Source organism: Canis lupus, chromosome 22 (genome assembly GCF_011100685.1).
Source record: "Canis lupus familiaris isolate Mischka breed German Shepherd chromosome 22, alternate assembly UU_Cfam_GSD_1.0, whole genome shotgun sequence".
Lineage (NCBI taxonomy): Eukaryota > Metazoa > Chordata > Mammalia > Carnivora > Canidae > Canis > Canis lupus.
The window spans coordinates 39532758-39676936 of NC_049243.1; the positions used below are offsets into that span (position 1 = coordinate 39532758).

At 35.0% G+C, this 144179-nt stretch overlaps 1 long non-coding RNA gene and 1 pseudogene across 1 annotated transcript; one reads left to right on the plus strand and one right to left on the minus strand.

The window, feature by feature from the left end:
- Positions 1–14701: 14701 nt before the first annotated feature.
- LOC111091675 lies at positions 14702–27699 on the plus strand. Its single transcript, XR_005376449.1, has 3 exons — positions 14702–15767; positions 23697–23838; positions 27025–27699. It is a non-coding gene; the product is annotated as an uncharacterized LOC111091675 (long non-coding RNA).
- Positions 27700–48180: 20481 nt separating this feature from the next.
- On the minus strand, positions 48181–102400 carry LOC100685392 (annotated as a pseudogene).
- Between the last annotated feature and the right edge of the window lie 41779 nt (positions 102401–144179).

Here is a 144179-nt window from a genome sequence, read left to right on the forward strand (position 1 = left end):
AGTGATTACCAGACATGACAATGATCGCAGAAATTGTGGCCTGGACCTCATGTTAAGTAACTAATATCTGGGAGGCAAATAATCATCTAGGCAGAGACAGGATAAAGGTGGTCTGACAGAGACAAGAAAGGGTTTATTCTTTTTCTTCCCTTCCTTCTTCTTCACCTGAGTCACTGCAAATAGTTAATTGATTATTAAAAGAACAGTTTGCAATCAGTTAAGACTTCATCAATTGGTGTACCAGGCTTAAAAATGATTAGGTGGGATTTTGTTTTTGTTTTTGTTTTTGTTTTTTATAGCTAAACTATTCAGACTAAAGATATTCTAGATTCTTTGGAATGTTTCATTTGTAATTTCAGATCTCTCTCTGGCTTGAGCTGCATGAGTATAGCAGATACATTTTTTTTTTAAATAAAATTTACCAGAAGTATTTGGTTGGGCAAATATTTATGATTATACTATTCAATTCAATGAACATTCAGATATTAAGAAATTGTTAATTCCCTCCAAACTTGAGAAAAACTTCAAATTTCAGTTCTATTAATTCATATGGATTTGGCCTGAATCTATATCAAAATTCATGATGATTAAAATCCAGAAATATTGAAAATTTTATTTAATAATAGAAGATGAACTGTTGAAAATATATCAACACAATTGTCAGAATCTTAGAATTGTCCTTTAAATGTCTTTGATATTCTAGAGAGATGAACTTCATGTATAAAATATTCAATATTACATTTTTTGACTAAACTCTTTTAAGTTAAAATAAACCCTTTTTTTTAAAGAATCGTGAGTTACCAGGAATTTAACTATTTTTTAATAGTTTGTATCCAGTCACATGTGTTTATAACAAGTGTAGACTACCATATATTTGCAGATATAATTAGAACACTTTACTATGTTTTGCCAAAAAAAAAAAATGTTCATTTTCTTAATTCCCCCTGAAGATACTATATATTAATGCACTTGCTGGCAGTGAAAATCAGTAAAGTAACATAATGTGGTATTGCACTAAGTTGCATTTTTATATTTATTAACATTCATCTATCCTCAAAGTCTTATTTCCTTTGGATTTGGACAATTTATTTTTATGAGATAAAAGAAAATGTGTCATAAAGTTAATTTCCACATCTAAAGTGCAGGATTGTTGGTCCCTGAAAAATAAGATTCTTTTAATAGGAAATTTACCTATAGTAATAAAGCCTTAAGGCTTTCTTTGCAACTAATTTTTAGAAAGTCAGCAATAAGGAAAATGATTATGGTACAGCAAAAATAAAATATACTGTATAGTTTTAGTCAATATATGATGCAATATAATATAGCTTACTTATTTTTTATGGATTAATATAATACCTCCCTTCCTAGGAAAGAGAAACCAGAGGAAGAAATAGAGAAAAAAATAATCAAAACAAAAATCTGTTCATAAACATCTGGATTCCAAATTGTATATAGTTTTGTGCTTGGAATCTTCAGGTTTTATTTTAATACTGAGCATTTAGTCGTCATGATGTATCCTGGAAGTAAACTTTGGTATATTTCAATATATTTTATAAAGATGTATGTATTACATTCTTAACATGAGTCAGGCATGGTGAATACAGTCAAGAAAAATCCTGGATTTGTCGCTATCATCTAGTGTTTTCAACCCTTATTTCTCAAAGTGTACTCTCCATGAGAACCCTAATGCCTTGTAGATTTCCACAAACATGATCTCTCTTCATTTTACGAGTAATCTATTCTCATTTAGTGGTGGCAGAATGAGTGATAGAGAAGTTATATTTTTCAAGGTCACCTAGCAAGTGATGAAGTCAGGATTAAGAGTTGATCCCTTCTGCCTCTTAATTCTTTCATTTTTTTAAATTCCATGAATGCTAAAATCTGAAATATGTAGAAAAGTAAGTAGGTAAAAAGATAACTGTAAGATCTCCTACAGAAATGAAAAAGTAGTTTGTGAGAATACCAGGGGGGAAGGTAATCTACATGGGGATTGGAAGAGATATTCTAGAAGAGGGGGTATCCTCAAATACTTCAAAAAATAAGTTAAGATTCTGACAGGAGAGAGTGGGAGATTCTGATGTACAGTAACAGCCGAAGCATGGAAAATCCCAGGGGCAGACCTGAGACGAGGCTTTTCAACGTTACTATTAGTATTAGTATTAGTGTAGTGGTATGACTTGCAGAAAATCCAGGATTCCAAATTATTTTTTTTTTTAAATGAAGAGCCTTGAAGCAATGTTGGGGAATTTCCAGACAATGAGGAACATTTAAAAGATTTTGATCACGGTTCTGACATAATTCAGATTTTTATTTAGGAAAATGAATTTTGTAGAAAAGGGCAATCTGGCTGAGAACGGAGAAGCATTGGAGAAAAGAACACTGCTTGGGTAGGCATTTCAGTAACCCAAGTGTGAAACAAAGAGAGAGAGAGTGAGAGAGAGAGAGAGAGAGAGAGAGAGGAAATGGGAAGGCAATTCACAAAGATAGTATATGGAAAAGATTGGACAATGAGCACACTTACCAGAACTTAAACTCCACAAACAGAAAGCAGTTGTTGGTCTCTCCTATATCCCCAGCCCTCAGATAAAAACCTGGCACAAAGAACAAGGTAATCAGGAATTTGTGTGTGTGTGTGTGTGTGTGTGTGTGTGTGTGTGCTTTGTTTTGTTTTATGATTTTATTTATTTGAGAGAGAGATGGACAGAGCATGAGCAAAGGGAGAGGCAGAAGGAGAAGAGGGACAAGCAGAGACCAATGTGTGGGGCTCAATCTCAGGACCCTGAGATCATGACCTGAGCTGAAGGCAGACCCTTAACCCATTGAACCTCCCAGGTGCCCCAGGAAATACTTTTAAGTTAATAAATGTAGTGGGAGTAGGAAAGAGACTAGTAAAATATAAATGACTTTGGATGGCAATTTTTGACACAAAGGGGTAAGATGTTTTTGCACTATATATTTAGGATTCCAAATTTTGACCTTAAGTAATACTCTTCTGAACACTCCTATTTGCTGATCAGTTTTTAAAACTGCCTTTGAATCTTGTGGGGCTTGTATAATTCTACCAAAAATAGAGAATAAAGAATGGTGAATATTTTATGTGTTATTTTCGTAGTTTTTAAGTAGTTAACTATTAACTAAAAAAAAAAAAAATCCATCATTGTGAGTTGCAGATCAGGACAGTGGATTGTAAAAATACCCATCGGATATCTGATGCCGTCTTAGCGGCTGGGAAACACATAGCTAATTTTTGCATGTATTTTCCTTATAACGGAGAAAAGCAGTTTAAAAGATAAGCATTTTCCAATGAGTAGAAAATATACTAAACATGTTCAATAGCCCCTCTATTGCCACTTTGATAAACCACTCTGTTGCTTTGGGGTGTGTGTGCATGGGTGTCCTTAAAGAAAATGTATATTCTATTTTTCTCCTCAGAGTAATTATCTTAATTACCTGAACCGATCGACCAGTACTCCAGTTATATTAGCCTGAACAGGATTCCCATGTTTCATATGGGAGAAATTATTTCTAAATTTCTCTAAGGTTATCAAAAAAGTCAACATACAACCTTGAGACAGCAGGATTCCTTCAGTGTTCTTTTGGGACTAAACAGATTTAATGTTTTCACTCCACAGAACAGTTCATGTAACATAATCCGTGTGTTTCTAGCTATATGAGACTATCTGTATCAAATTTTCAAAAACGAATTTCCTAGAACATAGTTTAGAATCCTAGTTGGATCGGTCTTTAGTTTAACTGCTTATATTCCTGAAGAGGATGGACAGACCCAGTGGCAGAATTTGTCTCGAGAGCTAGAGATGAGCTTCTCCTTGCAAGGCATTTACCCTTTCACATTTCTATTACCCCTGAAGCATTGCTTAATCTCTTGTTCAATGTGTTAGTGTTAGTGTCACAAACAAAATGACAGGAGAACCCAGGATTCAGCACCTGAAAATGAAGCTATCCCTACAAAGACCTTGTGATTTCTTGTGGAAATACAGATCACTGTGCTCCGGCTAGCTGCCCCATTTTAACTCCCCAATTGGAACACAGCCACATGTGCAACATTTCCTTTCTTAGTGCGTGTATAGATGTGCCCCTAGGCACACATCCTGAGAGAGGAAGCAAAATTAAAAATGGAATATAAATTTTCCCAGGTTTGTATTTGAGCTTCAAACTGAGGCAGCAAAGACAGCAAACTCTGGAACGATTAGCGACGTTTAGATTTTGAATTTCTGGAACACCTACCTAAAATTTGAAGCACACCTTATGTGTTGTTATAGTTTCTTGGGAAAGGAAATGATTATGAGCTGAAATGGTTTCATTTCAGCCTGAAGAAATTCATGATCTGGTGCTCACACTGTCCAGGAATTGGAAATCCAGGAGAGGCATTTGTTTAACCTCCAGGTCAAGTTTAAGGGTGCTGTGTTCCTTGGCCGTAACACTAATGTTTCCTCTTCTCCTTTCTCTTCTATGTATCTTTTCACTCTTTCTATTGAATTTCTACTTTCAGTCTCTAAACATGCTCACATCCTATTTATATGAATTTTTAAAGCTTTATTTTATCTAAGTATTCCTCTAGATATTGTCTTTTTTCTTCTTCAGACTAAACCTTATTGTTAAACCATGATCTGCCTTTTACTACTTAATTCTTGTCAGTTGATTTGGTCTTTCCCTCAAACCAGGTCATTTGGATTTATGATTCTATAGCTATTTTGACAATGCACTTGCTAATGTGACTAGTAATAGCCTATTTTTTTAAAACCCATTATACATAATTTTTATCTTGTGGAATTCCCTGCTGCATTTGACACAGTTAATTGCTCCCTTGTTTCACAAATATGTTTGGTGAGTTTCCAGCTACCTCTTATGATTCATCGTACATCTGCTTGGTCACTTTTTCTATCTCCATGTTGAATATCACTTGTCCCTCTTCCCCTTAATGTTGGTATACTCCAGATGTCTAAATTCATTCTTCTAATCTTACTTTTCTCTCCAGTTTTATTGTTCTGAAGGTTTTGAGTCATTTAGGGACCTTATTAAAACTTGAGACACTTTGGAGAACCCTCATTCCACCGCCATCATTCTGATCCATCTGGTCAGCGGTTCTTGACATGTGAAAGAGAACCCTATGTACTTCCTCTGGGATATGTAGTCTGTCACTGCTGAAAATGTAGAAGGAGGCCAGGAAAGTAGAATCAACCCATACTAGGTGCTTTTTGTTTACCCTTATCTTTCTTCATATGCTGCCATTTTATTTTTTATATATCACTATTTTATCTTTGATAATAATGTTCAAATTTATAGCATATATTAGCTTGCTAGCTTGCATCCTTCCTTCCTTCCTTCCTTCCTTCCTTCCTTCCTTCCTTCCTTCCTTTTCAAGATTTTATGTATTTGAGAGAGAGATACAGAGAGAGAGAGAGTACACACAAGCAGGAAGGAGGAGCAGACTCTTCACTAAGCAGGGAGCTCAATGTGGGGCTCCATCCCAGGACCCTAGGATCATGACCTGAGCTGAAGATGGATGCTTAACCGACTAAGCCACTCAGGTGCCCCATATTTGCTCTTTTTAAATTGTGACAAAATGTCCATATAATAAAGCTTACCATTTAACCACTTTTACGTATACAATTCACTGGCATTAAGTATAGTCACACTGCTGTACAACCACACCACCATGCATCTCCAGAACACTTTTAATCTTCCTAAACTTAAACTCTAGATCCATTAAAACAGTAACCCTCTGCTGTAATTCCTTTTCTCCCTTAGCTCCCTATAACCACCATTCTACTTTCTATCTTTATGAATCTGACTACTCTGGGTACTTCGTTTAAGTAAAATCATGTAGTATTTGTCCTTTTGTGACCAGTTCATCTCATTAGACTAAGCTCTTCATGGTCTATTTATGCTGTAGTGTCTGTCAGAATTCCCTTCCTTTTTAGGGCTAAATAATATTCCTGTGTGTGTGTGTGTGTGTGTGTCTGTGTGTCTGTGTGTGTCTGTGTGTGTGACATTTTGTTTATCCATTCACTTCTTGGTAGATACTTGGTTTATTTCTACTTCTTGGTATGGTGAATAATGCTGGTATGAACATAGATGTACAAATATTTGTTTGAGGCCCTGCTTTCTATTATTTCATGCACATGCCCAGAAGTGGGATCATATGTAGTTCTATATATGCTGGATCATATGTAGTTCTACTTTCAATTTCTTGAAGAAATGCTGTTCTATTTTCTATACCAGCTACATCATTTTCCAACCCAACCAGAAGTGCACAAAGCTTCCAATTTATCTACATCTTCACTGACATTTGTTATCTTTTATTTTTGCTTCTGTTTTGAATGGTGACCATCTTAATAGGTATATAGGAGTATATGATTATGATTTTGATTTGCATTTCCCTAATGCTACTGATGTTGGACATATTTTCACATGTTTATTGGTCATATTTATATTTTCTTTACAGAAACGTCTATTCAAGTGCTTTATCCATTTTAACTAGTTTTGTTTTTTTTTTAAGATTTCATTTATCTATTCACGAGAGACACAGAGAGAGAGAGGGGCAGAGACATAGGCAGAGAGAGAAGCAGGCTCCATGCAGGGAGCCCGATGTGGGACTTCCCGGGTCTCCAGGATCATGCCCTGGGCTGAAGACAACGCTGAACTGTTGAGCCACCAGGGCTGCCCTTAACTAGGTTTTTTAAATTGTTGAATTGCAGAAGTTCTTTTTTTTATTTTTTTAAAGACTTTTATTCATTTATTTATGAGACACACAGAGAGAGAGAGAGAGAGAGAGAGAGAGGCAGAGACACAGGCAGAGAGAGAAGAGGCTCCATGCAGAGAGCCTGATGTGGGACTCCATCCTGGGACTCTGGCATCACTCCCTGAGCAGAAGGCAGATGTTCAACTGCTGAGCCACCCAGGCGTCCCAAATTGCAGAAGTTCTTAATACATTCTAGATAATAATCTCTCACTAGATAGATGTTTTGTAAGTATTTTCTCCCATTTTTGTGTTATCATTTTATCTTGTTGAGAGTGTCCTAAGATGTCCTAAAATGTTTAATTTAGATGCAGTCCCCTTTATTTATATTTTCTTTTGTTGTCTATGCTTTTGGTAGCATACCTAAGAAATCATTGCCATATCCAATACCTATGAAGATTTCCCTCTATGTTTTCTTCTGCGAGTTTTATAGTTTTAGCTCTTACCTTTTGGTCTGTAAGCGATTTTGAGGTTTTTTTGCTTGTTTCTGTTTTTGGTATATGGCAGAAGACAAGGGTTCAACTTCATCAATTATTATTTTGTTTGACATTTTACTATAAAATTGTCTACCTCCATTCACTCTTCCACACTTTTATCAGAGTAACTTGTACAAATTGCAAATCTGATTGTGTCATTCCCATGATTAAAAACTCTCTGACATATCCTTCAGGGGAAAAGGCCAAAGCTTTTAAGATGGTAAATAAGATTATTATCATTCAAGCTCTTGCCTCACTTCTCCACACACTCTCCCAACAGCATAAACGTCTTGCCTCCCTGTCTTTGGGTGATAGTGCTCCTTTCCCAGAATGTCTTCTTTCTCTTCCTGTTCAAACCTTAAGCAGGAAGGCCTTCCTTATGATTCACCACTTTCTAAGCATCATATTCAAATAAGGTCCATTTCTTGTGCACCATTAAATCTGATGTCTATCTCTTATAATGATCTCATCAGTCCTATATAATAATAATGGATTTCTGTCATTTTCTCATGCTGGAACATGACCTTTCCCAGGAGAGGATGAGGTTTTATTCACCTTTCTATCCTCTATGCCTTAGTATAATGTCAGGCTGAATCCTATTAGTGGGCGATTAAATGGAAACTGGAAGAGCATGTAGTTTTGAGATAAGTTGAAGTGGAAGAGGTTAGGAAAGGGGGAGTGGAGGAAGTAATGCAGGGCAAGAATCTCTTAGGATGGACGAAGTTTAACAGTGCAGGATGCATTTGAAAGTAGTTCAGAGCCTGTGAGTGATGAAACTGGAGAAAGACAAGAGAACAGATGTATATGTAGGATCAGAGGAATTTTGAGGAGGGTCATTTGATTTGGGAGGTCAAGAACACCTAGGAAAATAAAGTATTTCTCTCTGGGCTAAGTGCCATGCAGAAAAAAAAAAAAAAAAAAACATTCAAAAATAGGCATAGCTACATCCCTATTAGGAAACAAAAATTGATGTCAGCAGCAGTTGGTCAGAAGCAGCAGCCGTGGATGTATCACCTGTAAGACAATGAAATTATGACCATAGAGAAAAAATAAGTCCTGACTCAGCCTTGAAAGTACCTAGAAGAAAGGACACACTAGCATTAGGCTACTTAGCGCCCATTTGATTTGGGACTCATTTCTTATTATAACAACATACACATTAGGATTAAAATAACAGAGGAGAAGAAATACTATGACGGAGATTCTTAGTTTTCAGATGCTTTAATCCAATACTAATCTCAGGCTGCATTTATTCCGTATAAAATCTTCTAATTTTGGAAACTCTGAACAGAGCATTCTTCTGATAAACTAAACATAATACCACCGTTCAGATTTTTGTTTCTGATTTTTTTAAATGGCAGTTATTCTCTGTTGCTTTGCTTATACTGATACTTGAAATAACTTTCATTTCAGATGTTTTATAATGCAAGATAACCAGCTTTGTTTTGATTTGTTCTTTTAGTTATGACTTTGAAATTATATGGTTATATCCAGGAATATCATGTCCTCCCATATCCTTCGTAGCTGGTAAAAGTATACTTTTTTTCCCTTATAGTTGGATCAAGGACTATATTGAACTTATAATTGTTTATTAAACTACATATAATCCTAATTTCAATCTGAGGTATTTATTTTAGTTATAAAATACAATGTCATTTAAAAAAAACAAATTTTATTTCAAATGTTTTAACACTCCAAAATATAAGATCCAAAACAAACTATTTAGAAGAGTGTAATCAGAGCGCATGGGTGACTTAGTCAATTAAGCATCCAACTCTTGGTTTCAACTCAGGTCATGATCTCAGGGTCATAAGCCTGCTTAAGATTCTCTTTCTGTCTCCCCTGGCATATAATGGACTCTCAAAAATAAATAAATAAATAAATAAATAAATAAATAAATAAATAAATAAACAAACAAACTAAAGAGAAGGGTGTAACCCATTAGTCAGACTAATTAGTCTATTGTAGCCAAGGGCTATTCCAGGATATTATCTGGTTGGTTGTCTGTGCCATCCCTATCGCTGCTTTTGACTACTTCTGATATAGCAGCTTTTTTTTTTTCCTTCAATTTTTTATTTAAATTACAGTTAGTTAACATACAGTGTAAATACGAGTTTCAGGTGTAGAGATTAGTGATTCATCACTTACATACAATACCCAGTGCTCATCACAAGTGCCCTCCTGAATACCCATCATCAATTTAACTAGTCCCCCTGCCCACCTCGCCTCCAGTAACCCTCATTTTTTTTCTCTATATTTAAGAGTCTGTTTTTATGGTTTGCCTATCTCCACAACCCCCACCCCACCCCTGCCATGTTATCTGTTTAGTTTCCTACATTCCACATATGAGGGAAATCATAAAATATTTGTCTTTCTCTGACTGACTTATTTCGCTTAGCATAATACTCTCTAGCTCCATCCACATCATTGCAAGTACCAGGATTTCATTCTTTTTAATGGCTATGTAATATTTCAGTGTGTGTGTGTGTGTGTGTGTGTGTGTGTGTCACTTCTTTAGCCATTAATGGACATTTAGGCTCTTTACATAATTTAGCTATTCTTAATAATGGTGCTACAAACATTGAGGTGCATGTATCCCTTTGAATTAGAATTTTTGTATCATTTCAGTAAATACCTGGTAGTGCAATTGCTGAGTCATAGGGCAGTTCTATTTTTAACCCTACTGAGGAAGCTCCATAGTGTTTTCCAGAGTGTCTGCACCAGTTTGCATTCCCATCAGCAATATAAGGGTTCTTCTTTCTCTGCATCCTCATCAACACTTGTTGTTCTTGTGTTGTTAATTTTAGCCATTCTGACAGATATGAGGTGATATCTCGTTGTTGTTTAGATTTGTATTTCATTTATGATGAGTGATGTTGAGCATATTTTCATGTATCTATTTGTCAATTCTATGTCTTTGAAAAAGTGACTATTCATGTCTTCTATTTTTTAACTAGAATATTCACTTTTTGAGTGTTGAGTTTCATGAGTTCTTTACATATTTTGGATACCTACCCTTTACTAGATATGTCATTTGCAAATACCTTCTCACATTTTGAAGGTTGCCTTTTAGTTTTGTAGATTTTGTTCCTTCACTATGCAGAAGCTTTTTATCTTGAAGTCAAGTCCTTTTAATCCCCTTGCCTCAGGAGACACATCTAGTAAGAAGTTGTTATGGCCAATATGAAAGAGGTTATTGCCTATGTTATCCTCTAGGATTATAATGGCTTCCTGTCTCACATTTAGGTCTTTCATCCATTTTGAAATTATTTTTGTGTATGGTATAAAAGGATTGTCCAGTTTCATTTTCTGCATGTTGCTAATTTTCCAATACCATTTGTTGAATAGACTCTTTTTTCCACTGGATATTCTTTCCTGCTTTGTCGAAGAGAAGTTAATCATATAGTGTGGATCCATTTCTGGGTTTTCTTTATTTTGTAAGTAGGCTCCATACCCATTGTGAAGCCCAATGTGGGTCTTGATCTCATGAACCTGAGATCAAGACCTAAGCTGAGATCAAGAGCTGTATGCTTAATCAACTGAGCCACCCAGGCACCCCCATTTCTGAGTTTTCTATTCTATTCTTCTGATTCATGTGTTTGTTTTTGTGCCAGTACCACACTGGCTTGATCACTACAGCTTTATAATATAACTTGAAGTCAGGAATTATGATGCCTCCAGTTTTTTTTTTTTTTTCTCCCAAGTTTGCTTTGGTTATTTAGGGTCTTTTGTGATTCCATACAAATTTTATAATTGTTTGTTCTGGCTCTATGAAAAATGCTGGTGGTATTTTGATAAAGATTGCATTAAATGTATAGATTGCTGTGGATAGTATAGATATGTTAACAGTATTTTTTCTTCCAATCCATGAGCATGGGATGTCTTTCTGTTTTTTTGTTTGTTTGTTTGTTTGTTTGTTTGTTTGTGTGTGTGTATGTGATCTTGAATTTCTTCATAAGTGTTCTCTAGTTTTCAGAGTACAGATCTTTTACCTTCTTTGATTAGGTTTAGTCCTAAGAATCTTATAATTTTTGGTACAATTGTAAATGGGATGGTTTCCTTGATTTCTCTTTCTGCTGTTTCAATATCGGTGTACATAAATGCAACAAATTTCTGTGTGTGTGGATTTTGTATCCTATGACTTGACTGAATTCATGTATCATTTTTAGCAATTTTTTGTTCAAGTGTTTCAAGTTTTCTATATACTCTAGAAATAGTGAAATTTTGATTTCTTCCTTGACAATTTGGATGACTTTATTTCTTTTTGTTTTCTGAAGGCTTGCTCATGCATTATGAACATTATTTGGTTCATGCAATGTGTCAGATAGTATATAGAAATTAGGAAAAAGAAATCAATAGCAATTTCAGACCTTAGAAGCTTGCATAGTAATACTAGGATGGACGTAAGCTAAAACCTTTTTTTTTTTTTTTTTTTTTTTTTTTTTGGTTAATAACATGGGAACCTATCTACTAGATATAAAGGGAAAAGGAAGGAGAGAGAAGAAGACAAAAGGAATTTTGCGGAATAGTTGTCTTCTGATTTACATGCATCTTGAATAAATAGCAAATATATTAATAGTTTTGGACTTTTATAATAACTTACTTACTATTTATGACTATATTCTAGCTTTCTTTCAGTCTCTCTGTCCCTGTTTCTATTTTTCTCTCTCTCTTCCTTTTTTTTTTTTTAATTTTAGAAACATCAGTGATATTCTATTAGCTCCTTTATTTCCAGGCCAAAAAGAATATATATATATATATATATATATATATATATATATAATCATTTTAGTGTCTCTTTTTTTTTTTTGAAGATTTTATTTATTTATTCATGAGAGACACAGAAAGAGGAAGAGACAGAGGCAAAGGGAGAGGCAGGCTCCGTGCAAGGAGCCAGATGTGGGACTAGATCCCGGATCCTGGGATCACACCCTGACCCAAAGGCAGATGCTCCACCACCGAGCCACCCAGGCCTCCCACATTTTAGTGTCTTATTACTGAGTACTCCACCTAATGAATTAATTTCTTTTTAAAAATTTCCTTAAGTGTCTTTTTTAGTTTCTTCTTGTACTATATTGTTAAAAAATTCAAATTTTAAAATATTGTTGCAGAAATAGATGTCACAATCACAAAGTACAGTGAAAAAATAGAGTTTGTTATGAGCTGCCTGACCTCTACATGGTCCTGGAAGGTCTAAGCTAACTGTAATTGTCACACCCATATATCTGTGCTCACTTACTAATTTCCATACTCAGTTTTTCAACATAAATTCCATTTTGAATTTTCCCATATGATATTCTGAAATTTAAAAATGTAAACAATTCAAAGTTGTTTATTTTTTTATTTTTTTAAGATTTTATTTATTTATTCATGAGAGACAGAGAGAGAGAGAGGGAGGTAGAGACACAGGCAGAGGGGGAAGCAGGCTCCATGCAGGGAGCCAGATGTGGGACTCGATCCCTGGTCTCCAGGATCATGCCCTGAGAGGAAGGCGGCTCTAAACCACTCAGCCACCCAGGCTGCCCCAAAGTTATTTTTATATTATATGTTGATAGCATATCATCCATGTATAACACAGAACATTGAATGATGTTATGCGAAACTAACATACATTACATGTCAAGATACTTGAATTTAGTTTCACTTGCAGATGACAGAGTGGTAGAAGAGTATCTCAGCAATTTTAAGAATGCAATTTTCTTTAAAAATTAGGCAAATTTGGGGCAGCCCAGGTGGCTCAGTGGTTTAGCGCCGCCTTCAGCCCGGGCCTAATCCTGAAGACCCTGGATCGAGTCCCACGTCAGGCTCCCTGCATGGAGCCTGCTTCTCCCTCTGCCTGTGTCTCTGCCTGCCTCTCTCTCTCTCTGTCTTTCATGAATAAATAAATAAAATCTTTAAAAAAATTAGGCAAATTTATTATAAACTGTTCTTATCATACAGGTAAGTGGTCTAACAAGTATTGGACATTTCTCATACACCATAAAACAAGCTAGGTGCTTTGAAAAATTATTTTACTTTATTCTTACAAAAACGTCTGGACATTTATCTACTATCTCTGTTTTGTAAAAAAGAATTGAGAGTTTGCGAAGCTAGCCAGAAAAACAAGGCCAGGGAGCAAACTAAAACTATTTGGCTGTTAATCTCATAATGATCCTACCATATCATATATCACCCACTTAAAATTCACTTTTCTAATTAATGTGGAACGACTAAACAAACTATGCATAAATGAGGAATATTTAGATTTAAATTTTTAGATTTAAGTAAATAGGCAATAATCCTGAAACTGTAGTAAATATCATGGGATCTTTCACTTTGGTCTGCAAAACTGTATTGTATCTTGCAGTATCTAGCAACACAATGCACACTCAATAAATATTGATGCAGAATCCTAATTCTAACTGGTAGATATTTTCACTGAATGCTAGTTTATTTTTTATGGTAGTGATATTTCTCATGCTTTATACTTTAATATTGACTGTGATGAAGTAATTAAGGCTCCCTCCAGTCCCACCAAAAATATCTACTTCCTAATTCCTGGAATTTGGAAACTGCGAATGAACTATTTTACCTGGTTGAAGGGTCATCAAGTTAAAATGTTTGAGGTGGACAGATTATCCTTGGTTATCAAGATGGGACCCTAAATGTAAAAGGTTCTTATAAGCAGGAGGTAAGAAAAGTAAAAGGAGATGGGACACCTGGGTGGCTAAGTGGTTGAGCGTTAAGTGTTTGAGCTTCTCTCTTTGGCTCAGGTCTTGATCCCGGGGTCCTGGAATCCAGTCCCACATCAGGCTCCCCGTAGGAAACCCGCTTCTCCCTCTGCCTGTGTCTCTGCCTCTCTCTCTGTGTGTCTCTCATGAACAAATAAATACAATCTTAAAAAGAGAAAAAGAAAAGGAGGGATAAGAGAATGGAAAGAGAGATGGGTTGGAGTGGTACATCCACGCAACGCTGGCAGTCTCCAGAACCTGAAATAGGTAAGAATTTTACCCTAAAAACTGAAGTAGGAACTGGACCTATCAACAACTTGATTTTAACTCATAAAGACGCCTTCTGGACTTTTTTTTTTTAAGATTTTATTTGTTTATTTGAGAGAGAGAAAGAAAACACACATGCACAAGTGGGAGAAGGGGCAGAGGGAGAGGGAGAAAAAGATCTCAAGCAGAGATTCTACACCAAGCAAGGAGCCTGTCTTGGGACTCAATCTCAGGACCCTGAGATCCTGACCTGAGCAGAAATCAAGAGTTGGACTCTTAATTGACTGAGCCACCCCAGCGCCCCAAGACTCCTTTTGGACTTCTGATACCTAGAACTGTAAGAGATTAAGTTCCTAAATTTGTGTTGGTTTGTTACAGCAGCTATAGGAAATAAATACATATAGAAATATTATTTAACTTCTATTTTCTGATATTATATATTAATCTTTTTTTAAAAGATTTTATTTATTTATTCATAGAGACAGAGAGAGAGAGAAGGCGCAGAGACACAGGCTCCATGCAGGGAGCCCGATGTGGGACTCGATCCAGTATCCCCAGGATCACGCCCTGGGCTGCAGGCGGCGCTAAACCACTGCGCCGGGGCTGCCCTATATTAGATAGCCTTAAGTTAATTCAAGGTCCAATTATTTTATTATCATTTAAAGGAGATGGGTTTGAGAACTAAAGCAAGCTGTAAAAAATAAGGAGGAGCATTTATATTTAACTGGTACTATTGTCCAACACCAATATGCTGCTGCAAGTACCAAAATTTGGAGGTAACTTAATGGAACTATTTGTTAGAACAGTTACCCAGTGCATTGAAGAATTAGTCGAGATTTTATTTTTTTAAGATTTTATTTATTTATTCATGAGAGATACAGAGAGAAAGAGGCAGAGACATGGGCAGAAGGAGAAGCAGGTTCCATGTAGGAAGCCCAATGCGGGACTCTATCTGGGGACCCCAGGGTCATGCCCTGAGACAAGGGCAGGTGCTCAACTGCTGAGCCACCCAGGCATCCAGAATTAGTTGAGATCTTAAAATAAAACTTGTACTTACTAGAAGAGATCCAAAAAGGATCCTAGAAACTACAGACCATATAATGTAAATTTTGGCTGGGATAACTTCAAGAATATATAAAATAATTTAATAGAAACATAATATTTGGTAGAAGTTCAACATAACTTCATAAAAATAAATTTGTTTTAATAAAATAGAGTCACTTTAAAAGGTTAACATGTATACATTTGAATTCCGGGGTGATAATATAATTTCAATTCAAAATCCTGTTTTTGCAATGTTTCTAAAACCTAGCTCACTAGTAGAGAGTGACTCTATAAGTGAGAAAATGGCATTTCCTTTAATGTATTTTCTTTCCAAAATAGAAATCTCACAGTAAGGAATCAAATAGAGGTTTTTGGAAGATATGGAGTAGTCTACTTTTTGTGGAGTTGGTGAGAACACTATTTGAAAGACTACTAGAGCATCTATAATAAGAGGTATACAAAGGATCTTCACATTGGAAGACAAATACTCTGTGGTGAAACACCAAATCAGTAAGTGAAAATGAAGAAAAAAATAAAAAGCAGAGTAAAATTCTACCAGGCAATACCTGAAGTGTCAGGAAAAACATAAATTTAAAAATTTTTTTTTTATTTTATTTATTCATGATAGGCACACAGTGAGAGAGAGAGAGAGAGAGAGAGAGATAGAGAGGCAGAGACACAGGCTCCATGCACCGGGAGTCCGACGTGGGACTCGATCCCGGGTTTCCAGGATCACGCCCTGGGCCAAAGGCAGGCGCTAAACTGCTGCGCCACCCAGGGATCCCCAGGAGCAACTTAAATTAAGTAAACTCTTTTTACTGTAACTGAATTATTAATTAAACTGATTTGAGAAACATATAAGGAAAACAGTGTCTCAGATATATAAAACCCATTTATAAGTGGAAAGAAATTTTTAAAACAATTAGAGAAGTTAAATGTCCAAAACAAACAGAATCAACAGAATCAAACCAGTCAAATCTGAAGATAGTGCCTTATCATCATGCATACGTACACAAAATAAGTCAGAAAAAAAAGGGTCCTGTGTTTATTAGGAAGAATAGATGTATTTCAATTTACAATCTATACCCCATTACCTTCTTATTTAATTTACTGTGGTTTGTCGTTACATTTCTGCCTTATTGGTAAGTGATTTTGAGATATATATGTCCTTTACATGTCAAATTCATATCATTATATAGTGAGAGTTGCTTCTTGAAAAGATTACATGACAAAATACCTCATCAATCCTCTTTAAAAATTAGGCATTAACTCAAACTTGAAAGGGTTAAAAAAAGAAGGAAGAAAATTAGAAAAGTTTGTGCCAGAGGAGCTTCTTGACAAGCCTCTCAATCATCTTCAATTTCTCTGTGGAATCATATTAAAAATAAGATCTCCAAAAATCAAGAAGGGTGATTTGTATTAGGTAAAAGTTTTGTTAATAAGGTTGTCATCTATTTAATACCTTCAAACAATTGTCAGAAATTGGTGCAAATTATTCTGGGGTATGAAGGCGCAATTTAGGAATTTAACATCATCCTTAGTGCACCATAAAATCCTAGCAGTAGTGCCTTCTTTAATTTTTAAAGTATATTTGTAACATATAATGAAAAGGTATATTTTTAATTACTCTGCGTGGTTTAGAGAATAGCAACTAAACAGAGATTCTAATCTCAAAATCTCTAGTGAGGATCTTAAGAGTCTATCAATACATCAACACAACTTATAATAATAATAATTATTGTTTCAATATCTATATTTCTTGTCTTTATTAAATAGTACTGTGTTTTTATGAAAGTGCAAGCAAATAAATTTGAAAACATTTAAACTACTTTTGAACATAAGTACTAATTTAGTTAATAATTATTGAGTGTTTGCCAAGTGCCAAACACCATTCTAAGCATTTAAATTCACTATACAGATGTAACTACTAAATAAGAATACAACCCAATAACAAAAAGAGCTATTATTATCCTCATTTACCATTAAACAACTTGGAGACAGTAAATCATTCAAATTCACAAAGAAATTAATTGGCAAAGCCAATGCTGAAACCCACATCTGCCTGTCCCAAATGTTCTGTTTTTAAATACTTCATTATATTGATGTCAAATTTTATCTTACATTTTTATCATCTTGCCTAAATGACTGTTTACTTTAAATTGCTACCTTTCTGAAACATAAAATTCCATTTTATATAGATGAAAGCAATAGAATTGATGAATTGCCAATGAAGATTATGCCAAAAAATATTTTCTCCCCCAAGAGGGTATAAATTTATACTTCTCTTCCCTGTGTCATCAGAGTTTTCTTTGTGATCAAGGGCATAAAGTAGAAGTAGTCTGTCTCATGCTATATTGAAGTTGTACTTCTATGTATGGCCATCAAACAATGGAAATTTAACTACAATGGAGATGAAACCCAAGATTTTAATTATTTAACATTATGCGTTAGTCTATAGGGACATTTTTTAGTACAGATATTCACTATAAATGAAGAGATAAAAAGTTCTTTCCAAGATAGTCTAATCTGATTGTACTTGAATTAATCATAAAATGCATGCATTTTAAGATACTCAAAAAGTTATCTGATTACTTATTATAACAAGGACAAGGTGCATGAGGTATACACAGAGCACCATCATTCATGTGTCCTCATCTTCTATATGGTACCACTATATTCCTTGATAATATTTTTGAAATGCCAGAAAGAAAACTACTGAGAAGTTGCATATTTTCTATTCAGATAGCTTTATGGTGGAAAGTTTCATACAGTTCAAAGCTCTTAAAATCTGAACTTCTTCAAATAAGCATATTTTATTCAAGACTATAAGGTTGGCTGAAAACATAAAAAAGTCAGATATTTTTAGTGATTTAAATATTCATGATTTAAAATTAAATGTTCAGCTTAATTGCTTTTTACTCCATAGGGATTTTAGTAATCTGTACATTGCTTAGTACATTTCTGCATCACATAAGACAGTCATAAAAACAAGAACATGAATACATCTTGGTCTTATATACCCAAATAATTCCCAATCTTGCTAGAAAGTATTTGTGTCTCTAAACAGGCAATGAATTGTCAAAAAAAAAAAAAAATGAAGTTTCCCTGAATCTGTTAGAGAACCATAATACCGAAGGTTTCCAAACGTTTACATTTTATCTTGAATGTTTGATTTGAACCACATTCTGAAAGAAAGAAGTTTCATAATTTACTACCTGCTGTTAGGTAATTGTGGTTTTCTTTTTTTTTTTTTTAAACTTCAAGAGATTTTCTTTGTTTTAAATATCATTGTCTACTTCGTGTGGCTTTCCTCTTAGCCAGTTTTTAAGCTACGGGAATTTACATGAAGTATTTATATATTCTGTCATTACTCGTCTGTCTCTTCCCACACCTGTCACTTGTCTGATTAGGTGAACAGATGACTTTGTCTTCTTCATTACCTTCTAGAACACCGTCAAACTCTCCTAGAATAACCGAGTGGGCTTGCATCAGGCTGAACCGTGTACTGTTCTGCACTTAGCTGCTCTCCGGGAGTTTTATCTTTTACCACCCATTTTCATTTTCTGGTTCTCTGTATAGTGTCTATTCTTTCTATGAAGACATTACTAACTCTCTGCAAGTGTCTCTGGTCTTGATAATTTAAAACCCTTATTCTTTTCTTCTAAAATTGAAATGTTGAAACAGAAAAAAGTAAGACTCTCTTGGAAAACAATATCCTATCTTTAATTCACATGAGAAAAGGAAAGAGAAAGAGAGAATGCAGGGCAGAGAAATTTTTTCTAGAGTTTGAAACAAGAACAAAGGAACAAGGACCTCATTTATATCTATATCCATGTATTACGGATCCTTGTTACATATATATATATATATATATATATATATATATATATATATATAATATACAGCTTCTTAAAAATAATGCAAGTTAAAACATCAAAACATAAGCAATACACTATCTGCTCTAATTAGAAGCAAATTTATATCTACTCATACTCTTTTGTTTTTCAGATTCTTCCCACTCATCTCTTCTAATGATTGTTTTTCATTTTACAATGTGATAGTTTCTGTCTTCCTGGTATATTTTATTTTACCATAAACTGAGTTTCATTTAAAAACTACTTTTCCAAACCTTAACAATGTAGTTAAATAACATTTCAAACAGAGTCACAAGAGCAGACCAACCAGAATTTAGAATTTATCATAAATCTCTGGCACAATTTCATATCTAACTTTGCTGCTATCATTACAAGTAATAACTTGTAAATCACAGTAAAAAAAGTTTAACAAGTAATATTCTTCAAATAGATTTCTAGATCAAATACAAATATATAAAATTTTAATATGTACTTAGCAATATGTAATATGTATACATTGAGATAAGTACATATACATATATATGTACTTAGAAATACATATATTTGTTATACAACAAATTATTTCAAAACTAGAAATCTTTTTTTTTTTAATTTTTATTTATTTATGATAGTCACAGAGAGAGAGAGGCAGAGACACAGGCAGAGGAAGAAGCAGGCTCCATGCACCGGAAGCCCGACGTGGGACTCGATCCCGGGTCTCCAGGATCGCGCCCTGGGCCAAAGGCAGGCGCCAAACCGCTGAGCCACCCAGGGATCCCAAAAACTAGAAATCTTTTTAATGATTTTATCATTTTATTGAATTAAGTGATCAAAACTATAAATCTGTATTTAAATATTTTATTAATTTTATATGTAATATGAGATTATGAAAAATAATTTATGTAACTAAAATTTATAATCTTATGAATATTCTCCATAGAAATAGATTATAGAGATAATCATTCCATTATAGAGATAATTATACCATAATTAATATTTGACAAACTTTATTGAATTCCTGTATGAGAGAAATCAGTATTTGACCAGATTTAGAAATACATGTGCTTTAAAATTTATGTCATATTCAGGGCACCTGGAGGGCTCAATTAGGCTAAACCTTTAACTCTGGATTTTGGCTCAGGTCATGACCTAAGGATTCTGTCTCCCTCTCCCTGTGCCCTCTCCACCTCCCCCAATCTCAGCTTGCACAAGCACTCTCTCTCAAAAAAAAACATTAAAATTTATATCATATTCATATGTGTACCAAGAGCTTTCCTAGAGCAGTTAACTAAACTATCATTATTAGTCATGCTTTGCAGTTAAACAAACATGACTTTCACCTTGAAGGCTTGCAATCAACTGGAGAAATACTTTTATATTAATTCTTTCATAGCCCTGACTGTCTTCCCTGAGCTTCCATGACATACATCACCAGATTATGCATGAACTAAATGTTTTTTGGCATAAGGTCAATTGCCAAGGGATTTGGCAATGATTATATTTTTTCCTTCCAAAGAAAGAAGAAATAGAATACAAATAAGAAGGGAAAGAAGATGGAATGCTGATAAGTTTCAGTAGTATGAGAACACATGATTGATACGGCCATCGGTATAGTAACAGATGGCTAAAGTGCATATTAGAAATCTATGGGAATCAGCAATACATGATGCTGAGCACGCTTAAGCTAACGATGTTTGGCATTGGGGTCAATTGCTTCTATGGATTCCTTAGTTTAATATGTTGCTATTTCATCCTCAGAGTTATGGATGTTTATGTCAGAAGCCCAACTGATGTGGGAGAGACCAGAACTATCAGGTGCTGGAGTGGCCAATTAATGCAACAATGTAGAACAGTTAAGACTTTAATTCTACAGGGGTATAAACAGCAACCTAAACCCAGAGGTAGCCCCAACTCCCCATGTTCCGTTTTTCAACACAGAATGGCATCTAGGTTGACGGTCACGTGGATCAGCATGAACGGAGGGATCATCCCACTGTTGAGGTAGTCCTGAACAGAAGGCTTCAGCAGTTTTATGGATTTTGGAGTGGGGGAAGTGGTGTGGTCAAGGGAAGAGCTAGGAGTAGAAGAGTACTGAGGCAGAGTGAAGGAGAATGTCTTCAAGAATTTCCCCTTTCTTCCACAAGGAGGCAACAACAGAGGTTCCTGAAGAGGACTTCTCCCCAAGGCCTTAGATAAAGAAACCTAGAAATGAAGGCCCAGGGGCTGGGAAGGCAAAGCCACCCTGAGCCCAAGTCCTTGGTTACAGGACCCCTCAGCAACTGCAGGGCATCCTACTCTAGTCTGGTGTGGGCAGGGTAGCTTTCTTCCTTATAAGTACCAGTAGCTGGCCCTGAGGACCTGAGGAATCAACACAGTTTTTTTTTTTTTTTAATTATTATTATTATTCATGAAAGATGCAGAGAGAGAGAGAGACAGAGACAGAGACAGAGACAGAGACACAGGCAGAGGGAGAAGCAGGCTCCATGCAGGGAGCTCGACATGGGACTTGATCCCGGGACTCCAGAACTACGCCCTGGGGCGGAAGGCAGGCGCTAAACCGCTGAGCCACCCAGGGATCCCCACAACACAGGTTTTATCCAGTAGCCTGACTCCTCAGTTTGCATTATGATACCCACTTCAGTGGTTATGAAAATCATGTGCGGAGTGATTGTTAGTGCTATAGAAGGCTGTGGTTGCCAACCTGCTCCAGAGGCTTCTACAAATAACACTTAAGAAGAATGGGCAGGGGGCACTTGGGTGGCTCAGTCGTTTAGCATCTGCCTTTGGCTCAGGTCGTGATCCCATATCCTGGGATCAAATCCCGCCTCAGGCTCCGCACAGAGAGCCTGCTTCTCCCTCTGTCTCTCTCTCTCTCTCTCATGAATAAATAAAATATTTTTTTAAAGAAGTATGGGTCAGGATTCAATCCTTACAGATAAAAGAGGGCAACTGAATAGAAAGATAAAGGTATCAACCAACTGGCATATTTTTATGTTCCTGGATGCATGGGCCTGTCTTTAAATATACTTGAAAATCTAGGACCATCAGGAATTACTACATATTGCCTATCATTCTTGAAAAAAAAAGATGAGAGAAGGAGGAGGGAAGGGAAACACATCAAGGGGAGTGAAAACAGAAGGTAATATTAAAATAGGAAGGTAATATTAAGATTGTGTAATAAATTACTATATATTAAGAGAGGACAAAAACAAAAAGCCAGGATACACTGCTATATTAGGTCATAATTTAAGGATTGATAATAGTGTGAAGAGTCTACTATACTAATAAAAATAAATTTCAAGCAAGTGTCCCCGAATGCATGGAAAGGAGTATAGAATTGTTTTTCTTCTCCCTTTTATAGTAACTTTGTGAGATCCATGGGAAATTCATTAAATAACAAGTTCAATTGTTTATCTCTCCTGCTCAGGCTCTTGGTCATCATATAGTTGAGTGGTAGTTGGAGGATCATTCATCCAGACATAAGAATCCCACAGAATGAGAACAATTGTAAATGCTTATTATATATATGTTTATAAATATGTATCCTGGTTCCTGTAGCCCCACTCATGGGATGACTTAAAAAAAAAAGAAACAGGGGAGCTTCTGGTGGCTGCTGGAGGGATGTGGATTCTAGGAAAAAGGAGCCAACAAGGCTTCCAGGACATCCTTTGAGTTCATCCAATGCAAATTTGGATAAAATGATAAATTCTATTTTGAGGGGGTGGGGGTTTATGGAAATCATGTATAACAGTGAGTGGAATTGAATCCTGCTTTGGAGAACATTGCCCACCTGCATCCCACTGTTGCCTAACTGAATGACTCAAGATTGGAAAGTGGCTTGCCATCCCCCAGGGGAATCTCTACCAACAGGTGTTATTAAGTTACAGAAGAAAACACAATTAGAAATGAAATGAGCCTGAGGGATTGTTTTCAAATGTTTCCACAGAATACAGGGTAAAATATGAATTAATTTATATCATGTTTATATTAATCAGAACAATACATTTAGCCTCATCTTGACTCTAACATAAATACTTAAAAATATTTAAAATAATCTTTTATGAGATCATTTAAATGGTTTTAAAAGATTACTGTATATCATATTTAGTTTGACAGGTGTTTCATGCCATGAAAGTGTATCTCTATGTAATGGTCTGAAAGGCGACTATTCCATCATTTTTACTTTTTGTCAGATCAGCATTATGAATAACTCCAAGAGATGAATGCTGAGATTTCATAAACTTATATACTTAGACACCCTTAAGTACTCTTTCCAAGAGTCTCAATCCTGTTCACCATCTCCATGGAAATGAGTATCTGCTTGCATGCAGACATTCCCTAGGTTTAGTTCAAAACAGAGCGTGTAATATAGTTTTGTATTTTCTCCTTCTGTGTTGCTTTCTTTTTGTATTCTATATGAAGCAAAGCTCGAGTACATCAGCTGTGATGTAAAAATGTGAAACAGGTTATATATACTAGTCAGTGGCTTGAATGTTTTTGAAAAAATTACTTGTACAATATATAGAGAGCTTTCTAAAGTGTAAGATATATAAAATATGGAAAATTATCTGCAATTATATTACAGAAATTAGCAGTTTGTGGACTCAAAAAATCCAGGAGTAGTTCTAAATCTGAGTAAAACAGATGCAGCAGCTATACCAGAATAAATTTCAAATTGGTGAATGACCTAAGTTTTAAACGTAAAATCACTAAAATAACAGAGAGAAGTAAGTATTGCTTTAATTTTTCTAAGCATAACTCGTAAAGCAAATAGCATGAGATAAGCTATACACAAATAAAATATATTTCTATGTATCTGAGAAGTGGTAAACTAAATTTAAAACTGGCTCATAGGGGGCAGCCTGGGTGGCTCAGCGGTTTAGCGCCGCCTTCGGCCCAGGGTGAGATCCTGGAGACCCAGGATCGAGTCCCACGTCAGGCTCCTTGTATGGAGCCTGCTTTCTCCCTCTGCCTGTGTCTCTGCCTCTCTCTCTCTCTCTCTCTCTCTCTGTCTCTCTCTCTGTCTCTATGAATAAAAAAAAAAAAAAGCAGCTCATAAAACATTTGATTGAAGGGGCACCCAAGTGTCTCAACTGGTTGAGCATCTGACTTGGTTTTGGCTCAGTCATGATCTCATGGTCATGGGATCAAGCCCTGCTTGAGACTCCCTCCATCTGCCCTTTTCCCTGCCTCTGTGTGTGCTCTCTCTCTCTCATAAATAAAGTCAAAACCCCGCTTGATTACAACATATATTAAAGATAAAATATGTGTTTCCTTGATGCAAAGAATTTCTTCAAATCAGTGAAAAGTGAGCCTACCAGTAATAAAACACATAAATTATATGAATAAGCTATTCCTAAAAAATAGCTGAAACAATTTTAAACTTAATTCTTTAAAAAAAGTAAAATAAACAATATAGACATTATTTCTTCTTTCTATTACAGTACCAGATATTAAATGCTGGGTGCAGTTCAGTAAAGGACTATGTTCATGTACAGGCATTGAAACATGAATACCAATATGAACAAAGTAGTCTGCAGTCATATACGTATAACTTTAAGAACATATGTGAAAATATAAAGTGTTGAGAAAAGCTTAATTTTAAAGAGCTTCTAATCTTTAAGTTAATTACTATAGCAAAGAAATACAAGTATCTTGAACAAATTTGAAGTAATTTGTTAAATAATGGTATTTCAGAATAATGAGACTTTAAAAGTGATGTAGCAGGTTAATTCTCTTTACATGGGGTACATTAAGTTATTTTACATGTATTTTGAGTGATAAACATTACAAGACATTATGACACATTTTAATCAATAAATATGATTCACACCAAATGTTATTAGTATTTTTATGCATAGTAAATTTATACTATTTTGATTTTTCAATTTGTTTTAGTTTGTCTACATGTTTTCCTTTTAAAACAAAATGTATTTAATTTCAAACAACAGCAAAAGTAATTAGTGTATTTTTATAAATATTTTCAAATGTGTTAAATAAAAAGTAATTGAACTGCTCTTTTAAAATCAAATAGTATCAGAGAGCTAATTGTTCAAAGTATGTGACAGAAGAAACATTACACTTATATTTTACTTTTTACTGTAGTCATTTGATAATCATTAAATATGATGGGAAATGGATAACACATAAAAACTCAATGCACTAATTACAATCAGCATATGTATGCAACTATTACAAAGAACACACATGCTATTACTCTTAAATTGGAAAATGTTGAAGATGAGTCTACCATAAGCATTGATCTTGTAGCTAGGACAATTTTCCTCACATAAATAATTATGGATATTGGCTGTTCTTGAAAGCTAGTTATCAAAGTGACACAGGCTTTGAGGATACAAGCGAGAGGGAAAAATAAAATGCCTGTTAAGAAAATTATAATCACATATAATTAAAGAAGATAGATTATTGAGTTTACTGAAATACATAAAATGGAATAGTGTGATTTCAATACATTTTATTGAAATTCAACTATTCTCCATTAGTGCAAGATAAACATTGAGACATTGTAACAACATCAGTTTTTAGGTCACTTACTATTTCTTGAATTTTGATTAGGAAATTGTGTGCAACTGTCTTTTAAAAGAATCAAAAAAGTAGAATAATTTAAATGTTCATTTAAGAAAAACACCACCTTGCATACTAAAACCTTAAATTATGTCTTTATGTACAGTACTTCTGGTCTACTTGTCATGATTAGAAATATTTCAAATAAAATATTTACTCATTCATTTACTCACTTATAACAAATCTTTGTGCTTTAGAAAATATAAAAATTTCTTCTCTGGCTATATACCCTGATGCAAATGCATCATTCTCTATCTGATTGCTGAGTGCACACAAATCTAAGCTGGCCAGGAGAATTCCCATTTTACACCTGTTGAAATATTCTGGACCTTATAATTTATCAGTCACATATTTTCTTTTTTTTAATTGTATCAGTATCAATGGTGCATTGAAATAAGCCATGCTGGTTTGATAGAATTCCACCTTGTAAAACTAGTTTCTTCCATGGTCTTTTCCAGTAGTCCTACTTTAAAACTTAGTTACATCCGTAAAATTACTTGAGGCATCAATTCTCTTCCTACATGACCCATTTTTAACATGTGGCCAATACTTGTCTTTGACATATGTCCTGTTGGGTCGCTCACTGGTCAAAGTGTGGACATGTGGAAAGAAAAATACATTTTTGGTAATAGTTTTATTTATTAAATGTATTATTAGTAATCAATATAAAATGAAGCCATTTTAGACATAAATGTTTTATAATATTTTCTTTTTAAAACCTGTTAGATTTTTTAAACTTCCTGGTTGATAATAAATCACACAGATAACACAGCTCTTACCATCATCATAAAAACATTGACTTCTTATTATAAACTAAACTTCTTAAAGTTTGGTGTTAATAAAAATTTCTCATAAATTGGTAACTACTCCTCAAAAATTAAATATCAAAATTTCCTTAACTGTATTATCAAGCTATGTAAAGTTATTGGCATAATGTGATATGTAATTAAAACTAAAAAAATATTTATGCAAATATTTCTAATCTTTAAACATTTAAAACAAAACTTGTTTTATCATAACTTTTTATATTACTGAGCAAATACACTAAATATTTTGTGTTGTATTTTCTTTTGTGTGATGTTTGAAAATGTACTAAGCTTGCTATCTATTTAAATGTAAAGACACTTATGTACAGGAATTGAGTTAAGAGATCTGATTCTTTCAATTGAGTTGTTATATAAAAATGTATTTACTAAACTTGTTTTCCTTAATTTATCCTTTCATCATTTGTTGCAAATGAGCAGTGAGGTGATTAAAAGATTGGTAGCAAAGACAAGAAAGAAGACAGGTTCTGATTATAACAAAAGAATCTTTTTTTACATTTTCAGGGGGACTTTGCTATAAATATCAAATTCCTTCTAGAAGTAAATGATAGAGCAATGTAGAAAAGCAACTTGGATGAGTTCTTATGACCTCTAACTAGCTGTAGACAGCTAATTCAAACTGGAAAGAATTAAAGAGAAGCAAGATATAACCTTCAAATCTTGAAACTAGAAAACCGATGCCTGGGAAAATCTGGAATTGATGATAATCCGATACGTGGGATGCATACCTAATATATTTGTCAGAGATTAATCTAGGATATTTAGAAAAAAGTGCAAAAGCCTGACTGTGAGTGCGGAAGTAACAAGAGATGGAAAACGATAGCATCATTTTGCAAGAATTTAAACTTCTGGAATGACTTCAAGGAAAGCAAAATTAGCACAGTTTTACAGCAATCAGGCATAGTTTAGCAAAAGAAAATTTTCCCATGGCAAGATCTGCATCTGAGTAAAATGAATATTAGTAAGATATTACATTTCCTATTATTTTTGTTACTAAGTTGCTATTGTCATCTTCCTCCTTTTGGAAAAGCATTGAAAGTAGAACATCTGCTTTTGATTAAATTGGTGTACCAGTATTTCTGTACAAATCCCAATCATAATTAAAGGTTGCTATTCCTATCTTCTCAAAAGATGTTTTGAAAATTACATCTCACTTAGAAAAATTACTTTCCTTTTTATCTAATAGTTATACTTCTTTCTGTTTCTCAAAAATAAAATAAAATAAAATAAAATGACCCATTCTGCAAAGGTTAAAGCCATTGTTCTGAATACTCTTTAGCACATGACAGATTTTTTTTTTTTTTTGTGATAGTTGTCTTGGTAAATTTAGCTAATAAATGAGTCTTCTAGACAACTTTTATATGCTTTCCTTATATGCTTTCCTTCGTGAAATTTATCAAACTGCAACCTAATTCAAGAACTCAGTTCTTTGATTTGTGTTTAATAGTACAAGGCAGGACTCTGTTTAATTTAAAAGAAAATGAGATTAAAAATTAAAAAGCTTTTTGCATTTTTAGATGTTTCAAATGTAAGTATGGATACAACTAAATGCCTTTCTACTTTTTTCTCAAACTTGTGCATTTTCTATGACCTCGTCCCCCTCTTCTGTACCTGTACTTAATAATGCTGAGAAATATTCTAAAAGAATCTGATTACTTGTCACACATCTGAAACAAATGGCTTGATCTCCCCACCTCTGATTCTCACTGTCATCTGAAACTCAAAGTGTACGAGATGAAATACAAGTTCAAACCTTTTCTTCCTACATTCCCCATTTCAGAAATCAACTCCTCTACTGTCTAGTCATTAAACAAGAACCTCATGAGTCACTCTTAATAAATCAAATCCTCATTGTCTCTAGGCCTTCTTTAGTTAAGAAGCTCATCAATTCTTGGCTAGTCTATTTCAATAATCAGCTAACTATTCTCAAGATAATATATCTAGAAAACAAACTTAATTATCTCTTTACTCAGATTAAAGATCTTCAGTGGAAAATTATATTAATTTTTCTCCTTATATATACTAGACAATTTCCATTAATGCTTCATACTTAGCTCAAATAGTACCATTCAATTAAATGATTCCTGAGTCATCCTTAAAAACCAATCACTACCTCATCAGGGAATGTGCATACATTACTGTCATTATACTTAAAATGTAGTTATACAGTTGCATTTTCCCTACTAATATATAGAACACTGTTGCATAACTACCTACCCTACCAGCATATGAGGACGGGTCTAAAATATAAGCACTTGTGAAATCAGATGGCAGTTAGGAAGCACCATTGATCTGTGGAAAACATACAATATAGTTTCAGGTCTGTTAATAACTTAAAGCAAAGTGTAAGCATCAGAGAATTTCCTTGGAAATTTCAAGGAGAAGCAACTCCTATTACCAAAACTCAGGCAGAGTTGAAGAAAATGAATCAAACTTAACTGTAAAAGAAGAAAACCAGAGAAGGGACAATTTCATCCTAGGGAAATTTGTGATGCTGGAATAGGGTCCTGGTAGGGAAAGAGAAGGGCTTTGAGATTTAGAATGGAGATCTGTGTATATGTACTCAAAAACTTTGACTCCATAGTTGCTCTTAATCTCTGGTTCTTCAGAAATGGCCCATTGCACCTTTCTTCACTTGAAGACTATGGAGAGGCTTCAAATGAGACAGCTACTTTAAAAGACAATATGTTTTCTCTTCATGATATGTCCCCATTTTCTCTGTCATAATTAAGGTCACATTGCAATATTATCAGACTTAGTAGGTTCTAGGCCTACTAATGGAGGAAAGGAATTATATACAAAATGGCTTTAATACCCTCCAAATAATAGCAATAACGACAACAGTGACAACAAAGAGAGGGGATTGCTTTGGGAAGCTTGCAAAAGCAACCGTTCCAATTAAATGAAGAAGAGATGCAAGACCTTCAGTCACACATCCTGAAGAAAGGGATCAGAAAGCTGACAGAACTGAGTGTGCTAGAATGAGTTCCCTATAGAAGACAAGAAACACACAGTGACCACATTTACCAAGGGCAAAGAGACTATTCCATTTACCAAGGCAATAGGGAAACCACTGTTGAAAGATCAGTAATGAATATCCTCTGTAGACCTGTACAGGTGGTAGGAGAATTTAGACAACCAGGCTCCTGTTAACAAAGATGGTAACCCTTTACTTCCATAAGAAATGTGAATGTAATTAACTGGACAGCAAGCTCAGAAGGGTACCCAGGGTACCATTGCTAAAGAAATATAGAGATGGTTCAGGGCAAGATAGCCATCAAATAACTAGACTGAATAGATACATATGCATATGTAGGGATAGATAGATAGATAGATAGATAGATAGATAGATAGATAGTAGATAGATAGTAGATAGATGCCCATTGCCATTAACCTGTATAACCATACTCTAGGGAAATCAGAATACTCAGACTTTTCCAGACCTTTCAAGAGCTTATGAATATAGTGAAAACTGACATTGATACCTAAGAATATAAAGCACCATCAAATCCATTAGAATAAGGGATACATGGAAGTTAAATAATAAATTGTAAATAAGTCACAGGAATAAGAGGCAGAGCACAAAGAATATAGTCAATGATATTGTAATAGTGATGTAATGGGATGGATAGTGGCTACACTTGTGGGGTACATAGCATAATGTGTGAACTTGTCGAATCACTATTTTATACACCTGAAACTAATGTAACATTGCATGTCAACTATACTGAAATTAAAAAATAAATAAATAAATAGTGTCCTGGACCAAGTCTAGGTTTCAAAAAATTATCCAGTGATAATTTCTCTACTTCTAAAATGTAAAATTGGAATGGATATACTTAGCAGCTGACAGAACCCTCACATTGTCTCCTTGATCTGTATCATAGGAGCTATTATAGTAGGTAAGGCAATGTAGAGGCCTCTGAAATTATCCAAATCTTCCCATTCTGCAAGGTAAAAACTTATAAAGACTTAAGGTCTTGCCACATGGATGAAGTTCTTAGGATCCAATTGTCTGGAGCATGCTAAGACATCCCATTCCAAAGTAAAAGGCAAGTTATTGTGCCTTGAGCCTCCTTCAACTAAGAAAAAATGCAAAGATTGAAAGGCACCTTTAGGTTTTGGCATAAGCATATTCCACACTGTGGAATACTGCCATAACCCATTTATTGGTGCATAAGCCTGATAGATTTGAATGAGAGGACAATAAGAAATGGGTTTATAGCAGTACTAGGCTATGAAATAAGAAGTTCCACCATTTAGGACATTATAATCTTACACATCCAATGGTATATGAGGTATCTGTGGTGGAAAAATATGTCATGTGGATTTACTAAGTAATTCTGACAAGTCTTAATAAAACACAGTACAGACAGACACTGAAGCTCTGAAGGAAGGCAATGTCTTCCACAGCAGAAAACTATACTACATTTTAAAATCAGCTCCTGGCATGCTCCTGGGCCTTAGTACAAAGTGTCTGACAATGAGAAAGCAAGCGATCATGTGCCCCAAACTTTCCATTATGAAGTAGATACTGTCAGATTCACAAACTCATAAGTGTGGGTGGGCTTAAGAGCAATCCATCATAAAACAGAAGTCTGCTTAAGCATATTCAAAGAGCATAAGTAAGCTGCCCAGCACCTAATGTCACCTCCCAACATTGCACCCAGTGCCTTTCTTAGTTGTTAACTAGAGCCTAATGGCTACCCAGTGAGTAGGTGATGAAGGATAACAACACCTGAATTTGGTTCATGGCTAGTGTGGTATAAAAGTGTAAGCCAAATATTATCTTCATTTTTAATAAGCTCTTCTCAAAAGTGGCCCTGGAAGAGAACAGTGAAGAAAATTCTCCCAATGGGCATGTGTTACGGTTGTGGAGAGATAAAAGACCTAAGGAAGAGTATGCAGACTCATGCAAAACTCAGAGATCTTTGTATCCTAAATAAGTGCCCGCTAGAAGCATCACTAAATAAGCAATTTGACAACAGATTTTTAGCAAGTAAATTTCAGTCATTTCTGTTCTATGCCAATCCAGTTACTTGTTCCATTATGCAATGGAATCCTGAATGTTAATACCATAGGGCCAGAGGTATTTGATGTATATGGGACCAATAGCATGGGTTTCTTCAAACCAAGTACTACTCACTGGTGTGGCGGAATAAATAATGCACTGCAAGCAATGCAGACCAAACCTGAGCCCCTAGTATGAAACCCTCTTGAAAGAAAACAATCAGCCACTTATTAGGAAGCTGATTGGCTCAGGTCCCTTCTACTTGAGCGGGCAATTCTCCTTATTGATTGAGACTGACTCATATTCTTGGATGAATTTAGCCCTTGTTTTGCCTGTAGTGCCTGTACCATTATTACCCCAGGGCTTCCAGAGAATCTATCTACCAACATGGGATCCCATATAACATCTCTTCACACAAGGAATCCACTTTACAGCAAAAGAATTGTGATAGTGGGCATATGATAATAAATCAAGTTGCTCTCTACTACAGTAATGTAATAATGGCCTTTTAAAAACACAGTTGAGATCCAGAGAGGAAATGACATTCTGAGAAAATAGGTTCTATTGTTTAAGATAGAATATATGGCTATTAAATAGTGTTATCCCCCCTCACACACAAATACAATCATGGGTTTGGGAAACAATATGTATGAGTAAGAGTGACCTCATGGCACCATTTCCAGTGAACTGCTTGAGAAATCTGCAGTTCTCTTCCTGGTCTCCAGACAGGGTGCGCTTCCACAGGGTAAAGCACAATGGAAGTCCCACTGAACCTTATGCTAAAGGTATCATCTAGCCAAATTGAGCTTCTGTGCTAATAGAAAAGAAAAGAAAAAAAAAAAAAGAGTTAATGTTCTAGTACAGGTAATTGACCATGAGAGCCATGAGGAAAGAAACCTGACACCTCATAAGAAGAAGGAAAAATTGCTTTGCCTTCAGGTAACCCCCCAGAGCATCTCTTAATGCTCTCATCTCTAGCTCTAACTGTAAATAGGTAAGTACCATAATCACAGCTTGATGAGGGCATGGTTTCCAGTGACTGACCCTTCATTAAGATCAGAGTCAGCTCACCACACACGCCATCTAACCAAACAGATGGATTATAATCCCAAAAGGGCAACCTAAATTCGAAGGGGAATCCAAGATTGGTGGTGGAGGATGGCAATAAAGAGCAGCAGGAAAGACCTGAAGAACAATTGCAACAACAAAGGCTGTTGATCTCACTTTTCTCCTCCTTGTAAGTTTTCCTAGACATTGTGATAGATCTAATTCTTTTTTAAAGGCATTGTCAGAATGGACAAATTCAAGGTAAGAAACAAATGGAGCAAAAAAAAAATAAATAAATAAAAAAAAAAAAAAAAAAAAAAAAAGAAACAAATGGAGCAGTGAAACGAGTGTATCACTGCAGGCTGTTTGATGTCCCATCCCCACCCGGATCCTTTATATGGCTGCTGGTCCCCCCCTCCAGCTGTTGGGATTACTGGCTAAGAACAACTCACAATGGCCCCCTTCCCTAAAGACTTGTCCCCACTACACAGGAGCCAACATATCTGAGAATCTCCATCCCCCTTCTGAGGTAAGACCTCAGGCAGGAGGCAGTGAATAATGGTCTGAAGGTGGGTCTGAGTCTTGCACTTTGGTCCTCAAAGCCTCTCTGTATAATACACTCTAGAGAGTTTCTTTGTAAAGACTACACGCTTGTTTTTGTTTGTTTGTTTTTTCCCCCTTTCCCTGTCCCACTTTCCTTCTCCCTTTACTATTGAGAACATATCCTAGATAAAACACTTGAATTAATATCCTCAATTCAGGCTTCACTTCTAGACAACTCAACCTAAGATCTGATCATGCTTTTTAAAATCTCAGTATAATTAGATATACTCTTTTTTATCCATGAGATGCATATTCCTTTTATTTATCTAATAAATGTCTACCTTTGCCACATGTCAAATTGCCTCAATTCAGGGAAGATTTCCTAGATATTCCATCAGAGACTCATTTTCTTTTATCCTTATAAGCCTGACGCCATGTTAGCACTGTCTCATTGTATTGCAATTGTTTGCTTTTTTTCTTTTGCAGTGAAACAAGTATTAATAGAAACTCATTTAAAGATTTACTTTTAATTACATTTTTTCTTTTATTCAATTAATGATGGGTTTGTGAAAAGTGGAAATTTTGATTCTTAAAAATTAAATTGAGGGATCCCTGGGTGGTGCAGTGGTTTAGCGCCTGCCTTTGGCCCAGGGTGCGATCCTGTAAACCCAGGATCGAGTCCCACATCGGGCTCTGCTTCTCCCTCTGCCTGTCTCTCTGCCTCTCTCTCTCTCTCTCTGTGACTATCATAAATAAATAAAAATAAAATAAAATATTAAAAAAATTAAATTGAGTTCTTATTTTAATATATGCATATATAATACACACACTCATATATATATATATGTATGTCAAATTATGTGACACAAAAATTATGTGTCATAAATATACATATATTTTTATAGTGTATATTGGATATGTTAAGGAAATGTTTCTTCCAGGAGACATTCATTGTGACACATAATTTTTTTTTTTAAGATTTTATTTACTTATTCATGAAAGACACAGAGAGAGAGAAAGAGAGGCAGAGACATAGGCAGAGAGAGAATCAGGCTCCCTGTGGGGAACCTGATGTGGGACTCAATCTCAAAATCCTGGGATCACGACATGAGCCAAAGGCAGTCACTCAACCACTGAGCCACCCAGGTGCTCCTTGTGACATATAGTTTTATTTAATGAATTATACCTTCCTTTTGACTCTCATTATATATTTCAATTAAAAAAATAATAATCCCTGGGCACAGAAATATTGAAACTTAAAATATAAAACAAATGAATTTTCAATGGAAGACAGTCACCAAAATATTAACTGTACATCTCAAAATATTAAATGATGATAGAACATTAACATTGACTTATACTGAACTATGTTAAAATAATATAGGTGTGTTAGTGGTTCTTCAGTGAGGAAATATATATTTATACAGTTATATTATACAGTTTATATAGTTATATATATTTATACAGAAATATATATATATAAAATACATTTCTTAGGTAAGTTAACCAGTATTTTTCTCCATTATATTTTGCTTGATAATCCACAGGCAATGTGACAGTAACTGTAAGTACAACTTAACTGTAGTTTTTTTAAAACACTTTTCTCTTCATAATATTTTAAACTACTTAGAGACAACTTCATTGGTAAAGTATCCAGATTATCTCTGCCCACACAATCCCCATTCACATACTCAAAGAAAGGGTAATTGGTACAGAAAATGCTAATAATTTCCATGCACACACTTTTTTGGCAGTGGGTGAATTTCCTCCCGATATGAAGAACATGTGGTTCAGCATTTTTCTATCTGAACTCAATCCATAAATTAAGAGAGTAGCTTGCGCTGACTATCCAAATTTTAATCTAACAACGTGAGCAATGAAGAATGGCATGAGGTATTTCTCATACATTCAGGTGTTGTTATCTTAAATCCACCTGTAACAGAATCTAATTAAACATTTTCATGGAGTTAGAAGATATTAAATATTTTTCATAAAATAAAAACTTCTTAGCCATATTAATGAAAAAGATGCTAACTTCTATCATGTTTAAGCAATAAAAAGCTACCCAGATTAACGGATAATAACAAAATCTATATGAAAATACAAATGCATGAGCTTTGTCTATATAAAGTAGCAAAATAATGTAGAAGTTTTAAGATACAGAGTTTCTCAAACAAACAAGCAAATAAGAATAATCTAGGGAAAAATGGAAAAGAAATAATTAAAAATTTCCCCAAAGGCTCTGAGGCTAGATTATTTTTTAAGGTAAGTTCTTATAATTTTGAAGAGACAGGCAACTTATATAGAGGCTACATAGATTAATCTATAGCATGAAAATGGTTGGAGTGATCACAAATAATTGTAAAATATTGCTAGAACTGTATCACACTAATATTATATGTATACAGGCATATATGTATATTTAGTGTGTTTTATATAAGAAGAAATTTAATGGTGTCTACATTTTAGAAATATTATTTGCTTTAGTGTAATAAAAATATATTCTACCAAACTCTTATCCATAAATTCATCTGTTGTTATAATATTAATAAAATATTCAATATGACTGTTAGAAAAAAGTAAAATATCATCTGCACTGCCGAATGGAAAGTAATTGAACAATTTTGGAGAGTTATTTGTTCAAATTCATCAAATTTTAAAATGTGAATATGCTTTAAACTATCAATTCAGTCTAAGAATTGCTAAAAAGATCTATATGCAGAGTGTTATACATAAAATGTATTAATTGTAGTAAGATTTGTAAAAAAAAATAATGAAACACATTAAGTCACCAATACAAAGTTGATTAATTTTTATCTTCATAAATTGAAGTGCATGCAGCTGCTTTAAAATTCAGGTCAATATTATTCATATATATTGGAACATATATAAGTATATATACACAGGTATCCATTATATATAAATATATAGAGAGAAACACTTGAAGATACTTACTTATCTATATAGGCAATTTTTCCAAGTTAGAGTTTATCCAAATAAGCTGTAAATCATTATGAATTGCATAATATTCATTTTACAAATCATTAAAATAACACATTATAGTGTTTATAGTAGGAATGACTGATTACTTTTATAATTATTAAAAATGCAATAACATATTTTATCATTTTGATCTAGAATTCCCTTGTTAGATATCAGTTATAAGAAAATAGCCAAAAGTCACTGGAAGATCTTTGTTCAAACATTCTCCTACCAGTGTAATTTTCAATTGCAAAAAATGGGATCTGCAGGAAAGTAGTTAATAAGCCATAGAGCATTCAACTAATGTAATATTTTAGGCATTGCAAATATTTTAGAATGTAATTAATGATCCTATGACATGCTTATCACATAATTCTAGTAAGCAAAGAGAAGCTAAAATTAATAAAACATGGGATTAAAATTCTGTTTTTAAAATATTGCATACATAAGCACATAAAAATTAGTGATAAATTAAGAGGTAAGAGTGAGGAGGACCAATTGGCTTATTGGGAAAATCCTCTGAAAGAGATAAATAGCTTCAGACAATAGAGAATTGAGGAGGAGGATAGGGATTATGCAAATCAAAGAGAATCATCTTCCTGGAGCTTGAACATCAGAAAGATGTTGAGAGGTTGTGTTTCTGGAAGAATGACTGGTGTTCTTAGGGTCTGCAGTATGATGACATTATCACAGTTTGAAGCCACCATTTTGGTATGAGGTTTCTTGAACATTCACTTCTCCATGAAAAAAAAAAAAACAAAACTTCAGTAAACTACACATATAATGATATATCTAGTGCGACTGAGTTTAGCGACAGTAAGATTAGGTTCTGAACTGCAGTGTGTATGTGTTGGTGGGATAGGGGAAGTAATCAGATTCCCTAGGTAGATGCAGAACAGTGAGGTAGCTCTGTCAGAATTAAAAACAAAACAAAACAAAAATATGAAACAGGAGCTATGAAATTTGAGAGAGAGCCCTGAATTTTCTCTGCTGGTGAAATTGGGAGTTTGAGTCAAAGTGTACTAAGCCTCCCAAAGTATAGAAATCCCAGAGCAACATTTGAACGGAGGAATAAACATAATATATACATTTGCTAAGTATCAAATCTTTTTTTAAATAATTCTTTACATCTTGACATACTGGACTATGGTGATTAATACAGTTGTAAGTAGAATGTATGCTTTGAGGCAAGTAGCTAATGGTTCAGATTAGGTACTAGATGAAACTTGATCTACTGATTTATTTAGAGACAGCTAGTAGCATATAAGGGTTTACTGAAATCTTATAAAATGTCAATGTGTTTTCCTATACTAGGTAGCCATCAGTATTTATCTATTGTATTAGTTTGCTAGGGTTACCATAACAAAATATCACACACATGGGTGGCTTGAACAACAGAAATTTATTTACTCATGGTTCTGAGGTCTACAAGTCCAAGATCGATGGGCTGGCAGGTCTGGTTTCTCCTGAGACCTATCTCTTTGGTTCACTGATGACCATCTTCTCATTGTTCTCACATGGCCTTTCTCCTACCTGTACATGCACATGTCTAGTGTCTTCCTTTTCTTATAAACTCATTGATCATTTTAGATTAGGGCCCCCTTTTTATATCCTCATTTAACCTAAAAGCTAAAGTTCCTATTTCCAAATGCATTCACACTATAAGGCATTGGGGGATGGGACTTCAACTTAAAAATTTGGAGGGAATTTGGAGGAATTTTATTCAGTAAGAACAGAAAGATTAGAGATGATGACTTCAGGGGCACTTGTAGCTCAGTTGGTTAAGAGGAGTCCTGGAATCAAGCCCCCAGGTCCTGCTGTGGGGATCCTGTTTATTTGCTTCCCCCTCTGCACCTCCTCCCTTTGTGGTCTCTCACTCTCTTTCAAATAAATAAAATCTTAAAAAAAAAAAAAAAAAGATGTTGCAAACAGGCATCAAAATGAAGTTACTCAAATCCTTAATTTGCAAGTTTGATGGGTGCTTTTCCACTGGATTAATTTATGCTTCCATTAATTCCTTACAGCCAAAATCTGTTTGCTGAAGTTCCATCAAATAAAGAGTAAGTATGCATTGTTTAATAATCTCCATTAAAAATATAGTAAAAGTAAATCTGCTAAATTAATTCTTTTTCATTAAGACAGTAAGAAGAAGGAAAAAAAAACTAAAAGGAATAGGTACTATATTCCTCTGGAAAAGTTTCTTAAGTAGATTGAGTTTGATTTCAATCAGCCTGGAACCTAAAAATGTATGAAGCACTACCAGGAAGAAAGAGGTGAATTATTCCAAAAAAGACACAACTAACTTGGGGAATAAAGATCAGGTCCCATGTGGCATAACCTAATGTGAAGAGGGATTCTCTGAATAGGTAACTTTCCAAATGAGGCCTGAAAGAAAAATAGGAATTAGCAAAGAATGAAGGACATTCCTAAAAAGACAATCCAACTACCTTAAAATTGACAATGTTTTTTTTTTTTTTAATCCTCTTCATTAAGGTAAAATAGAATAGCGTCTTCACTTTCCCTTGTTTTACTTTATGAAAAACCTACAGTTTGGAGTCCACGTTGCTTCAGTTATGGCCTAATTATTTGATTCTAACTGTCTGTGCTTTTTTATAATATTTTCCTTAAATAAATTGAACTGATACATAAAATTGTATCAGGCTCTCATGTTTCTATAATGATATTATCATTGAACTTTTAATATTGATATAAAATGGATTAAAATATCTAAAATTAAGGCAAAATTGCTGCAGATTCCATGAATTCAAACATGAATAGCTCATTAGTTTGGTAGCATGTTACACTGGAGAACATCTGGCATGTGTCAAGGCTATGAGCATACACATGGTAATGGTTTCTTTTTGAATAATATGTCAAGGGTAGTTAACTATTAAGTTTAGCATATGTGTGCAAGTTAACCAATTCACTGGACAATTTGACCTTCAATAATATTAATAAGGTCATAGAGCATAGAACAGGACTAACGACGTGGCTGGTAGTGGTGGAGGGCAGGGGAAATGGTGGGTCATTCAAGTGGAACTGGAGTTGCAGTAATTGTTTTCATCTTTTTTTTCCCCCCGCCAAAGGCAGAGAGAGCTTCTTTTGCCTCATTTCTTCAATATAAATACACTTAGAAGTGGATTTAATAAAAAAAAAAAATGTTTGATCCCATATCAACTGACACATTTATAAAAGCAACTGAATCATTCTCAATAAATCAACTGCCTCAAATATTTTTAACATATACAGCAAAGACAAATACTGGACTAAAAAATGGATTAGGATTTGCTCATTTGTCCAACATCTCTTAAGAAGTAGTCCTTGGTTTGTCTTTGGGTAATAATCTCTGTTTGCTGCTTCATATAGCCCTTGGTAGACTTTTGCTGTCCGCACCAAAGACAGAAATTTTTTTCCTGCCTCTCATTTTCAGTCTATACCTGAATTGGCAAGCTCAAAGATTCAATTTGATATCAGATTTGGTGTGTGATGGCAGTACAATCTCCTGGAGCTGTAAATATACCTGTAAAGTCTGGGAAGTTTATTTAGGCTCTTGCACAGAGCTCTAGAGAATACTAGATTTCTGGGTTCAGGTTTTGGGTCCAGGAAGATGGCTTTATATTGACTGTTTAAATTTTGTTACTCTTCTCCTCATTATTGAATGAAATCTTATCTCAAAAAGAAAACTGTGGTTAGAATAAATAGCCTCTAGGAATTCATCTGGATTTCCAGAAATCTGTCTGAGGCATCCTTTCTCCTTTGCTCTCTCAGCCCTCTTTGGCTGGGGCTCATTAAATCAGTGCCAATTGTAACAGTAGATATTACAGACCCAGACTACGGGTGTGCTGTGGACATCATTAATTAAAAGATTTTTATTGTCATCATAATTACATAGGGACTTTTCATATTCTTCAAATAAAGCCTGGAAATTTGCTAAGAAGCTTGCACTTGGAATTATTTGTTTTTAGGAAATCAGAATAACTATTAATGTGCTTGTAACAAAAAAACAATGTAGTCATCTATATGAGTCAAACCAGGAACTGAGGCCCATTTAAAGAATACTGTACAGGGACACAATGGTTGAGCATCTTTCTTTGGCTCAGGGTGTGATCCCAGGGTCTTGGGTTTGAGTTCTGTATTGGGCACCCCACAGGGAGCCTGCTTCTCCCTCTGCCTTTTTCTCTGCCTCTCTCTGTGTGTCTCTCATGAATAAATAAATAAAATCTTTAAAAAAAGAATACCAAAAAATAAAATAAAATAAATAAAAAATAAAAAAAGAATACCCTGTAATCAGGGAGCTAACTAATAAATAAACACTTGTTAAAATATATATATATATACTTTTTACTCCAGTCTCTTACAGGAGAGCAAAGGGATTTAATAAATAATACCCTGGAACAGTTTATATCTGGTATCCTCTTCTCCCACACTCTGATATATTTTGCATTCTCTTAAGTCTCTCATTTTCTAGGGCACCTGGGTGGCTCAGTCAGTTAAGCATCTGACTCTTAGTTTCAGCTCAGGTCATGATCTCATGGTTGTGGGATTTAGCCCTGCATGGGGCTCTGCGCTCAGCAGAGAGTCTGCTGGAGATTCTCTCTCTGTCTCTCTGTCTCTCTCTCTTCCCCTCCCTCTTCCCCTTCCTTTCTTTCTCAGATAAATAATTTTTTAAAGTTTCTCATTTTCCAAACTTTCTCTACCATAAATACTCTACTCTGGTATCCCAGCCCAACCCGCTATGACTCCCTCTTCCTCTTCCTCCTTTCTCTCCACTCCAGGTCCATCTGTTATTCCTTCTTTCATGTCTGAGTATTGTTTTAACTCATTTTCTTATTTGCATTAGAATGGGTAGATATGACAGGCTCTCCTGCATGGAGGTGGTGGGCTTTAGAAAGAGGTCAGAATTTGCATCAACCCTTCTTACACAGTATTTAGCAAATTGAATGAAGAAGACATTTTCTTTTCCTTTTCCAGCTTTATTGAAATCTAATTGACACAGGATCTTGTGTAACTTTATGGTGTACAACAGAATGATTCAATATATGTATATATTGCAAAATTGTTCAGAAGGGTGTTTTTACTTCATCTATTTTTTTCCCTCAGGGGGAAAATGAATATAAAATTTTAAAGGTAGAGAAAACTATCCTATAAAAGAATGTGTGTAGATACTTCAGCCTTGAAAATGGTAGAAAGAATCACTAGTTAAAGTAAAAATGGGACTTATTTGTGAAAAGATTCAAGGTTTTAGAGAATAGGAAATACATATATGAAAGGAAAATGAGAGCTATCCTCAGGGAAAAATAGCAACAATGGAAGATGGTCTAGTCCTTTAAATATAAGTTTGGAAAGAGACAGATACTTACTCATAAATTGTGAGCTTGGTATTGACAGCATATTCAGGGAAGATTCCAGAGAGTAAACTGACTCAGCCAGATGGTTATAGCAACCTATGAAAGTTGAAAAATAGGGCAGCCTGGGGTGGCTCAGCAGTTTAGCGTGGCCTTCAGCCCAGGATGTGATCCTGGAGACCAGGGATGGAGTCCCACATCAGGCTCCCTGCATGAAGCCTGCTTCTCCCTCTGCCTGTGCCTCTGCCTCTCTTTCTGTGTGTCTCCCACGAATAAATAAATAAAATCTTAAAAAAAAATAAATCAATAATGGAATCAACTGGGGAATCTCTTCCAAATGGGGGAAGCCAAGGAGCACTTGGGTGGCTCAGTGGTTGAGCATCTGCCTCTGGCTCAGGTCATGATCTGGAGGTCATGGGATCAAGTCCTACATCAGGCTCACTGTAGGGAGTCTGATTCTCCTTCTGTCTATGTCTCTGCCTCTCTCTGTGTCTCTCATGAATAAATAAATAAAATCTTAAAAAAATAAATAAAAAGAAAACAACAAATGTGTGAAGTCACTACATAATATATTTACACAAATGAGGGAAATTTAAGCAAACAATAAACAGCACTTGTCAGTTTCTACTCAGTGTGTTGCAGGGTGACACAATTAGTGTGTGAAGGTGGAAGAAAGAAGAATGGCACATTTAATGACAAAGCATGACTACAAATATATGGATTTATATTGTAAGGGAACTACTAAGAAGAAACACACAAGAGGAAAGGCAAGGTGTAGTCCAGCTTTGCCCTAGATACTGTATCTACAATAAATAGGGTAACTATAGATTTTATTTTCCAAATGTGCACTCTTGTACTACCAATGACTTATACCTGTATTTATGATATCAGGAAAGGTATGGGTGACAACTGAAATATTTATTTGGGTAGTCAGCCATCCAACACACAGAACATCTGAAAGCCCCAGGACAGGTGAAAACAATATAGATAATTGCTGGAGGTCTATTATTATCCCTATTGTTCACCTCTCATTTCCCTGTAACAAAATTTTATATTCCCTCCCATTACCATCTGACTTGCCATGTCCCTATTCCCTGTAGGAGGAATTTGACTGGATTTGGCCAATGGATTATGAACATAAATGAATGATGTCACTCACAAATAAAAGTTCAGAGCCATTTTCCTTTGCCATGAGAGTGACCTGTTCTAAAAGAAAGTTGCTCCTTCAGCACAGAGCCAAGTTACAGGTGCTAGAAACTGTAATGTGAGTTAGAAATAATGATGTGTACTTGTAACGCTCAATGTAAGGTGCAATGTAAGCCAGTGAAGATCTTTTTTTTCTTCTTTTTTTTTCCCCAACAGAACAAAACTAACAATACAAGTAAACTTCAGTGAGTGGTAGATATGAGTAAGCTAAATGCAATTCAAAGGAAAAGGAATAATATATTTTCTTTTAAAGTTCAGTATTGATGTGATGTTGCCAGATAAAAATCTTCTAATGTATTAAGACTTATGAATAAGTATAGTGAGCTTAAAAAGTCCATTAGCCCTTACTGTCATAACCTGGAAATGCCCACAAATGTGGATTCCTAGTCAATGTTCAGTATCTCATACTAAAAGTTAAAAATTGGTCCTACTTCATACCATTTAAGAGAGGTTGTCAGGGCAAAGTTCTCTCACATTGAAGGTAGGCAGAGGACGTGAAGAGTTCCATCAGAAACCTTATTTAATTATATGAACACTTTCAAGAACAGAATTATCTTCTGTGAATTGAGAGCTTTAATATCTCTTGTTAATACAGGCCAACCAGAAACCACATGAAAATTAGAAAATAACACTCCATATGTTGGAGGCATTTAGGAAAAACAATTGCTAGTCTAACTTGTAGGAGCACATCCTTCTCAATGGGAAAATAAGCTGGACTTCAGACACAAGTAGCAAATTCAGTGACTTTTTAGTTACAATTAGTTATGGAGAGAAAAGCATCTGCTAATATGGAAATTAGTAAAAGACTATAGTGTATTTTTGCTTGGCCTCTTTAACATCTGATGTAACTTGTAACCTTCATGCAATAATAACCACCAATATTATGATCGCTGCAATTAAGCGCATGAGAGAGAAGGCACCTGACCTATGTGTATGCTGAGGGCTTTGCTACAGGAAAATGAAGGGAAAATGTTCAAAGACTCACTGCTTGTTGCAGGGGAATACCATAAACCTAGAACTTGTTGGATGGTAGTGATGGTAGTGGCAGCAAACTTCAGAACTAATCTTACTAACTCCGTTAATGACTTAATTTGGGTAAACTTTTAGGACTGAACTGTAATAACTTTGGCCTAGTGGAAATTTCTATATGAAACTATTGGATAGGCTGTGCCCTGACCAGGGCACTGTGATCACATGAGAATATCCGCATGCCATCATAAGTGCAATGTATTTCAACTACAAGTCGGAAAACCTAGCCAGTTTTGATAGATGATAGATAGTAAAATATGCTGATGTGAATTTAAACTTTGATGAGGACACAAGAATTCCAGAAGTTAATGTCATTAATTACCCAGGAAGGAAATCATGGATCCCAGGAATTCAGTAGGCTTGTGTCAGGAGGCTAAGTTAGGTGTCCTATAACATAGTAGTAAAGGGAAATTGCCCTGATGACTATAAAAGTTTCTGTGAATCTAGGGGCAAAATTCTATCTTATTTGGTGAATCAGTAATCAGTTTGTAACCCAAGATGGGTTGAGTATAGGTAGTAAGATATAGGATATAGCTTCAAAATCACAACAAAATAAAAGGTATAAAATGTATGAGGCATGCTAAGACAAGTGTATGGATAAGGGGATATTGACATAGCAGCTTTTCCATTGCATTGGAAGGAGATTCTTTTAGGACAATCCTCTATCACTAATGGGAATTAACTTTGGCCTTGCTTTGAAAAAAAAAAAAAACGCACACACACACACACACAAACATGCCGTCATTCAGACCAGTAGCAATCAATAATTAACTTCCAATTCCTCACAAGAGAAAAGGCACGTGGTCTACAGACACATTTTTGGATCCCAGATATTTTCATATTTAGGGATAAATGTAGGGAATGAAATCATCAAATATGTGTATTAACAAGCTGTGAGGTGGGTTGGGGGAGCGGACAGTATAAAATGAGATGCTATCTATCCTCTACAAGTCACTGATTTTCAGGAAAAATAAAAGGAGCTGAGAGCTGGAGATGTCAAGACCCTGATAACACATTTAAACTATCTTCCTACTGATAAATTGGACGAGCATTTTATTTTTATAACAGCAGTAGTTTCTCCAGAATGCATACAGGCTTTCCTCACCAACGATTAATCTATTAAGGTCACTGTAGAGATTCTAGCCTTAGGAGTTTCATGTAGGAAAAGTTTCTCTACAATTATTTACTTAAACAATGGGTCCACCTTTAGAGTAGAAAACTTAAGGGGATGATCATACATATATATCTATATCTATATCTATCTATATCTAAATCTATATATAATATTATATATTCCAGTGAGCTGAAAGTAGTTGCAAAATTGGAAAGTAAAATCACCTGAAAAGGGAAGAGTTGACCCTTGAACAACAGGGGTTTAAACTGTGCAGGTTTGCTTATATGTGGATTTTTTGGGGAGAGTTAAAAATCTATACAGAAATTTTCAGCTGTGTAAGGGATCAGGCTCTTAACATCCACATTATTCAAGGGTCAACTGTTTTAGTTATACCATTTTTTTTTTTTTTTTATGAAACCTGGAAAAAATCATGCTGTTCACTTTAGGAGCTCTTTGGAAATGTCTCTGCCATTGTTCTTTACATATTCATAAGTCACAGAGAATCTTATCAAGGAAAGTTCCTAAGGTGGCTACAAAAGCTATCCAAGAAGAGTATCCACACCGACTCAGTTCGAGCCACAGAAGAAGTCCATCTTTGTAGTCCTGATGTCCCTTAATCCCCTTCAGTAACTTAAGCATCCTTTGAAGAGCTGTTGAATCCACTGAGTTGATGATTATTTACTCAGTGTGTGTGTGTGTATATATATATATATGTTCTTATACATTATATATACTATTATAATATATATATACACTTAACATATATACCATTATACTCAAGATATGAATAAAAGAAATAAAATAAATATTCACTGAATCAAAGAATTAATATATATTCAAAAGTGATAGCTAAAAACAGGCCAAATATAAATTAGACGCAGTGTTCTGGAAAAATAATACAAATATAATACAAACTGATGGTTTTGTGGGCTATAGAGATGGTGCTATCATTTTTATGGTCTACAAAACCTCCTTATTTCCTTTTTTCCTTCTTATTTAATTTATCTCAGATTTTCTACACCAGTCTATGTTTTTCTGTCCTCCTCTTTTCTGCTCATTGGGGTTTACTTTGTGTTGATTTGTTACAAATTGGTAAAGAATGAAAGGTAGCTCCAGGGTCTTTCTCTTAGCAAGTGGATCTCAAAATCTGTTTTTACCTGTCTGCAGCAATTTGCCATCATTCACTATCTCATTTCATTGCCTATACCAAGAGATAGGATGGTGCTAGTGACCTGAGACTTGATCTCTGAGACTCTGGAAGTTTCTGGATTCTCCCTGGCTGTTTTGATATGTATGTGTCCCTGAACTATTTAAGGTGATATCTGTACCTTTGTTTTCAAAAAAAAGAAAAAAAAGAGAAAAAAAAAGCAAATTAAAGTCAAATGGGATTTCACTAGGGCAGAGCTTGAGAGGAACATTCACTAAATGACTTTAACACTGGGAAAGTTTATTAAAATATGAAAAGAACTAGATCTTCCCTTTCATCTGTTGATACATCCAAGACATTTCTTGAATATACTACTATATTTTTTTACTGCAGGTACCTCTTTCATTGAACATCCCCTAAAGTGATAGAGTAATTCAAACTGCTCATCGTAAGAATGTATGAGCAAGTATGACAGGGTATAAAAAGTGATCTAACTTTCCTGGGTGAACAAATATAAATTAGAATACATGTTTTAGGGAAGTTATATGTTTGTCTCAAATCCAGATGACAAAGACAAATTTTTCTAAGAGAACCTGGAAGCAAAAAAAATGACTTTAATAAATGTTGCTGGAATTTGGGAATTATAGCCATTTAAAAATTCAAGAACTTAATTGTGAGTAAAACAGACACCATTTTGCTGTCATCAGAAAGTGCAGTTAGGGAGAGAACCAGTTATCAAAAATAAGATGATAAGTGTTACGAAGGACAAATGCAATGTACTGTAAATGAAAGCTCTAACTTAGTCTAGATAAATGTCCTTAGCATTTGCTTGAAAATAAAAACTTTGATCTTTTCATTGAGATCTAAAAGATGAGTGTTTGCTGACAAAAAAAGGAGCAAAGTCAGGATGGTTGGAGCAGAGGCAACAGTGTGTGTGATGGCCTAAGGCAGGGAGCAGTATTGCTCACTAGAGGAAATGAAGGTCAGAGTGAAAGAAGAATAGAAAAATGTTAGACATGAAGCCGAAAAGTGAAGTGCAGACCCTAAAATGGTAGGCCTTGCACATGTTAAAAGTAGGGGAGTTACTGAAAAATTATAAACAAGAAAGATACTGTTAGATTTGCATTATTAAATGATCAATTTCCCTGTACTGTAAAGATTTGCAGAACAGAAAGAAAGTGGGGCCACTTAGGAGGGTGTTGCATTAATTGAGGGAGCAGTAGATGATCACTCGGATTAGGATCCTGGCAGAAAAGATGCTGAGAGAGGCAGAGCCTAAGAGCTATTTGGGAGGCAAAATCAATAGAGTATCAGACCTCACTGATAATGCGGGATGAGCGGAGAGGATTCTCAGGTTTCTAACGGATGGATACTGTTATCGTTCATTCTGATAGGAATCATTAGAGGAAGACACTGCAAGATCACTAGTGAGCATGGAAACATGCAAGTAGGCAGTTATCCTGTTTAATGGGGCTAGAATTCAAAAGGGCTGAGGTGCAGGCACATATTTACGTGTTTAATGTCAGAGTATATTCCTAACAACTGAAGCGATGGGTAGGGTGTGAATTAACTGAAGGACATTGACTGAGGATCATGTGACCTGTGACAAACCGCAAAGAAATTCAACAGTTAAGGATTGCATAGAAAAAGAATGACCATCCATGTGGTTGAGAAGGGAGAATTAAAGCATAAGACGAATGCCAGAAGAGGGTGGTATCGAATAAACCAAAGCAATATGCTGTCATTTTTTTTAAAGATTTTATTTATTTATTTATGAGAGACACGGAGAGAGAGAGAGAGGCAGAGACACAGGCAAAGGGAGAAGCAGGCTCCACGCTGGGAGCCGGACGTGGGACTTCGATCCCTGGTCCCCAGGATCCCGCCCTGAGCTGAAGGCGGCGCTAAACCGCTGAGCCACCAGGGCTGCCCATGCTGTCATTTTTATTACTGTTGTTATTTTGAATATTATTTTATTCAGAGGCAGTGGTTTAATGCTCACTTAGTACAAAGTGCTTCTGAAATATCAGGCAAGGTGAAAGTTGGAAAATTTTCCCTGGACTTAGTGCTATGAAGAACAGTGATCTGGAAAAGAAGAGCTCTCTAAGTAGAGGGGAGAGTTGACAGGATGGAATGGAGTGACGATTGAGAGCATGATGAAGAGATTTCCTTTCTTTCTTTTTGTTTTTTTGTTTTTTTTCATTTGAAAAATAATACATAATAATACATAATGCAACGTTTATTCTTTCTTCTTGTCTTCTGGTGAGGGTCAGCTGGTGGCTCCTCACTGTGGTGCTATTGCTCTCGGAGACAGTGTTACTATCACTGGGCTCTTCCTCAACCACTCTGTCGGCCCCCTCCTGCCCGCTGGCCTTGTCTTCAGGAGTAGATGTGCCTTCCTCATCACTCTCATGGCTTTCGTCACTTCATCAGGATGCTTTCCTGGTGTCTCTGGGCCTCAGTCTTACTAGCATCTGGCTCCTCCTCAGGAACCACACTGCTCTGACTGCCTTCGGCTTGCTCTGCTGCTTCCTCCTTTTCCCCTTGCCTTTTGCAGGCCTGTCCCTCTGCCTGTGCAATTCCAGGGGCAATTTTCTTCCATATCCACCTTGATTTTCAGACTGAACAATATTTTTGAGTTCATTGTTAAATGAATCTGTCCTTTCCAGGAATTTCATCTTCTTTTCTGGGTGCTGCTCCTCTATTTGAAGAAGTTCAGCTTCTAGTTTTTGCTACTAAGGACTGGTGGTCCAGTCACATTCTAGGTGCTGTGACAACTGACCAAACATCTGGTCCCATACTTTCACTGGGCATTTCACTGATGAGGCGATGATCTCTCTGAAAATGGATGCTTCACTAAAAAGCCAGTATCATAATCATCTGCATCTTAAGCTAGCTGAATGCTCATGCACGGTTCTCCTTTCTCCGTGTGAGACTGTCTCTGTCAACCTTCTTCCTCCAAAGCAGCTTCTGTATGACTTTCTGCATTTCTGTAAGCAAAGTATGCAGGGGAATTATGAGAGGTCTTCATAGATTCATTGTACTCTACCCTTTCTGCTTTGTATTCATTTAAATATTCTTGTTTTTCTTTACCAGTGAGATCTTGCCACATGCCACCAATAATCTGGCCAATCTCCTACAAGTTTAGGTCAAAGTTGGAAGCTTTTACTTGGTCCCAGAATTTTCTGCTGTACCTCATGTAGGGCATCAGTGTATTATCTGGTGGCTTTGGGTGTTTTGATCTTAATACCAGAGGATACATTGCCTGGCTGTAGGTGCATGGGTTCTCTCCCAGACTGTAGTTGTAGGTGAGATAACTGCATGGATGGTATCCCACAGACCCTGGTGTGGTGGGAAAACTGGTGTTGCAGGAGTGAGGGTGCGAGGTGGAACATAAGATGGTCTTTCTGACACTTCAGAAGATTAAGTTCACAGTTCTGTAAGCCTGAATCTGAGACACAGAGGGTAGAAAAAGCGTCCACAGCTCCATCCTCGTTTCCCTTTTATGATGATGAAGTTATTTCTTAAATTGGGCCTGAAAGGTAAGAATGCATGGTAGTAGTTGGGTAGTAAACTGACCTAGGAAAAAAAGGATTTTTTAAATTATTATTAATGTATTTATTTTGCCTTTTAGGTTAAAAAGATTCCAGCCTGTTTCAGCACCAATGGAAAAGATAAATAATAGAATGTAATAGAGAGGAAAGTGATTGATCTGGCCAAGGAAGAGGCAGGAGCAGCTGAATGCAGAATTTCTTTGTTCCTGAGAAGTACAAAGAATTCCTAAAAGTGAATGTTTAAAACATTCGGACGTCCTTTCTAAATGTTCATACAGATTAATTCACTAAATCCATAGCCATAGGAGGTAGAAGCATGGATAACCCCATTTTACAGATGAGTTAAATAAGTTGTCAAAAGCCAATTTTGCAGGTAATGGAACCAGGAATCAAACCTTGAAAGATGGGGGCATCTGGGTGGCTTAGTTGTTGAGCACCTGCCTTTGGCTTGGGTCGTGTCGGTCCCAGGGTTCTGGGATCGAGTCTGGCATCCGACTCCCTGTGGGGAGACTGCTTCTCCCTCAGCTTATGTCTCTGCTTCTCTTTCTGTGTCTCTCATGAATAAATAAATAAAATCTTAAAAACAAAAATTCAAAAGACAGACTCCAGCGTCAATTGACTAGCCACTACCCTATATTATCTCTCTATCTGGTCTTATCATTTTCCAGCTAATCTGTAAGAACTCTGAGGGAAACCTGTCTCATGCTTCCCCTGGTTTTCAATAAAGACAAATTTAATCTTTGTAATGAAATACCTATGCTTATTCCAATATTTTAGATAAACAAAAGTTTAAGGGAGATGAGAAATGCCTCAGTTTTATTTTATAGTACATGGTAAAGACCAATTTGAACCCAAATTGGTCTAAATTTAAAGCCATTGACCTTTTCCCTCACCAACATGAATGATTTTCAAGTTCTCATGGTTGAAAGCTACTCTCCTGCTGATCTGCTGATCGCAGTTACTCCAACATTGATCTCTCAAGCCTGCTTTAAAGGAAAGCTTTTCTTCGCACTCCCCTTTCCTCTCTAGAGCCCACTATGCTAATTCAAATTTGTTGTCCTCATGAGTGCTCCCTAGCACCCCATACCTATTTCATTCACAGCACACATCTTTGCATTATAATCATCTGGTTAATTATGAAACAAGATAACTGTTAACACTTTTTTTTTTTTTTTAAATGAGAAAGGCCACCAGCTGCTACAGAGTAGTCTTGTTGAAAATAACCTGGAGCAGATCATGTAGATTATCAAACATTACTTATTTTGGTGTCTCAGCTTTATGAAGGCATTGCATAGAGCGTGTATGAAGTTCTAGGACTTGGACAAAATCAAGAAGGATTGCCTTGAATTGATCCAGCATTATAGTAACACTTTGTGTGGAGAAAGGGTGCCATGTCTCATGTTCTTTGGGAAAGAAGACGACCCCCCCCCAAGTACACCAGAGGAGGTTCACAGGGTGGGTAGTGTACTCGGAGCTGGTGAAGAGGGCTTGCTGATTCTTGTGGGGATCTTAGCCTGTTCTAAGGCTGGAACTCTTCTGAGGCTCACTAATATTTGCCAGGTAATAGCTGAACATGGGGGAAGGTGGTGAAAAATAACCAAGCTAGTCCTGACTTAGAGTGAGCTGCAGCGAACATGGTCCATCTTCTTTACTGGGCAGGACCAGGTCTAGAAAACATGTACTCTTTGGCAGTAAGAAACAGTGACAAAACCCTAGCACTGAAAACCACACCCTCACTCCCTTTCTACAGACTCAAGTTTTTTTGGGCTAGCCTGTGGCAGGACATCTTAAGAGCTTAAGGGGTTAATCGGGAAAATAAGGATCATTGCTATAGTTTATTACCTAATAGTTAAACTGGGCAAATGGATTCTCTTTTGCTAACTCCTACTCCAGTGTGTTGAGGACTTTGCTAATTCGTTTTTGCCACTCCTGTATCGCAAATGTTTGCTCAAAGTGGAACTTAACTGTGTATTTAATACAAAAAACTGTAAGAAGCATAGCACATGCATTTTTACTTTTGGTAGTAGGCTCATGTGAATGTATCTCTAAATAATTACAGTAACTATTTTATGGTACTTTAGCATTAAGCTAGGAATGTTAAAGATATTACCTTATTTGATATTTATATAACTCTATATGATACGTACTGCTACTTGTTAAAATCTGAGACTTAGGCCTTAAACCACATGGCTAGAATCACATAATTAGATATTTATAAAATCAGTATTGAATGAAACTTAAAATACAAGTAGTTCAGTTACAGAAACTCTACTCTTAATCCTAAATATAATTTTGTGCCTTGTCAAAAGAACTAGGCTGAAACCATTTTAAGTGAATTCTGTGTAAAGTAAAATCTCCTTCATTAACAATCTTTTAAGCATAAAAGACTTGTATTTTCCCATAGGTAAATTATAAACATGGAATAAAGATGAGTCAGGAAATTAATATTAGAATTTCAACATTGCTTCAGAACTGTGATTTTTGGAAATATACTTAGTAACTTCAATAACCTATTTTTGATTTTGCATCAGTTATTTTGGAAGAGACACTATGGTTATAAACTGTGTAATTTGAAAATTAATCTTAGTGAGTAGTGAATAAACAACATTTATTGAGATTTACTTGAAGGAGTACGACATTATTTAACTCTTTCCAAGGCCTCTCTTTCCTAAGCCATATACACAAAAATGGAGGAATTATACAAATAAGAATCGGATGGTAGCATAGAAGTCTACCCTGAATTGAGCAAATATAATAAAATTATTTTTGTATAAGGTCTAAAGATGTATTACACATGCCCCCTCCCTATCCCCTTTACCCCATCTTTCCTTCTCCTTTTCTCTCCCTCTCATATATAGGGTATGGGTTCCATACAGTGCATGTGCCCTTGCAAAAGTCAACCAGCTGCTGTTCTATCTTCCCTCATTTTCAGGAAGAAACATATCACACAGTGTTTTGGATTAGAGTGTGTTCACCAGGAAGATTACTGATAACTGAAAATTATAATTCAGACTAAGATAGAGGAAAAGTTAATTAGACATGAATCAATCATCCCTTAGAAATTACATAGTTTTTCTTTTACTGATTTCTTCCTTTTCATCTCTGTCCAATCTTTCAGGCTTTCCCATTTTTCCTTTATTAAACACTGAATCATGAGTATACTGTAGACACTGTCATAGGTACTTAGCTTTTGAAGAGTTCAGGTTGAGTTAAGAAGGAAAATATATAATCAAATACATTGCAAAAGTGGGTAAATTGTTTTACATGAAGAAAATATTGCACAGTAGATTTTCAATTGTAGCTCCTAGTATTTCAGACAAGGAGGTGTTATCCTAAATCGGTGCTGTTTGACAATTGAGCACTAATAAAAAGAAATAAAAGGTGGTGATTTTAATTCAAAACTACCATTTAAATTGTTATATTTTGGATTCTAGAATCTAAGAGCTAAATTTCATCACCTTCCAAATTGGAAGGAGATGTTTTGGTCAGGCAAATCCAAGGAAGAAGTTTTAAAAATATCTTTTTTCTAAAAATAACTGTGCCAGGGCAGCCCCGGTGGCGCAGCGGTTTGGCGCCGCCTGCAGCCTGGGGTGTGATCCTGGAGACTCGGGATCGAGTCCCACATCAGGCTCCCTGTGTGGAGCCTACTTCTCCCTCTGCCTGTGTCTCTGCCTCTCTCTCTCTCTCTCTCTCTGTGTCTATGACTAAATAAATAAAATCTTAAAAAAAAATAACTGTGCCATATTTTTCTATTCCAATGATTATTCTAACGGAGAAATTTTGATGATGTTTAATAAATTCCATTACCAACATTTATACAACACTATATATCTATGATGACATCCTTTCTGAAACATTTTAAAGTGAACTAATTAGTTTGATATTTTCAATAAAAATTATTTTGAAACATTTTGAAAGCATGCTTATAGCAAATTAGTGAAGACTAATTCTAACTAGATCAGTCTCCTAATGATTAATTCTGTGTGCTTCCCAATTAAACTAGGCCAATACCAGAGTTTTTTGATTTTCAAATTAGTTTTGACATAATGCCATATGTATTTTTTTTTAATTTTTATTTATTTATGATAGTCTCACGGAGAGAGAGAGGCAGAGACACAGGCAGAGGGAGAAGCAGGCTCCATGCACCGGAAGCCCGACGTGGGATTCGATCCCGGGTCTCCAGGATCGCGCCCTGGGCCAAAGGCAGGCGCCAAACCGCTGCGCCACCCAGGGATCCCCATAATGCCATATGTATTAGTTTGTCTTGACAAAGTACCACAAATTGGGTGGCTTAAACACTAGAAATTTATTGTGTCACAATTCTAAGGTGTTGAAAGGATTGGTTCCTTCTGAGGGGCATAAAGGAAGGATATGTTCTAGTCCTTTCTCCTTGGCTTGTAGATGGTTCTCTTGATATGCAAAAGGTGTTTATGTTCTAGGCCTTTCTCCTTGGCTTGTAGATGGCTCTCTTCATATGCAAAAGGTGTTCTGTATGTGTGTTTTTGCACAGGTTTCCATCTCTTATAAGGATAACAATCATAATTAGGGCTCACCCTATAGATCCCTCCTTAACTAATTGCACCCACAACATTCTATTTCCAAATAAGGACATTTTCTAAGGTATTGAGAGTTAAAACTTCAACATATATTTTGTTTTTGGTGGAGGGGGCTCTAAGTAACCCATAATACCATCAAATTTTGTAATTCAATCCTTCTTTAAAAAAATATGGGAATAAATTAAAAATACTGTCCTGATCTTTGATTCTTTGGATTCTCATTAACATAGGAACAACAAATGAGCATTTTTACAAAGTATACTTTTGACCATCTGTAAAAGATCATAAGGCATTTTTTTTCTACAGTCTCCCTCGTACCCACATGGACATTGGTAGTTTAGTTCTAATGATTCAATATGCATTATAATATCAAGAGGGTCTTGATTGTTATGTTTTGTGCCTGGCAAGGGAGATAGGGTAGTGGGGGTTATCACGTGTTGGCCGACTGAACAAATTACATTTATTTATTTATTTATTTATTTATTTATTTATTTATTTTTTAAGTAAGCTCCACATCCATCCTGGAGCCCAAATTGGGATTTAAACTCAGGAACTTGAGATCCAGACCTAAGCTGAGATCAAGAGTTGGATGCTCAAACAACTGAGCCACACAGGTGCCACAACAAAATACTTTTCAATTAGTTTTGACTCTGGCAGATTATTTCCAAGATTATTTCCAGATCATTACCTTCAAAATGTTCTGTAGGGAACATTTTGCCTTTTCTTACCCCACCTAAATTTCAAACTTAGAAATTGCAGTAAGTATATACATAAGTATAAAACAAATAATAATTTTATGTGTTAATTGAAGCTCTCTTTAGGCAGTTCTAGTTATTTTTGGTGTTTCTACCACATTGGTTTTATCATCCAAGTTGTAGAAACCTTCATCTTTGGCAATGTATCTCTCAGGATGGAAGTTGAAGATATAAAAAGGCCAACTGGAAGAAATCAGAGGCTGCAAGAGACCTGGAGGTTGAACTAGGCCTGGGGCTCTTTCTCCCTTCATCCTGACTTGCTGAGGAAGGCAGTTTTGTTCAGTCTGATGTTGTACTCAACTCTTTCTCCCAGTTTATGCCTCCTCTTAACATTTTATAATTGCATTCAATATTATTTTTAAATCCTCTTATTTATTCTCAATTCAATGTCTCTATGATCCCTTTTCCTATAACTTTGTTCATTTATATATATATAAAATATTTCAGAAAACAGTACTTATTACAACTTAAGTAAACTAAAATTAAGACAAAGGACAAAATTAAAACATTTTCCCAGGCTCTTCAGTGTGGTATGTAGTCTTCATACTGACCCTAATTGAATGTATCTAAAATTAAGCCTGAGCTTTAATGCCTGGATCTTCTGTAGTTTCAGAGCATGAGTTGATTTGAATTCATGTTCTCATGTTACAGAGCCTGTCAGGGATGAGATTGAAACCTTACACATTCACTGTTTGAAGCATGGGAAAATTGCTTAAGTTCTCTAGATTTTAGTCTCTTACCTACAATATAAAGATAATAATGACTATTTCATAAGTTTGTGCAGGAGTTAAGAGAGATGATAAATGTAAAGTACCTGGAATGTTGCTGGTTTTCTGTAAGCACTTAATAAGATGACCACCATTATTGTGTATACAAAAGTCTCAAAAGTTGTTCTCTCCATCTTCTCAATACCAACCATCTAGGAACATTCTCTATAGTAAGTCATTTTATTACCACCTCCAGGCATATAAATTATCCTGTGAATCTTCATTTTAATTCCAAAGGCCTGATCTTCACTTGCTTTCCTAAAAACCTTGTATTTTTCAATATGGGTGGGTATTTTTCTCTCTAAGCCTCAGTTTACACATCTATAAAATGGGGGTAATAATCATGTCTAACAGGACTATTATGACTGATTTTGAAAGCAAATTACAAAGCATGATACACATTATGCATTGATGGCCACTTTTGCACTAGTAGTGTCAAAATAACAACGTTATCAAAATAGAGTTTGAGTTATAGATGCAGCCAGACCTACCCAGAAATACTGAGAAATATGTATGTGCCTACTTAGCAAGTGTAAATTACTAAATGCAAGCTCTCCACCAATCAATGCAATTTCATTGGGTATTAATCTAGTAGATTAGACTAAAGTTAGCATTACAATTCAAACCATGTGTGCTTATCTATATAATTATGAACATTTCAAGGCTAATTCCTCCAAAATGACATTTCATCTCTCACATATATATATATTTTTTAATATATAAATGGTTACCAAACAAATGGAACACACATTTGAGCTTTGTCCGAGTTTAGACATCAGGCTTCGAACCTTGAATCACTGACGTATAATAGACTAATATATATAAATATGAGGCTTATTATCATTTTAAATACAGATGCTGTTATGTTTTTAATACTCAATAGTACAATAAGTCATTTTTATTATAGGCTGGGATTTTGAATAACATAACTTCTCTCCTAAAAACTAGAAAATAAAAAAAAAACTAGAAAATCAAATTTTCTTACTGAGTAGAAGTGGTATTAAATATGTCTTTCTTCTTCATATATATTTTAAGTTTTGTTTGTAAAATCTATCAACAGTTCTAAAGTAACATTTCTAGGTATAGACATACTCAGTGATCCTTGAAGATAAGCTATAATTGACGAAGGAATTAAATTCAGAAATATCTAGTAAACATTTGTGAAAAATGATTATGTATTTACAGTTATTTTATTAACTTGTATAATGTTTTTTATTGAGCAAGAATGAACTTTCCCAGGTTTTTTTTTCCAGGTTTCAAAAAGAAGGGTTAAAAACTGAATTTATTTCTGACACATATATATCAGATATATATACATGTATATAAATATGTTTTTTAAATAATAAATTTATTTTTTATTGGTGTTCAATTTGCCAACATACAGAATAACACCCAGTGTTCATCCCGTCAAGCGGCCCCCTCAGTGCCTGCCACCCAGTCACCCCCACCCCCCGCCCTCCTCCCCTTTCACCACCCCTAGTTCTTTCCCAGAGTTAGGAGTCTTCCATGTTCTGTCTCCCTTTCTGATATTTCCTACCCATTTCTTCTCCCTTCCCCTCTATTCCCTTTCACTATTATTTATATTCCCCAAATGAATGAGAACATATAATGTTTGTCCTTCTCTGATTGACTTATTTCACTCAGCATAATACCCTCCATTTCCATCCACGTCAAAGCAAATAGTGGGTATTTGTCATTTCTAATAGCTGAGTAATATTCCATTGTATACATAAACCACATCTTCTTTATCCATTCATCTTTCGATGGACACCGAGGCTCCTTCCACAGTTTGGCTATTGTGGACATTGCTGCTAGAAACATCGGGGTGCAGGTGTCCCGGGGTTTCATTGCATCTGTATCTTTGGGGTAAATCCCCAGCAGTGTAATAGCTGGGTCGTAGGGCAGGTCTATTTTTAACTCTTTGAGGAACCTCCACACGGTTTTCCAGAGTGGCTGCACCAGTTCACATTCCCACCAACAGTGTAAGAGGGTTCCCTTTTCTCCGCATCCTCTCCAACATTTGTTGTTTCCTGCCTTGTTAATTTGCCCCATTCTCACTGGTGTGAGGTGGTATCTCATTGTGGTTTTGATTTGTATTTCCCTGATGGCAAGTGGTGCAGAGCATTTTCTCATATGCGTGTTGGCCATGTCTATGTCTCCGTCTGTGAGATTTCTGTTCATGTCTTTTGCCCATTTCATGATTGGATTGTTTGTTTCTTTGCTGTTGGGTTTAATAAGTTCTTTATAGATCTTGGAAACTAGCCCTTTATCTGATACGTCATATGCAAATATCTTCTCCCATTCTGTAGGTTGTCTTTTAGTTTTGTTGACTGTATCCTTTGCTGTACAAAAGCTTCTTATCTTGATGAAGTCCCAATAGTTCATTTTTGCTTTTGTTTCTTTTGCCTTCGTGGATGTATCTTGCAAGAAGTTACTGTGGCCGAGTTCAAAAAGGGCGTTGCCTGTGTTCTCCTCTAGGATTTTGATGGAATCTTGTCTCACATTTAGATCTTTCATCCATTTTGAGTTTATCTTTGTGTATGGTGCAAGAGAGTGGTCTGGTTTCATTCTTCTGCATGTGGATGTCCAATTTTCCCAGAACCATTTATTGAAGAGACTGTCTTTCTTCCAATGGATAGTCTTTCCTTCTTTATCAAATATTAGTTGACTATAAAGTTGAGGGTCCACTTCTGAATTCTCTATTCTGTTCCATTGATCTATGTGTCTGTTTGTGTGCCAGTACCACACTGTTGATGACCACAGCTTTGTAGTACAACCTGAAATCTGGCATTGTGATGCCCCCAGCTATGGTTTTCTTTTTTAAAATTCCCCTGGCTATTCGGGGTCTTTACTGATTCCACAGAAATCTTAAGATAATTTGTTCTAACTCTCTGAAGAAAGTCCATGGTATTTTGATAGGGATTGCATTAAACCTGTAAATTGCCCTGGGTAACATATGTTTTTGACATATATCAGAGTTTCTGACATATATGTATCAGAATTATATATGAATTATATATGATATATGTTTTATAAATATTAAATATAACTATGTATAGTATAAAACTTTGAGAATCAAAGACACTTCAGAACAAAAAATGGAGAACCAGCTTACGCTAAGAGTATGAAGATAAGAGTATGACTTAGTAGATATTAACAAAGGAAAAGAGATGTAGTCTAGATGGCTTATAAAATTAGGTCAATTCATTTGTTAATTGCTTTTTCTTTTAAAAGGTCTTTTGGGAGACTTTAATATAATAGTTATTTTAAGAATAAAATACCTTTCTTCTCCCATTCTCATATTTGATCATTAAAATTTTTAGTATCAAGGGAAACTTACCATATTGCACTTTGAATCAGCTAAATTATATGAATAAATTATCTGTAACAAAGAGCTCACATGTTTCTAGACATAATATCTTTCAAGTTAATGAACTCCAAAATAAAATATGATTTGGAATATATATTATATGCTACTTATTTTCTCTTGTGTTTCAATGGTCTGCATGGGTTATTAGGATATGTAGGTCCAAAAATGGGATGAATTGTTTTGGAATTTACCATAACATATTTAATCAACATGCTGAAGGAGGGTATTAATCTTCTGCTAAAATTATTAAGAATAAATATTAATGGTAACCATGACAAAGCAAATATAGATGTTTATTTATAGTGGTATCTTCCTAGAGATACCATATGTAACAAAGTTTAGTATTAAAGATATAATATATCTATTATGAAAACCCATATTGAGATATCATTATAATGAAGAAATAAAAAGATTGAAAATAACTAAATCTGTATATATCTATCATTAACATTATTAAATTATAATTCATATTATTATTATTTTTTAATTCATGAGAGACACAGAGAAAGGAGCAGAGACACAGGTAGAGGGAGAAGCAGGCTCTCTGCAGGGAAACCGATGTTGGACTTGATTCCAGGAATCCGGGATCAGGCCCTTAGCCAAAGGCAGACACTCAACCACCAAGCCACCCAGGTGTTCCCATACTATGTGTTTAGTAATATATCTGCTTTAAGTAGTTCCTCACTTCCTGGATTTAATCTACATGCTGTCAGGGACTCTGCTGTATCCTCTGTTGTGTATCCTAATCACGTAGATTAGGAACTAAGTCAATATGCAATAAAGGCAGATAATTAACATTCCCATTGTTAAAAAATTAAACAAAAGTTTATAGAATATACAATATGAACAAGTTGACAGTTAATAAAACTATTTGCTAGCATTATTTAGAACTTTAATGAACTGTAGTTATTTAAGAATATATATCGTATTTTATAATATGTACATATTTTAAAATTTTAGCCATAAATTACAATTCATAGAAAATGCATTTAGGGTCCCTGGGTAGCTCAGTCAATTAAGTGTCTTCCTCTGCTCAGGTCATAATTTCAGGGGTCTTGGGATGGAGTCCCATGTGGTCAGGTTCCCTGCTCAGTGAGGAGTCTGCTTCTCCCTCTTCCTCTGTCCTTCCCCCTGCTAGTGCTCTGTCTCTGTCTCTCTCTCTTTCAAATAAATAAATAAAATCTTTAAAATGCATTTGGAATTAAAAATAGGATTTATAATTGACCTTAGACTTGGCTCATTTTGTGCTGTGTCTCTTTTTTGGCTCTTGTTACTCCTCTTATTGTAGATAATAGAAAATAACATGGATATTTTTATCATGAAAGTGGCTTCTCTAGTTATTTTTGTCTTTTAAGTGACAGATATTTGTACTGTTTAAATGGGAATAGACTGTCTTAGGAATTAGTGAGTTCTTTTTACTGGAACTATAAAAAATAAAGCTGGGAAATATATAATTATGTCCTGGATATGCTGAAACATGATTCATACATTAAATATGAAATGGTATAGAAAATGGTTTTCAAATTGTAGTTCATGAATTGCTAGAGATTTTTTTCTGGTTACTAAGGGTCCTCTGAGGGAATAAAGGAAGGGCCAAGAAGACAATGTTTTGGGCCTACATTTATGTTTTAAGCAGGACAGATTGATACTGACTCTTTTAGGTATGGGGGTTCCATAAAGATTTATCCTGAGTAAAGTAGTGCACGGTTATTTAAGCTTAATAGCCACAGTATTAAAGACTCCTTGAGGTCCTCTTAAATTGGTGATCCCATGATTCCACAGATATACAAAATAAAGGTATAATTTGGTTGCATATATAAGCTATTATCATTTTCCTCTTTGAGTATATATTCCCCTCCTTAAGGAATTATATTACCCCTCTCCAATGAATCATAGAAAATTTAGGACTTAATAACACCCTTAATTTGGAAGTATTTTTGAAAATATCTACTTGGCTATATTCATAGAAACATTAAATATCTTTACACTGAACTATGTATAAGAGTCAATTACTGGGACGCCTGGGTGGCTCAGCGGTTTAGCACCTGCCTTTGCCTCAGGGCATGATCCTGGAGACCTGGAATCGAGTCCCACCTCAGGCTCCCTGCATGGAGCCTGCTTCTCCCTCTGCCTGTGTCTCTGCCTCTCTCTCTCTCTGTGTCTCTCATGAATAAACAAAATCTTTAAAAAATCAATTACCATAAAATATATATAGTCATCAGTAAAATGGAAATATATATGCACATATTTGACAATGAATGAAAAGATATTCTAAATCGGTAATAAAGAATTTTAAAAAGGTAAAGTAATTATACAACACCTTCTATTAAGGTAATATGTGGAAATATTATTCATTTTTAGTGGTTGATTTTTGAACAATTTCAAAATTATAGAAAAACACAAAGATTTTATTTTTTTTTTAATTTTTTTATTTATTTATGATAGTCACAGAGAGAGAGAGAGAGAGAGAGAGAGGCAGAGACATAGGCAGAGGGAGAAGCAGGCTCCATGCACCGGGACCCCCGTGGGATTCGATCCTGGGTCTCCAGGATCTCGCCCTGGGCCAAAGGCAGGCGCCAAACCACTGCGCCACCCAGGGATCCCAACACAAAGATTTTAATTATTTATTTGTTTGTTTGTTTATTTATTTATTTATTTATTTATTTATTTATTTATTTATTTATTTTTAGCACAGGGCTCATTCTTGCATTTCTCTCCAACCATACGCAGCCACTACAAAGATTTTTTCTTAAAATGTTGAGAATATATTGCTAGGTTGATGCCTTATCAACTCCAAATTCTTTAATATATCTCCTGTAATTATGTACATGGCTGTGACAAAACTACAGTACAAAGTCACAATCGGAAAATTAATATTGATATACCATATCCATTTCATCCTTAAATCCCACTCAAATTTTGTCAGTTACCCTTAATTATTTTTTGCAGCAAATTGATCAGATTCAGAATCATTCATGGCATTCACTTGTCATGACTCTTCAGTTTCCTTCAAACTAGAATAGTTCTCGATGTTTCCTTGAGTTTCCTGATCTTAAATCTGCTGAAGTATAAAGCAATTATTTTGTAGACTGTTTCTCCATCTGAGTTTGTTTGATGCTTCCTCATGATTATTTTTTCCAGGAATATCACAGAAGATGTGCTGCATTTTCTTCGTGCCTTATTAAGTGTCATGTGATTTTTATTTTTTTCCTAAGACTGATGATGATCAGTTTGACTGGTTAGTGAAAATATATTCAACAGGGCTCGCCATTGTAGAGTTACTCTTTTTTTTTAAGTTTTACAATTGACAAATATTTTGTAGACAGGTACATTGAAACAATATAAATAGCTAAGCTCCTCATCGAACTTTTGATTTATTCTCTTTATTTGTTTTAATACGGGCTTATGATTATTATTTTATTCAATGAGTTAAAATTAATTAATATTTATTTGGCCAGAAGAAGAGCCTCTTTAACATTTTCAGAAAGAGTCTATGATCTCTTCTCTTGGTCAAGTTCTAACATCCAGCTCTGGAAACCCACTCTAGCCTTCTCTGCCTCTCCAACTCAGACCCACTAGTCCATGGGCCTTCAACACTGTGTGCCATTTCATAGATTTAAGATTGAATTGCTTAGTATGGTAAAGGGAAAGATGGGGGAAAAAAGAGGAAAAGAAAAAATATCTTTTCTTTATTATTTAGAATGCTATTTTTTACTGATTTAGAAAGTTAAATCCTTTTTAAAAAGCATTTTTGTGTTCTTTTAGAAACCAATGATTATAATGATAGTGTCTGTGGTGGTGTGTCTGTAGGTGTGTGCATTTTCTCCCAATGAGTAGGTGTGTTGCAATTGCGAATATTCTTTTATTAAGATTTATAGAGAACTAATTTTTAAAAAATAGAAAAATAATACCATGGGGTCAAATCTGAAATATTAGCCATTAACCTACTGCTCCTATGGTAATAGAACTCTATCCCATCTATAGTCTAAAAATACTAGAATTATCTTTGAATTCTCTCTTTCCTTTATCACCTACAACATTCTTATGGTTTCATATTTGCAGTATTTTACATTTACTTTTTTGTTATTTTATAGTTTTAATTGAATTCCTGTTTGTTAACACAGTATAATATAGTTTCAGGTGTACCACATAGTGATTCAACTGTTGGCTACAATGCCTGGTACTCGTCACAGGTGCCCTCCGTCATCCCCATCCTCCGATTCCCCGTCCACCCCCCCCACTTCCTCTGGTATTTTTTTTAATTTATTTTTTATTGGTGTTCAATTTACCAACATACAGAATAACCCCCAGTGCCCGTCACCCATTCACTCCCACCCCCCGCCCTCCTCCCCTTCTACCTTCTGTGTTGTCCTTTTCATCCTTCTTTCCCCTAGTTTGCCACAATGCCACAAAATTGGTCTTCCTCCTAAAACCTTTATGCCTTTATCTTGCACTGTGATGCCAAATTACTTATCTTCTGCTCCCCAGAGCCAGAAAAATAAAGGCATTCAACAACTTCTAGGATCTCTTTTCTAACCTACCTTTTCAATCTTTTCTTTTCCACTCTTTCCTTTTAAAATGGGTCACTCCAGCCAAAGAAAAGATGTATTGTTCCTTTTGGAAACTCTCAGATTTCCAGATCTGTACCTTTTCACTTTCTTTTGCACATGGCACTCCCTCTTTTAATACTCCATTCGCTCAGCTCTTCTTCCCTAACACTTAAAGCCTACGTCAAAGTAACCTCCTCTATGAAATTTTACATGACTTCCCTAAGTCATCCAGCTGCATCTTTGTAAACAAATCGCCTATATTATTTCCTTTTTTTTATTGCCTATATTATTTCCTACCATGCATTTTATTTTTTAATTTATCAACTGTTTTACACTTAAAGTGTGCCAAACAGTATTTTAAGTGCTTTACAAATAGTAACTTAATTCTCAAAACAACCCTATCACATAGGTTATTGTTAATATAATTTTAAAGATTGGAAAACCAATCTTTAAAAAACCAGAGTTTTTAAACAATGCCAACCTACACAGTTTAATTATTGAGACCATGTATTTAAATTTTATGCAGTGTGACTGAAGTCATTTATAATTTTACCTCTTTTACAAATATATAAAGGGAAATCTTATGTCACTCACTCCCCTCCAAACAGAACCTAGTTCACTGCATTACATTTATAAGGTATCTTATAAATATTTGTTTGATAAGCAAAAGTGCTAACGTTTATTGAGCATACATTATGGGGAAATACTATTACTATTAATTTGCATTTATTAGTTGATTGATCCTTCAGTAGCCTGTACAGTAGGTACTATTATAACATCTTAAAGATTAAGAAACTGATATGAAAAAAGTCTTAAGCTCCTTATTCATTATTTTCATTGGGAAGTACAAATTGGTACATTTGGATATGTGATCTTCAAGTCTTAAGTAGAATGTTTAAATCTTAACAGCTTCAATAGTTTGTTTTAGACCGGCAATAGCCCAGCTATGTAAATTGGGAAATTTATACCTATTCATAAATGGGGATACTGAAGCTCAGACAAGTGGCTAAATTGACCAGGATCACATATTTATAATAAACACATCTTGGATTTTAATTTATCTTCTGACTCTCAAATCTAAGAGTTTCACTTTGCCCTTTCAACTCTCACATTTTCTCCACAAAAGAATAAAATGAAGGGAAAATGGTGCTCTCACATGCCCTCCTCAAGTTAGCCTTTGAGAAACAAAGACCAGAACATGAGCAATGCCTTAGCAACCTAGGAAAACATTTCACCATGTTCGTGGAAGAAAATGTAGTCTCTACAAGAGTACAAAAATGTGAAAGTATCTTTCCTCCGCATACAGAGCATCAGTCTGTAACAGACAAGTGGCAGACTTCTATGAGAAGCTTGAACAAACATTTTCTATACCACTGAGCATAGTAAAGGCTTAAAAGGAGTGAAAATAAGTTCTATCCAAAATAATAAAGGAAGTATCTATAAAGATGTGATTGGTTGTAACATCTATTTCTCAGAATTTTATTTAACAAGTCAATTAAATTGATGAATAGGGAATAACTCGGCATTTCCTTAAGATAGTCTTTGGAAAAAGAAAAAGCATACCCAGACAAATCAATTTAATTGTTAAAGGAGAATGAGAAAGGAAACTATACAAACAATGCAGCAGAAACAATGGACTTGAGTTGTAAACTTTCTAAACTTAATAGCTGTTATAATTGAAAAATTCAAATTAAAGTTGTGGCTTAAGAGATTTTTAAAAACACAATATCAACCTTTTACAAGTATTAAATATAATCTAACAGTAATAGTTATTTTTAGCATATAGTCTACCCAAAGTCAGAGGTTTATGATACACTCCCATTAAAAACACTCCTCTTTGTAGAGATATGTCTCAGAATGTGAAAGTGGCTATAATCAGTTATTGTATATTAAATATTCAATGGAAGGAGATTGGCATTACATTTCTATTTATCTTTTATCTATCTTTAACATTGAAAAACAAAAGTAGAGTTAATATTTATTTGAGAAAGAAGCCTTTTCTTTTTTATCCTGAACAATCTTATTCTCAAATCTAATTTAGATTAGATAATCCCCTGCTACATGGACACTTAAACAATGAAGGTGTTTCCTAATTTTTTTGCTACCAAAGAACACTATATTATTTTTCTACCATGATGAACATGAGCAAAAATACACATAATTCTTCAATAGTTGGAACTGCAAAGACAAAAAATCTGATCATTTAAAAATTTTAATAGATAGTTAAAAATGCCTTTTCAAATATATTTCCTTAATTAATATTCTATTCAAGTACATGGAAGTGCTCATTTTAAACTCCCTCAACAATATTAAATAAGATATAAGCACATTTTTACTTTTTAAAATCTATTGGATGAACACTCATATCTCCATTAACTCCATACTATTTTCAATTCTATGCCCTAGATTATGAATTAAGTTAAATATCTTAAGACTATTTACTATCAAATTATATTTCTTCTTTGGAGAAGTGTTTGTTTATATATTATACTCACTATTATTTAAGACTACTTGTCTTTTTCATTATTTTTAAGCTACCTTTGTAATTTCTAGATATTTCTGTTTTTAATTTACATATATTACAATTATTTTCTGACTAATTTTAAAAAGATATGCTGTGCAAAAAGAGATGGTTTTGTCTTTTTCACTGTAATATTTATGATGCTTAGTCTTTTTTCTTGTCATATTGTTTGTTGAGTAAATTGAGGTATTTAACTACTTGAAAGCATAATGTTGATATGGTACTGCTTATAGAGTGTATTTGGCCTACTTGGGGGTAAAAAGAAGTCATTATACCATAATATAAAGTGGTTTTTCAAAAGTGATACAACTTTTCAAGAGTGTGATGGAGAAATATATATTTACTAAACAGTCATTAGATGAGGTAGGTCTGTGATCCAATGGCTTTCAGTTTGTAGAATTCACCATTCCCCCCAAATCTTGCAATGTGTATGTGTAAACTTTGAAGAATCTATTTTAAAATGGAATTTTAGTACAAACCATTAGTTCTTAAAGTTTCTTTTCAAATGACATTGAGAATTCTAGTAGAGTTTTTTGGGTCCTGGTGTTACTTTGAACATTCCATTAAAAAACTTACATCAAACTTGACTAATGATTTTAGGATATAGATTATTTTTACATGAACCAGTGATTTCATATAGGAATTGCAAAATGGTTAATTTATAATTGTCAATTTCTCCATGGTTTATCATCACCTATGTGGTTATTTCAAATAAAACTAATTTAAGAATGTCACAATAAACATCTGATCTTTTAGTCATAAACTTTTTTTGGCATTAATTAACTAATTTATTTATTTGCAGGGGATTGTCAAATGATCCATTATTGAAATTATTTTTTGTTGTATTCTTGATCTGGGCATTCCGTGGCACCACCATTTATGCTATCCACGATGTCATGAGGGTGGTGGCCATCAACATTGCAGCCCACAGATTGGGCAGGCCCCTGGATCTCTTTAACGGCTTCAGAGAGTTCTCTGGCTAAAGATCAGTGCTGGATCTTTTGGACAATGTTGCCAATCTCATCAAAAGTGATATTTCCACTGTGATTAATATTTTTCTGCTTCTTTCTGTCTGTCTCTTGGTGTTTCCTAGAAGAAGAGACTGAAGGCACCACTGATTAAATGAGCCAGATTGATGGGCTTGTCTCTTCTGAATGGTCAATTTCACTGTAATCCTCAGACGGCTTCCAATAACCAATGGCCTTGGCAATTTCATCACCAGTCTTTTTTAGAGACAATCCCAGGAAGCCAACCTTCCCAGCCAGGGCAGAAGTGGCACCTATTCCCCACTGGTATACCCCAGGTTATGACTTTGATCTGGTTGGGGTCAAATTTAGGCAGCTTGCTGGAGGCGATTGGTGTCAATTAACCCAGATTATGGACCACCAAAGGCAGTGGCACCTTTGCCTCTTCTGAGCCAAAGGCCCCCTCTTTTTTGGTATTTAAAAGATTTTAGGAATGCCTGGGGGGGCTCAGCGGTTAAGCACCTGCCTTCACTTCATGTTGTGATCCTGGAGTCCCAGGATCCAGTTCTGCATTGGGCTCCCTGCATGGAGTCTGCTTCTCCCTCTGCCTGTGTCTCTGCCTCTGTGTGTGTGTGTGTGTGTGTCTCATGAATAAATATAATCTTAAAAAAAAAAAAAAAAGATTTTAGAGTAACTAGTTTGTGCTACAAGCAATCTCAAATATTGATGTTTGGGTTAGTTGCTTTAAACCATGTTTATGTATTCTTGCATCTTTATATATTTGAAGTGTTTAATAATGATTGTTCTTTTTTGTTTGAATTATATCATTTTAGGAAAGTGGGAGCTTCTTCCAATTGGTTTTTATATCCTATGGATACAAATCTTGAGGTCTTATTGCTTTCTTGTCTGGTGGCACAAAAAAGTATCCAAGGATCATCTCATATATTCTCTTCCCCAGATTTTATTTATTTATTCATGATAGACATAGAGAGAGAGGCAGAGACACAGGCCGAGGGAGAAGCAGGCTCCATGCCGGGAGCCCGATGCGGAATTCGATCCTGGGACTCCAGGATCACGCCCTGGGCCAAAGGCAGGCGCTGAACCACTGAGCCACCCAGGGATCCCCTGCCCCAGATTTAACCAACTGGATTTAACCAGGTATAGAAAGAGATCCAGTTTCTTTTCTGGAAATGAGATTTAGAAATCATAATTTGGGAATATGGGATGAGGAGGGTTCATGTACCGTTTGCTGCTGCTGCTGTATTTTCTAGACAGATATAGAAAAAAATGTCTTAAGAGAAAATCACAAGTGATCACTGGTATTTCCATTTAAAATAGAAGCCTTTTTTCATGTTTTTAGAATCAACCACAAGGTAAGTTATTTTAGCTGGCATAATGTTGTCATTCTTGAGAAAGTCATAAGAAAGACAATACGTAAAAGCAACAATGACAATCAAGTGTTGTCTGCTGACTACTGCACAATTCTATTTGCTCGGTGAAATGTAATCAATGAGCAGTACTATATTACTATGCTAATTCTGGATATTCCTTAGGTCAAGCCTAACTTTGCTTATATTATTAAAGGAATATTAAAAAGTAAATTTTTAAGGATAACCTTTGCCAGTATTTGTTTAAAATTTCTTTAAAAAAAAAGATTTATTTGGTAGAGAGAAACAAAATATAAGCAGGGGGAGTGGTAGGCAGAGGGAGAAGGAGAAGCAGACTCCTTGCAGGCAAGGGAGCCTGACCCAGCAGCACTTGATCCCAGGACCCTGGGGTCATGACCTGAGCTGAAGGCAGACACTTAACCTATTGAACCACTCAGGTGCCCCTGCTTACAATTTCTGAAGTAAAAAAAAAAAAAAAAAGAAAAAAAGAAAAAAAAAAGAAATGTATATTTTTCAGTAATATACTCAAAGATTTTTACATTGTATATGCAAATAATGTGCTTTTCAATTTTTTAAGCTACTAAATCCTCTGTTGAGAGGAAACTGTACATGAAACTTCAGTGTGCAAATAAACGAATGCAGAACAACTCTGGTTGGGGAAGTTTATATGTAAATTTTGTTTCAATAAAGTTGCCTAGAGTTTTTCCACTCAGAGAATCATATTACCAAAATCGCTTTAAATAGAAAAATAAAATAAAAAATAATCCTTTGGTTTTGAAATTAGAACTACTGGGGCGTAACTTGGTCATTCCACTCTCAGTTTTGTAAATCAGGAAAAAGTTATTTAATCTATCAGAGACATGGAATTGTTATGTGTAAATTGAGAACCTCAGAAAAAGAGTTTATTGTGTTTTTGCAATAAAAACATAGCTTTGGAAGTACTATATATATGGTATGTTACATATAAACATTGTAATTGTATGCCATATTTTCATTTTCATTAACTGTATATCATATTTTTAATCCTGATTCCACAGGATTACTAACCCTCCCCTTCTCCTCCTCCTCAAAAGAAATCTTACAGGATAGTCATATGCACTTAGTTCCCAAGTGAATCTAAAACAATTGTGAATGCATAGGGCTTTGTTTTTTTAGTGAAAACGTGAGACTTTATTGGTAGATGATGTGTACTCTCACCGCCGACTAAATCATTGTGTGTGAGTTATTGTGTAGGCTGATGCAGTACTGTACCTATTGAGTGCAGTATTTAAGACCTGGGATATTTCACACATTCCTATAAACTCATAACATTGCTACAATCTTTGCAGCAAGCAGCATATGCATAAACTATTAGGAAAAATTTGACCCAGGAGATAATTTTGCCCTCCAACATGATTTCAATCTTTGATAGTGGGTATAGTTTACATGAGATAATAGAAGCAATGAAATCTCTTTCAGGATAATTTCACTTATAAGGCAATCTTCACATTATAGACCTTGAAAAAGACATTTTAGAGTGGTGTCCTTGTTGGCATGATTTTAAATACATCCCTGATAGGGGATTGGATATCTAAATGTTTGGTTAATAAATAACACATTCAGAGACAATGTGGATCCTGGTTACTATTCACTGTTTTATGTCTGTTCTCTACCCTGCTGCCAGCAGACATTTCTGAAACTAACAAAAAAAAAAAAAAAAAGAAGTAAAATTATCCTGATATAAGTTTATAAATTCAGGGAGATTATTTTGGATGTTACATTTTGGAAAGGTAAGAAAAATGAAGGACCATAAACTGAAAGCTCAAGCAACATAAAAATCTCCAAATTCACAGAATATTTAGTGTGACTACATTAGAGTACAAATAATTGAAATTTTTATTGCTAACACTTTTAGAACTTCAACAACAAATTATTATTTTAGGTATCTGATCCCCAAGAGGAAAATCGATGTAGAATCTTTCAATAAAGAAGTTGGGACATTGTAAATGTAAATACAAGGAAGATGACCTAAGAGGTCTGTCTGATATTAGAAGTGGAAACAAGTAACTACTTAACAACACTGTTTCTGGCACCGTTTATCTCTCATAACACCTCCTAGAAATCTTGTGCCTTAACAAAAAAGCAGTTTGATGATAGATTATCAAAATTTCAATATTAAAGCTACTTTGTACATATCTATTTGCATAATGTATTATTATTATTACAAATTTTAAAAGATAATTAGCAAGGCAAAAGTTAATGTAATAATCGGTGTAATAAGGCAAATAAGTGCTTAACCTGGAATTAACAGTTTATTACTTTTGAAACAAAATACTTTTTTGTAAGAGTTTATTTATTTATTCGGGGAAGACAGGAGAGAGAGGCAGAGACATAGGCAGAGGAGAAGCAGGCTCCCTGCAGGAAACCTGATTGGTAACTCTATCTCAGGACCCCAGGATCATGACCTGAGTCTAAGGCAGAGGCTCAACCCCTGAGCTACCCAGATGCCCCAAACACTTTATTTTTATGTTTACTTGCAAGTCCCAGGATTTGCTTCTCCTTGTTAATTATTAGATTTAGTTAGTCCTCCAACCTTGTAAGCACTGGTTATACATTCACTCAATAAATACCGTAGAGTATTTCTGGTAAGAATATGATAGTGGCAAAAATAATAAAAAGTGAGAAATATCATTAAGCTTATCATAACGTATTATAGTCTTTCTTTTGACGGAGCTCGATGCTAGGTAAACCTTCAGGGAAGAGTGAGCGATCACAGGGTACGTAAGAAAAAGTATGTGAACTAAATGAGGGAGGCCACCTGAAAAATAGGAAACTTCTCCTTTAGCAGATAAATAGCTTGTACCTGAAAGGAGGAAAATAAACTAGCTCCGTTGCTAAGGGCAACTCTAAATGCTACTTCTTCAAGCATGACATTGTATTGGAAGATTCATGTCTGTGCCTCCGCTATTTATCTATCTGCAAGTGATTAAGAAGATGCTATTTTAAGTCAGGTGTTCACACAACTGTCAGCAAGCATGAGTTGTGGAGCAGAGAGCAGAGGCACATGGGTTTAAATTCTACCCCTTCTGGGAAGCCCAAGGCACGAAAGTAAAAGACAGTGAAAACTAGGAACAAGAAGAAATGTGGGCTTCTTATCAAGTGAATGTCGCCCTTGTCAAGTAAGGCTGACATTGCTAGAATGTAACAGGATGCCCATCTGTTTTGGCCAAAACACAATAGCTGTACCCTGGTAAATTACCTGAGATTAACTTGACATATGTGTTGCCTTGCAGCTCTTTGTCTATTTACCTTATATAAGACTCACAAAATAAATTATGGATGTAAAAATAAATCAGGCTAAAGTTATAATAAAATGTGTATAAAGATGCCTCAGATCTGTTCAGATATTATTATGACTACTAAAATTTTGTAATGTTTGGCTGGATACTCCTTCAAATGATATTTACGATTTATATTAGACAATATCCAATGGCATGCAAACATTTATAACTACAATTTTATTTTTTCCAGCTTTTGAGATATGACTGACAAATAAAACAAGTATATATTTTGTGTGCACCATGCAAAATTTTGATATATGTGTGCATCCTGAAATGATCACTGGGAACTACCTGATTAACATGTTGATCATTATCATCGTTTTACATTATTATCATTTTTGTTATTCTTAGTGAGAACAGTTAAGGCTTCCATTCTTAGCAAATTTCAACTCTACGCTACAGTGTTGACTAGCGATTATCTTCATGCTGTATACTAGATCCCCAAAACTAATTCTTTCTGCACAACTGAAACTTTGTAGCTTTTAGCCAACCATCCCTTTGCTTCCCTCATGCCTCAGCTTCTAGCAACCACCATTCTCCCTCTCCTTTGATGAATTAAACTTGTTTAGATTCCACATATAAATAAGGTCATGCTATGATTTAAAATCCTAAGCATTTAATGTTGTTGTTCTTATGGAAGTTGTGATGTTAATCTATACTGAAGGACGACTACCATTTCCATTTTTTCTAATGAAATCATGGTCATTGAGAAAAGAAGGTCCCATTATAACTTTGGCATCTGGTATTTTCTATTCATACAAAAGGTTTTGAGGCTACACAATGGATTGGTAGTTGCCTGTAGACTGTGTTTTCCATTCTACTACTAGAATGTAAACTAGTATGAAACTTTCATCTTTGTTTCCCTTGCACCACACTAGTCAATGTCTTTAGACAAGACATTTTAATTTGTATTGCGTCAGCCTCATTAACTATAATGCAGACACTAAAATTCACAAAAATAACTTGACTCCTTATCCGCTATAATCTGAAACACAATTCTGAAGTGTTAATATAAAATATATATAAAGACTGTGGAAAGGGAATCATCTAGATCGAGAATAAAGCTTAGACATAGTCTGCATGTAGCATAAATAAACTTAACATCACAGCTATCACTTTGCTTTGCACCTGCAAACAGATAAGTCACCAGCAGACCGCTGAGCACAGGTGTTATGTGCTCAATTCATCTGAGACCCTTAAACAGAATAAACTGCTATATTTACTTCTTCATGAAGCCTCTAAGTGGATCTTTATGAAGCTGTAGACTGAAGTTTTCCACATCACTAAAAGTAGCTGAGTCCAAATCCAGTCCACCATTTATGCCAATGAGACATGAAAAAAATCTGGGGTTATTGCTTACAACTCAAAATCACGGATCCATCCCCAAAGAGCAGATGCAAGAACATATTACATAATAATATTCTGTACTTATTAGTAAGAGGGTAACTGTAGTCTGGTCCCAGGGAGACAGTATAACTTGATTTTATTTTAACAAGCTCAGCTGGCAACACCAAGCCTTGACCAATGGAACCAATACTTGTGTCAGAGCAAGGGCTTGAAGGGGTAATTTTAAAAGGTGTGGGTTCTCAGGAACCACACTCAGATTCCTACTCAGTAGGCTTGTTTGGGGCCCAGAAATCTGAATTACTGACAACCCTAGATCTCCAGATGTTTTGGACAGGGAGAGATGATAGATAGATAGATAGATAGATAGATAGATAGATAGATAGATAGATATAGATAGATATCACCATCTTTAAGAGCACAAAATGAAGAATTTGTAATCACCTTTTTTGTTTTGTTTTAAGATTTTATTTATTTATTCATGAGAGACAGAGAGTGAAAGAGAGAGGCAGAGACACAGGCAGGCTCCATGCAGGGAGCCTGATGCTGGACTCGATCCTGGAACTCCAGGATCACACCCTGGGCTGAAGGCAGGCGCTAAACCGCTGAGCCACCCAGGGATCCCTCATCAATGTTAACAATATATAGTTCCCTAGCCCCAAGATGTTTCTTCTTGCTCCTTTGCTCTCAATTCCTCTTGCTGGCCCACACACCTGACAAGCACTCATTTGTTTTCGATCTTTACAGCTTTGTCTTTACCAGAAGGGCGTATAAATAGAGTCCTAGGAGATGCATTTAAGTGTTTGTTCACTAATAGTATACTATTAAAAGTCATCCATGTTGTTGCATGTATCAGTAATTTATTTATTCCTTTTAGTTACAGAGTCATATTTCATTTTATGGCTAGACCACAATTTCTTTTTTAAAAAAATATTTTATTTATTTTGAGAGAGAGAGCACATGGGCATGAGCTGGGGGGAGGGGCAGAAGGAGAGGAAGAGGGTAAAGAATCCCAAGCAGATTCCCCACTGAGCTCAGAGCCCCTGGGGGGGTTGGTCTCACAACCCTGAGATCATGACCTGAGTGGAGACGAAGAGTCACATGTTCAACTGCCTGAGCCACCCAGGCACCCCAAGACCACAGTTTAATTCATTCACAAGCATGCACACATTTGAGGTTTTTTTTTTTTTTTCTTTCACAATTATAGCTGGAGCTACTATGAATATTAGCAAGTAGGCCTTTGCATAGACTTGTGTTTTCACTTCTTTTGACACTGCTGGGTCCTATAGTGGTCATGTGGTATGTTTAATGTTGCAAAAAAGTGCCAAACTGCTGCCCAAACTGACTACCATTTGGCATTCCCATCAGCAATGTACAATAAATCTATTTGCACTACACAGTTATCAGAAAATGGTATTGTTAGCCATTTTGATTTTGCTACTCCAGTGAATAGGCAAGAATATCTTTTTGTTAAATGATTTTTCTGTATCTATTAAGAATATATTTATTTATTTACTTTGCTTTTAGTCAGTTTATATAGTTAGTTACATTGATTATCTCTAAAAATATTAAACCAAGCTTGAATGTTTGGGATCAACTTGTTTATAATCAATTATCCTTTCTTTTATTTCTTTTATTTATTTATTTTATTTACTATTTTAGAAATAGAAAGCAAGGACAGGAGCAGAGGCAGAGGGACAAGCAGACTCTGCACTGAGCACAGAGCCTGACAGGGCTAGATCCCAGGACCCGGAGATCATGACCTGAGGGGAACCCAAGAGTCAGATGCTTAACCAGTTGAGTCACTTGGGCACCCCTGTTAAAGATTATTGAATCTCTGTTTGTGAGGGATTTTATTGTGCAGTTACCTTCTTCTTCTAATGTCTTTAGTTTTGAAATCAGGGTAATGCTGGCCTCATAGAATGGACTGTGACATGTTCCCTTTTCTATTTTTTGGTGAAGTTTGTACATGATTATTATTATTTCTTTCTTGAAAATCTGGTACAATGCAATATTCATCGGAGTGTGTTTTCTCTGTGGAATTTTAGCCAAAAATTCAACTTATTTAACAGATATAGAGCTTACCTGGTTTTCTAGTTCTTCTTGATTGCTTATCAATTTATATTTTTATCTAAGTTGTTGAATATATCGATATAAAGGTACTTACAGGACCTGGGTGGCTTAGTCAGTTAAGCATCTACCTTCAGCTCAGGTCATGATCTGTGGGTCCTGGGATCAAGTTCTGCATTGGCTTCCCTGCTCAGTTGGGAGTATGCTCCCTCTCCCTCTCCCTCTCCCTCTCCCTCTCCCTCTCCCTCTCCCTCTCCCTCCGGATGCTCTCTCTTGCTTCTCTCTCTCTCTCTCTCTGTCAAATAAATAAATAAAATCTTTAAAAAAATAAAATAAAATAAAGATATTTTAATGGTCATCTGTTACCTTTTTTAAGTGTGTGGACTCTTTAGTGATGCCCCCTCTTTCATTCCTGGTAATGGTAATTTGTGTCCTCAATTTTATTCCTCGTGAATCTGGCTCTAGCCTTATCAATTTATTCTTCCTCATTATAATAAATTTTGATCCAATTATTTCCTTCTATCGTTTTCTTATTTATATTTCATTGGTTTTTAAAAATAAATGTTTTACTTTATAATCCTTTTACATTTGAAGAAATATTAAAAGATTCAGCTTCCCCTGTTTTATTACATAAGGTACATTTATCACAATAAATGAACAAATAGTGATACATTATTGTTAACTAAAATTCATACATCATTTGGATTTCCTGAGTTTTTAGGTAAAGACTCCTTTTTCTGGCTCAGGACCCTCCTAGGATATCACATCATATTTAGTCATCATGTCTCTTTAGCTCTTGGCTGTGATAGTTTCTTAGACTTGCCTTGCTTTTGAGGATCTTGACAGTTTTGAAGAGTAGTGCTTAGGTATTTGGCATGTTTTCCTCAATTAAGATTTGTCTGATGATTTTCCTCACAATTAGAATTGGGTTATGAGGTTAAGAAAGGAAGCTCACAGAGGTTAACTGACACTTCATCACTTGCAAGGGTGCATGCTGTCAACCTCACTTATCACCGAACTTGATCGCCTAGCTGAGCTGGTGTTTGTCAAGTTCCTCAATTGTAAGGTTAATCTCCATCCCACCCCCACACCATACTATCCTGTTTGGGAGGAAGTCACTATGTGCAGCCCATATAAGGAGTGAAAAGTCATCCTTCACCTCCCTGAGGGATTTACATGGTACTTATATAAATTATTTGGAACTTGTTCTGGGTTTAATGGTCTACCCTCCAAATTCATGTCTTTCTCAGAACATCTGAATGTGGCCTTACCATAAATATGGCAATGGCAAATATAATCAGTTAAGATGAGGTCATATTAGAGTCTGCCTTTAATCCAATATTACTGATGTCTTTATAAGAAAAGAAGAGACACAGAGACAGGAATACACAGAGGGAAGAAGGACAATCGATAATGAAGGCAGAGGTTGGAAGGATGTATTCACAAGTAAGGAACCCCAAGGATTGCTGGCATCTACCAGAAAGGAGGAAGAGATAAGGACAACTCCTCCCGTTGGTCTCTTGAGAGAGCCCATGCTACTGCCAATAACTTGATTTGGGAACTCTAACCTCCAGAACTGTAAGAGAATAAATCTATGTTGTTTTAAGCCACTTGGTTCATGGTGCTTTGTTACAGCAACCCTTGAAAATTATATAGAGTTCTTAAGCACAGGAAATTTGTCTCTACGACCATATGTATGTATTCATTCAATCATTTATTTTTAAATGAGCCCTCCAAATGGTCACCAAGGTTTTCTAGGGACTGAAGGTGAGGGATGTGATGGTACAACAAACAAACAAACAAAAACAAATATTTTGCCTTTCCGCTGGTGGTGGATAGTTTTTATTTATGGACAAGACTCCAGAAATTTGTAACTATGTTGCAAAAGTCATTCACTATTTATACCCTTGCATTGCTGAAGAAAGCTATTTCAGGTCTCCTGCCTGAACTCAAATGTTCTCAAGTGCATCTGGCAGAAGCCAGTGAGAAAAAGATGACAAGTGGTCAAAGACATTATTGAGACTGTAGCTCAGGGGCCTTCTGAAACTTTACACTAGCTCATATTTGACCTTTAATCTTTTGGGGTTTTTTTTTTTTTTTGGTTTAATTTCCTTCTTCCCACTTTTATGGCTGCCACCCACACTCTTCCAAAGAGAAAATATGTCTGTGTGTCCTATCTCTCCTAGAAGGGACTTGTCAGACTTTGAATTCTGATTTTATAGAACACCTGACTTGTTACAGTAGGCTTGATATTGTCTTGTGGCTTTTAACATATTTTTTTTAATTTTTTTTTAATTTTTTAAATTTATTTATGATAGTCACAGAGAGAGAGAGAGAGAGGCAGAGACACAGGCAGAGGGAGAAGCAGGCTCCATGCACCGGGAGCCCGACGTGGGATTCGATCCCAAGTCTCCAGGATCGCGCCCTGGGCCAAAGGCAGGCGCTAAACCGCTGCACCACCCAGGGATCCCGGCTTTTAACATCTTAAGTGGAAGTGGAATTTTATGCAGACAGAACTGTAACAAGTACTTTTCTTAAACGGCTGGAGGAATTGAACATACTGAAAGAATGTCATGAAGTTGCATTTCTGTCAGTGGTTATTTCATGAAAACTCAAGATACTTTTTTAACCTCAGATGTATTGTTCACTATCTGAGAAGAACAGTGGAGCAACTGAAGAACCAATATAGATGTTTATATCATTTATAACATTAAATTATCTATTTCAGAAATACAGTGAAATCTTCTGAATTGTCCTGATAGACCAACTCTGGGACCTAAGGCATCAAGATTCCACATAATAGGAAACTGAGGGAAAAAGTTGCGAATCAAATTGGAAACCATATATTTTTCTCAAGTAGAAGAGGACCAATGAGAATCATAAAACTGTCTATATCTTAAATTATAAGTAAGTCCAAAATATATGCAAATTAAAGAAGATTTTAATCAAGAAGGGCTTTCTAATACATTTTTCTTTTCTCTTTCTAATCTATCTTCACCATGGAATAATATTTATAGTATTTTTTTCTCCATAAGGAATTTCAAATAACTTATACAACTATATTAATTTCCAGAAGAAAGCAACACTGAAATGCTTATGGAAATTCAAAGAAAACTTTCCTAAAGCTAAAAAGTGAAGATGCCTATCATTTATGAATAGAGTACCCTCTAGGCCCTACTGCTGACCACAGATGAAATATTTCACATGGTGAAGGAACAGAATACTCATAATAAGTATAAGATGTTAGCATTCTTGTGCACATGTGCCCAGAGGTACTGGAAGTGTTTAGTAAATGAAAAAAAATAAATAAATGCATATTCAATTTTTTACTCTCTCCACAGACTGATAAAACAAAAAATTAGTTGAGCTCAAAGTAATGAAATTAAATTGAGCCAAAAAAGAATTTAAGCTCCACATAAAGAGGGAAACATAGTATACAGATTTATTAAAGTATGCAATAGTCTCCCTAGGAGGGTATTAAAGGCTTGATGTGAATCATTTAAAAGGGGCCTGAGGAAACACACACACATACACATCACATTAAAATATGTGCTAGAAGGACCCATTTGTACTGATTGGCAAACTGGCTAAATGTTTACTTAGCTCCAATATTTTTGAAGAGCCATGATCATAAAAAAAAGTTTCATAATAAGTATATTTAGAAAATAAATTGCAAGATTAAAGAGTTAAAACTATAAAAGATGTGAAGAAAATGTGAATTTGTTTATATATAGGGTTGGAAAGGAAAGTACTTTTTATGCCAGTGCACAAAAACTATAACGTCATAGTGAAAAAGTATAGTAAACTTCACTAAGTTTGAATTTTAATTATTCCTAACAGCTAATGTCCCCAACAAGAAGTAATCAGATAATAATAATATGATAAACATGCATTCAAAATAATTGATAGGAGCCAATATTTACTGGACAATCACCACATTATAAGTGCTGCACTCCCTACTTCATAAATATTAGTTTGTTGAAATTGCCTAACAACTAAATGAAGTACATGATTGTATTGTCCACGTAACACAGAGGTAGAAAACCTATGTTAGCTATATTTAAATGTCCACATTCACATAGCCACTAAGTATTTATGCAATGTGACAATATCGAAACCTAGGTCTGGATATCTTAAATCAGCACTTCTTGGAATTTAATGTACATTTAGATGAACCAGGATCTTGTTAAAATACAAATTATGATTCAGTACATCTGGGAGGGGGGCTCAGGAGGCTGTATTTCTAATAAGATCCCAGGTGATGCTGACTCTGCCTGTCCAGCAATCACACTGTTACTAACAAGGCTACGGAGAATGACTTTTGATTACTTGCTCAACTGAATCAGTCATAAACAAAATACAGGTAATTATGGAGTGACGAGATTCTAATATGTGTTTATGTATGATGATGTGTGGTGAGGCTGAGATTGGGAATTCCATTTAGGATAGTAGAAGTCTAAGTTTATAAAAGGCTTTTGGAGACATTATGGCAAAGACTTCTAAAATGTTCAATGCAAAAATGCAAAAATGCAAAAAAAAAAACCCTTTTGAATCCAATTGTGTGTCTATAGGTTCATTATAGAAATAGATTATTACATGTGCTTAAATACATTTATATGTAAAATGTTCATTGCAGCATTCCTGTAATAAAAAATGGAATTCTCTGAAGTATTTAATAGGAGGCATGTTCAATAAAATCGAATAAATCTATCCAATGAAATATTGGGCAGCATTCAAAAAGAAGACATACATCAAAATTACCTTCTTGGAAAAGAACTCCATTTGTTCTTAAGCTAGAGTAGGTAGGCACTTTGATTAATGTTGGAACGTCTATACAAGCGAAATATGCCTTTTATACAACAGGTGCTCAAAACACAATAATTGTTTGTAGCCTGAATGAAACGATGGCTTCCAAGGTATTCCATGGAGTGAAAAAATGTATAGTAATATTTTTAGTGTTTTCAGGGGGGAATATTGTAGATTTTGGGTAGAGATAGAATTGTACTTTTATTTTATACTTTATTTTGTGATTTAGCTTTGTAAGGTCTGCTTTACTACTATTTGGAAAATAAAATTAATTAAAAAACAAAGAGGAGCATCAAAAATTTCAAGAAGTTAGATTGTTAGTCCTCAGATTCCCGTGTTTTTCTTTATTGTGGTTTAAAGGATGTAGCATTAATGTTTTTATCTTACCCCTTTGTACAGTAAGTGTACAGTTCTATAGTGTTAAATATTTTCTGCATTGTCATGAAAGAGATCCCCAGATTTTCTTTATCCTGCAAATCTGAAATTCTATACCCATTAAGCAGCAACCATAGTCTTTTTTAAAGGAAGAGCTTCAAGCTACTGTGTTGAATCAAAAGATAAATTTCCTTCCAGACTTCTTCCACATATTTTATTCATACATTTAAGTTGGTGCAGCCAAAATTAGCCTCAAGGCTTCTCTTTTGTCATTTTTAAGGTATCTATTTTGTATAGTGCTCTTCCTCAAAATATAAGTATAACCAAAGTGAATTAAATGTTATAAATTTGATTTACACCTCTGTCTTGTTCTGTATATCAATTTTATGATATTAAGTATTCCACAAAATTGGGAGACAATTGAACATTAAGAAGGGAGACAGAACCAAAAGAAAATAGTTTATTATGTATTCTAAATCTGTTTGAGTATGCACATTGCAATGGCTATGTTTATTCTTCAACTCTGCCAAAATTTAGCTGTAAATAAAATAGAACCTGCTCAAAATCTGGCAGAGGCTAAATTATGAGTCCAAATCCTAGGGTTTTGTGATACAATTCATACAATTTACAACTACTATGCCTTCTTTTTTCAATTTTAGAATATGTAAACATGCCTCTTTCTTGAGATTGAGCCAGATACCATTTTTGTTCTTTAGGCTTTCAACTATTTACTGGATTTTGAGATGTTTCAAAATCCTGTGGACCAGAAACTCCATCCTCAAGTCCTGATTTATTGTCATTAAACATTTGAGTCCTGCAATGTTATGTTCTCTTGGGATGAGTTTACCACCTGAGGATTTAAAGAAAAGTCATTTCCAAGCTAAACCTTAACACATGATATGACCAGTACTCAGATATACCTAAAACGGCTGTTTCGTTCATCTTACTTCAATCTTTCCAATTCTTTGTGTGTGTGTGTGTGTGTGTGTGTGTGCACTGAATTCTGACTGCAATAGGATTGCACTTTTCACAGGATCTTTTGAGAGGAAAACATAAACTAGATAGAGAATATACCTGCCTTGATGGTCTGGTCTTGAGTGAGGCCTTAGGATGTCAGTACTCATGACCAAACTGGTTGGCTCCACAGAGTTCTGATTGGTTATCCAGGTCCTGTTTTCAGCTAAGGTGCTATGGGTTAAAGTCATCTATATCACCCTTCACAATGGAAATCTCGGGAAACCTCTATCTTATTTTCTTAAGTTTGTAATCTGCCTCATAGTGTACCATTTATTTGAACAATGACTTATATAATCAGAAAATTATAAACTTCTAAAATATATATGTTGGGTATAAAGGAAAAGGGGCTGCGTTTTAACTTCTAAATTTTTAACCATGTGGATAAGTGAAATATTTATTTTGGAAGGATAGTGTGGCACAAAAATTATCTGGAATAACATGGCACAAATCTTTACATGAAATATTTGTAACTGAAGCAATAGAAAAAATAAATATTTTCAAAACTGCAAAAAAAAAGTTCACTTTGTAAACTAAAAATGAATTGAATTAACCAATCAGGAGAGTGTACTTGACAGTGCGCATAAAGGCAATAATTCTCCAGGTTGGTCTAGGGTCTGGAATTATCAGTGTGACAAAGGAAACTTTTAGAAGTGCAAATTATCAGGCTCCTTGCAGACCAACTGAATCCAATGGGAGAAAGGTTTGCCAACATATTTGAAAGATCCTTCCCCACCGCTCCAGGAGATTCTACTGCATGATATATAGGTTGTGAATTACTGCTATAAACTTTAGTGTAAGATACGGTAAACCATTCAACAAACCTTCATTAGTGCAGGCAGTCTTAAGCTAAAAAAGAGAGCAAAAAAAATCAACTATACCAACTATAAATTTGACATTTCCTCTTCTAGCCCAAGTAAAATTTTAAGTGATATCAGATTTAATCTCTGTTCTCAAATTTATGGACCTCAGTTTGAAGCTCCAATGGAGTTTACTATATATTTGTACATACTCTTAAACTGAGATTCAATAATCATTGCTCGTCAAGGTTAATTGTGACTCCAGTAATTTCTATTTCAATGCCCATTAGTTGTGAGGCTGCAGGTGTGACTGGTTTCTGACAGCACTCCAAGTGCAGCGCCCCCTCCACTCTCCAGCTGAGCCCAAGATGCTGACAAAACCAGTGCAGGAAGGGGTCACTGTGCAAAGCTAATTTCAGGTGGCTTCCTGAGGCTGTGATTCTTTCCACAAAGTGGCTAATTATGAATACTATGGCATGATTGATACTGTTTTCTTCCTACTGTTACATTGTTCTCTGTCTTGTGACCATGTAACCCCCACCACCACCCCCTGGTACTGCTGATTGACATTTGACATGGGCAATCTGGAAAGCTCAGAAGAAACACAACATTTGAACTAAAATACCCATGAAGCTGCTATAAAGGCTAATTTGAAGGTGGGCAATTATAGGCAAATGTGAGAATGGGAAAACAACTGTTGTTCTAGTACAACTTTAATAGGACTTATGTAGTGGAACTAAAATAGGATTTGAGAAGTTCACATGAAAAAAAAATATTTGCTGACATCAGATACTGGCAGTCAGATTACCACTTAAGACTTAGGGATTCCTGGGTGGCGCAGTGGTTTAGCGCCTGCCTTTGGCCCAGGGCACGATCCTGGAGACTTAGGATCGAGTCCCACGTTGGGCTCCCGGTGCATGGAGCCTGCTTCTCCCTCTGCCTCTCTCTCTCTCTCTCTCTCTCTATCTATCTATCTCTGTGTGTGACTATCATAAATAAATAAAAAAATTTTTAAAAAAAGACACACCAAAAAAAAAAAAAAAAAGACTTAGGTAGTTTTAGTGTTTACTTATTAAATGGATGCATTCGATTTTGTGGTGTATGGATGGGATTTTTTTGCATGCACATATTTGCACTCACAAAATTCACAGTGATTTTTTTTTCGTTGTACATATTTTCAGATTTTCTTTGGGTATCTCACTAGCACTCTCAGTGGAAATAATCTGTTTTCTAGGTGCCATTATTCTCAATAGTTGAATTTGGAGTACATATGTGAATTTGTGAGGTGGCCAGATGGGATTACCCTTATGCAGTTTTTTAAAAGGAGTAGACCTAACCAAGCAAAGCCACTTAGGCACTAACTAAATCGACATTCTTTTCATATTACAACATAGAAATTTCATTGAAATATAGGATCAAGAATTTGATGAAGTTGAATTCAAAGACATACTACAGCTTGCTACTCAAAGTGCAGTCTGAAGACTAGAAGCATCGGCATCATCTGCACGCTTGTCAGAAACACAGTCTTGGAGCCACCATAGACTGAAGTGGGATCTCTTTCTAAAAAGATTCCAAACAATCAGTACGTTCATCAGAATTTTAGGTGCAGAGTACTGCGGAAAAGATAAATAATATTTGATTTATTCAGTATATTGTTCTTTATCACTAACTATGAACACGTACTTTGATTTACTGAGGTTTTTTAGCAGCCACTTGGGAATTAAAGTACACAGAAACTATCCATCAGTCATCACAGACATAAGCCTATCTCATAAATGTATAACCAATCCATTATTTTTTTGGACCTATTGTGGTAGGACCCCTTCAATTGTTATTTGATATTGAATAAATTAATTTTTCTCTTATTTAATTTCCTCATCTGTAAAATGGGGACAACAATAATACTTCTATTATAAGGCTATAGTGAGGATTACATGGATTATATATGTAAAATTTTAGAAGAGTTTAGAACACATAGTAAACACTCAACACTTACTCTTAGTATTTTTTTTTTTTTTTGGAGAGAGAGAGTGTATGTGAGAAAGAAAAGGGGGGAGAGAAGAGCTGAGAGAGAAAGAGAGGCCCAAGTATGTTCCATGTTCAGTGCAAGCCCTGTGAGGCTAGATCTCACGACCCTGAGACGATGACCCCGAGATCGTGAGCCCAGCTGAAATCAAATGACCAACGCTTAATCGACTGAACCATCCAGGTGCCCTTCTCTTAGTATTGGTTTTTGATGTTAGACACAGATGTCAGGCCACTGGTTGCATGAAGTTTTTGATCATAGGCTCCAGAGAAATGCACTTGCCATCCCTGAGGTCTGGTATAGCTCAGTCAAGTTCAGCCAGGGCAGCTGAAGGCATAGTAGCAGTCCCCAGGATCAGTATTGTTTAACAGCCCCCTTCATCAAAGAAGTAGAACAAACCCCCAGAAAGATGGCTGATGGCATTAAAAACAAAACATGAAAGAAACCGAACTTTCTCAAGGACTTTTTTTTTTTTTTTTGTCTGATGGGGATTTACAGAAAGCATGGTATACTTGAAAGAGAAAACTGGCCAGAGGGGATGAACTTTATTTGATATTCTGGCCACTCCAGGTATTGACACATCTCTTGATTTTTAAAGTAGTGTGTTTTTACTTAGTATCCGTTTTTCTAGAAGATTTACTTAGGATTGAACTTCTAGAAATGTGATTATTTTAGAATAGGTGTATCCCTTGTTTAAATGTAATAACAAAAAAAATGTACAGGCTAGGTCTTTGAAAAAGCAATTTCAGATAATGTTTCACAGAGAATTATAATGAATCAGTGTAACATTGCTTTCTTCTTAACACGGAGAAAAAGAAAGAGAAGAAAATACAACTAAAAATGACTTTTTGAAATGAGGGCTCTTTTTATATTTGCCATGTGGAAAGTGAAAATAGTTTATGACAGCATTTATGGAATATCCAAGATTGTCTACAAATGCAAAGTGAATAATAGTGATAATGATCACATTAGAAACAAATGCTAGGGATCCCTGGGTGGCGCAGCGGTTTGGCGCCTGCATTTGGCCCGGGGCTGATCCTGGAGACCCGGGATCGAATCCCACATCGGGCTCCCGGTGCATGGAGCCTGCTTCTCCCTCTGCCTGTGTCTCTGCCTCTCTCTCTCTCTCTGTGTGACAATCATGAATAAATAAATAAAATCTAAAAAAAAAAAAGAAACAAATGCTATTATATATTGCGCTTTTGTGAAGTGCAAATGACTACATGCATTGCTTCTGATTCTAATAGCAAACTACAAGATAGGTATTATTATAATTATCAGGTAGTATTATTTCTCTTTTAAACATAATGAAAATAATATTCAAAGAAGTTATATAACTTGCCCCAGGTCTCTGACAAGTCGGTGCCAAGAGATAATCAGATGTGACGCTTCCCTTAGTCGACATCAACATTTTTTCTTAAGCCAGGCCAGAGAAATTTCTCTAAGAATAACACTTCTTCTACCCCCCAAACCACATTGCTGCACTAATTTTTACATCGCTATCTAGAGCCTCTGCTGTACTTGTACTAAAGGAAGTAATCATTCAACCCAGGTGTGTCTGAAGTCCCTTGTCTTAAAAATTCATTCTTGTACAATTGGCCATGTTGACAGTGACCACTGTAGACATTCTCATTTGCTAGATAGCCATTCCTTTAGAAGAAACAAAATTTCTATTTCTATCAGCGTCACCAAAGCCATAGGCAAGAATATGTGTAACATTTATTGTTCCTTCATTTATTGTTTTAGATGGTATGATGCTATTCCGTGTTTCTTCTGAAAAATTTGGCTCCCTGGTGTATAAATAATTGGTGTTTGAGGTGGATTTGCTGATAATTTAAAGAAAAGACACAGTCAAGTTTCTTGCACTACATGTATGCAGGACTGCTTAGAAGGGGGATCTCCCTTTTCCAAAATAAAGAGAAGCCAGTGGAGGGAGAGTTTATATTTGTTTTGAATCTTATTACAATTTTTTCCCTCCCAGGGAGAAAAAGAGGGGGAACATTAAGCCCATTATGCATGAATAAACTGAATTTGCAAGACATGAGCAACCAACTTGTGATTTGCACCAGAACGATTAAATATAATTGTTTCTAAATCCTTGTAAGATAGTAAATTGAACACCAATAAAAAATAAATTAAAATAAAATAAAATAAAATAAAAGACCAAAAAAAATAAAAAAAAATAAATCCTTGTAAGACAAGGTTCAGGGCAGCTATTTTTCTACATCTATAGTTTTTATACAAATCATTTGCTAACTGCTATTTGTATTTATAACTCTGTGACTTTTCTCACTGAATTTCTTCTCTTTAAAGTTTGGTTTTAATCATGTTATTTTTGCAGCCTACTTCATTTTTTTGAAAGTTCAAAACCCACGTTTGGCAAAGAGGTTCCCAATTTACCTGAATGCAAAAGAGCTAAAGGGATGTGTTACCAGAAGGCATAATATCCACAGTATGGAATGAATGCTTATTGAAGGTAGGAGATATGCATAAGAGGAAGTAGAAAGAAGATATACACCTAACATTTATAGAAACTACTTATGAAACCTTGAGAAGTATCTTTAGAACTTAATACCTTGCGATTGACATTCCTGAGCCCATTTCCTATGAAGCATCACTATGAATGCCCACAGAAGCTGGCTTTGGCATTTTCCGGGATTGGGGGGGGAGGGTTGGGGAGGGTAGTTCTGCCAGATGGGCACACACACTATTGTGTGTGTGTGTGTGTGACACACAGCAGCATCGTGTCTCTGCTGTCTCCGTCTGTGCAGCATATGGGATGAGGCTGTGCCTTTGATGAGAAACAAGCCTGTAAGATGAATACGACTCAGCCTTGCAGATGCACTAGAACAAAAGAAATACAAGAAATACAAGCAGAAAACTTGATAGATTTGGCCACATATAAATTTAAAATGTCTACACGTTAAAACACATGAAAAGGGTCATTTCAATCCAAAAATAGAGGAAGAAATATAAGCTGACAATATTCAAGAAATAAAAGACAGCCAATAAACCTATGAAATATATTGAACCTCACTTGTAAACAAACAAAAAGGAATGCAATTAGAGTAACAATGAATCCTCATTGAAAAAGACCAAAGGAAGGGGAAAAAATGCTAACAACTAATAGGAAACAGGCATTTTTATACATTGTGATTGAAAATGGAATGGGTGGTAAATACACTTGAAGGAGAAACTCTTATCTGTCTACCTACCTATCTATCTTAAACTTAAGTGTCTGTGATTTTGATCCAGTAATATTATGTATTGGAATTTGTCAAAAAGACCATTACAAATACATAAAAATATGTATATATAAGATAATGTTGTTATAGTATTTTTTGGTAAATGTTAAAAATGGAAATGGTGACAACCTAAGTGTTAGAGTTTATATATGTTGAATATTTAATGGAAAATTTTTATGACATGATTTATAAAAGTAATCAAAAACATTGTTTTAAAGAATGTGTAAGGATATGGGGGATAGAACTATAATTACTATTAAATTTAAAAGTTTCCAACATAACGTGTATCAAATAAGGCAATTATATAATTGTAACATGAAAACTCAGAAACAAAAATTAAAAAAAAAAGGTTATGTCTGGGTGATAGGATTATGACTTAGTATTTTTCTTAACCCTTTAATCAAATTCCTAAAGGGAAATGAATCTAATGCAGTAAAGATTATAAATAATGTGCAAAACATTTCTTAAACTGAACCTTCTTGACCTCTAGGCTTTTTTTTTTTAAGATTTTATTTATTTATTCATGAGAGACACAGAGAAAGAGACAGAGACATAGGCAGAGGGAGAAGCAGGTTCCCTGAGGGGCGCCTGATGCGGCACTCGATCCCAGGACCCCAGGATCACAACCTGAGCCAAAGACAGATGCTCAACCACCTATCCAGCCAGGTGTCCCTTGACCTCTTGTCTTAATTACAAGAGATGGTAAGTTAAAAATAGGTTTTGTTTTAAGATCCAGGGGATATATCCAAAAGAATGGATACTATTCTTACTCATTTTTTATCTCTCTGAATGATGATGTTTTACCTCATTTATATCACTGCCCACACACACATTCTTCTTCCTACCAATACAGTCATATTGTGCAGTTTAATTTTTCAATATTTGGTTCAAATATTGAAGTTAATAAAAATATTTAAGCCATATTTCTTATTATCTTAACTAGAAATTATCTCTTGACTTCTCACTTAGTTGGAAGAGGCTATAACTGCCCTATTCCGTCATCTACTTCTTTTGCTCCCATCTACCATTCTATTTCTGACATTTATAATATTATTTTGCATCTGTAAGACAGCTACTATTCTGTAACCATATTGTGGAGAAATTGATTCTCATATTGGAAAAAAATGGCAAGTATTACTCTTGGTTATAGTTATGTCATTTTGTCACTTCAAAGCCAGGTGTTGTGATTCTTCTTTGACTACATAGTCATGATCACTGGGCAGTCAAAAGAGATATTGGATCAAATGAATTTTCTTATATGCCACAGTAGCCTTGAGAATGAGCCTTGTAAACCAACAACAAGGAGCAGAGTAATGATAGAGGTTGCTGTGCTCTGAAATCAGTGTTGGCACTTCATTGATCCTACTGTACCCCCCTTAGAAACTCTAGGACTCTCCTATCATACCTTCCTTTCCCGCCTTCCTCACTCAAACTCAGACTTGCCTACATAGCCTTCTGAAAGCCCTATTAGCTGCTCAGCTTCCTGCCCACATTCTCATCCAATCACTTACCCTAATAAAATTTGTGCAGGCTGAAGCCTACAATGTCATCTTCTTCTCTCATCCCCTAACATAGATGCCAATATTTCCTCAAAATGATGCAATATTTTAATTTGCTTTAACCTCAGTTATTTTAACCCTCAGTTCTTACATTTTTTAAAAAAAGACTTTATTTATTTATCCGAGAGAGAAAGAGAGAGAGAGAGAGAGAGAGAGAGAGAGGCAGAGACACATGCAGAGGGAGAAGCAGGCTCCATGCAGGGAGCCCGACTCCATCCTGGGTCTCCAGGATTACACCCTGGGCCGAAGGCGGTGCTAAGCCGCTGAGCCACCCGGGCTGCCCCTTACATTTTTGTGGTAATATCATTATATTAATTGTTAATGATATCATTCATTATATTATGTATTGCTCATTAATTATTAATTAGAATATTAATATAATATTATAATGATAAATTTACCATTTCTCTTTTAATCTATGTTTTATTATATAACATCATAACCTCTTTTTTTTTCAAATTTTCAATTATATTGTCAAGTTTGATACATACCATTTCTTCATACCCATGACCTACTTTCCAGAGAATTCTGACTTCTTGCTTTGACTTTTAACCTAGAATTTTCTTTCACTGATCTCCGGGTCTGAAATCACTATTGACTGGATCTCAGGATCTTTCCTTGACTTATTACTCATTTAAATTTTTTTTTCTCATTGTTTTTTGAAGCACATACTCAACTGATTTCCTAAGAAAAGGTGGGCCAGAAATAAATTTCCAAGCTTGGGAATTTTATAACAGCTTTGTTCTAACTCAGATATTACTGATAACCTGTCAGGGTTTTCAATTCTACATGGAAAAACTTTTCCCTTAGAATTTAGAAGGTCTGGGGGATTCCTGGGTAGCTCAGCAGTTTAGCACCTGCCTTCGGCCAAGGGATCCTGGAGTCCTGGGATCAAGTCCCACATCAAGCTCCCTGCATGGAGCCTGCTTCTCCCTCTGCCTGTGTCTCTGCCTCTCTCCCTCTCTCCCTCTCTCTCTATCTCTCATGAATAAATACATAAAATCTTTAAAAAAAAAAAAAAGAACTTAGAAGGTCTATATTCTATTGTCTTTTTAAAAGATTTATTTTATTTATTTATTTTAGAGAGAGAGAGAGAGAGGGAGAGAGAGAACATGCAAGCACACGAGCTGGGCGAGGGGCAGAGAAAGAAAGAGAGGGAGAAGCCTTAAGTGGACTCCCTGCTGACCATGGAGCCCTACAAGAGGCTCTGTCTCAGGACCATGAGATCATGATCTGAGCCAAAATCAAGAGTCAGATACTCTACTGACTGAGTCACCCAGGCGTCACACATTGTCTTCTAATATACAGTTTGCTAATAAGAATTCTGAGACAGGTTTGTTTTCTTTAGATTATTGATACTCTTTTTCTCTTCTATGAATTCTCTTCTAATTTTTTCTGTATTATTCACATGTTCAATTTTTTTTAAAGCATTAGTGCAGCCATTTTTTTAAAATTTATTTATGATAGTCACACAGAGAGAGAGAGGCAGAGACACAGGCAGAGGGAGAAGCAGGCTCCATGCACCGGGAGCCCGACGTGGGATTCGATCCCGGGTCTCCAGGATCGCGCCCTGGGCCAAAGGCAGGCGCTAAACCGCTGAGCCACCCAGGGATCCCCACATGTTCAATTTTACAGCAATATATAAAGGTATGAATGTTGTGCATATGTGTGCAATTGGTAAAAAATACTTTTAAGATTCCATGTTTCTCTTTAGCTTTTAGTAATTCTTACCTTTCATGGTTGCTTGTCTTTCCATTTTCCTTGTTGTCCATTTCTAAAATGCCATTAGATTGAGATTCAGTCACCTGGGTTTATCTTCTAAGTCTTATTCTACCTCAGTTCCCAATTTTTTAATTTGGTTGGTACAGAAATGTAGCTTCTATTTATTTATTCCATAGCTTCTCTGATATTTCCTATGAACCACATGCCAGTGGCAAGGAAACAGATATCTCAGATAACAGTTTTTTCCTGTTAAAATCGTTAATTCATAGTTCAACTTCCCAGCAGTGCTGGTTTAAATAGTTCTTTTTAAAAACCTGAATCTCTTTAAATTGTGATCTCCTTTCTCTTCTCCAAAATGGCAACTGTGTATTAATTATGCGTCCTTGTGGTTATTAAGAGGATCTTAGATTCCTGAACTTCTGTGTGGTTTCCTGCTGTGAAGGGGCCTGTTCTGGTATAACTTCTGGACAGGTGATCCCTACCTTTGGATTGGCTTTGTTTGGTGTATTGTGGGACATGCCTACACCTACAACTAGCATCCATGGTGTTCGTTCATTTGGTTTCATCTGAAAGTCCTCCCACTCATAGATAGACTTGTTTCTACCCCTAGTCTCTAACTCTTTATTCATATGTTCAGCACTTTCTTTTCATTTTGTGAATTAAGCATTTATACCCCAACTGCCTGCTCCCTCCACATGGGTTGTGGATGGAAGTAAAGAATTATTGCTGCATCTTAACTAATTACTTCACCCACCATTCTCATTCTCTGTGTAATCTCTTTGACACCTTGGTGGGTAGGGTGCTGATGAGGAGCAAGGTTCTTCTATGGACCTGTGGCTACCTCCATGTTCTTTCAATAGCCACAGGACATTTGCTTTTTGTGTTCAGGTTCCACAGTGCATATACCTGGGTGTCTTTAAACCTTGTACTTTGCTAAGGTTAGGACCTAACAGATAAAGTGACAATTAGATGGGGAGACCCCATAACAAAACTACTATCTTCCTTCTTCCTCTAACAATCCTCAAGGTCAGAAAGGAGCAGCCCATTCATCTACTTCTTCCTTTTTTAGCCTGGTCTCATGATACAGCCTGGTGGCAGGTAGAATCAGCAGAGAAACCCATTCTGTGCTAGAAAAACACAAATCAGGAGGCCTTTCAAGAAGACTGTATTTACCATTGGCCTTTTAGTTGGCCCCTGAGGAATGCTTCAATCTTCCCCTTCTGAGTTTGGAACTTATTGAAAAATAAATACAGAGGAATCAGATAAATGGAGAATATGACATCTTTATTACTGGTAAAGATGTTTGGTGAATGTGGCTTTAAGAATATGGCCACTTGGACTTGAAATGCTTCACCCCAGAGTTAAACAGACTGACCCACACAATACTGGCAGTGCTGAATGAAGAGGGCCTTCCTGACCAAGGAAAGCTAGTCCTCTGCAGGAGAGGGGGAAGTAAGAACCTGCAAGCAAGGTGACCCCACAAAAGAACCTGGAGTGCCCCTGAGCCAAGGAAGCAAATGCGTTGTTTTTCTGCCCTTAGATAGAGGACAGTGGAGGAGCAGAATGGAGCTGGATGTGTTCTCCCCAGACCTTTATTCCTTGGGTTCTGAGGTAGGAATTTGTTCCCTTTTCACAGAAATATGAGGAATGGGAAATACATAATCTCCCCTGATTCTCCTCAGATCTTATTTCTTGTTAGACTAAACGATTAATTCTATGATCAGCCCTGATCATAGCAGCTTACTGTCACGGAGGAGAGAGGTGACGGATCAGGCTAGCTCTGTTTCCATCTTCGTGATGCCACTCCACGCCAACCTAGCTTCTGTGTGGGTCCTCCTGGATTCACCAGCAGGGAGTTAGTTTCCTCCCTAGAGGGTTTTGAAGTGGTTTAGAACCGTAACATTTCAGGGGTCCCCGAGTGGCTCAGTTGGTTAAGCATTTGCCTTCTGCTCAGGTCATGAACCTGGAGTCCCTAGATCAAGTCCCCACATCTGGTTCCCATTTTGGTGGGGAGTCTGCTTCTCTCTCTGCCCCCCCCCCCCAACTTGTGCGCTCTCTCTCTCTCTCTCTTTCTTAAGCACACCCTCTCTCTCAAATAAATAAATAAAATCTTAAGAAAAAATTTAAAAAAAGAACCTTATCATTTCAGACCAGAGAAATCAGCATCACTTGGGGCTTGTTAGAAATGCAGAATTTGTTAGAAATGTGGAATTTCAGACCCAGCCGAGATGTACTTACTCTATAGTTATACAGGATCCCCAGGTACTTCTTTATGTACATTACAGTTGGGGAAGCACTGGTTTAGAACAGGTAATTAATTAAAGTATCTCAAAGGCTTTACTAAACCCTAAACTATGTATTTCCCCCTAGTTTCCCTGCACAAATTACCCATGACTGCTTTCTTACCTCACCTAAGATCACGAGATGAAATTTAATGGTAGTGGCAGAAATAATAGATAAGATTAAATAATAGCTAATGGAAGAGCCTGATGGTAGTCCAGAGGCATGTTCCCCCATTCAAGACAAGCTCCTCCCATTATCCACTTAAGAAAAGCTTACAATCCCAAGTGGAATCCCTTAACCCAAATAATGAATATAAAACCTGAAAATATATCAAAGTTCATAGCTCTTGTTGAAGTAAAGAAATTCAATTCTAAAAATGAGACTGGCTGACACTGGCTGCTGAGGTGGCTTTCTGGGATGCTTGGGCAGAGGCCCCACAGGGAAGGTGCTCGCTCTTCAGCAGCTGAGGCCAGGACTGTCATCCACTTACTTAGACTGTCTTCTCACTCAGAAAGTGGTATTTGAGGCATATGTGCCTTTTAGCAATGTGTGGAAATTTGCACTGGTGATGGCCCAGTTCCCAGATCTGGAGATCTTTTTTTTTTTTTTTTTTTTTCCTGTGTTATTGGGCATCTTACAAAAAAAAAAAGAAAAAAGAAAGAAAGAAAAGAAAAGAAGAAAGCCTTCTTGTGACTGAGATCTCTGATATCTCTATGCAACACTGCGAAGCCCTGTTCTCTCTCTTCTTTCACCTTTTGAATATTTCCAGCTCTGATTAGCATTTCTTTCTACTCTCTTTCTCTGCAGTAGGAAGCTATGGCTTTTTTTACTTTTGCTTTCTTTGACCCCGGTGCTTTGAGGAAGGTTTTGCTGAGCCTTTTTAGCAGTTGAGCCTATGTTCACCTCTTTTTTTCACTCTACCACATTTGGAGCGATTTCCCTAAATATAAAGGTTTATTTTACCCTTTCTCTGGTGGCACTAGACATTTGCATTCCCTATATAATTCTTGATTTTTGTTTTGTGAGGCTCCTTGGTTTCATAGAGCAAGTGAACAGTATGGTCTGAAAAAATCAATGAATATTCAAAGAAAAATTGTGTATCTTTACATCCCTTCTCTGAATATTTCCACCAAGGGGACATTGTGTCACCAAACCGAGGATGAATATGATTTGTTATTACCCAGACTGGCTCAGTGCCAGGTGCCTGGTGCCTCCTTCCTTTTGTGCCTGTTTCTGCAGAACACAAGCAGAACTTCCCCACCTAAGTTAACTGTGTTTCCCCAAATCTCATTCAGTAATTATGTGGCTACATACACTCATGTTGCTAGTCATTCCCTCTCAAAACTGTTCATACCTTCTCTTATCTTCAAATTGTGATTCATCCAGTTTTATGGATTCTTTATTTAATTTAATCATCAAGAGGATACCTCGCAATATTTTTTTGGATTCTTTCTCAATGAGGTTCCCAATCAGGAAGACCTTGCATTTTCCTATTTATTTATGTATTTATTTATGTATTTATGTATGTATGTATGTATGTATTTGTTTGTTTGTTTATTTATTTATTTATTTATTTATTTATTTATTTTAGGGGAACCCAGCCACTCATTCTGATAGTAGAAACCAAGACAGGTGTCCCTTCTTTAATAACTTCCTGAAAATTAATTACACCAAAGTGCGTCTCCTCCGCTTTCTTATCTATATGGTGTGATCGCCAAGATCTCATTTATCCCCTTTCAAAGGTATATATCCTCTCCTTTAAAATCACAACATTTGTGTGGAAATTCTCTCCTCCTCAAGCTTAATTAGCCTAAATTTATGGTGTTTTCACTTTTTACTACTCCCGATCATCAAGAACAAAGGACATTTTTAAATCAAGCCAATTAGTTTTGGATTTCCTGAGAAATGGCATTCCTAGACACAGAATGTTCTAGCTCAGGTTTTTTAAGTTGCCATTGTATATCTTTACAACATGTTTTTTGTCCTCAGTTGAAGTTGATGGCATATTCCTTATAAATTAATGGCCTCTCTACCATTCTTTGCATAATAAACTCTACTGAGCTTATGCAGATGGAGTCATAATCAGGATCTCTGAAATCTAACATTTTGATCAGAGTTTTGGAAGCCACGAATTCAGGTTCTGTTCTGTTCTCAAGAGTTCTGACTGAAAAGAAAATATATGTTACTAAAAAAGTGTACCCTTAGATATTTTTCTTTTAACCTTTAATGTAGTTAAAAGCTATGTAAAAACCAACAGAATGTGGAATGTCTTCCCTGCCACAATCTAGCTCACACATTGGTCACTCTGTGAACTTCTTACTGGAAATTTAGCTAACTTTGCAATTATAAATCCCAATCTGAGGTAATGGCTGAGAAGCACATGAAAAGCAGGGAAAATAATCCACACTTCAAATGACTTAAATGCTAGTTTAATGGATTTTTGCTTGTTTTAATAAGCACCAAGTATGTCTCAAAGTCTCCTTTTATTCAGTATAATTTATTTGCTACATAAAATCTGTATCAGCTTAGGTAGAATTGTGTTCAGTCATAAAGGACTATCTCATGCCTTAGGTTAGATCGGTGTCAGTGGTCGAGAATTCTCTTCCTGCATATCAAGTTCTGTAAAGCCTATATTTAATATGCCAAAGGCCCGTTAAAAACAACATTGAACCTTTAAAAACAGCAAATGCCCTATGAATAAGCCACTATGAAAGGCTGAATTCAAAATGCCACATGACCTTTATACCCTAAAGATTTTATTAGTACTACAGCAAATTTCCATTATATCTGGTCCTCAAATACCAGTACTTACATATTTTCTAGGCTTCCCAATAACTGTAGGATACAGTTTTTTTCTGAAGCCAATAAAAAATACCTTTCTACTTTTTTCAGATTTGAAATTAGGCATAGAACTGAAAACGACACGTGAAATGCTAGGTTAATTATTGATAACATGGAATAGAGAACAGAACATCAGTTAATTTGGCAAAATGTACTTGCTTATCCTTCACCCTAGAATTCCACAGACTTAGTCACGCAGTCCCTAGTGCTTTGGACATCTGCACACCTCCCCTGCAGGGCAAGAGCCAGACTCAAAGCTTATTCCATGAAGCAGAAGAGGATGCATATGTCTTGCAAAGCAGCTGGATACAAAAGGAGACCTAGGAGACACTGAGTCAACCACACTGATTTCTTTTCTTAAATTTATTAGTCAAAAAAAAATTATTAGTCAGATGTATTTTTCCCACACATTTGTCTCCTGGGGAGTAATGCATTAAGTCATTCCTTTCTATGAGAGTAAGAAAAAGTGGAAATAAACACCCCCACCGTATTATGCAAAGGCAGATGGAGGCAATGGTTTTTGCATTCAGTTGATTATTATTTTTATCTACTTTTTAGCCAGTTATTTTGGGAAATAATTGAAAGGAGTAAATAGTGTCCTCTCCAAAGCATGAAAATATTAGTTTTTCTTATTTTGGCAGTTCTAATCCATTCTCATTGATTGCTGTTTTAGTTGCTGCTCATTGAGTGAAGAGGTGAGTGACAGGGCAACTGGATCACTGAGCAAATTTGTGTTTATCTGAGGGAGACTAGGAGGGAAATTTTCCTAGTAAAGATGTGGCATTTTTTATTCTTTTTGTTTCAGTTATTTAAAATGAACACAAGAACTTCATAAGATCATTGTTATGATTAAACGAAGAAATATATAATATATATAAGAAATATATATAAATTGCATATATATGCTTATATATAAATTCTATATATAAATATATAATATATTAAATGTATATATTTATAAATATTGACATATATAAATTGCATAACACAGTGCTTCATATATCACTCAAGTAATGTTGGTGCTCTGATTATTAATAATTACCAGAAGCATTTAAAGACACAAAGTTACCTTCTGATATCCTGTGTGTGTTAATATTTTCCTATATATAATATAAGGGAAGGGAGAAGAAATGTGTCGGAAATATCAGAAAGGGAGACAGAACGTAAAGACTGCTAACTCTGGGAAACGAACTAGGGGTGGTAGAAGGGGAGGAGGGCGGGGGGTGGAAGTGAATGGGTGACGGGCACTGGGGGTTATTCTGTATGTTAGTAAATTGAACACCAATAAAAAATAAATAAAAAAAAAATAAATTTAAAAAAAAAGAAAAAAAAAGAAAAAAAAGAAAAAAAAACAGATGATTATTGACAATTAACTTAGTTCTCTCTCTCTTTTTTTGCCTGCACAAAGTACTATTGCCATTAATCACTGACCTGCCCTCCAATGAACAGATAGCTTTCTCTATTTCCCTTTCTAGGCACCTGACAACAGTTAAAATATGTCTCACAAATTTTGGTGTCTATGGACGTGGTTATAAAAAGCTTATAATCCTGCCAACATTCACCTGAGCATCTGTGGATTCAGGGGCAAATGGTTCTGTGACAGAGTGTGTATTTGTGTGTGTCTCTTTGAGGAGACAGTGGTAACTAGTTTTGAGAACAAGGCAAAAGAGAAAAGAGTACTATTCAGTCTACTATTCAGTCATGATAAGGACAAGCAAACTGCTTTAAAAGGATAATCAGAGGATGAAATCTTAGTATTTCCTAGTTCCCCTGTGGAAACCTGAGATGTAAGACTTCCAAAAGTAATTTACTGGACTGCCAGTTAGAGAGACTGTTATATGGCAACCCTAGTTTTGGTTCATCCTCCTGGAGACATGAGATGACAGATGAAGTGGCAATTTGAGGGTAGAATATAAAGAGAATTCTGCAAATTTCTTCCAGACACAGGATTACAAGACACGATGATCTTTGTCACTGCCTAAGGCCCAGATTTTCTTGACCAAATATTACTCCAGAAAACTGTGAGGCAGTGACTTCTGTAGTTATTTTGAGCTTGTGGTCAAGTGGTGTTGTACTTAGTAATGAACAGATATCCTCAACGCTGCTTCTGGCACTCATGTTTGTACCCAAAAAACATAGAGGTTACTTCAGAAATTTTTGTGGTATCTGTTAGGAGCATATCCTTGAAAATACATGCATTACTAAACTAAAAATATAGAGTTGTTTTAAATACAGATTTTTAAATTAATTTCAGAATGCTTTGTCCATCATACTTTGCTCTCTATCAATGTTTTAATCCTGGGGTCTCAAGCAGAACTCTCTTGTCCTTGGTTTATTAAAAAACAAAACAAAACAAAACTCCAGCTCAAAGAGCCACTTTCTTTTTGGATGTTACTGTAAACAATAGAGTTGATTTAAACTATTCCTAAAAATGCATACTACTTCATATTTCTAAGTAAAATGTAAAAGTTACTTAAATAAGTACTCATCTTTGTCAATTTGAGAAATTTCTAAGATAGAAGAACATGCAAATCACATTTTCCACACAATTAAGGAAGCTGATAAGGCTGCTTGCCTCTCATCATATCTGTCAATGATAGTTTACAATGGAAATAATGGTAAACTAACAAATGTTATACAGATGGTCCCTGACTTACAATAATAGTTTGACTTCAACTTGTTTTCTTGACTTTACGATGATGAAAATGCCATACACATTCAGGAGAAAACATAGTTAGAATTTGGAATTCGGATCTTCTCCTAGACTCCCGATATGTGGTACAATCCTCTCTCATGACACTAGGCAGGGCAGTGAGCCATAGCTCCCAGTCAGCCATACCATCATGAGAGTCAACACCTGTACCACTGACAATCATTCTGTACCCATACAACCATTCTGCTTTTTTTACTTTCAGTACAGTATTCAACAAATTACATAAGATTTTCAACACTTTATTATAAAATAGATTTTGTGTTAGAGGATTTTGCCCAGTTGTAAGCTAATATAACTGTTCTGATTCAGTTTAAGGTAGGCTGGCCTAAGCTATAATGTTTGGTAGGTTATGTATATTAAACCTATTTTGACTTATTTTCAACTTATGATGGGTTTATAAGGATGTAACTTCATCATAAGTCAATTAAGATCTGTACTTATTTTTCAAAAACAAGATAGACAATGCTGAGTGCAAAATTATTGCATAATGTATAGAAATATCTTCATTATGTACAAGTACTCTGTTTTAAGAAGTTTGAAACCAGTTATAATAACCTACAGTTTTCACAGAATTTCATCAGAAAAATTTAAACCTCTGTCAAAAATTCTTGAAAAGCTAGGTGTTAGGATGGAATACTGTGAAATAATTATATTGTGATGAAAATGCTTGTTAATGGACCCCTTTCTGAGTTTGCCTTTTTGCTAAAGTTACACACAATTTTTACCATCATTTGGCAATGTGTTATGGAGTGTAAGTCACAACTTGGTGTTAGTCAAAGTTTATAGTTCCAAGACTTATCTAATTTTGTTTAATATTAAATTTCAAATACTCAGATGCCAATGACAATGCATGTTGCCTCAGATGCCAATGACAATACATGCTGCCCCTTAGCTCTAGTTATTATGCTAAAGAAACAAGTAATCAAAAAAGCAATTGCTTTGTGTAGAGGAAAATACACCAGAAATCTAGCCTGTGACCTCATTTTTAAAAACATATTGTAAAAGCATCAATAAAACTACTAAAAATTATATAGGAAAGAAAATAATTCATGGTATGCTAAATAATCTAGCATATGACACATTCAGAATAATGTATGTTTTAATCAATACACTTTTATTTTGTTTTCTAGTAGAATGTTTTGATAGTATGACAAAGGGATATCACTGCTTGATAATTTATTTCATAAGGTTCTGCTTAAATAAACAAAAGCATAATTGAGAGAGTTATCTGCAATACATGAATTTACATGCATAATTCTTCCATTTGTTAGGTACAGTGGGATGGCAACTCAAATAATTTATTTTTTGATTCAGTTATGTACTTGATATCAATGGAATATCTATTGTGAACAAATTATAAATTCTCTGCATTTGTAAGTCTCATTTTAGGTCAATTTTAAAATTAGGTCTAATTTGAGGTTAGAGTTGATATTTAAGCATGAAACCTGGGAAAGTTTGAGATTAGAAGCTAGATTAGACAGAGGTGATTCTGAGTCCACTCCAAAGACAGCAGAGGTTGATTGGAGCTGGGCCATCAGGCTTACTCGGGCTAGAAAGGTCAAGATGTCCCCTCAAACCCCACTGCACACCCAGAGGACCCTGAAGTAATTCTTGCAGTATTGTTCAGGGCATGATATAAGCTCCTGGCTGGTCTCTAATCATTCTGGGTACCAAACCCTTTACAATATTTCACATGTACCCCATAGGGTATAGACAAGTGTCCGTGTGTAAGAATGGCTGTGAAATTAACAGGGATTTGGGACCCTGAATTAAGTTCTTGTTGAATTGTCAGCAGTATAAATATAAATGAGGCTCTATAGTCTATTGTCACAACCAAAAGAAAGTGACAATGCTGGAGGAGTGTGTGTGTGTGTGTGTGTGTGTGTGTGTGTGTGTGTGCGTGCTTAAATAAATCAAGGACAAGAGAGCCCTGCTGGAGACCCCAGGATTAAAGCATTGATAGAGAGCAAAATATGATGGATGAAGTGTTCTGAAGTTAATCTACCCAACTCTAACATTTCAACTCATCAGAGAGTTGATTGTCACTACCCACAGATCATTCTCAGCAAGCTCTCTGTTCTTCTTATCAGTTTCCTGAAAATCAGGACATTTAGAGCTACCTTTTTATTCCTGTTTAAGATCATAAGCTTTCACTCTCCCTCATGAGGATCCTCTTACAAGATCCTATTACAGGAAGACCAGAAATATCATGATTTATGACAATAAAATCTTCAAAGCAAACGGAAAGATAACTGGTAGGAAAATTATGACATACGTCTTCTTTAATAATGACTTTTGAAGTATTTTACCTCACAGAGTAGGCATCTAAAAAATGTTAGTTGCCATAGGTGTGATTATTAGACACAGTCAAGATAAATTAGTTTGAGCAACTTTCATTTACCTGAAAGATAGCTTTAGAGTATGTAATTCTAGAGTTATAGTAAGAAGAAAAAAATCATAAATCACAGGGACAGTCTTAATATCATGTTCAAAATAATCTAAAAACTATGAACATAAAAACAAATAACATTAGTAATATGGTTTGTACCTGGAAATGGAGTTGTATCATAATTCACTGTCACAAATATAGATTACAAACAAGAGCCATTTTGATGAATCACATTTCACTTAGTGAGGTGTTTTTTTTTTTTAATTTTCTGTGGCAAAAGGATTAGCCTTTGTGTGTTTTCATTATTCACGAGACATACATATAATCATATTTTGTCTTTTGTTTTACCACATTACTGTCTTCTTTTAAACAAGAGATCAATTTTATATTAATATTTGTACATATCAGCACATCAGTTATAATGCAGGTTTAATAAAAATGAGGATCTTGGAAGACACTATACAGAAAGTAACTAATCTCAATTATTAAAGAAACTGTCTACTTACTAAAAACTTGTAAGCAAACTGATGTCTTGATTAGTAATGTGAGATTTAAATAAAAAGTGTGAAATGCAATGAAACAGCAGTATAATTAACTACATAAATTGGATTAAAATATATAGAAAATTTATTCAGTGAAAAACATTTAATTCATAGAGCAGTAGAGATTAAAATTAATTTTGAAGTGAATCATGGATTTATTTATAAGATGAAAACTAATTTTTAAAGACAGAATTCAGTGTTTGCCAAGTTATTGTGAGTACATTGGGGAAAAAAGACAAAAGTTTTAAAAATGCATTCCATAGGGAAGTCCTGGAAAACTGGGCTGCATTATTTTTCCTAACACCAGAGAGCTACAAAGCAGTATGTGCAATTAAGATTTTTAAAAATAGTTTAACTTTTAAAATATCTTAAAACTGCCAAGAACATCATTTTTAAAAGACTAATTTTATTCTGGGTGCAATGGAAAATTGGGGCTACAACACATACCAGAAATTCTTTTATTTCAATTTCATGTACTCACAGGGAAGATGCATTAATATTATTTTTTTCAAAACCCATTTTTACATGTTTTCTGAATTATCCATACAAGAATACTCAAAGCAGGAGGAACTCTGCCACATTTCAAACAAAGAAATTTATGCTGGGAGCAGTGAAGTGTCAAAGAACTGTCAAGCTCAGGTGTGATCTAGAAACAAGATCTTCAACAGATGTTAGGCTCCTCCAAGTTGAAATTCAGGATTGTTGCTTATTTTCTCTAATACCTAGACAAGCTGTTGAACTTCTCCTTTGGAGTTGACATGAAATTTAGATATAATCTATGCAAATATGCCATCTCAGACACTTCAAACATGGCAACTAGCGATTTAGTGTAATCCCAAATCCATCGCTACTTTATTGTGTGACCTTAAGAAAGCTGCCATTTTCTCAACTCTGAAAGTTGGTTGAGTTGCACCTACCTGACATGATGCAGCAAGGATTATGTAAGATGATGCGTATAAGCATGCCTGGCACAAAAACCGTCATGTCCTTTTGCTATTCCTTCATCACTGCATATTTCAGGTTCCTAAGCAAGAATTCCTTATCCCCTAAGGCACTGCCTCCCTTCCTTTTTTTCTTTCAACACTAAGAAATGAGCCTAAAACAAGGAAATCTGAGTGGCTTAGGTAAATCTATTACAAAATAAATCACCTCCTCTGGAAGCAATCTGTGTAAGAACAGGAAATACAATACTAATTAGGACAACTGAGTTCTGGTCCCCCCTGCCTTTTTGCCTTTAATCTCTAGGGGATGTAGCCATTTAAACAAGTTATGTATTTTCTTGGATGGGGGGGACACCTATTTCCTAAGCTGTTCCAATACATTGATTAAATAGATCATCTTTAAGACTTATCCCACTTCAAAAAAAAAAAAAAAAAAGACTTATCCCACTTCTAAATTCTATATTATCATCAAATAAATCACATCAGTGGATATTTACTTTCCTTTTCTCTGTTATTCTTTTCACCTGATAGCATTGCCCTCAATTTTGTCAGTTTGAATGATAAAATTCAGATGTTAATGCAACCGCAATTGTGATTTTTAACCTTGCACAGACCATGAGTTTTACTCCATTCCAGAAGCTACTACTAATGTATCCTTTAATTAGACAGGCTGCTAAAATATGGATGGATCAGCAAAGATGCATTCCCGATTCTGGAAAAACAATTTAGTGCAGACTCTGCTAATATTGTTATCACTGAGGCTGAACTGTTGTATACATGTTGCAAAAAAACAAAACAAAACAAAACAAAACACCCATTTCTCATCATTTTGCTCTGTAATCTTCAGAATGTGACTCTTTAGGTAGTATTCTTCATGGACACAACAATAAAATAGCTAGGATATCCTGTATATACATATACCTATATAATATCTGAATATATGTTATATGAGGAATATGCATTGAATGTGTTCATAAAATGGCCTATTATGTGTCAGATATAACATATTTGTCAATTTTCCTCAATATGTATAACTTAATGAGGAGAGACACATTGCTTCTTTGACCAATTTCAGCACAAAAACATTGATTTACATTTCAAGCATACACTGAGAACATAAATACTATTTGATGGCTATTATAAATAACATTTCTCAAGATACTAAATATTATAATTATTAATATTCAGACAAAGGTAGAATAATTTTATGTGATGAAAATTATAGGATTTACTCCTAGTCCCATTTTAATACAATTTGCTGAATTTGAATTTTCTGTGACTTACTTAACTCAAATCTTTCATATTTAGAAGATCCAAAATGTAATTAAATACTTGTGTACTTTACTAAGGCTCCAATGCCAGAAAAAGATAGAAAACAAGATGACTAATGCTATTTATTCTAGGACTAATGTGAGAATTGTCCAGGCAAATAAGTGACCGGGAATAAAAACAAGGTATGGTTTGTTATCACGTTTGTTTTTTTTTTTTTTTTAATTTTTATTTATTTACGATAGTCACACAGAGAGAGAGAGACAGAGACATAGGCAGAGGGAGAAGCAGGCTCCATGCACCGGGAGCCCGACGTGGGATTCGATCCCGGGTCTCCAGGATCGCGCCCTGAGCCAAAGGCAGGCGCTAAACCGTTGCGCCACCCAGGGTCCCTGTTATCACATTTGAATGATTACATTAACATTATCATTCACTCATCCTAATAATTTAAAAAAATCCATATTTCAGGAACTTTGCTAAGATAACACAAAAATTCTCCTAAGTATGAGGTTCAGTATTGTTTGTAGATAAAATCCATATCCAAATTTTAAAATTTATATTGAGGAGAGACTTGTTGAGATTTTATTTAATCAATTTAGTACCTAAAACTTTGTAAAGTAAGTACAAATAAAAGAGATCCCTAGGATGAAAAGATGGATAAAGAAACGCTGTACTGTGAGAATTTAAGAAATATGTCCAATGAATAAAGAGTAAGGTGATCCCTCTATATCATGGATGCCATGTCCTGAATGTCCTGAGAGCTAACATGTACTATAGTTACAGGAATCCAGGGAGCTTATACCATTCCCTTGAGAGAACCTGTGATACCTTTGTTTCTTTCCACTAGAACAAACTTTTTCGTGTGAGGTATGGGAGACAACTAAGGTTTGGATTACAAAGCAAACATTAAGCTGCTATTTTTCATGTGTTTTATCTCACTTAAACTTCATCATAAATCCATGGGAGTGGGTCTTTTTGTCCCATTTTTTTTTCAATATGAGGACATAGAAGCTTATCTTTACTGGATGTGCTGCATCACAAGTAAAATTCAAATTCTACGTTTTCTGATCTAAAACCTTTGGTATCTTTGCATTTTGCTGGCTTGCCTCATTTGATAAGACTGGAGTTACCATAGACTCAAATACGTCACCCGCTTGTTTAAATATTTGTGTTGCATTGCCTAACAGAGGTATATAAGCAAAATGCCTACACTGCAATGGAATTAAGTCCTGAAAAGATTTAGAATGAAATAATTTTATATGAAGAGAAAAAAAGATGTTAAATTTTCATTAGATAGAAAATGAATATCAAATAAATCAATACCAAATTGATATCTGTGCACTCTTTACTGCAATAGTATTAAACCGTGCCACCAAAAGTAAATTACAGAGCAAAGGAATAATATTTTAAATTAATTATATTTTAAATTATTTAATACAGTAATTGGTATTTGTTGAAATTGCCAAAATATCGCATGTTTTTTTAACAGATTCTGTCCTGTGCTGAATATAAATAAAACAGAATAAAGTAACACATATTCGGCTTTTTCACACAAAAACATTCATAAATTATTCTATTAGTTTTGGATAGTGCATACATAGATATGTAAATTTCCAATAGATTAAACAACATATTTTATGCATATCAGGGCTGCTAGTTGTTTTGATAACTAGAGAGAGATTAAATGTGTTGGGCCAATTAAGGATTAGCTTAAAATAAAGTAATTGAATATAAAATCAAAGGAACTCTTAGTATAATGGAGTATTCTCCATTTTTTTTTTCTCTTTCAACTTTTATGGCAGCTTTCTCAGAGGAGAATGCTCACATTATTTATTAACTTCTGAAAAGTCAACAAAACAAACTTAACGGTTTAGGAACAATTCTTATATTATTGGGGTATGTTTGAGCACAGCTTTATGTATTTGAATTGACATTTTTGACTAAATACAGTAAAATTCAATTGCAAAGTGACTCTAGTGATGTACTTTAAAAAAGCTATATATACATATATTTTGACGATTTTATTTTATTTATTCATGAGAGACACTGAGAGAGAGGCAGAGACACAGGCATAGGGAGAAGCAGATTCCCTGCGGAGAGCCTAATACAGGACTCGATCCCAGGACCCCGGGAACACATCCCGAGATGAAGGCAGATGCTGAACCGCTGAGCCACCCAGGCATCCCTAAAATAAGTTATTTAAAATTTATTGAATCAATATTTGTATTGTAACTATATGTGTATAAGTATATATATTATAAATAATATACATATTTGTATATATAAACAAATGTGTATGCAACATGTATAAAATGTTTATAGTATACAATACATTTAATAAATGATTGTTTAAATAATGAGTGCATCAGTGTAAGATTGTAAAAAACCAGAATAACTGATAATGCTAGCTATACTAGAAAAAGGAAAATGTGTATGTTTTATTCTTTTTTGCTATATCAAAATATGGAAAATTTTTTTTTTTTTTTTTAAATATGGAAAATTTTAAGACCATCTACAAGGCTAACTTATTAAAGTGACTAGAAAATCAACCTAATGATTACATGGTTCAAATAGAAAAGATAAATTTCTAAGCACAAAAGTTTAACTAAATATAAAAAGGTCTTCTATGCCAATGCAAGTTTACTTGAGAATTACATATATATCAAATTAAAATCTTTAACTAAATTTAAATATTTAAATATCTTAAATTTTAATTAAATATACAAATAGCTTTTATTAAATTCATACATAAAGTGATAAACAATGGAAGTTTCTCCCTGAATTTTGATTGTCTTAATGTGTAATTTATCAAATTGAGAAGACAATGCTAGTAAGTGATGGCTTATAATTCTTTAATGGCGAGTATCTATTAAAATATATAAATAAAAAAGATAGTTACTTTGGGAATACTTCATCTCTAGAGTGTCTGCTTACTCTGCAATAAGATATCATATACTCATGAATTTGTAATCCAAATTGGTATTTCTGTATACAAATTTGACACTTTCATAAATAATTTAGTTTTTCTAGTCTTATAGATACAGAGTCATTTGCACAATATGGAATACAAATGTATTTCCTGGCACTATCACTTGATGTTTGATTTTCTGATTTGATTTCCAGAAAAGGATACATTTTCATAATATTCTTGGCTTATTTGTGAGATAATAATTTTGTTGATAAATCATTGTCCTAAGTGCATCACTGTATTTAAGAAGAGACCTCTAAAACAATACAGATTAAAACAATACAGATTATGTTTTTCTAACTCATAATTCATAAACAAGAAGTCCCTCAAATGTTTGGGGTTTTCTCTGGGATTTCATAAGATTAGGGGTTCTCGATGCACCTAGTCAGAAAATCTCATTTTGCCTCATTTTACTGTAACAACGAATCTGCGTTATTAATCATGCACATTCCTTATAAGCCAGACTCCGGGTAATAATTGAGGTTGCTAGAAGATATGGTGAATGAACTGATGCAATGAATAATAAGCTTTGAAATAAAGGAAAAGGCTAGATTATGGTTCTCTAAAGCCGGATGTGTAGATCCTGCTACTGGTTATCTATTGAGATAGTAATAAAAACTTGTGTGTGCACAGAATTATGGGTGCATGTGAGGAAAGCATAGAACTCAGGGGCTTAAAGCCATTTACATTTTTTTCAGCCCTGGAGCATGCAAATCAGCATTTGGGCTGATTTACCTGCCTAGATTTTCTGATCTCTCCTAAACTCATTCACATGTGGACAGTTGATTGTCTAACAGGGTTTTGCAATGACTAAACCATACGTCTTTTATCTTCCTGTCAGCTAATTGGGCATATATTCTCCTGGAAGCGATGAAGTCAGAGGCATATAAGAAAAGCCTCACAATTCAAGCCATTTAAGACTACTTAAGGTATGGTCCCCAGCATTCAATCAGCCTTAAACACATGTCATGATGGAACCCAAAGTCAGGATGGAAGAGAACAACAAAATTACATTAACAGTATGGAACCAGGGACTAGTAAACAATTGGAGCTGCTAATGTAATCATCTTGCCATAGTCTTCTAAGGTTTTAATTAGGTAAGATATGATAAAAGCCTGTGAATAATAGTAAAGTATATGTATAGGAGAATGCTGTAACCATTATTGTCAAAACAATTGAAAGAATTTGTAAATTTGTACATTTTTTGGTTGTGAAGGGTCAGGATGACTGTTAAAAGATGTTTTTAACATTAAATTTATGGGGATAGCTGTATTTATTCCCAACAGCTTCTCTAGCAAAGTACTACAACTCAGGTGGCTTAAGAAAGAGCAATTTGTTCTCTCCCTGTTCCTAGAATTCCAGAATTAAGGAGTTAGCAAAACCACACTCCCTATGAAACCCACAGGAGAAACCCTTCCTTTCCTTTCCTTTCTTTTTTTAAATATTTTATTTCATTTTTATTTATTTATGATAGTCACACAGAGAGAGAGGGGCAGAGACACAGGCAGAGGGAGAAGCAGGCTCCATGCACCGGGAGCCTGATGTGGGACTCGATCCTGGGTTTACAGGATCGCGCCCTGGCCAAAGGCAGGCGCTAAACCACTGCACCACCCAGGGATCCCAACCCTTCCTTTCCTCATCTAGTTTCTGGTGTTCCTTGACTTGTAGATGCATTGCTCAAATCTCCACCCCTGTTGTCACAGAGGTGTGTCCTCCTGTGTACTCACTGTCTTCACACAGGGTTCCCCTAATGTGTTTTTGCCCAAATTTGTCCCTTCTTTTCAGGATACCAGTCATATTGGATTAAGGGCCCCCCCTACTGCGGTAGAGCCTCATCCTAATTAATCATATCTGCAATGACCCTATTTACAAATAAAATTAAGTTCTGTTTTACTGGGGGTTAGGATTTCAACATATCTTGGGGTGAGGAGGACATAGTTTAATCCATAACCATAGTGGCATTAACCAAAACAAAGTGTTGATAGCAAAAATTAAAAAAATATATATATATTCAGAGAAGGCATGAGGAAAAGATGAATTTGTATCAAAGCATTCCAAATCTAAGCTTTCAGAATAATATTCAGTTTAGAAACACAGAAAATATTTAGAAGTGTCAGATTAGCACTGCTAGAGAGAGAAATTTGACATTTGCCGAGGCAAAGGTTTTCTACATGGAGTGGACAACAAGTCTAAAGACTAATACAAAAGGGTAGGTACACAAATCTAGGAGAAATCAGAGAAGTGTGGGAAAGGTAGGAAAAGATAAAAAAGTATACATTATAATTAAATTGGGAAGAAGGGGTTTTACTTAGTCAGGTAAGAGACCAAATACAGTATCTGAATAGAATAAATCTTAGAGATTGTTCAAGATGAGCATGGCAACAGTTAAACCTAGTATAATTTTAAATACTTATTTTTAAAAATGTATATTTGTTTGAATTGCAATTATCATTATTGCCAAATTAAGGAATATTCCATTTATGAATTTTAAGGAATTCATAATTCCTTAAAGGAATTACAACACTTAAATAATTTCAACAAGGAGAGTTTCAACTAAAATCTTTGTAAATAACATTTATTTGCTTTTCAAGTAAAGATATTGAAGGACCAAGAGTAAAGGAAGCCAAGTTAATTTATTCTGATTATAGCATTCTAGCTCATAGAACATATGGCAAATTTTGAAAATTAAAGTAAATATTCCCTTGAAACACCTAGTTTTAGCAAAGTATGCATTGGAACTGGAATTGAAAATAACAGATAAAAATGAAATACATTTCATTATGCTTTTAAGGAAAAGCAAAAGTTTGGAAGGAGGTAGCCCTTTTCTGGATTGTTCCAACATATTCTTCCTTGCTGTTCTATCACCAGGAAGCAGATTACTCAAGGGAAATAAGAGTGCCAGATTTGAAGCTGGAATATAAATAATAAGTCTAAATCCTGGAAATACTTAAAAAAACAAGCAACTAATTAAAGAGAAGGCCAGGCGAGAAAAAGAATGTCAGTTGCTCAGATGCCCACCTCTGGAAGTGAATCGTTTTTACACCCTGTCTTTGCCAAAGTACTCCTTGAAGATATTAAAGAACTGTGTGTGGGTTTTTATTCCTAGCAATTCTCTTTGGAACATTGGCAGTGAAAATACGGCATTAAGGGATTAAAAAGAGTAATGATGCCAGTATTATTTTTTTAAGCCTAAAAAGGAATTCAGTGGTATTTAGTGGAAAACCATGAGATTAACAGGCTGCAGACTAACGAGTTACCTAATTTGGTGCAAATTAATCTCCTGCTTTAGAGCATGGAAATACTGAAGTCCTGCTTACACTATTGTTATAAAGCATAGTGGAAATGATGTATATGAGGTGTCAAAGTTCAACAACTGTTCTAGTTTACCTTTTAACTGAAAAATATCGAATCTCTGCTTGTCATTTTTATCACAAATACAGTGAAGTTACAGAATCTAATCTATAACCTATTTTGTGTATGCTTAATTATGAAAGTAGGTAGAAATCCTTATTTAATTCAAGATGAGCATGACAACAGTAGGTCATAATCCTTTATTTAATTAATTTGGGTTATATTATGCTTTATTTTACTTATTATCTCCCAAGATTTTATTTGGAAGTCCCTATGCTCCTATGATTTCACGTGTCCTTTTATAACCAGGTTTTCCTTGGTAGATGCAGTTTTGTTTTCCTATCTCGTATTCATATTAAACTTTTGATATTCTTAAGTATGGCTCTGAAAGCCAAAAAAAATTAATCCATAAAGTCATTATATCTACATCCTCTAAGTAATTATAGGCATTATTGTCATATAAATTGGGAATTTAATAAATAGTTGTTTGTTTATAATATCATGGGGTGAAAAGTGAGGCAGGCAAGAGGCCCAAAGATCCCTAGACCCCAATAAATGAAAACCCTGGGTAAAAAGGAAGCTGTATTTGCACTTGAACCAATTTCCTTGTAGCTAGAGGGTTTTCTGGGGATTCTGCTGTTGGACAAGAGCCCAGGTCACTCTTGGCAGCTGCCCCATGACTGGGGCAGCAGCTGGTTCATGTGCTTATATATTGATTACCCTCCAGATGGAGTGAAAAGATGAAGTAATTATGAATTATTACAGAAAATTGGGTTTTAAATTTTGACAACATGATGAAAACAAACTCTAAATCATGATGTTTCTTAATTAAGATGATTAAGGTTTATTTTTTATTTAATATCAATAATAAATATATTTTAAATAATACCTAAAATCCTGTTGCCATACTGTTTAATTTTTTTTTAATTCAGCATTATGAATTAAATTGAGGCCCCTGACAATCTTTGTGAAGATATGCGAGATGCCCATGCAGATTTTTCCCATCCCTGAAAGTCCTGTGTTGTTATGTGCATTTGACTGGACACAAAAGTTTGCTGCTTAAAAGTTACTATCACAAGGAAGATATTTCCTTGGCTTCTCTCACTCCATAACTACATACCAAGAGTCTTGATCACAACACATCTGCTCAATATTTTCTCAAGAAAACCCATATTATTAACGGAAGCAAGGAACTCACAAATGCACACTAGCTTTATAAGTTTTAAATGTCTTGTCATTGTTTTCAAGGTTTCATTTGCATATGTGTTGATTCTTGAGGAAAAGTTAATATGTATCCAATCCTAGAGTACTTTGGGTAGCAAAAGCACTGCAAAGAATCCCCTATTTTTGGCAATAAAACATATACACATGATACAACAGGACAACAATTACTGTACTAAACATGAACAGAAGCTGTACAGTGTGTTGAAAACTCTTTCCCAATTTGCTAAAAGTACCTCCGTGACAAGTATAAAGTGGATGATTCAGTAAGCATTTGTCAGCAAAAGAAAGATTAATGTGGCAAAGTGTGTGTGGGGGGGGAATCATAGGATGCTTCTCTAATTTTATTCGAATGAGTCACACATTCAAAGAAAATGATTTATTTGAATGATTCAACTATTACCTAACTTCTATGAGATGTCAGAAAATCTGTGTTCCAAAACATTTTAAAAATAAATAATTCCTGTTTTGTGAATTTTCTTTTATTTTTTTAAGTCATCCATTATGTACCTACACTATGAAAAACTGGTGAGCTTAAGATAAATAAGACACAGTCTCTCTCTTTGAGAAGCCCACTGTCTGGCAGAAAAAACATATAAAATTATAGGCATGGTGCTAATGTTAAAAACACAAATATTTGAAATTATACATACATATGCATAGAATGTACTCGTAAAACTCTATGTCTGAATTATACTGGCATTTATAATATATAACACAAGAATTATGGTACTGTTGTCTCAGATTTTCTAACATAACTAATTGCTCAGAGTTGTGATTATATCACATGACCAGCAGTATTTCCTCAATAATTACTTTAAAAATATCATTGAATGGAAGCATCAGTCTTACAAATGTATATCAGCTTGTTCTGTTCAATTGCTTATAATTATAGCATTCTTATCTTGCTGACCAGATTCCAAAGGCATATAATATGGCACAAGGCAAATAAAATTAGTGTTCTATTCTTCTATTTTCATTTTCACATAAAAATACATGATGAGATTTCACAGGCAGAACAGAGATTACTCAGTCTAACTATGGTGGATCTTCCTGGTGAGAAACAATCTGTACTACAAGGATAATTTATCACCATATTTTAAAAATTCTGTACTCACATAACATCCTAAAGATCCTTTATAGAACTTAAAAAAACAAACAAAAAAACTGAAACTTAACCAGATTCTAGAGACAATAGATTCATATGTGTTAAATAATCTGTTGGTGTCAATGAAAATTATACTGCTCTTGTGTAGACCAGATAGATTATGCTAAAATACTCTACTAATATTTGCCTCCTCAGAATTAAAGGTACACTAATCTAAGGATTTCTTTCTGAAAGTGAGATAGTATTTTAGAAAGTTTGTGATCTAATGTCAGCATCTTTAACCCCAATTTTAAATCTACATGCCTGTTTTCATCAGGAATAACTCTACATTGAAAGACATTTTGCAAACAAAAAAGAGGTAAAAAGAAGAAAAGTAAGCCCTTTGCACTTAATTTTTCCAGGTTCTTACTCATTTTTATGAACAATTATACATACTTTATTGTTTTTAAGCAAGCTCTACATCCAGCGTGGGGCTTGAACTCACAACCCTGAGATCAACAGTCCTGTGCTCTACCAACTGAGCCAGCCAAATGCCACAGACTTCACTCTTAATATAAATAAATTCCATGTATTCCATTCTAAAAACAAAATCATACAATAGTATTTACTATGAAACCTCTACTTTTCATCTTAATGTTTTAATACAAAAAAAATATTGAGGTAATTAAAATATCCCCTGTAAAATTCCAAGTAGAAAACACAGAAGACAGAGTTCCTGAATAATAAACTTCTGATGCTGCAATTTTGTTAAACAAAACACTACTTAGGATTCTAGTCAGTATTTAATTTTCATGTAAAGAACTGTGTCTGGCATAGATTTAGTAGCATTTTGTAGATTTATTTAGCAGATGTCATTTTGGCTCCATAGGTAATATTTGTTCTAAACTTTGAAATTATTCAAACTTTTGCTTTTCAAAACACCAGGCACTGCTCTCATCTCCCACACCTCACAACCTTCTGAACATACACCATGGATGATAGAGTGTCTCTAACGGAACACTAACAGGGTTTTGGTAAATTTAGAAAGAAGCCATCTACATGTTGTTGTTCCTGTATTATTATCAATTTTTAAAACATTTTGGATTTCTAATTGAGGTGGAAAACAAGACTTGCTTTGCTTACCTATGTGATTCTATTCACATATGTTTTAAGCTGTTATCTCCAACCATTGACATAATAACTAAAGGAAATCACAGGCAATTCAAAGAGTTGTGTTGGGGAGGCCTGGGTGGCTCAGCGGTTGAGTGTCTGCCATTAGCTCAGGGCGTGATCCCTGCTCCTGGCATCAAATCCCGCATCTGGCTCCCGGGCTCCTTAGGGGGAGTCTTTTCTCCCTCTGGGTCATAAATAAATAAATAGATAGATAGATAGATAGATAGATAGATAGATAGATAGAGAAAGAAAGAAGAAAGAAAGAAAGAAAGAAAGAAAGAAAGAAAGAAAGAAAGAAAGAAAGAAAGAAAGAAAGAATCTTAAAAAAAAACACAAAAGAGCTGTGTTAAAAATAAAGACAAATTTAGCCAACTTTGGCTCAAAACTTGATATTTCTAAATCATTCCCACATGTAGTATAAGTAGGCAATGCTAAGTAAGTTTGACAAGGATATTTTGTTAACAAGTTGTTATTGTCCTTTCAATAATGGTTGCAGCCCACTCAAGAGTTTTCTCTTTCCCTCTCTCTGTCCTGTAAGGGAGCCCTTCTGGGCAGCCAAAGGAATCATTCTAAAGATTGATTTATTGATTGATTGATGATTGATTTTAGAGAGGGGGAGGGGGCAAAGGGAGAGGGACAGAGAGAATCTAGAGCAGACGCCCCGCTAAGCATGGATTTCCCCACACAGGGCTCCATCTTACAGCCCTGAGATCACAACCTGAGCCAAATCAAGAGTTGGAGCCAACTGAGCCCCTCAGGCGCTCCACCACAGGGATCTTTCTAAAGTGAACTGCGATTCACATCACTGTCAATAAAATCCAGATACATCCTCAATACTCTAAAGATGTGGTTCCTACTCCTCCTAATCATGGCTTACAAATTTCTCATCCAGCCACATTTTCCCTCTCTGCCTTTTCTATCTTACTTCTAAAATATGAAACCACAGGGGAAAACAATAAATTATTGCCATTGTTTTCTCTTGTCTCTGGACCCTTCCACTTTATCCTTTAAGGCCATCATTCCTCTTGTCCCCCTACCTCATTACTTCCTGCCTAGGAGTTTCCCCACTGACCTCTACCTCATACTCACTTCCTATCTCTCCATCTAGAAGGTAAGCACCATGAAGGCCATGAACATCGATGTAAATAATAAGTCTTGAAGTGTATATGGATTTCCAATGTAAATAATAATAATAGCTAGAAGTCTTGGAGTGTATATAGATCTCTTCCAAGTGCTCCTAATTTGGTAGACACTCCCATACATATTACAAAAAAAAGTGGAGGAAGGGAGCAATTTTAATTTTAGGTCAGGGCATTTCACAATAAGGAATGAAAACATTCAAAACATTCTATCTCAAAACATTTTAGAGATTAACTAGAGTAGATCAGATTCTTTATTTTGTGTAATAAGGAATGAAACTACAAAAGAAAGTGTCATTGAATTGTCTGGGGAGTTACAGCTTCTTTTCAGTAGCTGGTTGCTGGTCAGACCATAATGCTAATTGATTGTTTTAAGTCTAGTTCATTGTTATTCTGACATGCTGAAAAATTAGCCATGCCTTTACAGTGAAGCATGCCATATGAGATTTTTAAAAAAGAAAAATGTTTTTAATGAGTAATTGAGGGAATAGAAAAGTTAGGACAGGAAAATATACAAAGATAATTATAGTGCCAAAGCACAAAAAAGCTGTGAAAACAAGCACCATTTTTTGAGGTGAGTATAACATCCGGTTATCCGATTTCTAGAAGGCAAAATACAATGAGAATTGCCATTCACAATAAAAATTTCAGCGTCTATTTAATCTCACATTTGAATTTCTCAACAACAGGATTTTTTTTCTAAAGGGTTTCTCATATACATTGGCACTTCATAGTACAGAGGAGAATATAGTCTGCAGCACCCTTAAAATCAAGACTTTGGCAAGTTTCAGAGTTCCTTACCTTATAAAATCTCTCAAAATAGACTAATGGCATAAGGCCAAACAGAGTTTGGTAAGCACACACCTGCAAAAGTCCTAACTAAGCTGCTCTGCTCTCTGTTGCTCTAGCTCAAAACAAAAATAAAATTAAGAATTGATAGCAGATGGAAAGGCTGTCTATCTTTTTAAAATCCTCTATGAATATTAAACCTCACAATAAAGATTTGGTTCAGAACCAGAGGACTAGAGTTCAAAATATCATATGGATTTATAAAAATACACAAAGGAAATAGCAATTTCTAGGAACTAGCCACTGGATACTGTTAGAATGTTTTCAATCTAAATTTTCAGTTTTTTTTTCATAAATTGGAACACATTATCCCAAAAATGTTTAATATTCTTCTACCTGTGTAATTATCCCTCTTTTGGTTTTGTGTATTTTCTTCTAGCTTTTTACTGTCTGAAATTGTTTTAGTTTTTTCTTTTTTTAATTTAAAGAATTATCTTTGACTTTTAAATCATTTCCCGTTTTACAGGGTGTTTTTTTTTTTTTTTTAAAGTGTTCTGGATTGTCTTTTTTCTTTTTTTTAATGATTTTATTTATCCATTTGATAGAGAACACAAGCAGCGAGAGAGGAAGAAGTAGATTCCTCACAGAGCAGGAAGCCCAATGTAAGGCTTGATTCCAGGACCCTGAAATCTGACCTGAGCCAAAGGCAGATGCTCAACTGACTGAGCCACCCAGGAACCTCTGTTTTATAGTTTTTATTAATATCTGCTATTGTATGTTCTTTTTTTTCTTACTTTTGCTTCAGCTTCATTAGATTTGATATGATTTTTTTAAATTTTTATTTATTTATGATAGTCACACACACACACAGAGGGAGAAAGAGGCAGAGACACAGGCAGAGGGAGAAGCAGGCTCCATGCACCGGGAGCCCGACGTGGGACTCGATTCCGGGTCTCCAGGATCGCGCCCTGGGCCAAAGGCAGGCGCCAAACAGCTGCGCCACCCAGGGATCCCGATTTTTGCTAAATCTCAAATGAAACTTCAGTTTATGTGTTGTATTGATTTTATTCTAGACACAGTTGGGTCTTCATATTTTAGAATATTATCTCAAATTTAAAAATCACAAAATAAGTGGTATTTTTGATGACCACTTAATTTAGAAATTACCACTACATCTTTACTTCTGTCTGTTATTTGATTATTTTTTTAAAAATAAAATTAGTGGGATATCTTGGTGCTCAGCTGGTTAAGCATCTGATTCTTTTTTTCAAAGATTTTATTTATTTGTGAAAGAGAGAGAGAGAATGGCAGAGACCTACACAGAGGGAGAAGCAGATGTGGGACTCGATCCCAGATCACAGGATCATGTCTTGAGCCAGAGGCAGATGCACAACTACTGAGCCACCCAGGTGTCCCAGCATCTGACTCTTGATACCAGCTCAGGTCTTGACTTCAGAGTTGTGAGTTCACGCCCCACATGGAGCTTACTTAAGAATGATAACAATAAGGACACCTGGGTAGCTCAGTGGTTGAGCATCTGCCTTCAGCTCAGGGCCTGATCCTGGGATGCAGGGTCAAGTCCCATATCAGATTCCTAGCAGGAAGCCTGCTTTTCCCTCTGCTTGTGTCTCTGCTTCTCTCTCTCTCTCTCTCTCTCTCTCTGTGTGTGTGTGTTTCTCAAGAATACATAAATAAAGTCTTTAATAATAATAATGTTAATAAAATAAAATGAGTGACTTCAGGCTGATATCATTAGATAATTATACAATAATTTTTTAGTTTCTCTTTCAAGAAAAAAATCTCCTTGCCTTCATTCTGTGTACTTTAAAGGCAGTTCTTTATAGGCAGTTCTTTGGTTTTAATTAATTTTATTTCTAGGCTTAAAACTTACTTTCTTATGATTTAAATATGACTTCTCTATTCCATATATCTTGGGGACATTTGATGGGTTTAGGTACAGAAATTTTCTTTATTCTAAGAAGAGCAGAAAAGAGACACACTCAAAGCTACAATGAGTACTATCCCCAAAACACACATGTTAAAATATTAAAATGCTTAAACACGTTGTATTATTGCTGCCAATTTACTTAGTTAGAATTTAAAATTTTAACACAAAAGCAAGGAATCTTTGAATGGATATGAAAATATTGGGACATATTATATATTTAACTCCATAGAAATATTACTTAGTGTGCACATGTCATTTGATTTTACTCTTCTCGGTAAACTTGTTTTTATTTCCTGTTTTTCCTTTGTGGGATTAATTATTTCTTTAATTTTGCAAGTCTAAAAATTTGCTGCTGTGTAGGTATGGGTCCAGTTTGTGATCATGTTTCCTGAAATTAGGACTCTCTCTCAGTCTACATTTTTTCTTTAGGAAGCATTCTTTCTATAATAGCTGATAATTTCATTTTCAATTGTTCTTTGACTTCCTCTTAAGAAACATCAATATTGGGATGCCTGGGTGGCTCGGTCGTTGAGCATCACTTTTGGCTCAGGATAATACTGTGCTCCTGGGATCAAGTTCCACATCAGGCTCCCCATGGGGAGTCTGCATCTCCCTCTGCCTCTCTTTCTGTGTGTCTTAAAAAAAAAGAAGCACCAATATTTCTATATTGAATATTCATCTCTCTGACACAAACTCAATGTGTGCTTTCTCCTAGCTGTTAATTGTTGTTGTTGTTGTTTTTAATTTGCGTTCTAAGAGAGTTGGGCCTTCACATGTATTTTATAAGATTTAAACATTTTCTTGGTGGAGGGATACAACACAGTGACACTTGGGTAGATGAAGAACTGAATTTCTTGTTGTCCATATCTCTAGGTGAGAGAAGGCTACCAGGCCAGGCCACACAAGGGTTCATCCAGTGGGCTAAGGTAACAACAGCAAGCTAGAATGGAAGGAAGCAATTTATAGATATGGTAAGTTGGGGAGGGGTAGCTCGGTTTTGGATGCCCCCGTTGGACTGGCTATTTTGAATAATTTTGCAGAGCTTAGGGTATAAAGGCTGTTCTTATCTTTCATGGTTGCCTGTCTTCCATTACTAAAGCTAAAGAGAAACATGGAATCTTAAAAGTATTTTTTACCAATTGCACACATATGCACAATATTCATACCTTTATATATTGCTGTAAAATTGAACATGTGAATAATACAGAAAATTAGAAGAGAATTCATAGAAGAGAAAAAGAGTATCAATAATCTAAAGAAAACAAACCTGTCTCAGAATTCTTATTAGCAAACTGTATATTAGAAGACAATGTGTGACGCCTGGGTGACTCAGTCAGTAGAGTATCTGACTCTTGATTTTGGCTCAGATCATGATCTCATGGTCCTGAGACAGAGCCTCTTGTAGGGCTCCATGCTCAGCAGGGAGTCCACTTAAGGCTTCTCCCTCTCCTTCTTCCTCTGCCCCTCACCCAGCTCGTGTGCTTGCATGTTCTCTCTCTCTCTCTCTCTCTAAAATAAATAAATAAATCTTAAAATAGACAATAGAATATAGACCTTCTAAATTCTTTTTTTTTTAAGATTTTATTTATTTATTCATGAGAGAGAGAGAGAGAGAGAGGCAGAGACACAGGCAGAGGGAGAAGCAGGCTCCATGCAGGGAGCTTGATGTGGGACTTGATCCCAGGACTCCAGGATCACAGAGGAGCCTGCTTCATCCTCTGCCTATGTTTCTGCCTCTCTCTCTGGATTTTATTTATTTATTCATAAGAGATAGATAGACAGAGAGAGAAAGAGGCAGAGACACAGGCAGAGGGAGAATGCAGGCTCCATGCAGAGAGCCCGACTTGGGACTCGATCCCGGGTCTCCAGGATCACGCCCTGAGTTGAAGGTGGCACTAAACCGCTGAGCCACCAGAGCTGCCCCTAAAAATTTTTTAAATTTTTAAAAATTACAATATGATTACCTAATGAAACAAAATATAAATTCTGTTATCTTCATTTTCCAATGTGGATTTAAAACTTTATTTTTATTATATTTTCATCGAAGTCTTGCTCTCTTGATGACCTTTTTCTGTCATATTGAATGTTATTTTCATAATAAGCATTTGCTTATTTTTCATTGGGATCATTTCTTGAATCCTACTGTGCCAGACCCTGTTTTCTATTAGAGCATGCGGTGTGTGTTCGTCTATTAATTTCTTCACTAATTCTAGATGCTTTTACAGGTAGAGAAAAAAACTTTCATATAATAATATTTGGGAAGATATACAAAAGTAGTAACATTTAAGAGTCAGTTCAGGAGATTTTTATTAATGTATCTAGAATTGCAAGAGTTCAAAATTTTTATTTGTTGAATTCTCTTTTCAGTGGATTTTGTGATTGAGAATCTCTTGTCTGAAATTACATTTGTGAGTTATAATATACATTGTTATTTATCTGTGCTATTTCCTATTTCCCTTTGCCATAGATCACAACTGATCAAAACTGTAAATAATGAAATGTTATAATAAGTGAAAAGGTTCACACAATTACATAAGTTGCACATTTTAAAGCTCTAAGAGCTAAGTCATAGAGAGCATCCTACTGCACTAGGTTAGTCTCAACATTTCTGAGAAAAGAATATTTTCTTTCATTGCATACAGTTATTGAAATCTTGTGCTCATGAGCATGTATCTGACAGGTATCTTATAAATTATAATCGCACAAAAGTTAGTTATTGTTATTTTCTTATTTTCTCTGACTCGTGGGAAGTAAATATTAGATTCAGTATGATTTAATTTGGGCAGATGATATCATTATTTATATTCAACACAAAGAAATAAAAAACTAAAAGTATTCTCATCTTTCTATTGTCATTACAGACGTTCTGGTTATTTTTACTGTCAAAATGTTTTCTAAATAAATAAATAAATAAATAAATAAATAAATAAAATAGAAACTCAATCAGACAATGTGGGTATGTTTCAGGTTCTAAAATTTACTAGAAACTCAATCAGATAATTTGGGTATGTTTCAGGTTCTAAAATTTACAAGTTTATGTGATAAACGGTTTATCTTCTGAGCTTTGTTTTTGTTCCTCAGAGACTTAAATAATTTCAGAGTTAGTGGAGACCTTATAATAATGTAAACCCTCATCCTCATTTTTCAAGTGAAGTAACCACAAAACAGAGGGTAAATTGAACTAATCAAATGTGACAGCATTAGTAGTTACTGAGCCAAAGCAACCCATCCTTTGATCCTTGCGTATTCCATGGTGTAGTGTCCTCTGTTTCATAATTTGACTGAGGTGGAATATAGAAAAGAATTATTTGGAAGCCATAACATGCTTTATAATGTGAAAATTTATTTGTATTAATTTTGATGAAATTTGATATTCCAAAAGAGAATTTTACTTCATAGTAGCATTTCTTCAATATTGTAGTTATTCTGATCTACCCCAATCAAGTGAATATTTGATATTTTAATATTACCAAGATGAAAGCAAATTTTGGAGAGAAATTTTACATCATTAGGTTAAAAAAAAATCTTATAAGAAACAACTTCAGAGCTGTCGTGTTATCTGAATACACTTCACTTATTGCATGGATAGTAATCCATGTTGATAAATGATGGTCCTAGAAACTCACCTACAATCTCTCAGGAAAGACTATTACAGCCATCCACATATACAAATAGATAGTGAAAAAAAAATCCTAAAACTTCTAAGTATAATGATAAACACTGAATATACCTAAAATTTCCACGGCCATATTTAAATATGAATAAGAATAAAATGGATTGTAAATTACTGATGGATAGAGTTCATGTTGAAGATGAACTCTCATATTTTCAATGCATATTTAAAACTTTTATGGAAATCTACAGGCTGAATATCCAGCTATAAATCACATATCTGACTTGTGTAAGGTGGCAACTGCTGATTTTTTAAAAATTGTCTTTTAACAAGCAGACCGTCTTTCCTATTGGAAAAGCATTTTCTTCTAGCATGTATTCTGTATGCTTCATTTCCTCTTTTATACATTTTCAACAAAAGTGACCCAGATGTGGAAATTTTAGCATCATTTATATATAATACATATATATATAAGCATAAATTAATTGCTGACTTGGCAAATAATTTATAATTTATATTCACACTTTCTCTAATTTAGTGTATTCTATACACATCATTCTTTTATCTTACCAAGAAATGATTAACAATTCAGGACTGTTTAATCATAATATATAAATCATATTTGTGTGTGTATGTGATTTCTCAATGTGTTGAAAATACATATTATTTTCCAAAATGATGGATTATTTAAAGCATTTTCTAAGCACAGCAAGCTAAGAAAGTAAAACTTTCCAGCAGGTTTATAATTTAAAACACACAAACCAAAAAGGCTTTAACAGTTTACAGAGAGTTTGAAAAACGTACATTCAATCAAAAGCCTAATTCTACTACTACTTACCACAGCAACATATGTTCAATGGCTAATTCTTATGCCAACTGACTTTTTCCAAATGTTACTGGGGCTTTTGAAAATGTTCAGGGCTCTTTTATGTTCAGAATTTTTGGAGAATTCAGACATGAAAAGACTATTCATTCCATGGCTGCCCATACATTTTAAAAAGAGAAGAAAAAAAAAAAAAAAAAGGAAAGGAGAAATTCAAAGCATAGCATCCTAATGTGTGATAAACAGATCTTTGGTTTCAATTGTTTTTACTCCCTCTCCACTCCTCACTCCAATCCATCCCAGATCTTGGCTCAGTTGACAGAAAATTTTGTGTTGTTTTGGCATAGGAAAGAGTAATCTTTCACAAATACATGCCTATATAAGAAAGTAGATCTTGTCATTCATTTTCTATTCGTTTATTGCATAGTTCTCTGTGCCAAGCACTGTCCTGGGGCTAGAATGATATCAAAAGAACAACACCAATAAAAATATCAGGTCTTTATTCTCCTGAAATTTACTATCTGGTAGGGAAGATGAACATTAATTAAATATTCACAAAAATGCATGTAAAATTAGAACTGAGGAAAGGTTTTGAAGGGTAAGTGAATATTCCAATGCTAGTGTAAAGGTATTTGAACAAAGAGTCAAAAGAGAAGGGTTTCTTAAAAACGTAATAACTGAGCTTGGTTTTGAGACCAAAGTGGGAGTTAAGTAGGTAAGGAGCAAAGCAGAGTTTAACCAGGTGGGAGGATAGGCAAGAGCCTATGCATGAGTATGTGCCACCTTTTCTCCCACCTGTCTCCTCCTATTATGTCTACTCCAAATATTACTGAAAATTTTCTCTCATGTTTGCCGAAGATGTTCTGACTGATACTTCTTTTAAAATACGAGGAGAGAGTTCAGATGTTTCTTAGACATTGACATTTCTAAATGTTATTACCGATACTCAGCTTTTCCACTTTGGATGTGACATTTTAAATATATTATTGACATAAATTTGTGTTTCTTGAATTATTTTCTTTAATATTCTCTAAACTGAAAATCAAGAGGTAAAAGTTAAGAAATTCTATTGGTTATATCTAATTTAATAGAACATGCTCAGTTAAAATAGATTACTTCATAGACATAGATATCAATATCCTGACGGATAATGTATCTCTAATTCACAAGTTTAATTGAGGCTTGGGATTAAAAAAATGTGATGCCATACATAAATTATGTCTAGATGAAGAGCTGTAATTCCTTGTTTTTTTCTAACAGTTTCTTATTAAGATATATGTATATTCTTATATAGTAACAAATCATTTGATACGTGAAAATAACTTCAGTACTGAGTTTCTTAGACATAGCTTCTCAAAGTCATTATCTATAATGTTAAGATGTATTTTATTATGAACAATATGAATATTAGTTAGGGGAGCAAATTATTTAAATTTTAGAGTTTCTGTTTCTTCATCTATAATTATAACAAAGAATAGTTATAATATAGCCATATTTATATTACAAATTATATTTAGGGGGATCCCTGGGTGGCGCAGTGGTTTGGCGCCTGCCTTTGGCCCAGGGCGCGATCCTGGGGACCCGGGATCGAATCCCACATCGGGCTCCCGGTGCATGGAGCCTGCTTCTCCCTCTGCCTGTGTCTCTGCCTCTCTCTCTCTCACTTTGTGCCTATCATAAATAAATAAAAAAAAATTAAAAAAATTATATTTAATATTTTACTTAGTTTTATACTTTAAACATAAAATAAATACATATTTATATGCAATATAGTTACAAAATGCTTCAAAGAGATTAAATTATATCAATGATTTTTAAATCTTATTGTAGCACATTTTCTGCCAAAAATAAGTTCTCATATTTGTAAACTGATATAGCAAATATAGATTATGGAATGTTTCTAAACTCAAAGATTTAGTTATATACCTGGAAGTCTCCTGGATTATTTTTATCTCTATCATCACATTTTCAAAACCCAAATTTCTAATAGGAAATAAAAGTAAATAAAAGTAGGTTATTTTTAGGGAGAAAAAGTTGCTTCAAATTATTCCCTGTTGATCTCAAGTACTTAACACAGTTTCTACAATGTCTAACATTCTCCCAAGGAATAACTACTACCCTGAGCTCTTTACACAGTAACATCATGATCTTTTTTAGCAAAAAGCAATAGACTGTGATTATTGAGGTATTATTTCCCATGAGTCCTCAATAAGATGCACTAGAGAAAGCTAATCAGTAGTTTCGCCTGTTTCTTATTATCAACATGATAGTATGATGCATGGAAATGTACAGGTTTCTTATGGGGAGAAAAGTGACATTTCTTTTTGGAAAAAAGAATTCACCTAAATTATTTTAAAAGGTTCTCAGTTTAATTTATAATTTTTAAGCTATAAAATTACTTTTGAAGAAAATAGGTTATATTGACAAGTAGTATTTCAACTCATGTAAAACCCAAGTCACAGACTTCAAGACTGGGTTGTGGAGATAAACCTGAGATAACTCAAAAAAATAAATAAATAAATAAATAAATAAAACAAGCGATGATTTATTTGGAATGATCATCCTAAAATGTTAGAAACATATAGTAAAAGCCATCTGTTTCTACTGAATTAGGGTCATCCTAAAATGTTAGAAAAATATAGTAAAAGCCATTTGTTTTTACTGAGTTAGGGTACTGTGTGCTGTGGACTGAGGAAGGATAGAATAAGAGAAGTATATTTTGGGATTTATAAATTAATGTGAGAGCAAAAATGAAACAATGGTCAGAATCTCTCATAGAAGTTAAATCATATAACCCTTTGAGAGGTACAATAAAAGATAAATGAATTAGTAATATTACAAAATAAATGATCCTAATTTTAACAATAAAATATCCTGTAGTCATTTACACATTACATTTTACAGAAACATTTTTTAGAATGTTTTCACTGTGAAGTAGTAGCCCCAAAATTGAAACTCTATAAGCTCTGGAGATGACAGGTCTGGATTTAAACCTTGGTTTCTGAATGTATGAATTATGTGACTTTAGAAAATCACTGAGCTTCTCTGCATCTCAGTGTTCAGAAAATAATATAAAATTTAGGGTGTGATTATCGCTATTAGCTATATGTATAATAGAGCACTGGTACACTTTTGATACTAAATGTGATCTACACTGTCATTTTCATATTCTTTGAAAATGCACCAGAATTACACCTCTAGTTTACCGAGGAGACAACAAAGCTTCAAACACTTTATCACCTCCTCCAAAGTTATCTACCAGTTTCCCTCTCTCCTGACCTCTACCATAGAACTCTTCTAAAAGGCCTGTGAGGCATTATAGAATTTATGATGGTATTTCCAGGTTTGGGATGGAGGGGTTAGGTATAGTATACTAAGATTGAGAGAAATACTCCAGTGAAATTGAGTATGTGTGATGACTCTATTTTCTTTTCCTATAAATTTATTTTTTATTGGTGTTCAATTTGTCAACATATAGAATAACACCCAGTGCTCATCCCGTCAAGTGCCCACCTCAATGCCTGTCACCCAGTCACCCCCACCCCCCACCCACCACCCCTAGTTCGTTTCCCAGAGTTAGGAGTCTTTCATGACTCTATTTTCTATGTGAATTCAGGAAGAAACCAAAGTCGTCTATCATTAGGATTGGCCAGTGATAAAAATGACACACTTTAGAAAAATAAGAAACACTAGACCACCACCTGTCAAAGTGTGGCTCACAGATCCCTGAGTGTCTTTTTAATATTCTGTATGACAAAATGCTAGGTACACACATAAAGGACTTCTGCTACATATTAAAATATAATGGATGACTTGAAGGAAAACATTTGCACTAAAGTTTTTGTTGTCAGCTGAACTAGCTGTTCTTTAAATGGAGTGACATTTTTATTTTTATTTTTTATATTTTCATAGCTTAATTTTTTTACTAATAATAAATTTATTTTTATTGGTGTTCAATTTGCCAACATACAGAATAACACCCAGTGCTCATCCCGTCAAGTGCCCCCCTCAGTGCCCGTCACCCATTCACCCCCACCCCCCCGCCCTCCTCCCCTTCCACCACCCCTAGTTCATTTCCCAGAGTTAGGAGTCTTTATGTTCTGTCTCCCTTTCTGATATTTCCTACCCATTTCTTCTCCCTTCCCTTCTATTCCCTTTCACTATTATTTATATTCCCCAAATGAATGAGAACATATAATGTTTGTCCTTTTTTAGTTGAAAGAATAACTTGTATAAACTGTGGTTATTATGAGTTAAATAATTGGCAGATACTTTCTCCAAAATGAGTGAAGTCTTTCACAAAAGAAAAAAAAAATGTGATAGTATTTGCTGGCAATAATAAAATTTGAACTTTCAAAAAGAAACCAGAACGCTAGAAATCATATTCTCTACTGTAAGTTAACCAGCTTTCCAATCCTTGCATGCTTTCTGAGAGTTTGGTAGCCCTATCAGCTATGGATTTTTGACTCTGTATATTGAAAAGATGTTACAAAACTATATATGAGTATATAATCCTTTCAATGTGCAAGACAGAGCAATGGATTTGAAGGTAACAGCATACAAGAAAAGTTGATTGACATGGTTTCAGATTTTTCAATGCCACTAACCCTAAAGAAACTATAACTTGTTGAGTATCCTCAGTCATCTGAAATCCCATTGTAAATATCCCTCCCTTATCCAAATACATGTCTGTGTGAGACTGAACTCTTCATCTCCTTCAGACAAAACTTCAAATCACAACAAATTGAATGCAGAAGTAATTATGAAAATAATCATCTAATTAGCCAGACATTAAGAAGATCTCCAAAAGTGGAAAACACAGTCATCTCACTACACTATTTTGTCTTGGAAAATAGTTGTTTTTCACAGAGAATGTCATTTATCTTAACATGTGTTTATTATTGTCATTTTAGATGAATTAACTTTTTTTTTCAAATATGGTTTCTAATATGTAAATAGATAAGTAGGCATAACACATATAAACAAAAGTGCTTTGGTATCCCCAATGATTTGTAAGAGATTGTAAGGAGGAAAGTTTGAGAACTATCCTTCTAGGTCAGGGTTGGCAATTTTTTTTTTTCCTGCAAAGGGGCAGATAGTATATATTGTAGGCTTTTCAGGCCATAAAAATCTCTGTTCCAATTATTCTGTTCTGAACAACTCTGTTCTGCAGTTGTGCAGAAACAGTCATAGATAATACATAATCATGATGTATGTATCATAATACATAATCTGATGAATATGGCTGAGTTCTAATAAAAACTTCTTTACAGAAACAGGTGATAGGTTGAAATTGGCCCACAGACTATAGTTTGCCAGGCTTTACTCTAAATGACTAGAGTTCAGAGAAGATGTAGGGATAAAGATATTCAGAAAACACATAAACTTACTGTGCTCCACAGAGCATTAAGGGAGGTTTACTGATAGAACTGGGTTGAAGAAATCTTTGACAAATGATAAAAGACAGAGTTACTTACTGCTTAGTCAATTATTCAACAGACATTTATAAAGAATTTCCTGAATTCCTCAGTCTAGTCCTGAGGTTGACCCTCCTTTCTCCTGGAGGCAAAGCATGTAGAAGTATCAATTCAAAAATCTAAATCACATAATTACTCCACCATTTGCCGGGCCATGGACAAAAGCAACATCAAAACACAAGACAATAGAATAACACACATAAAAAAAGAATATTTCTCAAAAGGTCTTCATGAATCCTTATGATGAAAATTGCAAATGTATTAAAAAATACAAAAATATTTCAGTAAATGGTGACTCCTACTTTGGCTGTACTTTTTTAGAACTGTCGTATTTGGTATGATGAACATATATTATCAATATCATAATAAAAAATATGGACAATCTAGAAGTCAGTGTCACCTTTAACAGTAAAGCAGGAGATACATTCTCTCATATATAAAAGGATGATTTCTTAAAAAAAAAGATTTATTTCACCATTATTAATAAAAATAGTTTTGTAAATTCGGTACATATAATACAGAAAATACTAAAAATAAGCCTAACAAATAAAAAGAGCAAGGTAACAAAACTTTTAGCAGAATAAAAATGTGCGACAAGAATTATTTTTAAAAATACTTTGAATCTTTCACCCAGAAACTTCACTTCTAGGAAATAATCAAACAAATATTTTTAAAAAGCGTTTATTGCTCTATTATTTTCTGGTATTTATAGCAGTAAGGAAATTGACAGAAACCAAATGTTCAACAATAGTGTAATATTTAAATTGTGATCTCTACTCATTATCACATTATTTCGAATTACATTACTTCTTAAAAAAAAACATTCCAGGCAAGTTTTTGTGGCAGATTTCTACTTCTTGTCAAGATCACCAATGAATCCTGCTTCCCCATTGTTAAATCCTGTCATCTATTCCAGTTCTTATCTTTCCTATGACTTTTTAGCACCATCAGTTCTGCCACAATAGCTCTTTCCTCCTTCTTGATTATAGTTCCTTCTGGGAAGCAAACAAAGCACCACCTCTCTTGCTTTAACCACTGACTCTCCAGCCCACCTGTTCAGTTTCCTCTGCCAGCTCCTCCTCTTGCTGGGCTACATCTCTACTTTAGAAAACCATACAGCTTAATTTTTGGTCCCCTTCTCCTCTTTATTTACATTTTTTCTCCTGGTGATCTCATCTGTTTTCATGACCTTAAATATCATCTATATGCCAGTGGCTGCCAAATTCTTTCTCTAGATTCTGACCTCTCTCCTGAACTTCTGACTCATATATTTAAACTGTCTTTTTGACACATTACTTGGATGGTAAATAGACATCTCAAATTTAGTTATCCTGAACTGTTCTCCAGACCTTTCTCCCAACAATGGGAGGGACTCATGTGTGACCAGTGTAGATAGCCTTATAGCCTGAGTCTGGAGAGACACAGTGGCTCATGTTGAGCCTGGTAATCTGTGTTTACAAGTTACTCATTTTTTTAGAAAAGCATCAACACTCTTTTAATTTTTAAAAAAGTAAAGTATATGGAAAAATTAGAAAATAATATTTCTTATAAACCACTGAATTTAAAAAGAATTAATACTTTTTCTATATATCCTTCAGATCTCTTTAAAAACAGGAAGATAATCTTTTTTTAAGAAATATTTTACCTGTTTATTTGAGAGAGAGAGAGAACAAACGAGTGGGAAAAGGGGCAGAGGGAGAGAGAGAAGCCTCCCTGCTGAGGGGAGACCCAGGGCTAGATCCAGAGACCCTGAGATCATGACCTGAGGGCAAACACTTAACCAACTGAGCCACCTAGGTGCGCCAGGAAGATAATCTTACACTACAACTGATCTTTCTCTTTTCACTCCATCCTTTCTACTCTTTTCTCTTCTTTGTGCCCCTCTGCCTCCCCACTCCTCTCTTTTTCCTTCTCTGCCTTTCTATTAATCTAGTGTTGATAAAAATAATTTCTATGTGTTAAAATAGAAACAAAACAGTGGTAGAGTTTAAATAAAATAATTGATAAGATCATATTTATATTACAAAAAAAATCACTTTAGCTATGAAAGTCAAATTGGGAAAGTGGTAAATTGCATGTGTGTATTTTATTTAGGAAGCTACCACTTTATCACATAGCTGTAGGATAATTTGTCACAGATATGGAAGGAAGTAAACAGATGTAAGAAATATTTAGAGTATAAAAATAACCTAATTTGGTGATTGATTAAATATTGATGATTAGTGAGGTGGAAATGCTGGGAAAGACACTAGGATTTTCCTTTTGCATAGAAGCATCATGTGGAATATACAGAGTATGGGCATTAAGATTGGGTGGAGCAGGTTGCTTATACAACATCCTCCCAAATTGCTTGCTGTGGCCCTAGAAAGTGACTAAGAGATGACTCTTTTGGAAGGCAGGTAGCTTTGCAAATCACCTACCTTTTCCTTTCCTACCAGGTTACAATCATGATCTGAAGTGAAGCCCTATAATATAGGACTAAAACATGCTAAGCTCTTCATTGCCTCACTGGGTATAGGGGGAAAATCAATCTTTTTCATAGAATTATTTTCACATGTTTTTCCCCCAAAAGTAAACAAACTTTAATTTTGTTGGAGGAGAGGGTAAATATTTTAAATTACAAAAAAAAGGGGGGGTGCATTTGTATATAAAATGCAATTTCAAATTTCTCCATGCCTGTGAGTGCATCTATAAATAAAATATGCCTCAATAATATAAATGATTATTATTTGGTTAAGGGATTTCAGTTCATTGTTGTTGTCATTAATTTTTCTTTATTTAAAAAAATCCCTAAATTAGTGTTTCCATTATAATTAGAATAAAAATAAGTTGTGTTAAATTCCTAGCTACATTTGTATTATTTCTGTGACCATGGGCTATTTCACTAGTCTCCAAGCCCTAGTGAGTTAGGGACAAACAGGGCTAGGTAGGAGGCCATGGAAGTAGGCTCACAAAAATCCCCAAAATGCTGAGGTGTAAGGAAACCAGAGATAAGGGGACAAGCCAGATAGCCCTGCCCTAAGGTGTGGGTGAGGAGGGTGTCTTGTTATAACAGTTATTCGTGACCAACAAAGAAAAAACAGACCCCAAAGAAGTAAGCCATTAAAGATGTTATCACCAGTCCTAACTCAAATCAAGACACACAAGAATCTCCAGGCCACAAGCTTCCCATTTAGTTCTCACTAAAAGACTGACACTACAAGCCCTCAGTGGCAACCCTGTCAGGACCCCTCACGCTCCTGAGAGCTTTTTCTGTATCTTTACTTAATAAACGTCTATCCTTTTACTCACTCTGCTATATTCGCAGGATTCATTCTTCGACTCCGTGAGAAAACAACCAAGCTCTCCAGGATCACTAGGATATTTATCTGTAATTAAGGACAATAATATTTGTATCACATAATTGTTTTGAGGGATTATTTAGATCCTGCATGTAAAGTACATATCTATACTGGCTTATGAATATACTCCCTGATAATCACTGCTATCTCTGCTGTTTGCTATTGTTATTACTGTTATTATATTACTGTTATTATATTAATGCCATTAGTATTCACATTTTTAAGTTAAGATTTTATTTATTTATTTGAGAGAGAGTGAAAGAGAGCAGGAGCTGGGCAGGGCCAGTGGGAGCAGAGGGAGAAGCAGCCTCCCCACTGAGCAGGGACTCCATCCCAGGACCCTGAGATCATGTCCAAGGCTAACACTTAAACAGCTGAGGAAAAAAAAAAAAAAAAAAAAAAAAAAAAAAAAAAAAAAAAAAAAAAAAAAAAAAACAGCTGAGGCACCCAGGTGCTTATTATTCAAATTTTTAATATGACTTTGTTTTCTTATTCTAAAACTTAACTAGGAAGTCTGAAGTGTTTGAACCAAGAATTAGATAAAATCACAAGATAAATATGTGCTTCTACATGAGATATGAGAGGAAGGTGATTTGAAGCAATTTGGTAGGTAAAACATTGAAAGATCACTTAAATATTAAACCTCACAGGTATATTTGATGTATATTGCAAAATATCAGGAGACATTTTATGGTAAACACAAATTTTCAAAGCTATCTCATTTGTAGTAGTCTGAAACTGCACAATCCACACATTAAACCCCCCTTTTATAATGTGTATAATACAGTTTTTGCAGCTATCTTCCTAAAGGAAAGTTATGATCAAGTTACTTCCTTACTTTGATAACATTTTCTATCACTTTCAATTTTCCATAGAATAAAACCAAATTCTTCAGTGTGGAGCTTGATTTCCTCCAGCTCAACTAGCTTTTAGTGCCATTTCTTTCACTATACTTAACTCTACATGCTTTTTGCTTCCATTATAAAAGCCCTGTATGCCTTGGCTAACATGATTGCCTCCTAAAATATCACCACCACGTACTCCTAATCTTTGCTTGTCAAAAATCTTACTTGTTCTTCAAGATACAGATCAAATGTTACTTCTTTTTCCAAACAGTCCCAGATTTCCCCACTGTGGTAATAAATACCCAAATTCCAATGGTCTTTTTTATTTGGTTATTGCGATATGTATTATATATCTATTTTACCTTAACAAAGGTATATTCTTTCTTTAACCTCATTATAAGCTACTTAAAGGTGCCCCTTCCATCCAGTGCAAACATGCATGCTGTTTTGCATATTTAGTCCCACAATTAGAGTTTGTTAAATTCTTTTCATAAGTGATTTACCCACTTACTCTATCAAAGTAAGTTCTTTCATCTTCATAATGAGGGAGTTGGAGATTATCTCTAATGCTCCTTCCAAATTTAGTGTAACATCATGGAAACAGTGAGCTGTCCTCTCTCCAAACAAGAACTGGGTAATAAGATTGCCTCTGAGAGCTAAATCACAACACAATAGATGTAATTAGCCATCTGTTGGGAGTAACTCAAACTGTCTCTAAATGTATTACTGAAAAGTTTTGGAATTCCTAAGTCCCCCATCAAAGTGGCCTGTAATCATCTCAGGATGCAGTATTGGAATGGAGCAGTAATTTAAGTAGAAACTTAATCGACTACATAAAATCTGTGTGGAGAAAGGCAGTCCATACTTTTTGCAACTAGGTGCTTAGAAAAGGTAAACCCAAAGAGTCAAATCTGGACAGAGTGGATAGAACTTTTGAGAACAAGCTCATGAATTAAACCCATTTGATTCTAAGGGCTATTATTATCAGCATGGGCAAATTTTTCCATTCTTCTTCTTTTTTTTATTTGCTTTATTTTATTCTCACCAATGTAGTTGGATTCTCATACAGATTTTCATAAAAGATGCAATAATGATGGCAATACTACCACAACCATTTCAGTTAGTGAAGAAATATTTATATTCCAGAAGCTGAATATGCAAGTAGAATAAAAGTAAACCTCTGCTTGAAAATTCAGAAAAACATTTGAAATCTCTCTCCTGCATCACCTCAAGCACATAAACACTGGCATTTACCATATGGCAGAACAGTCTTGAATGGCCAGATAGTTGCTTTAAAATAATTATCTTTGGTTTCTTCTGCTTTATCCAGGTAGTTACTTTTAGTCAGGTCTTCATAATTTCCTTCAATCAAAATGCTGAAATTATACCTGTAATTCTGAGAGCGTCTCCAAAAGTGGAAATTGTAATTGACTGTATAATTTGTCTATGAAGAGAAAAAAGATAATTTTCTTGAAGATAGACATCAAAATCTGCCCTCTTACTATTCACCTTGGGGTTTCTAAGGGCTATATACACAAGTTCAAAGCAAGTTCAAAACATACTCGTTTTGGAAAAGCTAGAGACATACATTTTTTCTTGGCCAAACAAGGAAACTAATGACACTCAAATTGGCTGTAAATCCAATTGCTGTATATAGCTTCTGTTTGGGAAAATATTCTAAAATCTGTAGCATTGTTCATGTAATAATGAAATTTATGCTATGTTTCTTGTGTTAAATAAAGAGTATTCTGGCTTATAGGTTTGCTATGAATGTATAAATAATAGCACCAGAGAGTTATGAAATCAATATCCTGGATTTACTATCAATAATTTTAGATAAAAAATATTGTTGGAAGACTAGTGTCTGGGACATGGTATAGACTCAATATTTCTTGATGAAGGGATAAATGTGAGATTTTTTTACTATAACATGCTCATACCATGAGATAATAAAATTACCCCTAAGAAATTATTTTGCAATAGATGAGGAAACTGAATTTTAGGAAGAAAAAGTTCCAAGTATCCAGCCCTAGGAAAACCAACTATGAAGTGGGAGAGTGGAGTCTCAAGACCAGATTAGCTGGATTCAGAGCCTACCTTCTTTTCCCAATGCCTATGTACCAGAATTACTCCTTTTCCCCTTCCAAATCTTTATTTCAATATTGTTTTAAATAAAACTGCTACTAGAGAATAGTAATTAACAAATATCTTTATACCTATTCAGGCTGCACCATAAACTGCAGTAAATTCACTTTTCTAACAATGCAAGATTGATAGAAAGTATGCAAAATTAAGCCACATCCAACCTAAGTCTCTTCTGACATAATTTTTGATCACTGATTTATGACATATGTAGTTATATATCTTAGTCTTACCTCTGTCATTATCATCACCATCTTGTCTTACATGTATTAACTGTATACATTTATAATCTATAAGGTTATAAATTTGGCTTTGTTTTTGTTTTTGTTTTGCATGGAACCCAACATGGGCCTTGAACTCACAACCCTGGGATTGAGAGCTGGACACTTAACAGAATGAACCACCCAGGTGCCCCATTAGGTTATAAGGTTTTTACAGCCTATGAAAAAATTTCACAATTATGCCAAATGGCATAATTCCTACAATAACCATGGTTCAGAAATATAATTGCCATTTTATGGATAGATTTGAAGCAGAAGAGCTAGGTTCTTGTCTCATGGTGTTGAAGAATCATTCTCACAAAGGAGTAAAGTGATATAAGTTTATTAGGTACAGAAAAAGCTCTCAAGAGTGAGAGGCGTCCCAACAGTATTGACAATATGGGCCTCTACTGACAATCTTTTATTTAGAACTGACAAGGGAGGGACACCTGGGTGGGTCAGCAGTTGAGCATCTGCCTTTGGCTCAGGGTGTGATCCCGTTTTGGAATCTAGTCCTGCATCGGGCTCCCTATGAGGAGCCTGCTTCTCCCTCTGCCTCTCTCTCTGCCTCTCTCTCTGTGTGTCTCTCATGAATAAATAAATAAAATCTTAAAAAAAAAAAAAAAAAAAAGAACTGACCAGGGAGCTTGTGGCCTTATCATTTTCTTGATGTCCTGGTTTGAGTAATGACTGGTGATAACATCTTTAATGGCTTCCTTATGAGTCTGATTGTTCTTTGTTGGTCACAGCCATTGTCATTAAAGCACATGCATGCACACACACACCATCCTCCCCACCCACACTTAGGGCATGATGGTCTGGTTTGTTCCCTTATCTCTGGTTTCCATACATCTCAGTATTTTTAGGATTTCCATGAGCCTGATCCCATAGCTCCCTATCTCTCCCTGCCTAGCCTGCCTGTCCCTTACTCAAATTTTGAGATTCAAAGAATTTAAGACATTCGACTAAGATTTAAATTAGGTTCTATAGGGTTTTAGAAACTTGGTTCCCCACATACCTACTGCCTCTATTTGTGATTCAAGAAATACATAATGGTACCATTTTATAACCTTTCTCAAAAGACCAGCAATTAAAATCTCAACATTTGCCTTTTTTAAGAAAAGATTTTATTTATTTATTCATGAGAGACACAGAGATAGAGAGAGAGAGAGAGAAAGAGAGAGAAAGAGGGAGAGAGAGGCAGAGACACAGGCAGAGGGAAAAGCAGGCTCCATGTAGGGAGCCCGATGTGGGACTCGATTCTTGGTCTCCAGGATCAGGCCCTGGGTTTGAAGGCGGCACTAAACTGCTGAGCCTACCCAGGCTGCCCTAACATTTGCCTTTTTATGGGAAGGTGGATTTGGATGCTAAGTGGACTGCTTAAAAGATTAGCCATTTCATAAAAGCATGAAAAATCTCCTAGGCCTGCCATGAATGACCTTTCTTAATTCTCTTTATACATTGCCTATGCTTTTCCAAGCTCTAGCTATATTTTGAATCATCACATATCCTATTTCTTCCTCTAAATTTTAAAATTCGTTGCCTTTGCATTTTGGATGTCACAAAGTCAAAACCAAGTTCTAATTGGTTTTATTTTGAGTCTTGGCCCACTCAGATGGGAGTGCAATAAAGCAAACCTATCTGAAGAGTATCATTATTTATTATTGCTAAACCACATAAAAATGATAACATAAAAATGATACTGAGGAAATCTGATTTAAAAACAGTTATTGAGTACCTATTAAGACACATGATTTGTGCTAGATGCTTTCAACAAACAAAACTAATGATTTCAATTGAAGGGTGGTAGAATGCCATCCTAAAATATTACACTTTGGCATAAGGATTATGTTGATCTGAAGGTAATTGAGAAGAAGAAGAAGATATAAGAAAATCTCTCTGCTTTCCCCTATTTGTCTAAAAGTGGCACATAAATCTATAAGGATGTCCATCCTCCTCACTCTACTGAAAGAACAAGTGTTAATACCTGGAGACAACTTTAAACCTTTATCAGTGAAGAAGGCACCCATTAAAATCTGCATAGTAAATAAACCCTAGTGTTCTTTGCCATGGTTTTCCTGGGAATCATACCATAACTGGCCTCTCCCATCCCTTTCTTTCTATTTTATTTAGCTGAAGATGGTATTTAAGCCAGAGTTCCCAACCACTTGAGTATTACTCATTTTCCTCAGGATATGTATGTAAAGTATATATGTTAATAAACTTGTTTGCTTTTTCTCTTGTTCATCTTTTTTTATAGGGATCTCAATAAAGAACTAAGAATATGAAGTTTAAATCTTCTTCTACACAATCTTCATAAAGTATATATTTCACTTGGAGATTTAATAGAGATGTGTATCTCTTACTGGAACAGCATACTAATGAGAGAATGGGTTGGCAGTTGCTATATTCCTTCAGAGAAGATTACCAACCATTCATGCTTCAGTCATGCATTAGTCACGAATAAGTATGGCTGTATAAAAAAGGATTTGAATAGACATTTCTCCAGAAAAGACATACAAAAGGGGAAGGAAATGGAGAGATCGGAACTCTTGTTGGTAGAAATGCAAAATGCTGCAGCCAGTGTGGAAAACAATATGGGGGTTCCTCAAAAAATTAAAAATGGAAGTACCATATAGTCTAGCAATTCTAGAACTTTTGGGTTTTTATCCAAAAGATTTGAAAGCAGGATCCTGAAGAGATATTAGCACTCCCTTGTTTTTTGAAGTATTATTCACATTAGCCAAGGTAAAAACAACCTAAATATCCATCAATAGATAAAGAAAATGTGGTACATATATACAATGAGATATTATTCAGTCATAAAAAAGAAATACCTGCTTTATTTACAACAACACAGATGAACATGAAGGGCATTATGTTAAATGAAATAAGTCAGACAGAGAAAAGACAAGTGCTACAAGGTATTGCTTATATGTGAAATTGAAACAAACAAATGAGTCAGACTCAGAAGGAGAGAATAGAATGATGGTTTCCAGTGGTTGAGGGGGTGGGGGGAATGAAAAGTTATTGGTCAAAGGCCACAAAGTTTTATTTTTTTTTTTTTTTTTTTTTTTTTTTTTTTTTTTTTTTTTTTTTTTTTTTTTTTTCACAAAGTTTTAGTTAAGCAAAATGAAAAATTTCTTTGAGACCTGCTTACAACACTGTGACTATAGTTGACTACATAATATTATACACTTAAAAATTGTTAAGGGGATAAATATCATGTTAAGAGCTCTTGCCACGATAAAAATGAAAAAAATAAATTGAAAAAATCATCAGGATAGAAAGTAGAAAATTGCTTAGGAGAAGGGAAGGGAACATCATAGCTAATGGATATAGAATTTCAGTTTTGCAGGATAAAAGTCTCCATAGATGGGTAGTGTTGATGATTGTACAATATGAATGTACTTAATGCCACTGAATTATACACTCAGAAATGGTTAAGATAGTGCATTTTATAGCATATGTATTTTATCACTATAAAAAAGAAATTAAGAAAAATATTTAAAAAGTGTAAATTTGGCTTTCTACATCATAATATATGGCCTTTTAAAAATAAAATTGCTTTATTTCTTAAAGAAAAACAAACAAGAACACACACAAATAAACAGAATTAGCTTCATCGGTTCAGATCCATGAAGTTAGCTTTAATGGGTAAAGTAGCAACAAAATCAAAGGTCCAATGAACTGAAGGAACCAGAGAATTCTAGTAATGACCTTTAAACTTGAAACTTGCATTATGAAGCCTAAAACTAGCTACACTGAAACAATGCCAAAGATTTGGGGCAGAGTGAAAATTGATGAATAATACAGATTTTCCCGAAATGACCTAATGTTCATTGGCATGGACTGATGCTCTTAAAATGCATGCTGTGTCATTAATTAAAACTTGGATATTTTATTCTTTTTTTAAAAACTTGGATACTTTATTCTTGAATAAATCCATAACAAGGAGGAAAGTTTCAGAACCCACTAATTTCTGTCTCATCATATATCAGTGTAACTTTATCAATCTAAATCATAAACATTTTATTGCCCATTTGAATGGAAGTAGGAAGTATTTCATAATTTTAAAGAAGTAACTTTCTCATTAAGAGAATCTAATTAAGAATATTAAGTATATTATAACATTAGTAAATTAATTTAACCTAGTTGTGATAAATAAACCATGTATTTACCACACTCACAAACTATCCTATAAAATTACATTTTGCCAATACCTTAAAATTACAGATATCAGGTACTAGTTTTCTTTAGCTTAATGAACAAGAATAATGCTCCATTTTCAGCTTATGGGAAGGTGGCAAAAGAGATAGATCTGGAGTTATCTGTTATTGTCTCTCTTCTTGCCAGAGGGTTTTCCCGGTAAAACATATCTGACCATGATAAAGGGGCCCAGAGACGGTGAAAAGGTAAATGTGCAGAGAAGCAAGAAGTTCAAGTTCTACTGGACATATGTTAGCATAGTATAACAGAAGGCAAATTTCTTTCTCCAGAAAAAGCAGATATTACACATTCTAGAGGTGGAGTCCTGTTATTTTGTTAATACTTAAGTCTCTTATGTTTACAGGTGTTATCTCCTGATCAGTATTGCATTTTTTATGTCTCTGAAAATTTTATTCAAAATATTTATTGATCTTGGATTCAACAAATTTATTCACAAGAGACAAGATAGGGAAACAACGTAAGCTTTTTCCCTAAGCTTTTGAGTGCCTTCCCCTACATTAAACCAAAGCTAGTGCAGCATTTCCTATTCACTTACTAGGGCCATCTTTTGGTCTATGTTTTAGACCAACAACCAAACTCACTGAGCTCCAACATAAAAGGCAGAATCTTTGCTTACTGACCTCATATCAATAAATTCAACCTGATTTAACTTTATGTTCCTACCACTGTTATTCTACTCACTTGATATCCATTGCCATCCATCTTCCCTAGAATTCTGTCTCTATAAATTATAAAACACAAGTAGTTCTTTTGCAGTGTAGTGCATATCCTCATGGTCCATACTTTATACTTCACAATTACAGACCTGCTGGGATGTGAATCTAGTTATCTAGTAGCAAGACGGATGTGAAGCTGTGTCCTGAGGAATAACTAGTATGGCCTTTCTTGCCTGACAACTGCCTCAGGAAGGGTATTACAATCCTCAGGCAATGCTGAGTAATCATCTCAGATGAGGGTGCAGAATGCTCTTCTGCAGGCAAAGAAGACTCATCAGAATTTAAGGGCTCAGGTTCCCCCATCACTGTATTCCCCATCATCTTCTTTCCAATTTTCAGCATCCCATTTCTTCTCAATCTGTACTCTCACTTTAACAGAGGCATCCTGTGAGACTGGAAGTTCAGTATACATTATATAACTCATCCACTTGCAAGTTAGAATTTGGTTTTGATTTTTCCCAAACTCATGCCTGAGATTATAGGATATAGGGTCTTCCTCTTCAGGGTACACACACAGCTTTCAGATCACTTATGTGAGACTTGAGCTGGGAATTTCAATCCTTGTGTTCATCCCGTTCTTTCCCCATTTTCTCTAGTGACAGGAGGAAAAGTTAGACAATTTCATTATATTTATGAGTTTGCCAAAAATGTTTGAAAGTATCACCCAGCTGCTTGCTTCTCAGAAGGAAGTATTTTAGTCAGTATTTCGTCTCTCCAGTAGCCATCCTGTTTACATATGAAAATACAGTCATATGAACTCTTTTTGCATAACAACTTCTTTTCAAATGTCATTTTCAAAGACTGTTGAGACACGTGAGGCCTTAAATGCAATTTAACAAGGTCAGTAGGGTAGATCACTCTCCCTGGGAAGCTTCCTTGCAAAGCTCTTTTATCTGAACCAGTTGCCTTTCCTCATACATTGTGTATTGTAGTGTTTCTTTGCACAAGAGTAGAGCAAATTCATTGTAGCCATGCCACCAAATAGGTATCAGGACGTAAAAAATTTAATTTTTCTAGAGTTATGTATACATTGTCCTACAGGGCTATCTGGCAGATGTTATGTTCATTCAGCAGGAGGATTGCGATATGCAATAGAGAGAGGGTTCAACAGTCTGTAAGTAAGAAGTTAGAGACAAGCTTAACATGAACAGAAGCCAGAGCTTCTTGCATTTGCTGGAAGTCATTATGACTTTGCCTCATCAATACAAAAGAGAGAGAGAGAGAGAGAGAGAGAGAGAAATGCCAGTTCAGTAATAGATACACTTTAAGAGTTGCCCATATGAAAAATCCACAAAATGAACATAGGATATCAGTGGATGTTTTAAAAAAATATTATGAGACATTTTGTATGCTGAAGTATTAGTTACCACTGTCATCCTTTAGTATTAACAATTCTTAATTCTTTCCACTACATTGCCAGAATATACAAAGTGAGCTGCAAATACTAGTTTGCAGTTGTCAAACCAAGGCATTATAAAAATCCTCATGTGTAAAGTAATATTCTGTTTTAAGTGGTGCATTCAAAAACAAAATGAATGTGCAAAAGCTTTTTATTTGATGTAGTTCCAATAGTTTAACTTTTGCTTTTGTTTCCCTGCCTTAGAGACATACTTAGAAAACTATGTTGCTATGGCTGATGTCAAATAAATTACTGCTTATGTTCTCTTCTAGGATTTTTTATGATTTCAGGTCTCCTTTTTAGGTCTTTAATTCATTTTCAGTTTATTTTCCTATAGGGGATTAGAAAGTGGTCCAGTTTCATTCTTTTGCATGTAGCTATTTGGTTTCACAGCACCATTTGTTGAAGAAAATGCCTTTTCCCCATTGTGTATTTTTGCTTCCTTTTCATAGATTAATTAAACATATGATCACAAATTAATTTCTGGGCTCTTTATTCTATTCTATGATAGAATTCAAATGATCTATTTGTCTATTTTTGTGCCACTACCATACTGTTTTGATTACTACAGCTTTGTAGTCTATCCTGAAATCTCTAATTGTGAATTCTCCAACTTTGTTCTTCTTTCTCAAGATTGCTTTGGCTATTCAGGGCCTTTTGTGGTTCCATACAAATTTTAGGATTATTTGTTCTAGTTCTGTGAAAAATGTTATTGGGAGACACTTGGGTGGCTCAGGGGTTGAGCACCTGCCTTTGGCCCAGGACGTGATCCTGGAGTCCAGGTATCAAATGCCACATCGGGCTCCCTGCACGGAGCCTGCTTCTCCCTCTGCCTATGTCTCTGCCTCTCTCTCTCTATGTCTTTCATGAATTAATAAATAAAATCTTAAAAAAAAAAGAAAAATGTTGTTGGTATTTTGATAGGGATTGCATTACATCTGTAAGTGGCTTTGGGTGGAATAGAAACCATCAATAAAACAAAGAGACAACCTACTGAATGGGAGAAGATATTTGCAAGTGATATATTCAATAAGAGATTAGTATTCAAAATATATAAAGAACTTACATAATTCAACATCAAAAAACCAATCTGACCAAAAATAGGTAGTGGACTTGAATAGACATTTTTCCAAAGAAGACATGCAGATGGCCAACAGATACATGAAAAGAAGCTCAACATCACTCTTCATCATGAAAGTGCAAATCCAAACCACAATGAGATATCACCTCACACCTGTCAGAATGGCTAAGATAAAATAACCATAAAATAAAACAATAACAACCAAAAAAAAAAATGCCAAAAGAAAACAAGAAATAAGTGTTGGTGAGGATGTGGAGAAAAAGGAACTCCCACATGCTGTTGGGAATATAAATTGGTATAGCCACTGTGGAATATCATATTAAAGTTCCTCAAAAAATTAAAAGTAGAAATGCCATATGACCCAATAATTTTAATATTGGGTTATTTACCCAAAGTAAGGAAAAACACTAATTCTAAAAGATATTTGAGTCCCTATGTTTATTGCAGCATTATTTACAATAAGCCAACAAATGGAAGCAACCTAAGTGTCCATCAACAGTTGAATGGATAAAGAAGATGTGGTTTATATACAACAATGGAATATTACAGAACCATAAAATGATGAGATATTGCAATTTGTGACAACATGGATAGATCTAGAGGGTAACACGGTACATGAAATAAATCAAGCTGAGAAAGACAAATACTATATGACTTCACTCATATATGGAACCTAAAAACAAAACAAATAAATAAGCAGACAAACATAGAGCAGAATAAGATGTATAAATACAGAGAATATACTGAAGGTTACCAGAGGAAAGTGGGGTGGGCAAAATGGGGAAAGGTGTGTGGGAGATGCAGGATTATAGTTAAGGAATGAATATGTCACAGGAATAAGAGGCACAGGATAGAGAATATAATCAATAGTATAAGAGCACTGTATGGTGACAGACGGTAGCTATACTTGTGGTACGCATAGCATAATGTGTAGAGATGTTGAGTCACTACAATGTATACTTGAAGCTCATATAACATTGTGTGTCAACTAGACTCAAAAATTTTTGTAAAAAATATCAAAACAAAATAAAATGATATTCCAGGGAGAGTGGAAATCTTTGTTTCCAGAAGAAATCAAAGTAAAGTAATGATCCAAGACATTAAAGAAGGTTTTGAGAATGGACGAGATTTTCTAAAATACTGTACATGGAAGTGCATGTTGGTACTATCTTTCTGGAAAACCAACTGGCATTTTATTGTAAAAAAATTGACAAATATACTTGAAACTAATATAACATTATGTGTTAACTGTACTGGAATTAAAATTAAGCACTTAATAAAAAATAAATTTTGAAAAATAAAAAGTAAAAAAAGTAAAAAACGGACAAAATATTCATCCTTTTTCTCTAGATCATTTAAATTCTCAAAATTTACTGTAAGAGAATAACTGGGATTATATTCAAGTTTTAGAGAATGATGATGTACTTCCCAAAATTATTTATAATAACAAAGAAGAAGAACTAACATTAAAAAAAAGAACTAATATTAATGTTGAAAAGGAGAGAAATGTTTGAATAAATGACATATAAGTGACTAGGCAAACATATTTCAAATAATATTCAATGGTATGGGTATGTAATAATAGGGAAAATATTTTACAGTGACATTTTGAAAATTAATATTTCTAATACATGAATACATTAATGAGCTTTCATGTCTATTTCTGTAGAGTAGGATCATGAATAAGTTCAGTTTTCTTCATGTTTTCCAAATTTCTATAATGACATGTATTACTGTTAGAAATAGTTAAACACGTGGTGATTTCTAGAACACTTTTACATGTTCACATGACAAGGAGCTAGATACTGTACTCATAAGAATAATTCCAAGAAGCAAGTAACTGGAAATAATAATCAAAGTCCACCAACTTCAGGACAAGTATCTAAGAAAGCTGTGTTCTAATCAATATTCTTTAGGGTTGGTCCTGTCAAAGGAAACACAAGATGTTCTTCTGGTTATTACCTCATTGCAATTTCATATTTTTCACCATCCAATAACCTCAAATCTTGAGCAAATTACAATGTTGAATATTTAATCACCTATATGTTCATGCACTGCTTTTTAAGTCAGGCAAATAATCAAATTCAGGACACTGACACTATTAAATTTGGGCAGATCTTGGACTTCCTACAACATCTCAATGCAAACTTTTGATTTATTCTGTTTCTATTAAAAATATTTGATTTATTCTGGTGTCATTCAAAAGGAAAACAGTTTAGGCAACACAGGTTGAAAAAAGGGCCCAGGGATCCCTGGGTGGCGCAGCGGTTTGGCGCCTGCCTTTGGCCCAGGGCGCGATCCTGGAGACCCGGGATCGAATCCCACATCGGGCTCCCGGTGCATGGAGCCTGCTTCTCCCTCTGCCTGTGTCTCTGCCTCTCTCTCTCTCACTGTGTGCCTATCATAAATAAATTAAAAAAAAATTAAAAAAAAAAAGAAGTTTATGAAAAAAGGGCCCAATGTGCCACCAGAATAATTATAATTTGGTCATGTTTTTATATGGATAGAATAAAGTGAATGTTAAAATCAATTTGAGGTAGGATCATTAAACCTAAAATTGGAACTCAAAGTGAGATAAAAGCTGACACATTCTGAGATATTAGAAATATGATTACATGGGAAACAAGGTTTATTAGTCTGGATTCATTCCTGGAATGACATTTTTCAATGTCTTGTGCAGTAATATAAATTGTTCTATTCTAATCACCTTCAGGGTGCTGACCAAGAGGCAAAGAGAGTGTGATGTAATGATATATACACATGTATGTATGTATACACACACATATCTTAGGTATTATTGTATCGTTATTTTATTTTATTATTTTATTTTATTTTATTTTATTTTTTTTATTGTATCATTTTGGATAACACTGTATTATTCCAGATAATATTGTATTGTTCTGGATAATGCAGCTAATAATTGTTGTATTACTATACCTAGATAATGTGT